At 38.5% G+C, this 121,896-nt stretch overlaps 1 protein-coding gene and 1 pseudogene across 50 annotated transcripts; both read left to right on the top strand.

The window, feature by feature from the left end:
* Nucleotides 1-1,220: 1,220 nt before the first annotated feature.
* Nucleotides 1,221-117,820, top strand: PCM1 (pericentriolar material 1). 50 transcript variants are annotated; one of them, XM_070068439.2, is made up of 41 exons: nucleotides 1,235-1,657; nucleotides 3,199-3,269; nucleotides 17,218-17,331; nucleotides 19,045-19,290; nucleotides 20,609-20,878; nucleotides 22,236-22,406; nucleotides 22,587-22,703; nucleotides 29,894-30,071; nucleotides 33,141-33,250; nucleotides 34,886-35,102; nucleotides 38,914-39,115; nucleotides 41,362-41,535; nucleotides 42,329-42,486; nucleotides 42,605-42,837; nucleotides 54,980-55,131; nucleotides 55,276-55,405; nucleotides 56,222-56,362; nucleotides 56,842-57,032; nucleotides 59,415-59,618; nucleotides 61,265-61,484; nucleotides 61,586-61,731; nucleotides 62,172-62,362; nucleotides 64,170-64,341; nucleotides 65,298-65,656; nucleotides 83,243-83,407; nucleotides 87,273-87,329; nucleotides 89,845-90,017; nucleotides 90,976-91,107; nucleotides 94,275-94,395; nucleotides 96,140-96,298; nucleotides 97,001-97,137; nucleotides 102,757-102,891; nucleotides 105,252-105,449; nucleotides 107,387-107,449; nucleotides 107,699-107,834; nucleotides 108,119-108,279; nucleotides 111,505-111,574; nucleotides 112,073-112,347; nucleotides 114,272-114,364; nucleotides 114,453-114,567; nucleotides 115,919-117,820. In XM_070068439.2, exons 3-41 carry the CDS (start codon nucleotides 17,236-17,238, stop codon nucleotides 115,942-115,944), a joined length of 6,294 nt encoding a protein of 2,097 aa, XP_069924540.2. In that variant the 5' UTR covers nucleotides 1,235-1,657; nucleotides 3,199-3,269; nucleotides 17,218-17,235; the 3' UTR covers nucleotides 115,945-117,820. The 50 variants fall into 50 exon arrangements, with proteins under 50 accessions (XP_069924561.2, XP_089181985.1, XP_089181978.1 ...); XM_070068453.2 differs by having other exon boundaries at nucleotides 42,602-42,837; nucleotides 65,457-65,656; XM_070068437.2 differs by having other exon boundaries at nucleotides 42,602-42,837.
* Nucleotides 80,160-80,836, top strand: LOC138848489 (RING finger protein 11 pseudogene; annotated as a pseudogene).
* Nucleotides 117,821-121,896: the final 4,076 nt, after the last annotated feature.

Below are 121,896 nucleotides of genomic sequence, written 5' to 3'. Positions count from 1 at the left end.
GGGTGCAGGGCCCAAGCACCTGGGCCATCCTCCACTGCACTCCCTGGCCACAGCAGAGGGCTGGCCTGGAAGAGGGGCAACCGGGACAGAATCCGGCGCCCCAACCGGGACTAGAACCCGGTGTGCCGGCGCCGCTAGGCGGAGGATTAGCCTAGTGAGCCGCGGCGACGGCCAGGGCATTCTATATTAAAACAAACATCTAACCAGTTAGTTACTCTGTGCTCTGAGCTGCACGGCACTTTCTCTTACTATACAGAATTTATTGACATCACATTTCATTTTACATCCCTTGCTAAAAACATGAGCTTTTCAAGGTCAGGGTGTTTGTTTTCGTTGCCTCAATAGTCCTTAGCAATATTAGACCCACAGAATGTACAAAAAAGTGCATGACAAACAGTGTCAATGATCATTGCACTGATGACTGAAGCTGGATAATAGCGAACTGCAGTGGGCTGGAAGAGCTTTCTTCTGAACTGTGTACCGAGATGCAATTTCATCTACCGGTTTCGTGAACAACTTGTTGGAACCCAGAAACCCGTTATTCTTCCCTCCCTACCATCCTTTTTCCTATAAAAAAACTTTTTAAGTCTTAAAAGTAGAATGTCTTTGCACCCAACAAGTGTTTTCAGTTTTCAGCCACGCACATTAACGTTACTGCAGTTTTAAACTAGAAGCTGTCAACTCACTAATCTTCATTTAGAACTGTTAACAGAAGCATTTGAAAAAGAGAGAATTCAGAGACACACAGCTTCGTGGAAAATTTCCCGAGATTACATTCTCATTGAAAGCACCTGGCTCTTCCAAGGAAAAAGTAGGGCCTTAATCCAAAGCCGGCATTAGGTATGAACAGTATTTTTGATTCTCTCATTAACAAGACGTCAGGCCACTTATTTCATTCTCGCGGGTTTATCTCCTCATGGAAAAAATGACGCTTGGATTAGTGTTAAAAGCCTTTTTGTAGACTTCCTTTGGCAACTGGAATACCAGTGGGCAGGGAACAGAAAGAGCAACCCAGGTCTTCCTCCCGCACCGTCCGGATCTGACACGCCCACGCAAAACCCAGCGGGCCTCTGCTCCTCTCCCTCCTGCCGATGCGGCTCAATTTTACTTCCGCACAGGCCTCGAGCCTCGTGCGCTGAAAAAGCGCACGGCATTCTGGGATTTGTAGTCCTCCGCCGTGTGATGTGGGAGTTATTTATAAATCTCACTGTCGCATTGGCATTCTGGGATATGTAGTCTCCGTTCGGTCGTTTGCGTAATCTGTTCCCACCTCAAGAGCCAGAAATGATACCACAGACTTCGGCGGGTCACATGACTCCAGTCTAGCGCGTACAGAGATCGCACTGCGGCTCCCGCCTGGGCGAGTTCTCGCGTCCGCGCGGCCGTTGCTGAGGAGACGGCGCATGTCTCCCGGCGCGTGGCCCCCTCTGCAGTCCCCCCGCCCCTCTTCTCCCACCACAATGAGATCCTAAGATGGCGGTGGCTGCGGCGGTTGGTGCCCAGTGGCTAAAGTAGAAAAGGCGGCCATTGGGCCCTAGGCAGCCAGGAAACTTGTGGACCTCCCCGCCGCGATCTGTAAGGGAGAACCGCTGCCAGCGGCGGGTCGTGGGGCTGACCGCCACGCCGCCCCCGGCATGAGAGGCTGCTTCGTTTACAGGTAAACGCCTGCGCGTCCCCAGCCCTAGGCAACCGAGGGCAGCGCGCCCCAGGGGCGGGAGCGCCACGGCTCTGGGACACTTGACCCTGTTAGGCCTGGCCCTGGGCCCACCCCTCCTCAGCAGTCTTTTGGGTTTTCTGGCTTCCTATTTCGCGTCCCTTAGGCAGACGGCCCGCCCCCTTTCCCGGGACCGAGCGACGGGACGGGGTGAGCATCGGGGGAAGCTCTGGCAACTGCAGAATCTCCTTCTTTCCTCCCCGCCCTTCTTGTTCTGGGTTTGGGGAGGTGGCTGCTCTGCGTCTCGGGTGCTCCGGGAATGCCCCTTGCGGGTGGAGGAAGCGGAGCGGGGGCTGTCGTTGGGGTGCTCGGGGCTCGGAGTCCAGTTCCCAGGAGAGAGGCCTTGGTGGCCATAGTTCGTCGCATCACCGCGCTCCCTACCCCTCTGCCTCCCTCCCCTGCCCCCCAGTTCTAGTCTGGGGCTGCCGCCTTCCCGAATTTTGGGTGGGAGTGAGACGACTTGCCGCGTCGGGGTGGGCGCTGTGAACAGTGAAATTGCTGCTGTCTCGGGTATTCTTAGAGCAGAAAGGCCAGGTTGAGGCGTTCCTGACCGGGGCCGGAGGGGTGGTTTATTACTTGCGAAGGGAATCTTGACTCAAGTAGCCCGACCCCACTCCCATCCTGCAGTCCTACTGAGATTGAGTCTAGGATCGAGGAGAACTTAGTCCCAAGTGGGAGTCGGGAAGCGTCGCTTTGCTATTGGAGAAACTGGTGTTTGGGGGTTAGGACTTAGGCCTCGCTGGGAGTCCGGTGAGTGAACTTTTCATCCCGCGGCCCACTCCTCAGGAGCTCGCCTTGTGTGAATGTTTTTCCTGGCAGATGTGAGGTTTTTGTGGTATGAAATGCCGGTAACGGATCGTATTTTTGACGTTGGAAGAAGCGGGCTTTCTGGGCGCCTTTACCACCTCCGCCCCTAAACTGCCTCCCAGACTCCGCCCTCTGGTGTTCTCTGGTTACCGGAGCTTCGGGTGCACCTGCTCCTTTCTTTCCCTATCACCTTCCTGGTGAGGGCCATTGTACACCGTTAGAATATTGAATATTTGTACTGAAGCTAAACCTTGGGTTTATGTATTACCAAGTGTGTTAAGAAATAGCTTTTAGGCAAATTTTTTTCATCGTTGAATATTCAGAGTTCTTGAATAGTTTGAGGTATACGAAGCTAATGGCCTGGTCAGTCAGAAGAGTGTACTTTGACATGCATCTTTAAATGATAATGTTAACCATTTTCATTATATTCCAATGTAGATTTAAGATGTCGATTTGCTGTTTGGTAGGACCTTTGAGAGTGGGGGTGAAAAGAGGTTTAAAGGTTTCTGTATGCATTGTTTTCCAAAGTAGAGTAGCTTGAGTTTAAAATATTGGTAAATTTTTCCTTTTTTGTTGATTTTTAAGCATATTTTTGAGGATAAAATACAGTATTGTATACTTCAGAGTGTAAGCTAAGAATTTACTAAAGTTTTTTTTTTTTTTTTTTTAATAAGAAGAAGACAACAGCTTTGAAGTGTGGAGTGGGAAAGGAACTGTTTCCAAGCTGCAAAAACTAGTTCCTAAACAGGTAATTTGACATCATTATATGTATTGTTCTTTGTATTATTGTTGAAGAGGACTTTATAGAGGGGACAGTTGTCAGAATTCTAGTGCATGATTGAGAGCCCTCTACATAGTAATCATCCAGAGTTTGCTACCCTGTTTGCCTTGCTTTTTTGGTGTGCTGCTTTGGTCTGCCCTCATATTTTTGTTAGAAAAGGGCTGTGCCATTCCTAATTAAATACTAGAATGGTTTATACAATACCCATTTCTCTGTGTTCACAGAATTTCTTCAGCTCATTTGAGTTTGAATCTATGCTAACACAGCTGTTTGGATTGTTTCTCTTTCTAAATATTTCATCTTAAGCTGTTTTCTTACATATTTTACTAATTTCTAATTTATCAATTTAAATTTATAAATTTACTAATTTATCAAGTCTTCTTTTTTTGAGTTTGTTATCCTTAAGGTGGATGAATTCTTTTGATTGTCTGAACTTACTTTTAGCGTTAGTTTTGTGCATGGTGCACTGTCGTAATGTGTTTTATATAGAGATATTCTCTAACCAGCAGAAAGAAGTCAGTGCTGGGGAATGTAGATTCGCTGAAGAAAAGTTAAATAATTGTTTGCTAAGGACACTTGAACAATTAAATGGCTAAAGGTCGATAATTAGAATAAATTTTGTTAAAAATGTTCAGAAACAGTTGGTCTTAAGAAAAACCTCAGAAATAGGGTGAATTTAACTGTTAAATTTCTAAGAAATTCTATTTTTAAAATTTAATAGATTCTTTCTACAAAAGCAGACAGTTTCAGCTCCTTTATAAGGATCTGAAATGAGGCTACTGTCAGTAAATACAAATTGCTAGTTGACTTGCATCTCTTTTTTTATTCAAAATTTTTTAAAGATTTATTTATTTATTTATTTGAAAGAGTTTCACAGACAGAGAAGGCGAGGCAGAGAGAGGTCTTCCGTCCACTGGTTCGCTCCCCAACTGGCTGCAAGGCCAGAGCTGCGCCGATCTGAGACCAGGAGTCAGGAGCTTCTTATGGGTCTCCCACATGGGTACAGGGGCCCAAGGACTTGGGCCATCTTCTGTTGCTTTCCCAGCCATAGCAGAGAGCTGGTTCAGAAGTAGAGCAGCCGGGACTTGAACCAGCGACCATACGGGATGCTGGCACTGCAGGCAGTGGCCTCACCTGCTATGCCACAGCACTGGCCCCGGCTTACATCTTAATTATGAATTATGATTCTGTTTTTTTTTCTGGAAGATTAACAAAGTAGGACAAGAAAAATAGAACTCAGGGGAAAGGTCATATGTGAGTGTGTGTTAGAATTGTTAGCATTACAGTGCTGTATAGTGGACATTTGGTAAAATAAAAAGAATTGTAAAAGCAGTTATAAAATAATTTCCCTTTTAACACATTAGGAAGGATGGATAGAGGAATAAAAATATAGGGTCATTTAGTTAACTTTCATTGGAAGACCTTGGTTTCCTTAATAGGGACTTGGCCATTTCTTTAAAAAAGAGACAAGTGGATTTGAGAGTTGGGAAAAATTAGAAAGGGTTTGGAATAATCATCATACAAGAGGAACAAAAAAACCAATAAGAGATTCATAGCAATACATTCATTTTGTAAATTTGTTTTTAAAGAATTATTTATTTATTTGAGAGGTAGAGTTACAGACAGTGAGAGGGAGAGACAGACAGAAAGGTCTTTCATCTGTTGGTTTACTCCCCAAGTGACTCCACAGTCAGTGCTGGGCCAATCTGAAGCCAGGAGCCAGGAGCTTCTTTCAGGTTTCCCACGCAGGTGCAGGGGCCCAAGCACTTGGGCCATCTTCTACTGCTTTCCCAGGCCATAAGCAGGGAACTGAATCAGAAGAGAAGCAGCCAGGACTAGAACAGGTACCCATATGGGATGCTGGTGCCACAGGCTTAGGATTAACCTAATGCACCACAGTGCCGGTTCCTTCATTTTGTAAATTTAATTGAGTGCCTATTAGGTACGTATGATAAATTTGAAAAGGTATGTGTTGAAATAATACACCTTAATAGTAGAAACAGTCATGTTATGACTATTTCCGCACTGTTGGACAGCTTGAGAATAGAGTCAAAGAGAATAGGTGGTAGAGTTTATCCAGAATTGAGGTGACATTGTGAACAAATAGGTGAGGAAGTTAAGGATGCTAGCATGACATTTTTGAAATAGCTTATTTAGGTTTTGGTTTGGGTTTGAATATAGAAGCAAGGGATTAATGAATTCAAGGACAGAGATATGATTAAGAGGCTAGAAGTATTCGAGAGTTGAGAACACCTTCTGGCAGGAATGAGGAAGTGAGAGAAATAGGATACTTAAGATCAGAAAGAATTTTACAAGTTTAGGGTCTTGAACAAATTACCAGTTCAGAGAGAGGAAAGATGGAATCGAGAAGATAACTCCGCCTGCGGCGCTGGCATACCATATGGGTGCTGGTTCTAGTCCCGGTTGCTCCTCTTCCAGTCCAGCTGTCTGCTGTGGCCCAGGAGGGCAGTGGAAGATGGCTCAAGTGCTTGGGCCCCTGCACCCGCGTGAGAGACCTGAAAGAAGCTCCTGGCTCCTGGCTTCGGATTGGCCCAGCACCAGCTGTGGAGTCACTTGAGGAATGAACCAACAGATGAAAGACCTCTCTGTCTGTCTCTCCCTCTCACTGTCTGTAGCTCTACCTCTCAAATAAATAAATAAAATCTTTAATAAAAAAAAAAAAAGATAAGAAGGACATTGGAATTGAGGCCAGAGTCTTAGAAAATTCAACAGAAATTAAGTAGAGAGTGAAAGCATGAGCTGGTTATTACCAAGAAAAGTGCAAAACTGTCTTGGGTAGAACAGTTGGCACTTGTGCCCAAAATAGGGAAAGTGATATTTTTAATGGCTATTTTATTCAAGAGAGGAAAGGTTAAGCATGAATTAAGTAAGAATGCTCTGAAACTGGTATCCTTTTTCCATGAATTCAGAATAGGAAGAATAGTATCTTCTTTTAGAGGTGATTTCCTTGGAAATGGTGCTGTTAGAGGGATTTGTGATTTTACTGAAAACCAGTAAGTAGGGGAATGTTTCAGAGTAGATAGAGGACGCATAGGGAGTTAGTAATAGTCCAGGGGAAGAGCATGATAGGAGGAGCTGTTACCAGTGAGGATGAGGTAGACTGGCATTAAAGATAAGGATCTGAGGCCAGTTGCAGTAACTGGAACTACTCATTTTTCTTAGAGAATAATATGTAGTTATTACTAAGGAAGATAGATTTTTAGATACAACTTATAGGGATGGAGAGGTTTTAGCAAACAGATTTTTATGTATCAGGAGATTAACCGACCTCAGGGTTCTCAGTTTTTTGTTTTTGTTTTTAAAGAAAGTAAGGATATATTACATTTTGTTGGTGTAAAAAAGGTTGACATAGAATAAGGAACTGTATTGTGAGATAGACATATGTAATCCTTGGTACACCATGAGGTCTTATCAAATGTTTTCTGATTCAAATTGTTATATTTTGTTGTAGTTTATTTACCCACTTTCCCCCAATATCTCAGGGGTTACAGGGTGTTTTTCTTTTAATAAATTTTTTTTGATTAATTATAGGTGTATTATTCTTTTTTAAAATTGAGAGAGCAAGCCCGGGTTCCCCTAAACACTGATTGGCTTCCCAAATGTCTACAGTTGCCAGGGCTAGGCCAAGGCCAAGGCCAAGGCCAAAGCTAGGAAACTGGGAACTCAATCCTTCTCTCTCACCTAAATGATAGGAACCCAATTATTTGAGCCATTACCACAATCCCTAGGATCTGCATTAAGGAGATGTTAGAAGTAGGAGCTAGAGCCATGTATTGAACCCTGGTACCCCAGTATGGGACATAGACATCCTAGTCATCATTTTAACCTCTAGGCCAAATCCCTATTTCATATAGAGGTATCTGTTTTAAAGATATTTTTTTCTTTGTTTATTTGAAAGAGCTACAAAGAGAGAGCTTTCATTTGCTAGTTCATTCCCCAAAAGGCTGCAACAGCCAGGTCTGGACCAGGCCAAATCCAGGAGCCAAGAACTCCATCTTGGTCTCTCATGTGGGTGACAAGAGCCCAAGTACTTGGGCCATCTTTCACTGCCTTCCTAGGTGCATTAGCAAGGGGATGGTTTGGAATTGGAGCAACTGGGACTTGAACCAGTGCTCTGATATGGGATGCTGGTGTAGCAAGCAGCAGATTAACCTACTATGCCACAATGCTGGCTCTTAGAAGAATCATGTTTTAGAAATTTATTGAATTTTTAGTCTAACAGTGAATAGGCTATGGAAAATGCACCCTGTCATTCTTTAAATACATGACCATTTTAAATACAGACAAGAAGTTAAGGAATTTTTCAAAGAAAGCTGGCTAAACAACACAAAATACCAAATACCTAGCCATTTTCTTCTCTGTTTCCATTAAAAGTGCTCAGTTGTATACTGTATTAAGGCCCTCAAAGCAGTGTGCTTTTTATAATTAGTAAAGTAAATACCTCAGGTAGTACAGTAGAAAACTTGTACTGATATACAAACTATCAGCTTTGGTTATTTTATTACTAACATTTAGGGGGAAATATAAGCATTCTATAATATTATTAAAAAATTAGAATTTCTAAATTTTTGATTTATAGCTATCAGTGGAGAAGTAAGGTATTTCAAGAAGGTAGTTGGGGTCAGTGCTGTGGTACTGCAGGTTAAAGCCCTGGCTTGCAGTGCTGGCATCCCATATGGGCACAGGTTTGAGTCCTAGCTGCTCCTCTTCTGATCCAGCTCTCTGCTATGGCCTGGGAAAGCAGTAGAAGATGGCCCAAGGAGGGCCCCTGCAACCATGTGGGAGACTCAGAGGAAGCTCCTGGCTCCTGGCTTCAGATCAGCTCAGCTCTGGCTGTTGCTGTCATTTGGGAAGAGAATCAGTGGATGGAAGACCTCTCTCTCTCTGGCTATACCTCTTTCTGTAACTCTTTCAAATAAATAAAATAAAAATCTTTAAAAGAAAAAAAAAGGTGGTTATAAGTAATTTAATGCTATTTGAGAAATAATTTTAAAAATTATAGGCAAATTTCTTGTTTAGATTTCTTTGAGCTTCTTTAACTTTTACTTTTTGTTTTTTTTTAAAGATTTTATTTATTTATTTATTTGAGAGGTAGAGTTACAGACAGTGAAAGGAAGAAACAGACAGAAAGGTCTTTCTTCTGTTGGTTCACTCCCCAAATGGCCACAATGACCGGAGCTATGCCTATCCAAAGCTAGGAGTCATATGCTTCTTCCTGGTCTCCCATGTGGGTGCAGGGGCCCAAGCACGTGGGCCGTCTTCTACTGCTTTCCCAGGCCATAGCAGAGAGCTGGACTAGAAGAGGAACAGCCGGGACTAAAACCGGCGCCCATATGGTATGCCGGCACCGCAGGCAGAGGATTAACCTACTGTGCCACAGCGCTGGCCCCTACCTTTCACTTTTATTTACTTATTAATTATATATTTATTTATTTGAAAGGCAGAGTTACAGAAAGAGATCAGTCTTCTATCTTCTGGCTCATTCCCCAAATGATCATAATATCAGGAGCCTAGAATTCTGTCTGGGTCTCCCATGTGGGTGGTAGCGTCCCAGGTACTTTGATCATCTCCAGTTGCTTTCCCAGGCACATTAGCAGGGAACTGGATGAGAAGTGGAGCAATCAGGACCTGAATCAGTGCTCATGTAGAATGTCAGGATTTTCTTCAAAGAGGTCATTGATGGAGCAGATGTTTGGTTTAGTGGTTAAGATACCTCTTGAGACATCTATATCCCATATCAGCATACTTGGATTTGAATCAGAGCTCTGTTCCCAGTTCTAGCTTTCTGTTAATGTCCAACTTGGGAAGCAATGGATGGTGACTCGAGTAGTTTGATCACTGTCACTCATGTGAGAAATCTATATTATGTTCCTGGTGTTTGCTTCCTGGTTTAAACTTGACCCAGTTCTGGCCATTGTGGGCATTTGGGGAGTGAACCAGTGCATGAAAACAGCCTCTCTCTGTAATAAATGTAAATAATTAAATAATGTAAATAATTAAAAACAAAATAAAAAGGCCTCTGAAAATAGCTTAAAATTACCATAGTATATTTTCATTTTGTGTCCTTATTTTGAAGCCCAATAAGGCTGCCAGATATACCTAAGTGAATCTCAGAATAGTTTGTTTTGTTCAAGGTGTAGTATAGAAAGAAATGCTTGTTTAGAAAATTTTTTAAAAATCTGTTCAATTTCCCTTACTGTCATCTGTCATCAACACCAATTGTTTCCAGCAGTTGAACTTATTTATTGTCTTTCTGTTAAACCTGCCTGGAAAAATCCCAGCCTTGGATGGACTCTGGAGTGTTTCTACCAAGGCTGTGGAGCACTGCTGGGAAAAAAAATTTGCAATGCATATTAGTGATATCAGTGAATGGCCTCTGCTTTCACTGGAGTTCTTTCATTTTCTGTTCCCTGCCTTCTCAGATCTCACACTGCTCTCTCACTCTCTTGCATTTCTTGTACAGTCCTTCCTACTCCATAGCTCTTAGGAACTCCCTCAACTTTCTACCACCAAATCTGCTAACCAGTCTCCATTCAGTTCCATCCCTTCCTCCTTTTATTTCAAGGAGAGAGATGTTCCTCTGCTTGTCTAGAACTAAACCTTTTTCTTTGGCCTGGGATCCCAATTGGCAAATCTTCTCAAATGTACAAGCCATTTGCGGATCACCTTTGTCTTGCATTTTCAGTATCTGCTTCTGTGCTGTTTCCTGACACATTTTAAAAGTGATCTACATACTTCCATGTTGATTAAACATTCTTTATAACCATCTCTGTTTACTTCCCTTTACAATTTGGTTCCTTAAAAATATTGTCTGACCTCTTTTATATTCCCCCCCCTCCTTTCAAAACTGTGTTCCAGTTAGGGAACTAACTGATCCTTACCACTCTGCTGAAATTGGCCTTACCAGAGTCAACAATAACCTCCTTGTTGGAAAATCCAAGTATCAGTTTTTTTCTTATCATGCACTCCTTCTATTTGGCACACTGTCCTGGTTTCCCTCCTATCTTTTTGTATTTTCTCATTGTTCTCTTCTTATCCCTTTCTCCTAAATACCAGTGTGTGGTCATTCTTCTCTGTCTTTTCCCTGAGCCCTCTGTCTCACTTGAAGTGCTTTTATAAGTGGATGACTTGCAGATCTCTTTCCAGCCCAGATTTCTCTTCTGAGAGATAGACTAGTGGTTGCCCTGTAGCACACAGGGACCTCATACCCAACATTTCTAAAATTGAGCTCTCCTCAACTTCTCTCAGTATCTAAAATTTGTTTCTTTTCTAATGACTTGACTATATTATCATCTGTGTTCCTAGTTGCACAAGCTAGAAACTTTGGGTTCACTCTTTAACTCCTTCCTCACTTCATCATCTTCCATATCATAATAGTCACCAAGTTCAGTTTGTTCTACCATAGAAATCTTGGCTTTATTGGTCTCTACATCCCCCGTCTTTTGATTACTGTAGCTCTAAATGCTACATTATGTCTACAGATAAATTTTGGAAGTCAGAGATCCTATATATTTTTTTAAGATTTATTTGTTTGAAAGGCAGCCTCTTTTTTTTTTTTTTTTTTTTTTTTTGAGATGTACTTACTTGTTTGAAAGGCAGAATTACAGAGAGGCAGAGAGAGAGAGAGAGATCTTCCATCCGCTGGTTCACTCCCCAAATGGCCGTAACGGCCAGATTTGGGACAATCTGAAGCCAGGGGCTTCTTCCAAGTCTCCAATGCAGGTGCAGGGGCCCAAGCACTTGGGCCGTCTTCCACTGCTTTCCCAGGCCATAGCAGATAGCTGGATTGGAAGTGGAGCATCCCAGCCTCAAACCGGTGCCCATATAGGATGCTGGCACTGCAGGCACTGACTTTACCCACTACGCCACAGCACTGGCCCCAAGATCCTATATTTTTAATGAAGACTTTGAGGCAGTTAGATTGGCATGAAAAAGAGGGAAATGAATCTGCTTCTAATAGGAAGATATATATATATATATTTATATATATATATTGAAATCTGGATGTTAATGTGTTGAATTAATCCACATACAATTATTTCTTTAACTTCAAATAATAAATATAATTCGATAACAGAATGCTCTTAACATTTGGTATCATTTTTAAGTTATTACACGTTCAATCTCATGGCAATCATAATAGTAGACAGAATTGTTTACTAACTCAAAAGACAGAACGTATTTAGTAAGTAAACTTTTAAAAAACATTTTTAAAAAATTTGACTTATTTGGACCAGTGTTGTGGCCTAGCAGATTAAGCTTCTGCCTGCTGCTACACCAGCATCCATTATGAGCGTCGATTCAAGTCCTGGCTCCTCCACTTCTGAGCCAGCTCTGCTAATGTGCTACTGTTCCTGGGAGGGCAACAGTGGGTAGCCTAGGTGCTCGGGCCCCTACACCCACATTGGAGACCAGAGCTCCTTGCTTCTGGCTCCTGGCTTCGGCCTAGCCCATCCCTGGCTGTTGTGGCCATTTAGGGAGTGAATCAACAGATGGAAGACCCTCTCTGTCTCTCCCTCTCTATCTCTGTAACTCTGCCTTTCAAATAAATAAATCTTTTTATAAAAATCTGACTTCTGAACTAATTATCATTATCATGCAGTTTTTAAATATTTTAGAAATTTATTTCAATAGTGTTTAAAGGTATTGGCTTATAAATAGCTCCTTAGAATGAACTCTGTATTTTAGGGAGAATATATAGTAATATAAAATAAAGTTATTAGTATAAACAAATAGAATGTAAACATTTTCTGAAAACATATTCTTAAAAAATTTAAAGTTTACTTTATTACTGTAGTTATAAGGTATAACATTCTAAGAAAAAAATCAATGTGTAAGAATTTTTACTGATCTTAATTTTCTCTTCTAATTAATAACTTTTTAAGGATTTGTTTTATTTATGTGAAGGGCAGAGTGATTTGAGAGAGATCTTCCATCCACTGGTTCACTTCCCAGATGGTCACGGCAGCTGGGGCTGGGCCAGGCCAAAACCAGGAAATTCATCTGGGTCTCCCATGTGAGTGGCAGGGGCCCAACCACTTGGGCTTCCTCCGCTGCTTTCCCAAGTGCATTGATGAGGAGCTGGAGTGAAGTGGAGCAGCCAGGACTCTAACTGATGCCCATATGGGATGCTGGTGTCTCAAGGAGAGGTTAACCTTCTATGCCACAGCACTGGCCCCTAAGTGCACTCTAATTTCTTATTTTTTCTTTTAAAATCTTCTTTGAGTTTTTTCTTATCTATTTTTTAATCTACTTATTGTCTTGGTGTTATGGGATAAGATAGCCTTTCTCAGTTGGTGGAGATTTAAGCTGTAATGCCCAAAGGTGTTTTTTGTTAATTCTGTGTGTCTGGGGTGGTACAGGGTATGTCTCGTGAGAAAAACTGAGAAGAATGACTCAAGTCATTTTTCTGTGTTCTGGTAATTGAGATGAAGAATCCCAGTTAAGAGTCTTAACTTGTGGTGCCGGCACTGTGCTATAGCCAGTTAAGCCGCCATTAGCTGTACCAGCATCTCATATGGGTACCGGTTCAGTTGTGGCTGCTCCACTTCCAAACCAGCTCCCTGATGATGGACCTAGGAAAGCAGCAGAAGGTGGCCCAAGGCCTTGGGCCCCTGTACCTACATGGATAGCTAGAGGAAGCTGCTGGCTCCTGGCTTCCAGCTGGCCCAACCCAGCCATTGCAGCCATTTGGGGAGTGAACCAGTAGATGGAAAATTCTCTGTTTCTCCCTTTCTCTCTCTCTCTCTTTCTCTTTGTAATTCTGACTTATAAATAATTTTTTAAAAAAAGATTAAGCTGCTCTATCAGTTGGATACTCCTGTATCAAAGACTTGTGAGTATAAAATGACATGATAGATGTAAAATATTTAGCATGGTACTTGGCATATAGTAAGCAAAGTAAATGTTAGCTGGGATTAATTTTTCTTACTAAATTTTTCTAATTGTATGTTTGAAGATTTTCCTTCTTGGGCTGGTACCAATTTGTTTACATATTCAGAACCATTGGATATCATACATTAGTATTTTACCTTCTTGGCATCTCATGCTACCTTGCTTTTATTTTTCAGATACTAAAAATTTTTATACTTATTTTTTTCAGATGAATTTTAGAATCATTTAGTTAGTTTCCAAGAATTCCAGTAGGATTTTTATTGGAATTACATTAACCCTATGCATTGAGATTTTTTTAAATAATTGTTTTTATTATTTGAGAGGCAGAGAGAAAATGTACTCCCCAATTCACTGGCTCACTCCTCATATGGCTGCAACAGCCAGGCATGAGAGCCAGAATCTGGAAAGTAGTCCACCTCTCCCATGTGAGTGTCAGGACCCCAATTACTTGAGCTATTACCATTTTCTTCCAGGATCTATGTTGGTGGGAGGCCAGAATCAGGATCCAGAGCTGGGATTAGCATCCAGACACTTTGGGGATTCTGATATCCCACTGTAGCCTGTACATTTAGAAAACATAGCATGTTTATAGTATTCAGCTTTCCTGTCAGGAAAGATAGTTTGTTTGCTACTTATTCAAATTTTCTCTTACATTTTATAGAGTTTAATAATACTTCTTCATATGGGGAAAATTATATTTTTGTCTTTATTAAGTGGAATCATTTTTCCCCATTATGTTTTCTAAGTGGTTATTGGTGATATTTTGAAGTTTTTTAGATTTCTTAAAATGTATATTCTTTAAGAATACACCTTTTTTCTTTTCAATCTTAATTTTTCTATTTAATAGAATTTTCAAAAAGAATGCTAAGTAACTGATATGTGGCATGTTTATTTTGGTCTTCATTAATTTTTTTTTAAGATTTATTTATTTGAAGGGCAGGTTACAGAGAGACAGAGATCCTCTATCCACTGGTTCACTCCTCAAAGGGCTGCAGTGGCTGGAGCTGGGCTGATCCAAAGCCTGGATCTAGGAGCTTATTTCCTTCTGGGTTTCCTACATGGGTGCAGAGGCCCCAGGACTTGGGCTATCCTCTGTTGCTTATAACAGAATGTCATTAGTGTCTTATTTTAAATGTAATGTTGACTACTGTTTTAAAATATATTTATCCTTTAAAAATTGATTTATTGGTTGGGGCTGGTGTTGTGGCACAGTAGGTTAATCCTCTGCCTACGGCACCGTCACCCCATATGGGTACTGGTTCGAGTCCTGGCTGCTCCTCTTCCAATCCAGCTCTCTGCTGTGGCCTGGGAAAGCAGTAGAAGATGGCCAAGTGCTTGGGTCCCTGCACCCGCATGGGACACCGGGAAGAAGCACCTGACTCCTGGCTTCATATCAGCATAGCTCCGGCCGGTGAGGCCATTTGGGGCGTGAACCAGCAGAAGGAAAACCTTTCTGTTTCTCCCTCTCACCGTCTGTAACTCTACCTTTCAAGTAAATAAATAAATCTTTTTTAAAAAATTGATTTATGGGGATTGGTACTGTGGTATAGTGGGCTAAGCCTCCTCCTGCAGCACCAGCATCCCATATGGGCACCATTCATATCCCAGCTGCTCCTTTGCAATCCAGCTCTCTGCATGTGGCCTGGGAGAGCAGTGAAAGATAGTCCAAATCTTTATGCTCCTGCACCCACGTGGCTAAGAATTGGAAGAAGCTCCTGGATTGGCCCAGCTCTGGTTGTTAAAGCCATTAGAGTGGTGAACGAACAGATGGAAGACCTTTCTCTCTGTCTTGCTCTCTCTTTTTTTTTTTTTTTTTTTTTTGACAGGCGGAGTGGACAGTAAGAGAAAGAGAAAGGTCTTCCTTTTGCCATTGGTTCACCCTCCAATGGCCACCGTGACCAGCGCGCTGCAGCCGGCGCACTGCACTGATCCAAAGTCAGGAGCCAGGCGCTTCTCCTGGTCTCCCATGCAGGTGCAGGGCCCAAGCACTTGGGCCATCCTCCACTGCACTCCCTGGCCATAGCAGAGAGCTGGCCTGGGAGAGGGGCAACTGGGACAGAATCCGGCGGCCCGACCGGGACTAGAACCCAGTGTGCCAGCGCCGCTAGGTGGAGGATTAGCCTGTTGAGCCGCGGCGCCGGCCCGCGCTCTCTGTCTTAACCCTCTCTGTCTGTGACTCTGCCGCTCAAAATAAATAAAATCTTTAAAAAAAAATTTGTCAAATTTTTAAACCTTATTTAAAAGATAGAAAGTGAGAGACTGAGACAAAGCTCTCATCCAGTGGTTCACTCCCCAAATGCTCACAACAGATGAGGCTGGGCCAGTTCAAAACCAGAAGCCGGGAACTCAATCCAGTTCCCTCAGGTGGGTGACAGGGACCCAACAGCTTTTGCCAACACCTGCTGCCTCCCAGGGTGCATATTTTAAGCAGGAGTTTGAAATTGAGAATGGAGCCAGGACTCAAGCCTAGGCACTCCGATATGAGATGCCAGCATCCTAACCAGTGGCTTAACTGCCATGCCACACACCCCTGCCATTTTCAGCTCTTATTAAAGTAATTTATGCCTCATTAGAAAGAACATAAACAATATACAATATATAACTGTCTGCAAGTGTCAATCTATATTTAAAGATATTTTCAAATTAGTATTTTATTGAATTGTAATACATTACTTAATTTTAAGATGATAAGCATTTTAACCTAATGTTGTGTGTTAATACTCTAGTGTCTATCCTAGCATTGAGACATCTAAAGGGTAAATCCTACTTTGTCATAGTTGATAGTCATTCTGATATATGCTATAGTAAGTTGGATGAATTAGGATCTTTTTAATCCAAGCAGCTTAAATATGTGTTCATTCTGACCATTTTAGTTGAATAGCCCTTTGCAGATTTATCTTAACTCGGCCAGCACCGTGGCTCACTAAGCTAATCCTTTCGCCTGTGACGCCGGCACCCCAGGTTCTAGTCCCGGTTGGGGCACCGGATTCTGTCCCGGTTGCTCCTCTTCCAGGCCAGCTCTCTGTGGCCTGGGAAGGCAGTGGAGGATGGCCCAAGTCCTTGGGCCCTGCACCCGCATGGGAGACCAGGAGAAGCACCTGGCTCCTGGCTTCAAATCAGCTGGCACAGCACACCGGCCATAGTGGCCATTTGGGGGGTGAACCAACGGAAAAAGGAAGACCTTTCTCTGTATCTCTCTCTTTCTCACTGTGTAACTCTTCCTGTCCAAAAAAAAAAAAAAAAAATTATCTTAACTCTTTCTTAAAAGTTAACTTTTGTAGCTTAATAGCTTCCCCTGCCCCTTGAATATTAGATAAAAGTCTCAGCTTCTTCTTGAGCTGTTCTTCCTCTAGCCTGCAGTTTTGTAGCTAGTGGAAATATGAAATCCTCCTTGAGATTATGTGGAAATCTTATTTATCATGATTCTCTGCTTCTGAACCTTTGGCTCTCCCATAGTGCTTCTGTTTCTCCTCTCTTTAACCCAGGTATGATATTCAGTCCTTTGCTTGATTTTTACATACAGATGTAAAACACTGTTTTGTTTTGTTTTTTTTTGTGGGGAGGATTTATGAATTTGGTAGACTCCTGATTTAAGGAAAACTATGAAATAGCAGTAGAATTTAAAATAGGGCAATCACCATTCTCAAAATGCCTTTCCTAAGAAAAGTTGTGGTTCTAGTTGTTAATAACTTTTTTCTTATCTTGTTACTTTACCTTTTAGGACTGTGTTGAACAAATTAGTTTTGAAGCATGCAAGTTGGTACACATAGTAGATAGGCAGTTTTCCTTCTTTATCACTGCAGCTACTTAACTTATGTTAATCATAATATGCTTACAGCCTCTGCATCAGTTTGCCTTGATATAGTTGAGTTGACATACCTCTTTTATTTTATAAAATGAGAATTCTAGAAATTTCTTCGTATGTTAAGCTTATGGGGTGATTTAAAAATTGTGATTTGTTTTTATGTATTAAGAGGCTTGGTTTTTATTGGTTTTGCAGAAAATTGTTTAAGCTAATATGGCCACAGGAGGAGGTCCTTTTGAAGAAGGCATGAATGATCACGATTTACCCAGTTGGAGCAATGAAAGTGTTGACGACCGACTCAACAATATGGTATGATATCTTATTATTGGTAGTATATTGTTCACTATTGATGTTTTTAAAGATTTTATTTATTTAAAAGGCAGAGTGTCAGAGAGAGAGGGAGAGATAAATATCATTCATCTGCTAATTCACTCCCCAAATGGTCAGGCCACAACCAGGAACTGGAAATTTAATTCTGATCTCCTACAAGACTGGGAGGGGCCCAGGCTTCTAGGCTGTCCCCTCCTGACTTCCCAAGTGCATCCCACAGGGAACTGGGATGGAGCAGCTGGGACTTGAATCAGAACTCTGAAATGGGATGCCAGCATCACAAATGGTGGCTAAACCTGCTGGGCCAAACACGGGCCTCAGCTACTGATGTTAAAATGCAACTCTCCCCTTTTCAAATCTGACTGACTGAAACTTTTTGTAAGAACTGCTGGCCAAGATATTAAGGGGCCCTTTGCTCTTTATTAGTTGAAGACACTTGGGTTGCAGCTGACAGAAATGAATTTGAGTTGTATTAAACCAAAAATATTTATTAAAATGATACATAAGTGTTTTATGGAAACCATGTTAAAGGACTACATATGGGATTTAGGAACTGGGAAAAGGAAAGTTGTCCCGAGTTAATTTTTCACTACCCTGGCACTGCTCCTAAGTGCCTCTGCTTAACACAACTTTGTCTTTACAGACTAACTAACTGCCTCTCCTCTGCTTCATGTGGTATACTGTGGCTGACCCACCGTTCTAAAAATTTCAGTTATGGCTGCAATTACATACTGACTAGTAACCCCTTAGGTCTAATTTGAAGGTTTAAAGTATCATTTTCCCAATTTGGATTAATGTGTGTTTATTTTCCAATCATCTGTGGCTATGAAGTGGTAGGGTAAGAAGTATAAAAGGTTTGCAGGCTCCTCCACACATGCACTGGGATGGAGGGACAGTTCATAGAGATAGGAGTTTTGTTATAAATGAGGAAAACATCTACGTGGTTTCACCGTAATAGTCACTTCCCATTTATGAACATTTTTGTTTAATGTTTTAGGTAGATATACCTGCAACTGAGTAGATAGTAATGTTTTCTGGTTAAACCATTAATTGTGTCTCGTCATTCCATATCAGATATTATTATTAAGTATAATTTTGCTTTGAAAACATTGTTTAATATTTATTGTTTAGTAAACATTAGTATTCTTGATGTTTTTATGCTTGATATTTTAACCCTGTTTTCAGGTGATACTGTTTGAGAGATTAGGAAACTGAGACTTTGGGAAGTTAAATAAGTTACATAGGGCCACATGGTAGAGTGTTTGTTCAAAAAACAATATTTGCTTTAGAACCCATGTCAATTCCAAATCTGTCTTTTTAATGTGACTTCTTTGATTATTCAACTTATAAGTAGAAAAGAACAACTTTTAAAAATGCTTTTGAAATATTCATATTGATTTTTAGGTTTAGGACCTGAGAATTATTATTTTGTTCATGATCTATAATAGGAAAGTAATTTAATTTCTGAAGGCTGTGAAATTAGAATAGATGTAATGAGGTGAAAATGTGTTAACAGAAATATTCAATTGTTTCTAGGAATCTATACTAAAGTGAAAAATGTTTTTTTGTCATTTTTAATTTGATTTAATTTTTAATTTTAATTTTAAGATTGACCAACATTTTTTAAGCATACCAAATTATTTTCTTGGTTTGATAGAGGCCAGATTAACTTTTGCTTTTACTTTTTTAAAGGATTGGGGTGGCCAACAGAAGAAGGCAAATAGATCATCAGAAAAGAATAAGAAAAAGTTTGGTGTAGAAAGTGATAAAAGGGTAACTAATGATATTTCTCCGGAGTCATCACCAGGAGTTGGAAGACGAAGAACAAAGACTCCACATACGTTTCCACACAGTAGATACATGACTCAGATGTCTGTCCCAGAGCAGGCAGAATTAGAGAAACTTAAACAGCGGATAAACTTCAGTGATTTAGATCAGGTTTGTGAATTATTTTAAAAAGTCATGACTGTCGGAAATACTTGTAGTGGGTTGTTATTTGTCCTAAAATTAAAAATTTAGCTGTTTACCTTTTATTAGTGTCTTTGTATATGGAAAAAAATTAATAGTGATGGTACTGATCGGAGGAAAACAAAGTCTAATTTCAAAACTTGATAAAGACACGTCTTTATGGACTTTATTGCTATTCTGTATGATTAACTTAAATGATTTAATTGTGAAACTAAATTTTATGCTTTGGTGACTGAATAAAATTGCTACTAAGTAAATGGAAAGATTCAGTTTAGTGTATTTATCATTAGGTAAATGTGAGGTATAGTATATTACCTCGAGTTTAGAATATAACTGGTTTATATTTATAATCACTAGAATACAGTTGAGGTGGTGTAAAAGCAGGTAAAAATGATAATTAACCCTTGATAAATGTTTGATTTTCATGTCTGTACTTAGAAGATGTAAACAGGTTTACAAATATGCAGAAAGGTAGATTTAAATCTGATAGGACAAGTGGTGATGATCTTGTTTCATTTACATCTGATTACTAATTACTGAATACTTACTATATGCCAGGCCTTGAGTTCAACATTTTTTCAGACAAAGCTTCATATAAATACATTTTTATCCTGTTGTTCATGTCAGTTAACATTGGTTCATTGGATTCAAAGGCTGTATTTCTATAAGCAGTAACAAATACCTGTAAGAATTATAAATGTGGTTCATGGTGCTATTACTTATTTAGATTGATCTTATTCCTATTCATCAGTGGAATTTTCTCAATAAAATAGACAAGGAAGTGCTGATCAAATTTTGATAATTTGGTGAAAGAATTTTGTAGATTTTTTTTGTTAAAGATTTATTTATTTTATTTGAAAGACAGAGTTACAGAGAGGCAGAGGCAGAGAGAGAGGTCTTCCATCTGCTGGTTCACTTAGATGGCCGCAATGGCTGGAGCTGAGCCAATCCGAAGCCAGGAGCCAGGAGCTTCTTCCGGGTCTCCCATGCAGGTGCAGGGGCCCAAGGGCTTGGGCCATCCTCTGCTGCTTTCCCAGGCCATAGCAGGGAGCAGGATTGGAAGTGGAGCAGCCGGGACTAGAACCGGCGCCCATATGAGATGCCAGGACTACATGAGGTGACTTTACCCACTGCACCACAACGCCAGCCCAATGTGAAACTCTTTCTACAAAGCTTTTCGTGCATATTTCCTGAATATCTGAGGGTAAAACTTAGAACATGGAGTTTTCAGTAAAAAGTTTGTTGAAAGATTACTGTTTATGTGATTTGGATTTCTTTTTTGTTATAGAGAAGCATTGGAAGTGATTCTCAAGGGAGAGCAACAGCTGCTAACAACAAACGTCAGCTTAGTGAAAACCGGAAGCCCTTCAACTTTTTGCCTATGCAGATTAATACTAACAAGAGCAAAGATGCTGCTACAAGTCCTCAAAAGAGAGAAACGGTTGGATCAACACAATGTAAAGAATTGTTTGCTTCTGCTTTAAGTAATGACCTTTTTCAAAATTGTCAAGTCTCTGAAGAAGATGGACGAGGAGAACCCGCAATGGATAGCAGCCAGGTGGTAGTTTGTTTCTTTTGCTCAATATTTTTCACACTTCCAAGTGAAAACCTTAAGATTACAAAAAATCATATTAGGTTGTACACATAGAATTTTGGTTAGGTGGAATTAAAATACTTCCTGGGGATGGCCATTTGGCCTAGCAGGGAAGATACCTATGTCCCATATCAGAGTATCTGGCTACAATACCTGCCTCTGGCTCCTGGCTCTAGTGTCCAGCCTTGTGTGAATGCAGACCCTGGGAGGCAGTGGTGATGGCTTAATTGGGTTCCTACCACCCATGTGGGAGAAATATATTGAGTTCCTGTCTCCCATAGGTCTTTGCCACTCCAGGTCATTATGGGGGTTTGGAAAGTGAGCTAGTAGATGAGAACTTCCTCTTTCTCTCCCTGTTTCTCTGTATCTTAAATAATGATAATAAAACCCAAAACCATAATAATGAAGTACTACTTTGACCCTACTCATTAATTTATCAGATTTATTTTTTTTAATTTCTTTTTATCCAAAATTATTTTAGAAATGGCATGTTCAGGTTAATTAAGAGCTGTGTTTATTGCTCAAATACTGTATTGTCAAATTTTAAAGATTTATTTTTTGTTTGCTTGAAAGGCGGAGTTAGAGGAGGACAGAGAGAGAGAGAGATCTTATCATCCGCTGGTTCAGTCTCCAAATGGCCACAACAGCCGGGGCTGGGCTAGACAGAAACCAGGAGCTTTGGGGTCTCCCACATGGATTCAGGGGCATAAGCACTTGGGCCATCTTGCAGTGCTTTCCCAGGTGCATTAGCAGGGAGCTGGATTGGAAGTGGGTCCCTAACTGGCACCCATATGGGATGCCAGTGCTGCAGGCAGAGGCTTAACCTACTGTACCATAACATTAGTTCCTGTATTGACAATTTTTAAAAAAGGGAGTTTGGGAACAATGTGATTAATAGATGTTTGTAAGAATTTTTTTTTAAATGATGATACTCTTTTCAAAAGTACTTTTCAGAGTATTTATAATACTTTCAATTTATTTATGAAGAAATGTATAAACATTACAGGGGAAATTTATATAAATAGTAGTTTGGTGTACAGTTTGTTTTATAAATAAAATTCTTTATCATGTATAACAAAGTAATAGCGAAATTTTAAATTGACAGTTTTTAAGGATTGCCAATTCTGCTTTGATTAAAATAAAAAATAGTTTTTAGATTTGATTTCATTTTTTTACATATATAGTTTCATAAAATAGACCTTAGAAGTATCTTTGTCACTGAAGAAAACACTTGTAAAAATATTGCTCTTGAATTAATTTTGCTCAGTTTAACATGTTGTATGCCTTCATGCTACTTTTCTTTCTAATATTTCTTCTGCAGATTGTAAGCAGACTTGTTCAAATTCGTGACTATATTACTAAAGCTAGTTCCATGCGGGAAGATCTTGTGGAGAAAAATGAAAGATCTGCTAATGTTGAACGCCTTACTCACCTAATAGATCACCTTAAAGAACAGGAAAAGTCATATATGAAGTTTCTCCAAAAAATCTTAGTAAGTTTTGGACCTTCTTAATGTATTGAGTTATTTTTGTGGTATTTCAGTTGTACGTATTCTGATGACATTCTGATACCACCCCAGAGGAGTTAATTTTTTTTTTTTAAGTGCCATCCATTCTAACATTTTATTGCCCTTTTTAATAGTTGTGTGATTTATACCACTACAATATTTCAGGCTAGAGAAAATGAGGAGGAGGATGTTCGGACTATAGATTCAGCTGTGGGATCTGGTTCTGTAGCTGAGAGCACATCGCTAAACATAGATGTGCAGTCTGAGGCTTCAGATACCACGGTAAGCGGCTTTTTGGTAATTAAAGTGCTAGAAAATGAAAATTTAAACTTCCTCCCCTTTTTCAAGATATTTTATAGACATTCCTCAATGAAAAGTATATTCCAGGGAAGAAACCTTCAAATTGTTAATGCTGTATATATTTTTCAAGCATTTAAGTTTATAAGTTTTTTTTATTAACCTTAAAGGTAGCTCTACTGATTGGTTTGAAAATACAAAATTTCTGGTCATCAGCTTACAGAAAAATTGTTTTTCTAGTTTGATTTGTTAAGCACAGATTGACTAATTTTAATAATCATTAGGAAAGTATAAATAAATTATGAATATAAAGATTATAAGTACAGAGCACAAGTATCATTAATGGTTACTTGTCTTGTAGTCTGTTGGAAAAGTTCACTTTCTGTTGAGGACTCAATTTAAGGGTATTGGAATTTTTCATTTCTCAGGCTCTAGCTTACTACAGTAGCAAAACCAGATGACTGAAAAATTGAGTTACAGACTAATAAATAGAACAGGATAGCATTTACATTGTGATTTATCCTCAGTGAGAAAAATACTTTTAATTTCTGACTGAAAAATAGAATTTATCAAAATATCATCCTTTGTAAAAATAATTAGAAATTCACAGAAATTTGAGGAAAGATTTGTATAGTAAATTTAGTTCATAGAAGTTAGTGTGTTTGGAAACTAATGTGGCTTTTTTTCCCTCCAAGATTTATTTATTTATTTATTTATTTATTTATTTATTTATTTGAAAAGCAGAGAGAGGAAGAGACAGAGATCTTCAATCTGCTGGTTTACTCTTCAAATGGCTTCAACAGCCAGGTCTGGGCCAATCCAAAGCCAGTTACCAGAAACTCCATCCTAATCTCCCACCTGGGTGTCAGGGGCCCCACTACGTGGGCCATCTTCCTCTCTCTTCCCAGGTTCATTAGCAGGAAGCTGGATAGGAAGTGGAGCAGCTGGCACTGAAAACTGAAACTCTGATATGGAATGCTAGAGTGGCATCACAAGCTTCAGCTTAATCCACTGTGCCACAACACTGTTCCTTAATGTGGCTTTCTTAAAGTATTTTACCAAGTATTAGCTAACTTGAAAAGTTATTTTGGAAGGATAGCTGTATATCTTTTATTTTGGAGGTATGTTCCAAAATACCATTCAGCATTAGGAATTTGAGGGTTTATTTCCTTTCAGCATTGACGTATATAGTTTCTTATTTGTTTCCTTTCCCTTTTTTTACCCTAATTTGAAGAGGAAAATTGAATTTCTCTTTTTCTGTCAGCATTATTTTCACCAGGAGATAGATGCTCAGAGGGCTTGGTCTTGATCCAAACAGTTGTGGAAGAATGGATTCTTGACAGGAGTGGGGGATTGGTTTTCTACTTACAGTGGTGCTGGGAATAATTTCTTCCTCACATTCCAGCAGAAATGGAAGGGTTGGGCAATATAGTAAAGGAATTTTGTTGGGAGAAGATGGGAAGTGATATAGATGTTTATTGTAATTAATATTCTAGCATCTAAAGTGTTCACCATGATAATAAAATCATGACATTATGAAAGTTGATTAATGATCCGTAGTACAATAAATGTTAAAATATGCTTTAGTAATTGCTGCATAGCTTGGAAATTGCCTAGGATGTAATACCTGCTTAATTACAATAAGCAATAGTCTTTTTCTATAGAAATTTAAAAATCTAATTAAGTTTACTGCTACTTGGGGTGGGGATAGATCTTTTTTAAGAGATGACGGACTGGGAAATACTTGTATTTATTTACAAGGCTGGCTTGTATGTTAAACAGGAGTTTGTGTTAAGAAATTAATATGCTACACTATTTAATAAAGGAGGCATCTTTTAGTCTGAGAATTCGGCCGTGCATTGAGGACAAACTAGGGAATTCAGCTTCACAAGAACAGGTTTCAGACATTGACGTTACTACAAGTCCAAAAGGGAAAGGTGACAGACCTCCTCAGAATGACAGGGAGCTGAGGCCTGATAGGAAATATAGCCGAAAACGTGGATTGCCCGCCAAGGTATACTTCATAATATTAACTTGGGAAATCTCTAAATGAGTACCTGTTTTATTTGTATTTCCTCTTCCTTACTTTTCTGTTTTTGCTATTAATCTTAAATATACAGATTATTAACATGATAATTTGCTTTAATAAAATACTGACCCTTTAGTGTTTTTACTTCTTTCTGCTTAATGTACCTCTCTGTGGATTGGATATGGTAGCTGTTTTAATTTACATGAACAAAGAATTTGAAACATAATTTGTTTCCTTGTTTTTGCAGTTGAGGGCTCAAAATATAATATTCATGAACCTTGATCATCATTTAGTTGCTTTTTATTTCTGATGTTTCCATTAGTAAACTAAAATGATACTTCTAATTTTTATGTTATTTTCTATGGTCATTTTTTAAAGAAAAAGAGAATAGACCAAGCTGTTAGCTTTGTGAGAATTATGTTTTTATATATATTTTTTAGTTTATATTTTCCTTACTATTGGAAACCCCTTCCATTCTTTTTTTTTTTTTTTTTTTTTTTTTTTTTTAGGAAAATATCCAGTTGGCTTGCTTTCTAATATTTTTGCTGGTTTTCTTCTAATATTTAAATGTTCTTTCTTTTAGTTTTCCATAATTTGCAGAAAGGCATTCCAGATAGGTTTGAAGAAACCTACCTGTGTAGTTCTACTTAAAGCAGGTTGAGTAAAAATAGTACTCAAAAGTGTGTGTATCTTTTTGGCAAGAGCAAAGTTAGTATTTTGATGACTCCATATACAAAAGACTAATTTCTTGTTTATTATGCCGGATTTTCTTTTCTGTTTTGTGGATATTTTATATTTTCTTTTTGTGGCTGTTTAAAATTGATGAAAGTTAACCCCTAGGTATTTTGTCAGTCTGGTTTTTTGTTTCTGTTTTGTGGATCACAAAAGAATTTGAAATCAGTTATGTGGATCCTATTATATTATATTAAGTGTTAAGCTATGAATCTACTCCAGTTTAACAGAAGTATAAAGTAGCTGATTACTTTAAAAATTGGCTCTTCACCTGCTGGTTCATTCCCCAAATGGCTGCCTCAGTCGGGACTGTGCCAGGCCAAAACTAGGAGCCAGGAGCTTCATCCCGTGTGTGCAGGTGCTCAGGACTTGGGCCATCCTCCAAAGTTTTCCCAGGTGCATTAGCAGGGAACTGGATTGGAAGTGGAACGGCAAGGACTTGAGCAAGTGCCCATGTGGGATGCAGACACTGCAGGCAGCTGCTTAACCTGCTCCACCATAGCACTGGCACCGTTAAAGAATTCTTTTGCTATATAACTTTTATTAAATTTTTTTTCAACATTTCCAGTTATTTTATATGAAGTAGGCTTGTCTCAAATTAACTATGCTTCTTCAGATATTATGTTACATACTTTTTTTTGAAGACTTTTATTTAATGAATACAAATTTTGTATGTACAGCTTTTAGGAATATAGTAGTTCTTCCCCCTATTCCTGCCCTCCTACTCCCAACCCACCTCCTGTTCCCTCTCCTATCCCATTCTTCATTAAGTTTCGTTTTTTTTTTGTTTGTTTGTTTGTTTGTTTGTTTGTTTTGACAGGCAGAGTGGACAGTGTGAGAGAGAGAGACAGAGAGAAAGGTCTTCCTTTTGCCGTTGGTTCACCCTCCAATGGCCGCCGTGGCCAGCGCACCGCGCTGATCCGATGGCAAAAGCCAGGTACTTATCCCAGTCTCCCATGGGGTGCAGGGCCCAAGTACTTGGGCCATCCTCCACTGCACTCACAGCAGAGAGCTGGCCTGGAAGAGGGGCAACCGGGACAGAATCCGGTGCCCCAACTGGGACTAGAACCCAGTGTGCCAGCGCTGCAAGGTGGAGGATTAGCCTAGTGAGCTGTGGCGCCGGCCAAGTTTCGTTTTTAATTAGCTTTATATACAGAAGACCAACTCCATACTAAATAAAAATTTCAACAATTTGCACACACACACATACCAGGTATAAAGTACAGATTGAGAGCAAGTTTTACAGTTATTTCTCATAGTACAACTCATTAAGGACAGAGGTCCTACATGGAGAGCAAGTGCACAGTGACTCCTGTTGCTGATTTAACAATTATATGTTACATAATTCTGTATTCAGAACCAAAGTGGCCGGCACCGCGGCTCAATAGGCTAATCCTCCGCCTGCGGCGCCGGCACACCGGGTTCTAGTCCCAGTCAGGGCGCCAGGTTCTGTCCCGGTTGCCCCTCTTCCAGGCCAGCTCTCTGCTGTGGCCTGGGAGTGCAGTGGAGGATGGCCCAAGTGCTTGGGCCCTGCACCCCATGGGAGACCAGGAGAAGCACCTGGCTCCTGCCTTCAGATCAGCGTGGTGCGCCGGCCACTGCAGCCATTAGAGGTGAACCAACGGCAAAGGAAAACCTTTCTCTCTGTCTCTCTCTCTCTCACTGTCCACTCTGCCTGTCAAAAAAAAAAAAAAAAAAAAAAAGAACCAAAGCACATAATTTGGGGGCAGATGGTATAATGTTAAGAACGCTAAAGTAGAACCTACAAAGCTGACCTGCCCTAACTGTGACATTGGATAAATCATAGCGCTAGCTTTTTGGGCTTACAGTTCTACACTTTTCACCTGGGAAATAAAATAGCGTACGTATTAACTTTTCCCTGGAAAAAAAGAAGAGTACTTGTTCTCTGGAACTGTAAAAGTATGTTTGAATCCATGAATAATTTTTAGGGGAAAATCAGTTTAGTGAAGGAAAAGACTTAAGGTTTCCCAAGATGGCATTTCATGGCTAAGATTTTTTCTTTCTTTTTTTTTAATTGTAAACTAAAAGTGTGGTTGCTGAAAGTGATTCAAAAAGTTTAAATAAAAATATATATTTGAAGGATAGATATAGTTCTAGCTTCCTGTTTGGATTTCTAATCTGTACACCATTTCTTTGGCATGTTCTTAATTGTAAATGTTTTTAATTTTCTTATCTTCCTTGTCTTTATATTTGATTGTGTCCCTACTCCCTCGGCTCAGCTTTTCTAAATATCATTCTGAAATATTATTTATATGGATGCAAAAGTTAGTTGGTAAAATTCCACTAATTAAAAAAAATTGTTGGGAATTCATTTTTGGATTAGTGAATAATCTGAGGATAATTGTGCTTCAACAAATAACTTAGAATTCCTTAATGGAATATCACTGTTTTATAAATAAATGCTAACGAAGATTTAAATTATTCTTTGAAGTTCACTTATTAAAGGGTAAAGCTATATTAAATTGATAAACTTTAAAATTGGATAGTTTTAAAGTAACTGAGGCTAAACTGTTTGAAGGAGTTGAGATTATAAATTAGGGGGAAATATGCATTCATGAAGTTCTTCCCCAGATGACTTTTTTATTTGCATAATGTTTATTCTCCTAATTAATTACCATTTATACTTTACTAGAGGACCATTTGTTAATCGACATCAACCTGAAAGAGTTTTCTCTGAGTCATTTCAAAGAATATTTCTGCCTACTTTGGTCTGGCTTTACATTTTACCAATGATTGAGATAAAATTATTATGAAACTATTTTGGGTCAGTCTGAGAGGTCTAGCTATCATAATTACTCCTTCCACTTTTCTTTTCCTTGATTAGTCTTGAAGTAAGCCAGAACCAACATGATGAATTTTGATAGGAATGAATGTAAATGTTAACAAGGCAGCTCCACTTATATGAGTACATAGTAGTTATTTGGAAAAGGGTTTTTAGTTAGAAATTCAAGACATTAGAAAACCTTCAATAAATGGTAACTTAACCAAGATATCAAGTTATTGGTCTTCCATGTTCACCAAGTTTTGGGGTAGCCCAGGGTAGAGAGGGCATTGACCATGCTCTTCTGATTCTACTGATTTACTGAATCTGTTTTCTGTTTGATCTTAACTTTCTGAGTACTTAACCATGCTGTGCACTTACTTGTTCATTTACTAATCTTACTGTGTTCCAAGTCACGCTGTAAAATGCTCTCATAGTTTCTCATTCTTATACATTATACTGATGAATTCTACTTGGGGAAGTAAAGAGAAGAGGTTTTTGCATAGTATTGATAAGGGATACCACTCAGTTTCTCTGTTCTCCATAATTTCTCCAGGTATCAGATTTGCATGGAAAAAGTAGAACACCAAACACACATTTACTTTCTAAAGAAACCATTAAACTTATTTACGCTCCAGATTAACTTTTGAGGAGAGGAGTTATTCACTTAAAATTTACAGAAATTTGTTAACTGCAAATTTAAAGTTGACTAATTATAGCAAAGGGAAATATTTTATGTAAACGTTTGATAAAATCACTGAACTTTTAAAACAAAAGATTTTTAAGAGTAAATCAGTGATGGAAAATACATTATGGTATACATTTCATGTGTAAGTTGGCTTATAATTTATTGTTTCGGGTTATATTTAAACTTGTCTTCTTGCTTGATTTTTTTTCTCGTTGATTTATATTTTGAATAGTTTTAACATTTAAAATTTGCTCATTTCTTACAAATGGCACCTATATAGTCTGTCCCTTTACTTTTTAGACAAGATGCTTACCTAGCATTTTGGAGGAATTTGAAAGTATTCTATTGTATATCCTCAGATTTAGTGGGTCTGATTTTAGGAGTAAAATGTAATATATCTTTGATAGGAAATACAAGATAATAATGATGCAATTAAATTAAAACCTTTCATATAAGATTATCAAATGAAATAATATATTTCATGTCTTGGTTAGAAATTAATAGGTGTGTTTTCTGGGATTTTTGTTGTTTTTTTAATATCACTTCTAAGAGTAGGGCAGAAAGTTTCTTAGTCTGGTGTTTTAGGTCATTAACCCAGTAAAATCTGTTCCTGTTCTTTTGGCCTGAATTCCTCTTGTGTGTATGTAGTGTATATAGTACCTTCTACCCTTGTAGCCTTCTGTTTTGTAGGCCTTTTTTTTTTTTTCTTTTGTTAATTCTTCTTTATGCTAAGCCATTGATATGGTCTTTTACTGTGAAACTTACCATGGCAGGTTATGTTGATATTTCATTCTGTTCTTCCTCTTTTTTTCTTTAGTCAGCTAAAATGTGACTAGGGTTGTATATTTAATACTGATTCATTATCAATATTTGTTTTTATCATTGGTAGTTGAAACAGGAATATGGATTTAGATGTAAGTACTGTTGTTGATCTTATTTTCCAGGCCAGAGATCCTCAACGGGAGCCTGTAGAAGAGATAGAAAATTTGAAAAAACAACATGATTTATTAAAAAGGATGTTACAACAGCAGGAGCAGCTGAGAGCTCTGCAGGGACGACAGGCTGCTCTTCTAGCTCTGCAGCATAAGGCAGAGCAGGCTATTGCTGTGATGGATGACTCTGGTATGCCGTATGAAATCTGTGCATAATTTTTTATATACACATTTTCATGTACTTTTTGAAGACCTCTTGTATGCATAGGTTTCAGAAATTTTTTATACCAAAATAAACTTGCCTTTAGAAATGTTTTAAATTTCTTTTTTTTTTTTTTTTTAAAGATTTTATTTCAAAGGCAGAGAGGGAGATCTAACCACTGGTTAGAGTATCCCAGATACCCACAACAGCTGGGGTTGGGACAAGCTGAAGCCAGGAGCTGGTAACTCCAGCTAAGTCTTCCTCATGGGTGGCAGGACCCCAAGTAATCGAACTATCATTTGCTCTCTTCCCAGGCTAATAAGTAGTTAGCTGGTTTAGAGGCAGAGGAGCCAGGATTTCTTTTCTTTTCTTTTTTTTTTAAGATTTATTTTATTTATTTGAAACACAGAGAGGTAGAGACAGAGAGAGAGGTTTTCCATCCACTGGTTCACTCCCCAGGTAGCCGCAACGGCTGGAGCTGCGCTGATCCGAAACCAGGAGCTAGGGGCTTCCTTCGGGTCTCCCACGTGGGTGCAGGGGCCCAAGGACTTAGGCCATCTTCCACTGCTTTCCCAGGCCACAGCGGAGAGCTGGGTCGGAAGAGAAGCAGCTGGGTCTTGAACCAGCGTCCATATGGGATGCCAGCACTTTAGGCTGGGGCTTTAGGCTGCTGCATCACAGCGCCAGCCCGGAGGGGCCAGGATTTCAACCTATACTCATCCCATTAGTGGCTTAACCTGTTGGGCCATGACACTTACCCCAATAAATTTATCTTTTAATTTCATTCTCCGTGAACTTTTTGAAGTACTCCTGATTGTTGAATAGTATAGAAACCTACATGTGAGGCTTATCCTGGCCTGTACTTTTATCTGGTTATGCAGGGACCATTTCTGGCCATACTGTACCATGCAGACAGCCAGCTCACCCTTAAGAGGTAAAAAAGGGCTGTAGTTCTGTTTTGTACCTAGGACTGATAGGGCTCTTGCTACTATTATTTCATTTTTCTATATTTTATTCAAGTAGGATTGTCATTCTTTGCTTACCTCCCAAGCAAGGGTTAAATTATAGAGTATCCTTAGTGTTCAAAGTTAGTAGTAGCTCTGTTGTTTCAGTCAGGTATCCAGTTGTATTGATTAGCTGTCTTGGACTTTAATTATATCCTATTTAGTTCCTTGAGACTCAGAAATGTTTGTCATTTCTTTCTTCATCCTTCCTTCATAGCCATGAATCATTTAAGTGAAAATTATATTCAGCCGGCACCGTGGCTCAATAGGCTAATCCTCCACCTAGCGGCGCCGGCATACCGGGTTCTAGTCCTGATCGGGGCACCGGATTCTTTCCCAGTTGCCCCTCTTCCAGGCCAGCTCTCTGCTATGGCCCGGGAGTGCAATGGAGGATGGCCCAAGTGTTTGGGCCCTGCACCCCATCGGAGACCAGGAGAAGCACCTGGCTCCTGCCTTCGGATCAGCGCGGTGCGCCGGCCGCAGCATGCTAGCTGTGGCGGCCATTGGAGGGTGAACCAACGGCAAAAGGAAGACCTTTCTCTCTCTCTCTCTCACTGTCCACTCTGCCTGTCAAAAAAAAAAAAAAAAAGATAAATTGTATTGAATTGTCTAGTACTGAGTCTTGATTTTATAACTTGGCTTCTTACCTAAGTGTTTTAATTTCTCATTATTAAAAACAAGATTGTTACTTATTAAAATTCAGTAAGACTTTTCTTTTTCATTTAAGTTTAATTTTTAATTGACAGATCATTAAATCTATTGGGCACAAAGTGACAAGGGTTTATGACCTACTCTTCTATTGGCTATGCCATTTTTTTGTAGTAGACTGTTTCCACCATCCTAATCCAATAATAATTATTCTTTTGAGTGTTCCTTTTTGCCATTGAGTTGAGTTCCTTGCTAAGGCTGCTTGCTGTTACTTCTTAATTTATCCTGCTGTCCAAATCTATCCTACTTGCTCAGCTGTCTTACTGTTATTCCTAATTTCATTTTATGCTTTCAGAAGGAACTTGTTGGAGCTTAATACTTTAGTAATTTTATAGATTTATATAGTAATAATTGCACATTTTTTATCCTCTTTTCCTCTTGTAAAATCCAACATCAATTATTTTTATAGTTATATTTAAGAAATAGATAATTTAGGGAAAAGCATGTTTTTAAAAAATGATTTTTTATCAAAGAGGCAGAGAGAGAAAGAGCTCCTATCCATTTGTTCACTCCCCAGATGTCTGCGATGGCTGGGGCTAGGTTGGGCTGAAGCCAGGAACCAGAAACTTAAACCAGGTCTTTGATGTGAGTGGCATGGACCCAAGTACTTGAGCCATCACATGATGCCTCCCAAGATCTGTATTAGTTGGAAGCTGGAATCGGGAAGCTGGAGCTGGAAAGCAAACTTCAGCATTCTAATGTGGACATCTTAACTAGTGCTTAAACACTAGGTCAAATGCCTTCTCCAAAGTAAAATGTTTTTTAAAAAAATTATTTACTTATTTGTTTGAGAGAGAGAGAGAACTTCCATCAGCTGGTTTACTCTTCAGATGGCTACAACAGCCAGGGATGGACCACAGTGAACCAGGAACCAGGAACTCCCATCCCATTTTCCCATGTGAATGGTGAGAACTCAAGTACTTGAGCTGTAATCCACTGCTTCCCAGGCACATTAGCTGGGAGCTGAAATAAAAGTAGAGAAGCCTGGACTTGAACTATATATGGGGATTCTGATGTCCTACAATCCAGTAAACTAATAGAACTGCCTCATCTCTAGCCCATTGAATCACTGGTTTTAATTGAGATAAAATAATATCTCTCCTGATATGTTGGGACAGAAAAAAGATCAGCGTCTGTACTGGAATTTTGTGATTTTCCCTTTATTTGTAGGTTAGATGGAAACTTCTAATGAAGTGATTGATTGGCAGATAAATAATAGGGTTAACTAGCTTCAAGATATGGTAGGTGAGACTTTAACATTTTTTATAATTTACTTTTAGCTTTACAGAGATTAGAAAGGTTTTATTTATTTATGTTAATAAGTACGTGTTAAATTTTCTTTCAGTTGTTGCAGAAACTGCAGGTAGCTTATCTGGAGTCAGTATCACATCTGAGTTAAATGAAGAATTGAATGATTTAATTCAACGTTTCCATAATCAGCTTCGTGATTCTCAGGTAATATAATGTTTTAAAAATATAATTGTGTTTAAAATGACATTTATGAGAACAGTGATTCTTAGCATAGATATTACTTAGCGTGATTGTTAAAAATGTAGGCTTATGATCAGTAGAATACACTCAAAATTAAGATTAATAGATTTGGGGTGACCTTCTCCCTGTATGATTCTAGTGCTGGTTGCTAGGAATCTATACTTTGAGAGATGCTAAATTAAAATCTACTTGAATAAAATGGTAAGTGAAATTTCCCCTTTGTGTGCTACTAGATATACTGTTGTTTCCTCTAAATGACTCTTAATGGTCAGTTGATTACAACTTTAAGACTTACATTTAAATCTGTGTCCTTGAAATGTTTTACTAATAATTTTTAGAAAATACTATTTAATTTGAGAGTTAATAAGTATTATAATTTGATGAGCTTTGTAAATAATGATATAAATGCAAAAAAAATTTTGAAAATGTGGACCTTAGGTAAGAGAGAATGAATTACTGTTTTTCTGCTGGAAATCTTTATAATTTAAGATGCAGTGTCTTCTACCTTTTTGCTAACCAAGTAAAAAATAAAAGAATGTGGTCCAGTCACCTTGAAGAGCAATTTAACATTATCTAGTAAATTTTTTGTCAAGAATTTACCATGTCTTACATTAAAGAAACATACATGTCCACAAGGAGATAAAAAGATTCATGGAAATGTTGTGCTAGTAGCAAAAAAGCAGAAACAACCATAGTGCCCATGAACAGGAAAATGAATTTATAAACTGTGATACATGTACACATGGAATGAAATCTGTATAGCAGTTATAGTAAATGAACCAAGAGCTAATAATGATTGAAAAACTAGAAGTTTAGGAAGGATACAACTTAGCCTATATTGAAAAATGTGTTATGAATACATTTACAAAAATGAGTATACACAGAAATGTTACAAAATAAAACATGATGAGAATGATAGATATTTGATTTTAGGTTGGGGTTACCCCTGGACAGAGTAATGGGATTGTAGAAGGGTATGTACGGTGGTTTAGCTGTACTTTTCTGTGTATGTATTCTTTTTTTAAAGAAAGAATTGATGCAAATGTGGGAAAATGTTAAAATTTGCCTAAGCTCAATGGTAGATATTCATTATATGATTTCTTAAACCTTAATGGATTCTTGAAATATTTCAATTTTCTGTTTATTTTTAAATAGAGAACCATAGACACAAATTGCTAGGAAAAATTGGTAGAAAAATGTGAAGTTCACAGTGGTGGTCTAAAATGATAGCAAGAGAGAGAATGAGAGTTTCAAAAGTTTATTCTGTACAACCTGTGGAATTGTTAGTACTTAATTCAGATCCAGGGAATAATGATGTCTGGTGAATCCAAAGACTATAATCTTCAAAAAGATCAGAAGAAACAGATGTTATCTTTTAATTCCATTTGTCCACAAACTTTCTGGTGTTTTCTCATGTGTTTATAGTGGCACATCAGGAAAAAGTACTTAATCAGGGATTTGGAAGGGCATATACTTTCCTAGTAGCACAACCTAGGCAAATAGTCTCTCTTTATACAGAATATTTATATGCATTTTTAAAATGAGAATGTAACCATTAATTGCCTTCAATTTAATTTTTCTTCTTTTTTTGAAAATAAGCCTCCAGCTGTTCCAGACAATAGAAGACAGGCAGAAAGTCTGTCATTAACTAGAGAGGTTTCCCAGAGTAGGAATCCATCCATTTCAGAACATTTACCTGATGAGAAGGTCCAGCTTTTTAGCAAAATGAGAGTACTACAGGAAAAGAAGCAAAAAATGGACAAATTGCTTGGGGAACTTCATACACTTCGAGATCAGCATCTAAATAATTCATCATGTAAGTAAATCTCCTTTAGCAGTACTAGATAGAGGACACATAGTATAGAGTAAGACTGTAGTGTGTACCAAGGATTGGTTCCAGGATTCCTCATGGATGTCAAAGTGCACAGATGTTCAAGTCTGTTATACAAAATGGCAAAATGCAAATACTATTTGCACAAAACCTAAACCAACACACACACACATACACACACATATATATATATATATATATTTTTTTTTTTTGACAGGCAGAGTTAGACAGTGAGAGAGAGAGACAGAGGTGAAAGGTCTTCCTTCCGTTGGTTCACCCCCAAAATGGCCACCATGGCTGGCGTGCTGTGCCGATCTGAAGAGGAGCAACCAGGACAGAACCCGTTGCCCCAACCGGCACTAGAACCTGGGGTGCCGGTGCTGCAGGAGGAGGATTAGCCAAGTGAGCTGCTGTGCCGGCCCCTACACATATTTTTAAAATCATCCCTAGAGGGGCCAGTGCTGTGGTGCAACAGGTTAAAGCCCTGGCCTGCAGTGCTGTTATCCTTTATTGGAACCGGTTCAAGTCCCAGCTCCTCCACTTCTGATCTAGCTCCCTGCTAATGTACCTGGACAGCAGCAGGGGTTGGCCCAAGGCCTTGGGCTTCTGCATTCATATGGCAAACAAGGAAGAAGCTCCTGACTCCTGGCTTGGGATTGGCTTAGCTCTGGCTGTTGCAGCCATTTGGGAAGTGAACCAGCAGATTGGGAGACTTCTCTCTCTCTCTGTCTCTACCTCTCTCTGTAACTTTGTCTTTCAAATAAATAAAATAAATCTTGAAAAAAAGAAAAAAAATCATCTCTAGATTACTTAAAATACTTGTTAAGGTCCTACATAACACTTCATTCATGTGAATGGTAGTTATGTGACAAATTCAAGTTTTTTTTTTTTTTTTTTTTTTTTTTTGACGGAGTTAGAGAGAGAGAAAGGTCTTCATTCCATTGGTTCACCCCACAAATGGCTGCCACGGCCAGCGCGCTGCACTGATCCGAGGCCAGGAGCCAGATGCTTCCTCCTGGTCTCCCCTGTGGGTACAGGGCCCAAGCACTTGGGCCATCCTCCACTGCCTTTCCAGGCCATAGCAGAGAGCTGGACTGGAAGAGGAGCAACTGGGACTGGAACCCGGTGCCCATATGGTATGCCGGCACCACAGGAAGAGGATTAACCAAGTGAGCCACGCCGCCAGCCCCAAGTTTTGCTTCTTTAAATTTGCTGGAATTTTTACTTTTTTAAAGGTTATTTATTTGAAAATCAGCATGATGCTGGGGAGGAGCAGACAGATCATCCTTTTGCTGCTTCACTCCTCAGATGGCTACAACAGCCAGAGCTGGGCCAGGCTGGAACCAGGAACCAGGAGCCAGGAGCTTCCTCTGAATCTCTCATGTGGGTGGCAGGGGCCCAAATACTTGGGCCATCTTCCTCTGCTTTTCCCCTTAGTGGGGAGCTGGATTGGAAGTGGGAGCAGCTAGAATATGAACCAGTGCCTGTATGGGATGCTGGCGTCTCAGGCTGAGGCTTTTTACCCACAATGCCACAGTTCTGACCTCCTAAAAACTATTTTTGATTTGTGGTTGATTGAATCTGGGAATGCGTAACACATGGATACAGAGAACTGGCATACGTATTTATTTAGTATTTATTTAGTTATTTAGTATTTATTTAGTATTTAGTTATTTAGTAAGTGATGAATGAATGAAAATTCTTCAAGAATGTTATAATTTTTGTGGGGAGATGAGATTTGCATGCAGAAATATTTTTAAATTACTACCAGTTTATGATAAAAGCAAAATACCTGAGAAACCTGTTTCATAATTCAGAAAAATATAAAATTTGGGCCTTGAAAAATTGGTAAGATTTTAATAAGGGAAAGGTAAAGAGAACTATTTGTTACTTTAGATACAATAAGTACCACATTTTTTAGCATATTTAAAATTTTCCTTACAAAAGAACTAATCCAATTTTGTATATGAACTTAAAAACCCTGAAACTGGGACCAGTGCTGTGATATAGTAGACTAAGCCTTTTCCTGTGGCACCTGCATCCCATGTGGGTGCTGTTTTAAGTCCCAGCTGCTGCTCTTACAATCCAGCTCTCTGCTAATGTCCTGGGAAAGCAGTGGAAGATGGCCCAAGTTCTTGGGCCTCTGCACTTGCATGGGAGACCTGGAAAAAGCTCCTGGCTTTGGGTCGTCCCAGCTCCAGCTGTTCTGGCCATTTGGGGAGTGAACCAGTGGATAGAAGACCTCTGTCTCTCCCTTTCTGTGTCTGACCTCTGCCTCTTGAATAAATAAATAAATCTTATAAAAAAAAAAAAACACTAAATTCCTGAAACTGTGAAACAGACCTAGAAATTATTAAAAAAAAAAAACCTGTGAGATATGAAAACTAATATAATACATACGGTTTAATTTAATAGCCACTGGACTTTATAATATATTTGAAAAAGATTCTAGAAAGTCATCTCAGGCAGCAGTAACTATAGGAACTAGCTTTCCTGATCTGTAGATGTTTTGCTTGGCTTTAAATTCAGGCCTCAGAGTCTTCAGTTGCCATCGTCATAGCTTCCCCTTATCAAATCAGTAGGAGAGATTCAAGCATTAAAAATGGAAGTCAGTAGGAGCAACCCTAACTGGTTAAATTATTCTTTAATATTCTAGCCATTGTTCTTTTTTAGAGAAAAGGGATTAAAAAACATCTCTGGAGTCCCTATTTGTTCTCCACACATATATTTCCAGCTCTATAAGAATCCACTGTTCCTGCTGTAAACATAGTCTTTTCTTATCTTTGACCTTATCTCATTCTCTGCAGTACAATATCAACCCTTAGCCTTTACAAATATGTGAATACAACTTAGAAAAACTTAGAATTTGAAAAATGTGCTTAAGGTTTTGTGTATAAAATAAGGTACACTACCTGCTGATCATTCTAAAGGTCATTTTTTTTTTTAACTGGAAAACTCTGAGAGCAGCAGTTAAAGGTACAAGGTCAAGGAATTGAGTGAAGAGACTGAAAACTGACTACAGCAATTGTGGCATCAACATGAGCAACAAGTAATGATATCCCTGATAGAAAAAGATAAATAATGTTAGCTTTGAAGTGATAGGAAGTAGAGAAGTACAAGGATTCTTAATCTTCATTAATTGTCCTTGAAAGCATAAGAATATCTTTGGTATGTGTGATCAGAAATGTAATTAAATTTTTATTTCAAGGACTATTGAATACTAGTCATCAATATTATTACAGAGTAATATTTTGTAATATATGCATACCAGTCACATTAACACTTATGCTTTGTCTCTTGGAACAAAAAAGTACAATCTTGGCCTGATGGACTATCTTGGTGGTCTGGTGGGTATGGGTGAAAAACTCCTGAACACATAGTTATCTAAGAATATCCTATAAAAATTTGCACATTGTTTATTGTACATCATCTACACTGACCCTGTTTAACGTATCCCAGAACCAAGTTTATTAGAGTATTTGCATTTCCAATGTACGCTTTCCCAATTTTTGTCAGTGTCCATTGCCTCTTTTCTCTTTTTACCTAATTACTGTAATGATGTAAAAGTGAGAAAATATATAAAAGATGTAAAACATGTTTTCTGTGTATATTCTGATATGTGAACTTATGGGGTGTGTTTATAACAAGTGATTTGGGTTATCCTTGACCTTCTGAAAGCGAAACCTGCAGATTTTAAGATGTTAATAATGGTTTTTACTGAGCATACTATAAATAAGTGTTACTTATTGCCATGGTTATTTATTTATTCTGTTGATTTTCTTTTTCTTTTTGATAGTTGTGCCTTCTTCAGCCTCTCCACAAAGGAATGGGGATCAGAGAAGTACAACTTCAGCTTCCTCAGCTCCTGTAGGCTTAGCACCAGTTGTCAATGGAGAATCCAATAGCCTTACATCATCTGTTCCTTATCCTGCTGCTTCTGTGGTTTCTCAGAATGAGAGTGAAAGTGAAGTCCATCTAAATCCAACTGAAAAACTCCAGTAAAATATTTTTTTCAACTCATATAGATTAGAAGTAAATAATGGGAATAAATTGTGAGGTTTTTGTGTGTTAAAAATTCTGAAAAAACAATGTTAAAATATGATAAACACTTAAGTTGTGAAGGGAGGAGGGAGTATGTTGTATGTGCATTCTTTGAGTTATCCGAGAGAAATGTAACATTATAACACTAGTAATTTCTAAAGACTGAAGTTACTTGCTTGTTTTTCAAAGAAAGGGTCAGGAATAACTAGGACTACAGTTCAAGTATTTCTGTTATTCAAGTGTTTAGAGCCTATGTAGTGGATCAGGGGTGGGAACCTTTATTATGCCAAGGGCCTTTTGGATATTTATAATACCATTTGCAGACCATAAAAAATTACCAACTTAAAAATTAGCCTGCTGTAGATTTATTGAATTTTGAGTCCTGCCTGTGGTTGCTTTGGCAGGGCCAGACCAAATGATTTTGCAGGCTTTATATGGCCTTCAGGCCAGATGTTCCCCACGCCTGCTCCAGAGTCATACAACATTAAGAGCAGTATGACTGGACAAATCACTTACCCTTACTCAGCTTCTCTTTCCTTTTCTGAAAAATATGGATAGTACCAAAACCAGTTCATAAAGGTTTATAAAGATGAAAAACCAATGGCTCAGTTCCTAGCACTTTGTAAAAAACATTTGGTCTGCCAGCGTTGCAGCTCACTTGGCTAATCCTCTGCCTGCGGTGCTGGCACCACGGGTTCTAGTCCCGGTTGGGGCGCCGGATTCTGTCCCAGTTGCTCCTCTTCCAGTCCAGCTCTCTGCTGTGGCCCTGAAAGGCAGTGGAGGATGGCCCAAGTGCTTGGGCTTTGCACCCACAGGGGAGACCAGGAGGAAGCACCTGGCTCCTGGCCTCGGATCAGTGCAGCGCGCTGGCCGTGGCAGCCATTTGTGGGGTGAACCAATGGAAGGAAGACCTTTCTGTCTCTCTCTCATTGTCTAACTCTGCCTGTTAAAAAAAAAAGAAAAATTTTTGGTCTAGCAATTAACACACTGCTTGAACTGTCCACATCCCATATCGGAGTTTCTGGGTTCAAGTCCCAACTCTGTTGGTAATTCTGACTTCCAGCTAATTGGCACCTTGGGAGGCAGCAAGTGATGGCTCAGCTGGTTGGGTCTCTGGCAGCCGTGTTGGAAACTTACCCTGAGTTCCTGATGCCCAGCTCCAGCCATTTCGGGCTTTTGGAGAGTGAAACAACAAATGGGAGCTCTCTGTCTCTCTGTATCTCAGATAAATAAAGATAACCAATTATTTACTCTTCTTGTGAGGAAGACTCAAAGAAGTATCTTTTTTTGGGTATCACAAAGCCAATAAAGGAACTAAAATTTAGTGTCAGCAGCAGAAGCATTATTCAGTGACCAAACAATAGAGAAGTAGGAACTTAGCTCACAGATCAGCTTAATCTATTGGGGTCTGAAGAGTCATAAGTATAGGGCAATAGAAATTAGGGGGAGAAATACTCATAGTTTTTCTGGAAAAGGAATTATAGTGTTTTTGAATTAGGAACGAACATTTTTGTCTGCTTATGGACTCTTTGGGTGTCATGGTAATTGTCACCTGTCATGTCAACTGTCATGGCGCTGGTGGAAGTGTCATTTAACATGGAAATGAAATGAAATGAATTTCATTACAATGGAATTTAAGATTTTGTGGCAGTTGTTCAGGTAGCTCTGTTGGGGTCTAGCTGATTCTGGCCAGTTAGCCTGAGGAAGAACTTATGTGGGAGTAGAAACTTAACTAGGTTGTGCAATGATTGCCCTAGGTAACATACATAAAAAATTAATAAAACAACACACTTAATTGTTATTTTTGGTAAACATACACCTTTTAGATCTTTAAACACAAAGACGAATTGGGAACCTTTTTTAAATGTTCAGTGATGTCTGCATACCTGATTTACCTGAGAGTTAGTATTTAAATTGATTATTACTTCACTTTGAAGAAACCTAGAAATATTTTTGACGTTGAATTTTCTGTTAAAATTTATATGTGCTTAATGTGATTAATTAGCAATGAATTTTTTATGCTTTTATTAACATTAAAAAATAAAGTAATGAGATTTTTAATAAGACATACTTGAAATTAAACTCATTGCTTCACAATTGATGCCCTCAAGATTTGGCTATGTCTAAATTTTGTTTGTGCTGGCTGCTGTTATATGAAAATAGTGTGCTTTATTGTGCTAAAATGAGCATTATTTTTTTTCAGGAAGTTAAATGAAGTTCGAAAGAGATTGAATGAACTAAGAGAATTAGTTCATTACTATGAACAAACGTCAGATATGATGACAGATGCTGTAAATGAAAATACAAAAGATGAAGAAACTGAAGAATCAGAGTATGATTCCGAGCATGAAAATTTGGAACCTGTTACTAACATTCGGTAAGAATATTTTTGTTGTTTGTTGATATCTTTATTCTAATCTAATATTTTTAATGTGGAGAAAAATACCTGGGTAAAGTGGTCATTGTTTGCTTTTTATGTTTTTCAGCTTTTATAAGTCTGCCATTTTGGTCAGTGTCATCACCCTTGCTCTGTAAAGAAAAACAGGGAGGCATTGAGTACACTAGTTAGTAAATTTGCTTTTTGTTAGTGCACATGCAGGAAAATAACAAGTATCTAACTTTACATTTTCTTATTCTTTAAAGATTTATTTTATTTATTTGAAAGAGTTACAGAGAGAGACAGACAGAAGTCTTCCATCTGTGGTTCACTACCCAAATGGCTGGAGCTGAGCTGATCCGAAGCTAGAAGCCAGGAGCTTTTAAGGGGTCTCCAACGTGGGTGCAGGGGCCCAAGGACTTGGGCCATTCTCTGATGCTTTCCCAGGCTCATTAGCAGGGAGCTGAATCCAAAGTGGAGCAGCCATGACTCAAACTGGTGCCCATATGGGATGCTGGTGCCGCAGGCCAGGGCTTTAACCCGCTGTACCACAGCGCCAGCCCTGTAATTTTGACTTTTCAGATGTTTTTCTCATTAAATTTCCAAATACTGTATATGCAAAAGTTACTAGAAATCGGAAGCTGAATATTCAGAATTTGCATTAGATGGAATAGCAGTGAGTGATGTTCTGAGTTTGCAAATATTTTATCATAGCTATAAAACTGATTTATTTATTTATTTTTTAAACTTTATTTAAAGTTATTTAACTTCAGGCTGTTTTTTTTTCTTTCAGAAATCCACAAATAGCTGCCACTTGGAATGAAGTTAACAGCAATAGTAATACACAATGTGTTTCTAATAATAGAGATGGGCGATCAGTTAATTCTAATTGTGAAATTAACAACAGATCTGCTGCCAACATAAGGGCTGTAAACATGCCTCCTCCTCTAGGTATTGTTGATTATATTCACAGATACGTTTGCCATTTTATTCTTGTAAAGTAGATTTTTCTTTAATTAATATTCAAGTTTCTTAAATTATTGATTTCAGTTTTATTTGTTTTCAGCAGACTGTAGGTATAATAGAGGAGAACAGGGAATGCATGTTGCACAAGGTGAAGATGATGAGGAAGAAGAGGAGGAAGCAGAAGAGGAGGGAGCCAGTGGAGCTTCATTATCTAGTCACAGGAGCAGTCTAGTTGATGAGCCTCCAGAAGATGCTGAATTTGAACAGAAGATCAATAGACTTATGGCTGCAAAACATAAACTTAGACAGTTACAAGATCTTGTTGCTATGGTACAGGTAAATATTGCTTTTTTAAAAACTTTCAAATACTTTAGTCTTATAAAGTAAAAGTTGTATTTGTTTTTGATAATTAATACTAGCACCTATTTATTTCTTACATGCCAGGTTTAAAGGCTTAGTACTTTACATGCCATTTACATTATAGATTAGCAGACTTTTTATATGAAGATGAGTTTGTAGGCTTTGTGGGCTGTATAATCTCTGTTACACCTTCTCAGTTCAGTAGCAGACATAGATAATATGTGAACAAATATGCATGACTGTGCTGATGTAGCTTTATTCACAAAAAAAGATTTTTTTTTTTGTCTTTTTGTTTGCTTGTGTCCCCCCCCCCCCCCCCCCGTGATAGTCCTGGCCTTCTATCATGCTTATCTTAACATCTTAAATGAGTTAGAGACTGAACAAAAGAGATGGTAATTATGCATGATTATACAACTCTGAGAGCCAGAATTCTGATACCAGAGCCTGAGATCTTTACAACTTTGTGTAAAAGACAATCTATATGTTATCTTAACAATGCCAAATAAGTAAAGTTGGAACTATTAATCATGTTTTTATATGATTAAATAAATATATATTTAAAGATGTATTTATTTGAAAGAGAGAGAGATATCATCCATCTGCTGCTTCGCTCCCCAGATGGCCGCGATAGCCCAGGCTGTGCCAAACCCAAGTCGGGAGCCAGAAGCTTCCTCTGGGTCTCATATATGGGCCATCTTCTGTTGCTTTTTCCAGGCCATTAGCAGGGAGCTAGATTGGAAGTGGAGCAGCCAGGACAGGAACTGGCACCCACATGGGATGCTGGAAACACAGGTGCTGGTTTTACATGTTACACCACAATGCCAGCCCCAATGATAAGTTTTAAAAGCAATTTAAACATAGGATTATGTGACTTAACACTTCTGTATTTATTAATGTGGTTGTAAGACTTAGCATTTTGCAGTTTAGTAGACTAGTTATAATCTACTAGACAAGTTATAATCTATCTACAAAAATGACTTCACTCTTAAAAAAAAAAAATCAATCCTTTTTATCCTTTTCATCTGTTATGTAGCTGTAGCTTTTCCCCAGTAATGAAATCACTATAGAAATATTTTAGAGAAAGTTTTAAAATATTGACATCTGTATGATTTTTGGAAGCCAAAGAATTTGCTTAGGACACTTAAAACTTATAAAATATCAGCTGGTAAAATAAATGAGTGTTTTTTTTTTTTAATTGAGTTTTGTTTAGCTCATTTTAGATTGAAAATAATGGACTGGGCTGGCGCCACGGCTCACTAGGCTAATCCTCCGCCTTGCAGTACCGGCACACCGGGTTCTAGTCCCGATCGGGGCACCGGATTCTGTCCCGGTTGCCCCTCTTCCAGGCTAGCTCTCTGCTGTGGCCCAGGAGTACAGTGGAGGATGGCCCAAGTGCTTGGGCCCTGCACCCCATGGGAGACCAGGATAAGTACCTGGCTCCTGGCTTCAGATCAGTGCAGTGCTCCGGCCACAGCGCACTGGCCGCGGCAGCCATTGGAGGGTGAACCAACGGCAAAGGAAGACCTTTCTCTCAGTCTCTCTCTCTCACTGTCCACTCTGCCTGTTTAAAAAAAAAAGAAAAGAAAAAAGAAAATAATGGAGTGTAGGGTGAGTGGTGCAGTGGATTAAGGTGTTGCTTGGGATACCTGAATCTGATATCAGAATGTCTGCTATGTGTCCTGGCAACTCCACTTCTAATATAGCTTCCTGCTGATGTGCATCCCCATCTATGTGGGAGTCAGCTTGGCTAAGTCCAGGCTGTTGCAGGCAATTGAGGATTGAACCAGCCAATGGAAGAACTCTTTCCCTTTCCCTACCTACCTTTCATGTAAGCCTTTCAAATAAAATGAAAATCAATTAATAGTTTTTGTAAAAAGAAAAAAATGAAGTATAAAGCATTAAAATTAACCACATAAAGTTAGGGTACAAAAAAGTGTTTTTTTATCTGGAATGAAAAACTTGTTTTGTTCACATCTTATTTTGAAATGCTACCTATTTTGATTTGCGCAAAGGTGAATATGCTTCCATTGTTTAAGAAAACAATTGCTAATAAATTGCCTGTCAATTCCGTTCTGATCTTCATTACATAGATTACAAATTCTATTTTTTTTTTGAATGGTAAATTTTAAGCTATATTTTTTTTTAACTTTTATTTAATGAATATAAATTTCCAAAGTACAGTTTATGGATTACATTGGCTTCCCCCCGCCATGACTTCCCTCCCACCCGCAACCCTCCCCTTTCCTGCTCTCTCTCCCCTTCCATTCATATCACGATTCATTTTCAATTTTCTATATATACAGAAGATCAGTTTAGTATACATTAAATAAAGATTTCAACAGTTTGCACCCCCATAGAAACACAAAGTGAAATATACTGTTTGAGTACTCGTTATAGCATTAAGCCTCAATGTACAGCACATTAAAGACAGAGATCCTACATGAGGAGTAAATGCACAGTGACTCCTGTTGTTGACTTTACAAATTGACACTCTTGTTTATGGCATCAGTAATCACCCTAGGCTCTTGTCATGAGTTGCCAAGGCTATGGAAGCCTTTTGAGTTCGCCAACTCTGATCATATTTAGACAATGTCATAGTCAAAGTGGAAGTTCTCTCCTCCCTTCAGAGAAAGGTACCTCCTTCTTTGACGACCTGTTCTTTCCACTGTAATCTCACTCACAGAGATCTTTCATTTAGGTCATTTTTTTTTGCCAGAGTGTCTTGGTTTTCCATGCCTGAAATACTCTCATGGGCTCTTCAGCCAGATCCGAATGCCTTAAGGGCTGATTCTGAGGCCAGAGTGCTGTTTAGGACATCTGCCATTCTATGAGTCTGCTGTGTATCCTGCTTCCCATGTTGGATCATTCTCTCCATTTTTTTTTTTATTCTATCAGTTAGTATTTTCAGACACTAGTCTTGTTTATGTGATTCCTTTGACTTTGAGCTTCCTGTACTAGGATGTCTCTGTCCTTCTGAAAACCCAGGAAATTTTCTGCTAGTATCTCAGTAAAAAGGCCTTCTAATCCTTTCTCCCTCTCCATGCCTTCAGGAACTCCTAGAACCGAATGTTGGGTTTTTTATAGTATTTTTTAGATTTCTAATTTTCTCTTCTTTTCTTTGGTCTGACTATATACTTTCCTGTTCTGTGTCTTCTAAGTCCAATATTCTCTCTTCTGCTTCACTTATTCTGTTTTTAAGGCTCTCTAATGTGTTTGTCATTTGATCTATTGAATTCTTCATTTCATTATGATTTCTCTTCACTATCACAGTGTCACGTTCTACTAGTTGCTTCATTTCATTTTGATTTCTCCTTAATATTTCCTTTTCACGCGAGAGATTTTCTATCCTGTCCAGTAAGGATTTCTATAGTTCAAGAATTTGTTTTTGAGAACTTCTTAATGTTCTTATCAAATTTTTAAGATCCGTTTCTTGCATTTGTTCTATCTCATCATCTTCATAATCTTGAATTGGGGTGTCTTGTTCATTTGGGGGCATCATAGTGTCTTCCTTGTTCTTGTTTCCTTGATTTCTGCGTTTGTTGTTTGGCATTGTAGAGATATTCTTTGGTTTTTTTTGCTGTAGTGGTTTTTCTCCTTATTCTATGACTCTAGACTAAGTGGACTGTCTTAGTTCTTTCACATTGATCACCTGGACTAGTGAGATGGCATTGGTACATGCCACCTTGATGGGATTGAATTGGAATCCCCTGGTATGTTTCTAACTCTACCATTTAGGGCAAGTCAGCTTGAGCATGTCCCAAATTGTACATCTCTTCCCACTCTTATGTTTAACAGGGATCACATTTCAGTTAAATTTTAACACTTAAGAATAACTGTGAATTAATTACAGAATTAAACCAGTAGTATTAAGTAGAACAGACAAAAAAAAAATACTAAGAGGGATAATGTATTAAGTTGTTCATTAACAATCAGGGCTATGCTGATCAAGTCACCGTTTCTCATAGTGTCCGTTTCACTTCAGGAGGTTTCCTTTTTGGTGTTCAGTCAGTTGTCACCGATCAGGGAGAACATATGATATTTGTCCCTCTGGGACTGGCTTATTTCACTCAGCATGATGTGTTCCAGATTCCTCCATTTTGTTGCAAAGGACTGGATTTCATTGTTTTTTACTGCAGTATAGTATTCTAAAGAGTACATATCCCATAATTTCTTTATCCAGTCTACCATTGATGGGCATTTAGGTTGGTTCCAGGTCTTAGCTATTGTGAATTGAGCTGCAATAAACATTAGGGTGCAGACTGCTTTTTTGTTTGCCAATTTAAATTCCAAGGAGTGGGATGGCTGGGTCGAACGGTAGGGTTATCTTCAGGTTTCTGAGGGATCTCCAGACTGACTTCCATAGTGGCTTGACCAGTTTGCATTCCCACCAACAGTGGGTTAGTGTCCCTTTTTCCCCACCTCCTCTCCAGCATCTATTGTTGGTAGATTTCTGAATGTGAGCCATTCTAACCGGGGTGAGGTGGAACCTCATTGTGGTTTTGATTTGCATTTCCCTGATTGCTAGTGATCTTGAACATTTTTTCATGTGCCTGTTGGCCCTTTGGATTTCCTCCTTTGAAAAATGTCTATTGAGGTCCTTGTCCCATCTCTTAAGTGGGTTGTTTGTTTTGTTTTTGTGGAGTTTCTTGATCTCTTTGTAGATTCTGGTTATTAACCCTTTATCTGTTGCGTAGTTTGCAAATATTTTGTCCCATTCTGTCGGTTGTCTCTTCACTCTCCATCTGGTCCTGGGCTTTTCTTTGTTGGGAGGGCCTTTATTACTGTTTCAATTTCTGTCTCAGTTATGGGTCTATTTAGGTTTTCTATGTCTTCATGGTTCAATTTAGGTAGATTGCATGTGTCCAGGAATCTATCCATTTCTGATAGATTTTCCTGTTTGCTGGCATACAAGTCCTTGTAGTAATTTCTGATGATTCTTTTTATTTCTGTGATGTCTGTTGTTACGTTTCCTTTTTCATCTCTGATTTTATTGATTTGGGTCTTTTCTTTTTTTAGTTAGATGGGCCAATGGAGTGTCAATTTTGTTTATTTTTTCAAAAAACCAGCTCTTCACTTGGCTGATTTTTTGTAATGTTTTTTTGGATTCAATCCTGTTAATTTCTTCTCTGATTTTAATTATTTCTCTTCTCCTACTAGATTTGGTTCTGGTTTGCTGCAGTTTTTCTAGGTCCTTGAGATGCGCTGAATGCTCATTTATTTGGTACCTTTCCAATTTCTTGATGTAGGCACCTATTGATATAAACTTTCCTCTTAACACTGCTTTTGCTGCGTCCCATAAGTTTTGGTATGTTTTGCTGTTATCCTCATTTACTTCCAGAAAGTTTTTGATTTCTCTTTTGATTTCTTGAATGACCCAGTGTTCATTCAGGAGCATGTTGTTCAGTCTCCATGTGTTTGCGTACTTTCTAGGGTTTCCTGAGTTGCTAATTTCCAGCTTCATTCCTTTATGGTCTGAGAAGCTACATGGTATGATTCTAATTCTTTTAAATTTGCTGAGACTTGCTTAATGTCCCAGTATGTGATCAATCCTACAGAAGGTTCCATGCACTGCTGAGAAGAATGTGAAGTCTTTAGATGTAGGATTGAAAGTTCTGTAGATATCTGTTAGATCCATTTGGGCAATAGTGTCGATTAAATCTGCTGTTTCTTTGTTGATCTTCTGTCTGGATGATCTGTCTATTTCTGAGAGTGGAGTATTGAAGTCCCCCAGTACTATTGTATTGGAATCTAAGTCTCCCTTTAAGTCCCTTAACATATCTTTTAAATAGTCCGGTGCCCTGTAATTAGGTGCATATACATTTATAATAGTTACATCTTCCTGTTGAATTGAACCCTTAATCATTTTATAGTGCCCCTCTTTGTCTTTCTTAACAGTTTTTGTATTAAAGTTTATTTTGTCTGATATTAATATGGCTACACCTGCTTTTTTTTGGTTTCTGTTGGCATGGAATATCTTTTTCCAACCTTTCACTTTCAGTCTGCATGCATCTTTGTTAGAGAGATGTGTTTCTTGTAGGCAGCAAATAGTTGGGTTTTGTTCCTTAACCCAATCAGCCAATCGGTGTCTTTTACCTGAAGAGTTAAGTCCATTAACGTTTAATGTGATTATTGATACATAGTGACTTTGCCCTGCCATTTTCCTGGAGATATTTTCTAGTATATGCTTTGAGCTTCCTATGCTCTTTTACTGGTAGGTTTTCTTCCTTTACATTCTTTCATATTGATGGCCGTGTTTCTGTGTTTCTGTGTGTAACACATCTTTAAGTATCTTTTGCAGGGCCGGACGAGTGGCGGCAAAGTCTTTCAATTTCTGTTGTGAAAGGTCTTTATTTCACCTTCATTCACAAATGAGAGCTTAGCAGGATATAATATTCTGGGCTGGCAGTTTTTCTCTCTTAGCACTTGTGCTAAGTCTCGCCATTCCCTCCTAGCCTGTAGTGTTTCTGATGAGAAGTCTGCTGTGAGTCTAATTGGAGATCCTCTGAGAGTAATCTGACGTTTCTCTCTTGCACATTTTAGGATCTTTTCTTTATGTTTCACTGTGGTGAGTTTAATTACAACGTGTTGTGGTGAGGATCTCTTTTGGTCATGTTTACTAGGGGTTCTATGAGCTTCCTGTACTAGGATGTCTCTTTCTTTCTCCAAACCCGGAAAGTTCTCTGCTAGTATCTCACTAAAAAGGCCTTCTAATCCTTTCTTTCTCTCCATGCCTTCAGGAACTCCTAGAACTCGAATGTTGTTTTTTTTTTTAATAGTATCCTTTAGATTCCCAACAATATTTTTTAGATTTCTAATTTCCTCTTCTTTTCTTTGGTTTGACTGTATGTTTTCCTGTTCTCTGCCTTCTAAGTCTGATATTCTCTATTCTGTTTCACTGACTCTGTTTTTTAGACTTTCTAATGTGTTTGTCATTTGATCTATTGAGCTCTTCATTTCATTTTGATTTCTCTTCATTATCACACTTTCCTGTTCTACTAGTTTCTGCGTTTCATTTTGATTATTCCTTAAAATTTCATTTTCACGAGAGAGATTTTCAATCCTGTCCAATAAGGATTTCTGTAGTTCAAGGATTTGCTTTTGAAAACTTCTAAATGTTCTTATCATAAATTTGTTGAAATCCGTATCTTGCATTTCTTCTATCTCATCATCTTCATAATCTTGGCTTGGGGTGTTTTGTGTATTTGGAGGCATCATAGTGTCATTGTTGATCTTGTTCCCTGGATTTTTGTGTTTGTTGCTTGGCATTGTTAATTCTTCTTCCCTTCCCTCACTGTGAGTTTTTTTTTTTTTTTTTTTTTTTTTATACTATGTCTGTGTTAAGTGGACTGTCTGCTGTTGGATGAGCCTTGGAGGCTTGAGATGGGTGTGGCCTGAGAGCTCTGCTTGGTTCTTCCAGGTTACAGGTGTGCAATGGTGACACCCTCAGGTTTTGCGTGGTAAATCTCTCTCTTTTTATTTATTTATTTATTTTATTTTTTTATTCAGGAGGTAAGTAATACCACACGGCTGAGCAGAATTGATGGTATTTAGCTTCCGATCTCTGGCTTCTACCCAAAGAGTCTGTGCAGGCTCAGTTTCTCCTGCAGACTCCCACTGGGTTGCCTAGGCTACTGAATTGTAGCCCCTCAGTTCCTTAGCTCTCCCCTTTTGTTATGTATATCCAGAGTGGGGCCTGCTCTTTGTCTCTTGCTTTCCTTTGCAAGGTTGTGGAGAAACTCTTCTGTACCAGTACCCCCCCAGCCTTTTTTTTTTTTCCTTCTCTCCTATAGTCAGTCTGGTGAACTTTCCCGCCTCAAGCCCGCTCCCCTCTAGATTCTGACCGCCGTTTCCCTGCCAGTGTTTCGGGTTACTGAGCTCACCTCCCCTTCCAGCGCCGATGTTTGGACTCGGAGCCCTGGGCGTCCCTGCTCTCCCCGCTGGTCGTCTGTGTCACATCCACTCCCCTTCCCGCACTGGCACGCAGACCCTGCAGCTCCTGCGGCTCGGCTTCCGCTACAAATTTTATTTTGATAGGTGTGTGGTGTGCTTTTATATCAGGAGGTACCTATTTAAAAGTATATGGTTCTGTTTTGTGTTTATTTGTGTGTGTTTTTTTTTTTTTTTTTTTTTGACAAGCAGAGTGGACAGTGAGAGAGAGAGACAGAGAGAAAGGTCTTCCTTTTTGCCGTTGGATACCCCAAGTATTATTTATAGTGGACCTTAAACTTGTATCCTGGGGGGCTGACACTGTGACATAGTGGGTAAAGCTGCTATCTTCTGCACCAGTATCCCATATGGCTGCTGGTTTGAGTCTTGGCTGCTCCACTTCCAATCCAGCTCCCTGCTAATGTGCCTGGCAAAGCAGCAGAAGATGGCCCAAGTACTTGGACCCCTGTACCCAAATGGGCAACCCAGAGATGGCTCCTGGTTACTGGCTTCAGATTGGTCCTGCTCTGGCTGTTGTGACCATTTGGGGAGTAACAAGTAGCTGGAAGATCGCTCTCTGTGTCTGTCTGTCTGTCTCTCACTCTAACTCTGCCTTTCAAATAAATGAATAAATCTTTAAAAAAAAATCATTTAGAATCCCATTGATGTATACTTTTATCATTTCTGATTTTTCACTGTTTAGAAAGAGTACTATAATGAACATTCTTGCACAAGCCTCTGTGTATTTGTGTTTTTCAAGAATAGATATAGGCTGGAGCCGCGGCTCAATAGGCTAATCCTCCACCTGTGGCACCGGCACACCGGGTTCTAGTCCCAGTTGGGGCGCCGGATTCTGTCCCGGTTGCCCCTCTTCCAGGCCAGCTCTCTGCTGTGGCCCGGGAGCGCAGTGGAGGATGGCCCAAGTGCTTGGGCCATGCACCCGCATGGGAGACCAAGAGAAGCACCTGGCTCCTGGCTTCCGATCAGCGCAATGTGCTGGCCGCACTGCACTGGCTGCACTGGCCATTAGAGGGTGAACCAACGGCAAAGGAAGACCTTTCTCTTTGTCTCTGTCTCTCTCTCTCTCTCTCACTCTCTCACTGTCCACTCTGCCTGTCAAAAAATTTTTAAAAAAAAAGTAGATATAAAGAAGTAGAATTACTATGTAAGAGTTTATATATATTTTAACTTTTTAAATTAATTAATTAGCTTAAGAGACAACTCCCATCCAGTGGTTCATAACCTAAATGCCTGTAACAACTCCAGATGGGCTGGGGCTTAAGCTAGGGGCTGGGAACTCAAACTAGGTCTCCCACATGGGAGGAAGGAACCCAATCACCTGGGCCATCACTGCTACCTCCCCAGGATTAGCAGAAAGCTGAAGCCTGGAGCTAGAGTCAGGTTTTGAACCCAGGTACTCTAATGTTAAATGCAGACATCTTAATTAGCTGGGATACATGCCCACCCCAGTACATTTTCGTTTTAATGGACATTATTTTGTTTATGTCCAAAATGATTGTATTCATCGACACCCTAATCAGTGGCATATAAAATCTTCATATCTTCAATTATATTTTATTTTGTTGATATACTATTGTATATTTAACAATTACTAGGATTGGCTTTGGGCTTTTTCTAAATTTTCACTATTAGAAGAGCTGTTGAGGTAAGGAAGGTATATAAACATATATGTTTATATGTATACAGACAGACATATAGAGATCTAGTTGCTCAGGTGTGTATATTTTTGCTTATATAGTCAAAGCATATCTGGAGGGATACTTAATCAGGTAACATTGACTACCTGATGGAGAACAGGATCAGTTGAAAGAAAATTTTGTTTTCCAGTTTTTTTTTTTTTCTTTTGAACTTTGATCATGACTGGACATTTGAGAAAACTGCAACAACTTTTTTGTCTTTAAGATTTACTTATTTATTTGAGAGGGAGTGTTACAGAGAGAGAACTTCCATCTGGTAGTTCACTCCCCAAGTGTCTGTAATGAATTGGGCAGGGCCAGGCTGAAGCCAAATGCCTGGAACTCCATCTGGATCTCTCACATGGGTGACAGGAACCCAAGTATTTGGACCATCTTCCTCTGCTTTTCCCAGGCACATTAGCAGGGAGCTGGATTGGAAGTGGAGCAGCTGGAACTTGAACTAGCCCTCATGAGATGCCAGCATCATAGGTGGTGGCCCAACTCTCTATGCCACAATGCCAGCCCCTAAAGCAGTTTCTAAAGCAAATAATAGTTCTATTACCTTTCAACATCATGTTACTTGTTAACTAATGTCTTGTGTGTCATTTGAATCTTTTCTTCAGATTTACTGCCCAAAGTGGGAATGATAGATTAGAAATGATAAATAACTTAGTTGTTTATGGATGAATTAGCCTACTTGAAGGCGTATATTGAATGGAGCTCTTTTGCTTTAGGAACTGTTCTAAGACAGGAAATGTGGGAATTGAGGAAAATGCAAACCAGAGGGATTGATGGCTGCCTCCTGAAAGAGTGCTCTTAGAGGAATGATTCAACACTCCAAATTTTTATTTTATTTTTTTAAAAAGATTGATTCATCTATTTGCAAGTCAGAGTTACACAGAGAGAGGAGAGGTAGAGAGAGAGAAAGAGAGAGAACTCTTCCATCCGATGGTTCACTCCCCAGTTGGCTGCAACGGCTGGAGCTACGTCCATCTGAAGCCAGAAGCCAGGAGCTTCTTCCAGGTCTCCCACGAGGGTGCAAGGACTTTGGGTCATTTGCTGCTTTCCCAGGCCATAGCAGAGAGCTGGATCGGAAGTGGAGCAGCCAGGTCTCAAACCAGCGCCTATATGGGATGCCGGCGCTTCAGGCCAGGGCATTAACCCACTGCGCCATAGTGCCGGCCCCCCAAATTTTTATTTTTAAGAGTCATGATTTTTACTTAAGTTGTAGCGTTCTCTTTTTTTGTACCATTATTTTATCTTGGTTTCAACAGACCAAAAGAAGGTCTGAACAGTTATATAGTTTTAAAATAATTATATAAAATGATATTACCTTTCCTGATTAGGTTACCCCGGACAACCAAAATAGGGATGTAGTAAGTCTCACACATTTTCTAAGTCTCCATGCATACACTTCATTTGGTTCCATAGTCTGAGGTGTTGTGTGTGAAATAGAAATACTTTAGTCAATCACTTTTTCAACTTTTTTTTAGTACTAGAGTTTAAATCATTTTGATTGTTCAAGCACGTTCTTATTACCATCTGAAACTCCAGGCACTTTTGTTATTTATTTCTCAAACTTTCTTGTTGTATGAAAATACTTCATAATATGATTTTTTATTTGCTTGAGTTGTAACACAGTTTCCTTCTAATCCTTCTGTCCATTCCAATGATGTATTAAGTTAATGCAAAGACCAAAATGACAGCATTTCTAAAAATTTTAAATTTATTGGACAGTTGTGTAATTAAGAGATACCTCTAACTCTTCATGGTTTTAATTTCAATGATATTTCTGAATGTTAAAGTAACATCTAAGATCTTCAGAGAAGCCATGAATAAATATGTCTATAGAGCTAAATATTTTCAAGAAAATACAGGGTTCTTCCCCAACCCTGCCCCTCCACTTTAATAATTACACTGATTTCAAGAGATGATATGGATCTACTGTAGTAAAATAGGAACTTTGCTTGTTTTTCCTGTAGTCATGACAGATGTTTTGAGATGGTAATAGTCTTAGTATCTTTTGTATTGTAGGTGTTGGTACTTGTTTGACAAAACCAAAGATCAAAGTAAGAAAACAGGAAAATTATATGCAAAGCAAATGAGGATTGGTACTCATTATTAATACAAAAATTATATCATAGGAAATTTATTCAATATTAAGAGTTTTGTGCTCTAGTAGTACATTTAGCTTCCTTATATTTTTCAGGAAGATAGTATTTCAGAGCTCAGCATCTGTTCAAGATTAGAAATGACAACTTAATTTTTGTTGTTATTAATTGACAACTCAGAATTTAAATGTGTTCATTTTAGTTTCAGTACCTTCATTTCTTGCCATGAGTAGAAGTTGAACTTCAGTTTTCTGCAGAAATCATGTACTTTCTTTACTGCTTTAATATTTTTATGTGATTTAAATTCTACATTCTTGTGTTATTTCTTTATTAAGATGTAGATTGGATAATCCAGATGGTTTTAATATAATGATGTTGTTTTAGGAGGATGAAGCAGCCCAAGGAGTTATCTCTGCCAATACTTCAAACTTGGATGATTTCTATCCAGCAGAAGACGACAGCAAGCAAAATTCCAATAACACCAGAGGAAATGCCAGTAAAACACAGAAAGATACTGTAGTAAATGAAAAGGCCAGGTATGTTAAGCTTTTGGCCTTCATTTAATAAAAAAAATTACTGCATGTAATAATGATATTTAGCTAGGTACTATGTTATGTTGTGTTTCATGATGTCATCAAATTTTATTGAAGGCTACAAATACAATGTCAACTTTATTATAGGGAGAAATTTTATGAGGCTAAACTGCAGCAGCAACAGAGAGAACTAAAACAGTTGCAGGAAGAAAGAAAGAAACTGATTGAGATTCAAGAAAAAATTCAAGCATTACAAAAGGCATGTCCTGACCTGCAGGTAAGTATAAGATTTATTTTTCAATTTGTTGGACAAAGATGTTTCAAACTTAATGTCATCTGAAATTACTGTGTCTTTTTCTAGGACTGTGGTGACAAATTTGTATCTACTGTTTTATAGCTGATAAAGCAGATGAGCTAAGGAAATGGTTTTGGGGATATACTTGCACATTTCCACTAGCAAATATTACACATAGGAATTGACTCATTATTTTCAGTCTTTCACTTTTTTCTTTTTTTCTTTTTTTTTTTTTAAGATTTTATTTACTGGGGCTGGCGCTGTCGTGTAGTGGGTAAAGCTTCCACCTGCAGTGCCGGCATCCCATATGGGCGCCGGTTCAAGTCCTGGCTGCTCCACTTCTGATCCAGCTCTCTGCTATGGCCTGGGAAAGCAGTAGAAGATGGCCCAAGTCCTTGGGCTCCTGCACCATCTTCTGCTGCTTTTCCCATGCCATAAGCAGGGAGCTGGATTGGGAATTGAGCAGCCGGGACACAAACAGGCACCCATGTGGGATGCCAGTGTCACAGGTGGTGGCTTAACCTGCTACACTGTAGCGCTGGCCCCCTTTCTTCTTGAATTAGCTGGCCATAGATTGAGAATAGCCATAGATTGAGGATATGAGTATGACTGACTAACACTTTTAAAACCTTATGGCTTGAACTTTGTATTCATAGACCTGCATTTCCATATTTTATTGTCCTAATTACATATTGATGCCTTTAAGCTATCATAAATTATCTAAGGAAGATAATTAGGTATAGTTTGAATATTAAGTGCTTACATACATCATAATAGTTTTTAAACCATTGTTTTTAGGTGTCAGCTGCTAGTGTGGGTAATTGTCCCACAAAAAAATACATGCCAGCTGTTACTTCAACCCCAACTGTTAATGAAAATGAGACCAGTACCAGCAAATCTGTTTTTGAGCCTGAAGATTCTTCAGTAGGAGATAATGAGGTATGCTCTTGTATTGATCTTAAGTTACATTGTAAGAAAGGAAACTGAAAATCTATGAAATGTGTTTTTAAATGATAGTCTGTATTGTATCTTTTAGATGTGGGAGGAACCATTTTTTTTTCTTAAAAATATATTATGTTTTTCTAAATGGTGATAGTATTTATTAGCATATACTTGATAGAATTATATAGAAAGGGCAGCAAATAGTAATCACTTCAGTTAGAAAGACATGGCATTTTATTTAAATCTGATAAAAAATAGAACTGAGTATATTTGCATGCTAGTTATATTCAGTAAGAATTAGTGAATGCTTAATTCTTTCTTATTCACTACAAAATATTATTTCAACATTCATTGACATCTTAGTATAAAAAGGTTAAAATGAGATAAAACTTTGTGGGTACTGAATATTATTAGCCTGTTATTTAAGACTATAGCAAATTCAAGTATTTACTTGACTCTGAGTTTTTCAAAAATAGTTGTGGTCAGAAATGCGAAGACATGAAATGTTAAGGGAAGAGCTGCGACAGAGAAGAAAACAGCTTGAAGCTCTGATGGCTGAACATCAGAGAAGGCAAGGTCTGGCTGAAACTGCATCTCCAGTGGCTGTGTCATTGAGAAGTGATGGATCAGAGAATGTGTGTACTCCTCAGCAAAGCAGAACAGAGAAGTAAGAAAGTTGTTTACATCTTTTTTTATTTTTTTAACATCACCTACCTAAGACATGTGGGCAAGGCTGCTTCTCTTCCCTTTATACAATATTCAGATCTATTTCAGTGAGGCTGGTGTTTTAAATAACACCTTTGTGACCCAATATAACTGAATCCAGCCACTGTCTGTTCTAACTTCTCATAGCAACAGCTTTTTGTATTCTTTTAAATTACTATGGTCCCTGACCAAATGGTGATACAGATTTTCTCGTATTTATAGCCTTACTTTTTTAGTTAAATTGTAATCTTATTAAAAGAATCAGCTTAATATTTTATATTGTTTTTCTGTCAGACCAGAAATAAGCCTTTTTCTAGTTAAAGTATTTCTGTACTGTTTGTATGGTTTCTAAGACTTCTAAAACATTTTATTGTATAAAACAGTTTTTGCTTTGAAATTTTTGTATTTAGATTATTTTTGAAACAGTTGTTCATCTGTCAGATCACTTACTTAGCTATAAAGCAATATTCAGATCTAAAATGCTGAAATCTAAAATAACGCAGCTTTAACTTTTCATATCCTCAGATGGTATTTTTAGAACATTATATCAAGCCTCATTTTCTGCCTCTTAGAAGAACTGTTTCTATTGGAATTTCAGTGTGGATCTTATTGATCAAATTAACATTTTAGTCTGTTCTGAGTACTACACATCTTTTTGAAAGAGGGATGAGTTTCTTTTTTATTTTTTTAAATTTGAAAGGCAGAGTGGCAGAGGGAGAGAAAGAGAAAGAAATCTTCATTTGCTGGCTAACTCCCCAAAGGGCCAAAACAGCCAGGTCTGGACCAGACCAAAGCCCGTAGCCAGAAACTCCATTTAGGTCTCCCACATGGGAAGCAAGAGCCCACATACTGCTTTCCTAAGCACATGAGCAAGAAGCAGGATCTGAATCAGAGTAGCACTCTGATATAGGATACTGGCCTCAAGCACTGGCTTAAGCCACTGTGCCACAATGCAACCCCCTGACACATCTGTTATTTTATAGGGCTCTGGGTTCAGAACTTTGAGTCTGGAGTTGTAGTTTCCATTATGGCAGCCACTCAGTTTAGGTGTCTTTTTAGAATAACATCAAATGAAATAAATGTTTCATTTTCCTAGTCATTATCAGCCATATTGTAAGTGCTCAGTAGCCATGTATGCCTAATGTCTACTGTAACTGTTGTAGATCGTTATCACTATTGCAGGAAATTCTTTTGGATAGCATTGATCTAGAAAAAAACGTTGCTTCACGAAAATGTTGAAAGTCGAAGGGTTTTATTTTAGGAGAAATGTTCTCCGAGATAGATAACTGTATTAATTTGAAGAATTGGTTTGTGGAAGGCAAATTAAACATTCTATAACAACAATAGAGTGATTACCACTCATTTTATAGTTACTGTGAATACATGAAATTTTATATACACATGTACATATTCGAGAATACCTCAAAAAGTTTGTTGAAACTTGAATTAAGGATGAGTTTATTTTGATGCTAATAAGTTGAAATCCATGCATAATTATTTCAAAATGTTCATTTATCATGAGCTTTTTTTTTTAAAGATTTATTTATTTATTTGAAAGTCAGAGTTACACAGAGAGAGGAGAGGCAGAGAGAGGAGGGTCTTCCATTCACTTGTTCACTCCCCAATTGGCCTCAGTGGCTGGAGCTGTGCCAGTCAGAAGCCAGGAGCCACAAGCTTCCTCCGGATCTTCCCACGCGGGTGCAGGGGCCCAAGGACTTGGGCTATCTTCCACTGCTTTCCCAGGCCATAGCAGAAAGCTGGATTGGAAGTGGAGCAGCCGGGGCTTGAACTGGCGTCCATGTGGGATGCCAGCACTGCAGGTGGAGGCTTTACCCGCTATGCCACAGCGCCAGCCCAATCATTTTTCATGAGTTTTTTGGTGTTTTTAAGAATTATTTTATTTGAAAGTTACATAGAGCCAGAGAGAGAGAGGTCTTCCATTCCGCTGGTTCACTTCCCAAATGACCACAATGGCCAGAGCTGAGCTGATCCGAAGCTAGGAGCCATCTTCCACTGCTTTCTCAGGCCACAGCAGAGAGCTGAATCAGAAGAGGAGCATCCGGGACTCGAACCGGTGTCCATATGGGATGCCAGCACTGCAGGCTGGGGCTTTAACCCACTGCGCCACAGCGCCAGCCCCTTTCATGTTTTAAGAGGATCCCTCACATTCATGGATTTCAGAATTTTTTTTTTTTGCATCAGAGTAGACTTATGGTTTTATTCCATTTTCCACAAACTTTTTGAAGTACCCTTTCATGGTTGCTACAATGTCTGGCTTTAGTAAGTGGCAAAGTATTTAGTTCATCTCCAGAATGACATCTGTTTTATGTCTCTTAATCACTAGAACAATGGCAACTTGGGGAGGTTCTACCCAGTGTGCACTAGATGAAGAAGGAGATGAAGATGGGTACCTTTCTGAAGGAATTGTTCGCACGGATGAAGAGGAGGAGGAAGAAGAACAAGATGCCAGTTCCAATGATAACTTTGCTATATATCCTCCTAACAGTGTCAATCGTAACACCTATAATATAAAGGAAACTAAGAATAGGTTAGTTTCAGTGTTAAAATTTTTTGCTTGATTTGTCTTTCTGAACCAAGCAATTCTACAGTTCTCCAATCCAAGTGTCCTACGTTTCAATTCATTTATAACAGTATTCATAGGTAGTTCACACCCCACAAGTAAAGAGACTTAGTCTTTATGGATTGCCTCCACTTAGGATGCCAGTTTCAGGTCCTGGTACCCTTACTTATGTTTGACTTGGCTACAGATTTGGGAGTTCCCATTACTTTTCTTTGGGTTTGATAATTCACTAAAACAAGTCAAGGTAACACCTGATATACTTTTTTATTGTAAAGGACCCAACTGAGGAACAGCAAAATGGAAGATGTGCGTAGGGCAGTGTATGAGGTGGGCCTGTGTTCAAAGCTTCATGCCCTCTTTGGTCACACTACTCTTCCAGCGGAGATGTGTTCATCAGCCTAAAAGCTCTCTGAGCTTTGTTGTTTAGAGGTTTTTAGGGCAGTGTCTTTACAGACATGATTGATAGATCATTAGCCATTGGTGATAGGATTCAGTCTGGGGCCCCTCTCTCTTCTCTGCAGGTCAGGGAGATGGATCTCAAAGTTCTAACCCTCAAATAACCTTACTGGTTTTTCTGGTGATCACCATATTCCATTGTGAAGCCAGCTGGGTTCCTCCAAGAGTCATCTCATTAGCATAGCCTGAAGTGTGGTTGCAAGGGGTCTGTCAGGAATAACAAATGACCCTACCCTATCACTGGCAAGATCCCTAGGGTTTAGGAGCTCTGTGCCATGAGCCAGGGATAAAGACTACATACATTTTTAATTTACCACAAGGGTGTTGCTGCAGATCTCAGCTAGACTGGATCAAGATTAATACTTTTATGTGCTCATCTTTACTCATGTTTTGTGCATTAAGCAAAAGTGAAAAATTGTAGATAGTGAAAAAAGATCTGTGAAAAGTGAAATTTTATCAATGAAATTTGGTTAAGTAAATAGTTCTGCTTAATAATGGAATGGAATGTGGCTAAACCTAAAAAAAAGGAAAAATGGAAAAGTACTTGTGATACAGTAATTTTTCAGAATACAGAATTGTGTGAGCTGTTGAATAAAAATGTAAATGAAAAGCGATAGGGGCCAATGTTGTGGCATAGCAGATAAAGCCACCTGCCTGCAGTGCCAGCATCCTATATGGTCCCTGGTTCAAGTCCCAGCTGCTCCACTTCCAATCCAGCTCTCTGCTGTGGCCTGGAAAAGCAGTAGAAGATGGCCCAAGTCCTTGGGCCCCTTTACCCAAGTGGGAGACACAGAAGAAGCTTGTGGCTCCTGGCTTCGGATTGGTTCAGCTCCAGCCACTGAGGCCAATTGGGTAGTAAACCAGTGGATGGAAGACCCCCCCCTCCCTTTCTATTTCTCTTTCTCTTTCCCTGCATCTCCTCTCTCTGTGTAACTTTTTTCAAATAAATAAATAAATCATTAAAAAAAAAGAAAAGTAATAGTTGTCCAAGGTTAGAAATCTAGAATTTTCCTCCCTCTATTTATCATACTGTTTAAATCCTTTGAACTTAAAAGAGAACTACTGACTCATAGACCAGGGTATATCAGGGTTTATTGTTGTATTTTAAAAACTAATTTATTACATATAGTGACTTAATGCTTTTAATCTTGTGTTAGATGGAAGAACAATCGCCCTTTTTCAACAGATGGAAATTATCGTCCTTTAGCCAAGACAAGGCAACAGAATATCAGTACACAAAGACAAGAAAATCTTCGTTGGGTGTCAGAGCTCTCTTATGTAGAAGAGAAAGAACAATGGCAAGAACAAATTAATCAACTAAAGAAACAACTTGACTTCAGTGTTAATATTTGTCAGACTTTGATGCAAGACCAGCAGGTAAGATTTCTTAGGAAAATAAAATTTTATCTTCATCTTTGAAGCAATACAATTTTTTCTCCAGTCATCAGTAACTGTTACCCAAATTTTTCTTTCAATAGACTCTGTCTTGTCTGCTACAAACTCTTCTGACAGGTCCTTACAGTGTTATGCCCAGCAATGTTGCATCTCCTCAAGTACACCTTATAATGCACCAGTTAAACCAGTGCTATACTCAACTAACGTGGCAACAGAATAATGTTCAAAGGTAATCTCTTTCTTTAAAGTATTGAGACTGTATAGTAAATGCTAATACTCAAATATTCACTATCATCTAAAAATTTTATAAGTAGTGATTTGCCTGATGTTCTCTTGTAATACTATGGATTTGACTTGAAAAAATTTTTATCTAATTATATACTTACTTGCATGAATTGCATGTAAATTACACCACAATAAATTAATCTATAAATAAGCAGATAGTTCCTCATACTGATTATCTGACAGAAATGTTAACAGTTTTTATTTCAAAGGCTAGGTTATTAAATTAAGCCTACAGAGCAAGTGAATATTTATTGTAGTGTATTAAAGTGGTCAGTCTGTTCTGCATGCTATTAAATAATTTCATATTTAAATTTTGTCCGAGTGTACATTTTATAGATGGTAATATAACTGCTATTTAAATTATTGACTGCTTACATTTTGTAGGTTGAAACAAATGCTAAATGAACTTATGCGCCAACAAAATCAGCATCCAGAAAAACGTGGAAGCAAGGATAGGGGCAATAGTGTGCCACACCCTCCTTCTCCTAGTTTATTTTGTCCTTTCAGCTTTCCAGCACAGCCTGTAAATCTGTTTAATCTACCTGGGTTTACTAACTTTTCATCATTTGCACCAGGTAGGTAACTAAAACCCTAAAGGGAAAATAAATAAATGCAAATTGAGAGTATAATTTGTTTATTTTTTTAAGATTTGTTTTATTTATTTGAAAGAGTTACAGAGAAAGGTAGAGGTAGAGAGAGAGAGAGAGAGAGGTAGTACATCTACTGGTTTATTCCCCAAATGTTTGCAATGGCCTGAGCTGAGCCAATCCAGAGCCAGGAGCTTCTGTGGGTCTCATGTGGAAGCCCAAGCGGTTGACTGTCTTCTACTGCTTTCCTAGGCCATAGCAGAGAGCTGGATCTGACATAAGATATTGGCAGTAGGCATAAAGAGAGAAATAATTGAAAAGATGGTAGAAGTAGAGTGAATAAGTTAAGTGACAGTTATATGAAGTGAGTCATGAAGGAGGAGGAGTTGAAGGTATTTATCAGGATATATAGGAAGAGAAAAAAGTTGGGGAGATTTGTAAATATGAGTATCTATACCTGAGTATAATTTATTTATTAAAAAATTATATTGGAAGAGAGAGATAGGAACAGAGAGAGAAATGCCCCAAATGTCCACAACAGCTGGGAAGGCCAGACCTAACCCAGGAGCCAGGAACTCAGTCTGGGTTTCCCACATGGGTAATAGGCACCCAACTGCTTGAACCACTACCTGCTGCCTCCCAGGGTGAGCATTAACAAGAAGCTGGAATCAGATCAGAAGCAGAGCCAGGACTCAAACCAATGCACTCCACTATGGGATGTAGGTGTTTGAAGTGGCATCTTTAACTCCTGCCCCAAATAAATGCTTGCCTCGCACAGTGTGATTTCTTAATAGTGTTTTTTTGTTTGTTTGTTTTTTGTTTTTTTTTTTTTTTGGTTTTGTTTTTAAGATTTACTTGAAGTCAGAATTACAGAGAGAGGGGGAAAGAGAGAGAGAGAGAGAGAGCTCTTTCAGCCCTTGGTTCACTCCCCAAATGGCCTCAATGACCAAAGCTGGCCAGCCTGAAGGCAGGAGCCAGGAGCTTTTGGGTTTCCCACATAGTTGCAAGGGCCCAAGCACTTTCTCTGCTGCTTTCCCAGGGACATTAGCAGGGAGCCGCATCAGAAGAGGAGCAGCTGGGACTCAGTCTGGCACCCATATGGGCGGTTGGTGTCGCAGGCAGCAGCTTTACCTGCTTCACCACAGCACCTGCCCATTAACAGAATTTTTAAGTCACTGGCATTAAAGAATTTAAGAAGTTTTTTAGTTCTTTATATTGGCAGCAAATATTATTTGAGTAGACTTTAAGTAATAAGAAATTGCATATAGTATTCTCTTCCACTGTTACACGCTTTGTATCCATGCCAAACTTATATTGACTGTGCTTCATAAACTGGTTGTTTTGTGAATCCTTCCTGATTTCTTTCTCCCCAAGTTGTTTGTAGTCCATTGCAAATACTTCTTGATAGGTAGCACTATTTGTTAAGTATTTAATTATGTTCTACTTTCCCTAATTGAAATGGAAAGAACATAAGCTTTGGAGTTATGCAGACTTGAGATCAATTTCATAACATTGTTTCAAGTTAACTAACAGTTAAATTGCCTACAGTAGTCTAGCATCCAATATTAATTTGCTGAATGTCATTTCTGACTTTTAATTCTTAATGGGGTAGAGATCATTAGACATCTCTGTATTGTTGGTGCTGAAAATAGAGTGGTAAAGAGTGATTAAATAAATGAATATTGAACAATTTATTTTGGTGGATTTGAAAGGCATATTTAATTAAAACTGTATTTCATTTTAAGTCTAAAGATACTCTTTTATTGTTCTCTTACCCACTGTTTTTATTTATTAGGTATGAATTTCAGCCCTTTATTTCCTTCTAATTTTGGAGATTTCCCTCAGAATATTTCTACACCTACTGAACAGCAGCAACCGTTAGCCCAGAATCCTGCAGGGAAAACAGAATATATGGCTTTTCCAAAACCTTTTGAAAGCAGTTCTTCCATTGGAGCAGAAAAACAAAGGTACTTGATTGTGAACATAATTCATTGTTCTAAGAAATCTTACAGAACTATTTAACTTTGCCTGTTTTCTCCCAGACTAAGATGAATAATGAATACTTAGTAAATATTAAGGGGTGCCAGTATTGAGCAGATAAAATTTGGGATATTGCACTGAACCAATAGAACTAAATTCTACTTAGCAAGTGGAGTATTAAATTACTGTTAGAATGGTCAGAATTTCACAAATTCTGGTTCTGTTTGAATTGCTTTAGGTGATACAGAATATTGCATGTTGCCAATTCCTCTACTACAGCTCTTTTCTAGCTCTTCTTTTAACTTGTGTGTTCCATCCTCCTTTTTTTTTTTTTTTTTTTAAGATTTTATATATTTGAGAGGTAGAACAACAGAGAGAGAGGGAGAGAGAGAGACAGAGACAGAGAGAAAGGTCTTCCATCCGCTGGTTCACTCCCCAAAAGGCCATGATAGACAGAGCTGGGCCAAACTGAAGCCAAGCGCCAGAAGCTTCTTCTGGTCTCCCACATGGGTGCAGAGGCCCAAGCACTTGGGCCATCTTCTGCTGCTTTTCTAGGCTATAAGCAGAGAGCTGGATCGAAAGAGAAGCATCCAGAACACGAACTGGTGCCCATACAGGATGTTAGCACCGCAGGCAGAGGCTTAGTCTACTATGCCACAGCGCCAGCCCCCTCCTTTTTTTTCCCACCCTTTTCATCTTGAGTTTTAGAACTTTGATTTGTAACTTTTGCCAATAAAAAATTGACTTAGAATAATCCAACGTTAAAGTTTAAAGTAATTTGTGGTATTAACCTGTGTACTATTTGCATATTTAATGCATATTTTTGTAAATATATTTTTTGAGGTATTGACAGTTTTATTCCCCTAAATCTACTCAGTAAACTCTATCTGGAGTTTTTAGTAAATTGAGAAATCTATAATTTTAAAAAACTTATTTTAACAAGGAATCAAAAACAGTCTGAAGAGGAGATGGAAAACAGTAGGACACCATGGTTATATGACCAAGAAGGGGAAGTGGAAAAACCGTTTATCAAGACTGGATTTGCAGTATCTGTAGAGAAAACTACGAATAGTAACCGCAAAAATCAATTGGATACAAACAGGAGAAGACGCCAATTTGATGAAGAGTCATTAGAAAGCTTTAGCAGTATGCCTGATCCAGTAGATCCAACAACAGTAACCAAGACATTCAAAACGAGAAAAGCGTCTGCACAGGCCAGCCTGGCATCTAAAGATAAAACTCCCAAGTCAAAGAGTAAGAAGAGGAATTCTACTCAGCTGAAAAGCAGAGTTAAAAATATTGGTAAGTATTAGTATTTAATTTCAGTATGGATAGATGGGTTAGCACTTTTCTAGGCCTATCAAAAGCATTTTTGGTTAATTTTACAATTTTTTTGAATGTAAACATTTTAAAACATGGCATTCCTTTTTTTTTTGCACTTCTTAAAAGTTTCTTGTTTCCGGTATATGTGATTACTATGAGCTCAGATGTTATCTTAATTTTTTAGGTTGCTGAAAAATTGCCAAAATTCCCAAGTCTTAATATTCTTTCTTTTAATATTAGATCAGGTACTACATCTAATTTTTTTATTTGTTTATTTATTTATTTTATTTGAAAGTCAGTTACAGGATGGAGATCGTCCATCGTTGGTTTACTCCTCTGATGGCTGCCACCCAATCCAGTTGCCAGGAGCTTCTTATGGGTCTCCCACTGCTTTTCCAAGGCCATTAGCAGAAAGTTAGGTCATAGTGGAGCAGCTTGGACACAAACAGGTGCCCATATGGCATGCTGGTGGCTCTGGTGGCAGTACCTGCTATACCACAATGCTGCCCTGCATCCATCTCTTTAGTCTTAATTTCTCGTTAGCTTCTTGGATGGTTGATTTAAAAATATATGGACTTCTAAATATGTACAACATTTGAATATCATGTGAAACCCCCTTTTTTTTTTTTTTTTGGTAAAGATTTATTTATTTATTTGAAAGGCAGAGTTACACAGAATAAAAGGCAGAGAGAGAGAGGCCTTCCGTCCACTGGTTCACTGCCCAGTTGGATGCAATGGCTAGAGCTGCACCGATCCAAAGCCAGGAGCCAGGAGCTTCTCCCGGGTCTCCCATGTGGTTGCAGGGACCCAAGGACTTGGGCCATCTTCCACTGCTTTCCCAGGCCGTAGCAGAGAGCTGGATAGGAAGTGGAGCAGTCAGGACTCAAACTGGCACCCATATGGGATGCTGGCACTACAAGCAGCAGCTTTACCCACTACACCACAGCGCCGGCCCCATGAAACCATTTTTAAAACAGGTTTGCTTTTAGTCCTTCAGTAACTAAAGCCACATTTTATTGAATCTTGTCATTGAGTGTCATATTAAAGTTCTCTTTGTAGTGTTAATTGTATACCTTTAAAAAAAAAGATTTATTTATTTGAAAGGCAGAGTTACAGAAGAGAAAGAGAGGGGGATCTTTCATCCACTGGTTCACTTCCCAAATGGCTGCTGCGGCTGGAGCCAGGAGCTTCTTACTGGTCTCCCATGTGGTGACGGGTCCAAGCACTTGAAGCATCTTGTGCTGCTTTCCCAGGCATGGTAGCAGGGAGCTCGATTGGAAATAGAGCGGCTAGAACTCAAACCAGTGCCATATGGGATGCTGGCATCACAGGTGGCAGCCTTACCTGCTACATCACAATGCTAGACCCCATACCTCTCTTTTTAAAAATAGGTTTCCTGACTTATGGTAAACATACTGAAGTCTAGTACTGGTTTAAAATGGTTTTACTAGCTAATTTTGGAACATTACAGCTGATGAATACCTGTTAAGTTAGCAAGAGATAGATTTTTTTGGCTGTGGCCTAAAGAGGTTGCTCTGAGCTGGTACTTTAGTGCCTAATATTAGGGACTGGCCTTGTGGCATAGTGGTTAAAGCCATTGCCTGTCATGCAGGCGTCCCATATGGGAACTGGTTAGCGTCCCTGCTCTTCCACTTCTGATCCATCTTCCTGCTAATGCACCTGGGAAAACATTGGAAGATGACCCAAGCCTGGGCCCGTGCATCCACATAGGAGACCCAGATGAAGCTCCTGGCTCCTGGTCGGTTGGTCCAGCCCTGTCCTTTGCACTCCCTTTGGGGAGTGAACCAGCAGATGGAAGCCCTCTCCCTCTCTCTCTGTAACTTACCTTTCAAATAAATAAAATACATCTTAAAAAAAGAAAAATAGAGTATTTAGGCCTGTGATAAAACTTGATAAAATCTCTGCTACATTCCAATGCCATTACAATACATATGGGTATAGTAGGGCCCTAGTAAATCTTGTATTAAAAATTAAACTTGTAATGGCAGCATTCATCTTAACCATTTTTGGGTAATGAATCCTTGAAAAGGATGCTTGCTAATTTTTTTCATTTCAAGAATTTGTTAAGTCCTTGATTCCTATTCCCTATCCACATGTGAAGAATCTGATAGTTAAATAAGCAAATTTGTACAGGGATGATGACATTTTTTCTCAGCACACATATCATCAAGGATGCTTAAGATAGTTATCCTGTTTTAAAGGTTTGGGAGGAGCTTATTTATTTAGTAAATAAATCAGTGATATGAAACCATTCAGACAACTGCTACACTTTCTCCAGGATTACTCTTGGTGCCAATTCAGAACATTTAAGTGTTTATTAGTCATTTTGAGACAGCCCCTTTGGGTAGCCATAAAACTTTTCATACATTTGTGCTTGCCCCCACAAAAGTGATTTTAAAATTAAAAAAAAGAAAGATTTTTGTTACATAAGTGAAGACAAACTAACATTTTGTCTTAAAGTATTCTCTCATTCAACTAGATAACTTAAGTGTGCTAGGGTAATGCTTCTTAAACTTTAATATTTCATGTACATTTCCTTGAAAATCGTGTTAAAGTACAGATTCTGATTCACATGGCCTAAAAGGGATCTGAGAGCCTACATTTGTGGACTACACTTTGAGTAGCAAGGTTTTAGAAGGCTTTGGTCAACTCTATAATCTCAAAGTTGTGCTTATGAAACATATTTATTAAATAAAAGCTTTCTATAAAAAAAGTGGCTTTGGTCAGTTAGTGGCCATATCTTCCAAAGCCTGGAAATATTGGTATATATTTGCATATTTTTGAAACACCTTTATTCTGGGAAATTACTATTCCTTATATATAATTCAGTTTTTTTACTTCATGGCAAAGACTGACATTTTAATCTTTGTGCTTTCTTCTTATTTAGGTATAAAAATACCTGTTAAAAACATATGTCCACATTTGTTCACCAGATATTCAAGACCCTGTGTTAATAAGGGCCCCACTTTAAGGTGCACACACCAAAATAAAAGACTTGATAGCAAAATAAGACTGTGTCAGGGTACTTCAAAAAGTTATGAAGAACGAAGTTTGAAGTATGAATTTGTTTTACTGCAAATTTTGAAATCCATGCATAATTTTTTCATAATAGACATTTTTCATATATATATATATACACACTATGAAGTCTTTTTGCCCCAAAATTTTTTGCCCCAAAATAAACTCATACTTTCATTTTTCCATAAACTTTTTGAAAGATCCTTATTTATACCAGAGGCAAATTAATGTGTGTTAAAATCAAATTAGTCAGCCGAATCCTTGCTATTCAAAATGTGAGACATGGACACACAGCACTGGCATCATCTGGGAGCTTATTAGAAAGGCAGATTTTAGGTCATACTTTATCTCAGTATGCCATTTTCTTCAATATTCATTTTAACAAAATTCTTAGTGTTTTATATGAAGATATGCACATGAAAGACTGATAAGTACTGAGCTCGACCACTGGTTTTTGTTGTTTTTGTTCTCTTTAGGGAAAGGAATAATGAAGATTTATTAGAACAGGGATTTTTCTCCTCCCTACCAGTTGTGGTAAATGGAGGTGCATGGGGAGAATGTTGAAAAGCATTCCATGTTGCAACAATAATTGAAGTGTAGAATTGAAAAGTAGGGTGAGAGGAATTGGGAAAGGAAAAGGATATGACAAATAGATCAGTGTAGTGTAACTTCAGTTGCTGTCTTAAGATATATATTACAACTAGTTATACTGTCCCAGATTTACTAGACAGAACTATTTATGTGTATGTTTTTTGTACATTTTGACAGTCTTTCAGAGGTGATATGCTAAATCTTCATGTAATTCTAAATTCCCCACAGTGGTAACTGATTTTAATTTTTAGAAATTACTTATTAAAAATATTTATTGCATGTGAAGTAAGAACTTACAAAATTATGTAAAAGACATTGATTTAGCTGCAGTTCAATCTTTACTCTTTGGACACTCATGGTGGGAAAACAGAATTTATCCCTTGATATTTTTAGTTTGGGAAGCATATAAAACTATTAAGTTTTTTTTTCTTCCTCTCATCTTGTTTTTTTAGAGATTTATTTATATATTTTGAAAGTCCGAGTTAGAGAGAGAACTTTCATCCACTGGTTCACTCCTCAGATTGCTGCAGGCTGAAGCAAGAAGCCAGGAGCTTCACCCAAGTCTCCCACATCAGTGGCAGGGGCCCAGACACTTGGGCCCTGCTTTTCCCAGGCCATTAGCTAGAAAGGAAATACAGCATCTGGGACAGAAATCAGTGCCCATAGGGGATGCTGGCCTCTCAGGTGGCAGCTTTCTCTGCTACACCACAACACCAGCCCCTCCTCTCATAGCATCTTTTTTTGTGTGATTTTTTTAAAGATTTATCCATTTATTTGAAATGCAGAATTATAGAGAGGCAGTGGGGGGGGGGTCTTCCATCTACTTTTCACTCCTCAAATGGCTGCACTGGCCAGAGCTGGGCTAATCAAAAGTCAGGAGCCAGAGCATCCAAGTTTCTAATGCAGGTGCAGGGGCCCAAGCACTTAGGCTATCTTCTACTGCTTTCTCAGGCCACAGAAGAGAGCTGGATTGGAAGTGGAGCAGCCAGGACTTGAACCGGCATGCATGTGGGATGCTGGTACTTCAGGCAGCGGCTTTACCAACTACACCACAATGCCAGCCCCCTCTCATAGCATTTTTTTTTTAATTAAAATATGTATATTTTTATTTAAAAGGCAGAGAGAGAGAAAGGTCCTCTATCCATTGGTTCACTCCCCAAATGGCCCCAACAGCTGGAGCTGAGCCAATCCAAAGCCAGGAGCCAGGAACTTCCTCTGATCTCCCACATGGGTCCTGGACCCAAGGACCTGGGCAATCCTCTACTGCCTTCCAGGGCCATAGCAGAGAGCTGGATCGGAAGTGGAGCAGCTGGGATTCGAACCCGTGCCCATACAGTATGCTGGCATTGCAGGTCCTAGCTTTACCCGCTAAGCCACAGTGCTATTCCCTCATAGCATCTTAATTACAGCATGCATCTTTTGCAGTTTCAGCTTTTGTGGAGGATGACTGGGTGTATATCTTATTTTAAGGTATCTGTTGGGTTTTCCCAAAGATTATATGCCACATTATGTATTTTAATTTTGATTAAAATTCACTTAGCACTTTTCATGTGATTCAATAACAGCAGTTAAAAGCTTAATTTTATTTATATATTCTTGTCAGAATGACATACTTTAAATTTTTGTCTTTACAGTATTGTGTGCTATTAATTTAATGAGCAATATAGTGCTACCAGTCACGTGATCTTAAATTTTATATTTGGCAATCATATTGTTTATTGCTGGACTTGTTCTGCATGAAAATCAATAATAATTAAGAGGACTGTTTCTAGTAAGTTTCATGTAGAATGAATGGGATGGCTAGACTTCACCCTGAGAGACCAATGAAGAAAACAATATAAATTTGTTTTGATGAAGTCCTACCCTGAGTGATGGCTTTAGAAACAAAAAGGGAGGGTTTGAATGCAGATAGGATATTACGGAGTAAACAGATCATATCTTGGGAATTTAGTTGTTATTTTTTTCCCAAAGGAACTCTTTATTTAATGAGTACAAATTTTATAAGTACAACTTGAGGAATACGGGGATTTTCCCACCATATCCGTCTTCCCACCCGACCTCCTCCTCCCTCTCCCTTTCCCAGTCCCACTCTCCGTTTAAAAAAAAAAAAAATGTTTTTCCACAGTCAAGACAAGGCTGTTCAAGTCATTGCTTCTCAAAGTGTCAATTTCACTTCTACAGATTTCCTTTTAGGTGTTGTGTTAGTTATCACAGATCAGGAAGAATATATGGTATTTGTCTCTTTGGAACTGGCTTATATCACTATAATGTTTTCCAGATTCATCCATTTTGTTGCAAATGACCAGATTAATTTTTTTTTACTGCTGTGTAGTATTCCATAGGGTACATATCTAAGATTTCTTTATCTAGTCTTCAGTTGGTGGGCATTTAGGGTGATTCCATATTTTATATGCTGTGAATTGAGCTGCAGCAAACATGGGGGTGCAGATAACTCTTTTATTTGCTGATTTCATTTCTCTTAGGTAAATTCCCAGGAGTGGGATGGCTGGGTCATATGGTAGGTCTATATTCACATTTTTGAGGTATCTCCAAAGTGACTTCTGTAATGGTTTACCAGTTTACATTCCCACCAACAGTGGATTAGGGTACCTTTTTCCCCACATCCTCGCCACCATTTGTTGTTTGTTGATTTCTGTACGAAAGCCATTCTTACTAGGGTGAGGTGAAACCTCATTGTGGTTTTGATTTGCATCTCCCGGATAGCTAATGATCCTGAGCATTTTTTATGTGTCTGTAGGCTTTCTGGATTTCCTCTTTTGAGAAATATCTGCTTAAGCTCTTTGCCCACTTCTTGACTGGATTGTTTGCTTTGCTGTTGTTGAGTTTTTGATCACTTTATATATTCTGTTTATGTATCTTTTATCAGTTGCATGATTTGTAAATAATTTCTCCCATTCTGTCAGTTGCCTCTTCACTTTCCTGAGTGTTTCTTTTGCAGTACAGAAGCTTCTCAATTTGTTGTAAACATATTTGTTAATTTTGGCTTTGATTGCCTGTGCCTCTGGGATCTGTTCCAAGAACTCTTTGCTTATGCCAATGTCTTGCAGGATTTCTCCAATGTTTTCTAATAATTTGATGGTAGCAGGTCATAGATTGAGGCCTTTCATCTATTTTGAATGGATTTTTGTGTAAGGTGCAAGGTAGGGGTTCCTGCTTGATACTTTTGTATGTGGAAATCCAGTTTTCCCAATATAATTTCTTGAAGTGACTGTCCTTGCTCCGGGGATTGGTTTTAGCTCCTTGATCAAATATAAGTTGGTTGCAGTTGATTGGATTTATTTCTGGCATTTCTAGTCTGTTCCATTGATCTATCCATCTGTTTTAGTTTCAGTAACAGGCTGTTTTGATTATAACTGACTTGTAGTATGTCTTGAAATCTGGTATTGTGATGCCTCCAGCTTTGTTTTTGTTGTGTAAGATTGTTTTAGCTATTTGAGGTCTCCTGTGTTTCCATGTGAATTTCAGCATCACTTTTACTAGATCTGAGAAGAATTTTTTTGGTATTTTGATTGGTATCGCATTGAATCTGTAAATTGCTTTTGGGAGGATATTTTGATGATGTAGATTCTTCCAATCCATGAATATAAAGGTTCTTTCATTCTTTTGTGTCTTCTGTTTCTTTCTTTAATGTTTTGTAATTCTCATTGTACAGATCTTTGACATTCTTGGTTAAATTTGTTCCAAGGTATTTGATTCTGTTTTGAAGCTATTATGAATGAGATTGATCTCAGAAATTCATTCTCAGCCTTGGCATTGTCTTTGTATACAAAGGCTGTTGATTATTATATATTGATTTTATATCCTGCTACTTTATAGTCATGTCAACTACAAATAGGGAGAGTTTGACTTTCTCTTTCCCAATTTGAATCCCTTTGATTTTATTTCTTGCCTAATGATGCTGGCTAAAACTTCCAGGACTATGCTGAATAGCCATGACAAGAGTGAACATCATTGTCTGGTTCTGGATCTCAGTGGGAATGCTTCCAACTTTCCCTCATTCAATAGAACCCTGGCCATGGGTTTGTCATAAAGGGCTTTGATTGTGTTGAGGAATGTTCCTTCTATACCCAATTTGCTTAGCATTTTCATCATGAAAGGGCATTGGATTTTATCAGATGTTTTCTCTGTATCAAGATAATCATATGGTTTCTGTTCAGCAGTTTGTTAATGTGATGTGTCACACTGATTGATTTGTGGATGTTGAACCATCCCTGCATACAAGGGATAAATCCCACTTGGTTTGGGTGGATGATCTTTCTGATGTGTTGTTGGATTCAATTGGTTAGAATTTTGTTGAGGGTTTTTGTGTCTGTGTTCATCAGGGAAATTGGTCTGCAGTTTTCTTTCTCTGTTGCATCTTTTTCAGGTTTAGGAATTAAGGTGATGCTGGCTTCATAGAAAGAATTTGGGAAAATTCCCTCTCAGTTGTTTTGAATAACTCGAGAAGAAGTGGAGTTAGTTCTTTAAATGTCTGGTAGAATTCAGCAGCGAAACCATCTGGCCCTGGGCCTTTCATTTTTAGGAGGGTCTTTATTACTGATTCAATTTCTGTCTTGGTTATGGGTCTGTTTAGATTTTCTATGTCTTCATGGCTCAATATAGGTAGGTTGTATGTGTCCAGGAATCTATCCATTTTTCTAGGTTTCCCCGTTTGTTGGCATACAGCTCTTTGTAGTAATTTCTCATTCTTTTTATTTTTGTGTTAAAGTCTATTTTGTCTGACATTAGGAAGGCTTCAGCAGCTTTTTTGTTTGTTTGTTTCAGTTAGCATAGAATATCTTTTTCCATTCTTGGACTTTCAGTCCACATGCATCTTTGTTGGTGAGATGTGTTTTTTTGTGAGAAGCAAATAGATGGGTTATGATTTTTAATCCATTCAGCCAGTCTCTGTCTTTTAACTGGAGAGTTGTGGCCATTTACATTCAAGGTGACGATTGATAAGTAACAGCTTTGCCCTGCCATTTTTCCATAAATATTCCTATTTTTTACTTTGGATTTCCTTTGTACTTTTACTGGGAGCTTTCCTTTACCTTCTTTCGTAGTGATGACCGTGTTTCTGTGCAGCACATCCTTAAGCATCTTCTGCAGAGCTAGACAGGTAGTGACAAATTCTTTCAGTTCTGTTTGTCATGGAAGGTCTTTATTTCACCTTCATTCATAAATGAGAGCTTTACAGGGTATAGTATCCTGGTTGACAGTTCCTTTCTCTTAAGACTTTGAATACATCGCACCATTCTCTCTTGCCTATAGTGTTTCTGATGAGAAGTCTGTGAGTCTAATTGGAGATCCTCTGAAAGTAATCTGGCATTTCTCTCATGCAAATTTTATAATCTTTCTGTTTTATTATGGAGAGCTTGATTACAGTGTGCCGTGATGAAGATCTTTTCTGTTCATATCTATTAGGAATTCTATGTGCTTCCTATACTTGGATGTCTCTTTCTTTCTCCAAATTAGGGAAATTTTCTTATTATTTCACTGAAAAGGCCTTCTAATTCTTCTCTCCATGCCTTCAGGAACGACTGGAACCCATATGTTAGGTCGTTTGATAGTATCCTGTAGGTTACCAACAGTGTGTTTTAGTTTTCTAATTTCTTCTTGTGTTTGGTCTGACCGTATATTTTCCTGTGCTTTGTCTTCTAAGTCAGATAGTCTTTCTTCTGCTTCACCAATTCTGTTGTTAAGGGTTTCCACTGTATTTTTTATTTGTCCTTTTGAACTCTTTATTTCCAAGATTTCATTTTGATTTCTCTTTAAGATCTCAATTTCATGGGAGAAATTTTCTTTCAGGTCATGTATGGATTTCCTTAGCTCAAGCATTGCTTCTGGTTATTTCTAAATAATCATCAAATTTTTCAATTCCATTTCTGGCATTTCTTCAGTCTCATCCTCACAATCTAGTATGAGATATTTTCTTTTGGGGGTGTCATATTGTCTTCCTTATTCTTGTTTCTTGGATTGGTGCATTTGTTTAGCATTTGTGGGGATACTCATTTGTTTCTTTGATTTTTTTGCTGTGGTGGCTTTTATCTTTGGACTATGTCTGAGTGGATTAGTAGAGTATCTGCTTTCAGGGAATACCTAGAGGTGTGTAGTGGGTGTGGCTAGGGAGTTCTGTCCAGTGCTCCAGGGTGGAGGCTGTGGCTTGTCTGAGGTGACACACCCAGGTTTCTATCGGTAAATCTCCTTTTTTTTTTTTTTTTAATCAGAGGGGAGGTTTCTTGTCTGCCAGCGTAGATTCAGCTGAGCCCCTCTTGAAGGAGTCCAATGCCTGGGCGGTAGCCCCAGTGATCATATTATTTTGTTCGCTTAGCCACAAAGACCACACAAAGGATCTGTGCAGTCCTCAGTATAAGCTCAGATTCCCCAGCAATGTCACTCACCAGCTAACCAGGAAGCTCTGATTGTGAGGTGCTTCCCACAGTGACTGCCTAATGTCCCAGCCTCACCATGAACCCTCCCACACAGCTTCAGTGTTTTCACAGTCCCAGCACACAAGCTTCCCACAGTCCTGAGTACCCAGCCCGGTCTGTTATTCCCACCAGACTCAGTCGTCTCTGCTTGGCTTGTGGTCATGGACATGAGCTGGCGTAGCTGTTATGTCCAGAATGGCGCCTGCTCCCTGTCAGCTTATTAAAGGATGCCTTTGCAGTTTGATCAGGGAGAGAGAAAAGTGCCCTTGCTTTGTGTTTTCTGTCATTTCTTCAGTCTCATCCTCTACTTTGGCAGGAACACTATCCTCCACCAGGCTCCCAGCCAGATTCCCTCTAGGCTCTTTTTGCATTCTGTCATTCTGTTCACCAGTGGCTTGGGCTGCTACAGTCTCACCTCACTCTCAACACTGGTGTGGAGGCTCTCAACTTCTGGGGGCCAAAGTTGTACATGTCCTCGCCTTCTATGTAGGTCCATGTGTTCCTCCAATTTGTGTAGTTTCCTCTGCTGTTTTCTCCATAACTCTTCCCTGAGACTTGAACTTAGTTTTTTTTGTTGGTTTGGTTTGGTTTGGTTTGGTTTTTTTTTTTTTTTTTGGACAGGCAGAGTGGACAGTGAGAGAGAGACAGAGAGAAAAGTCTTCCTTTGCCGTTGGTTCACCCTCCAATGGCCGCCGCGGCTGGCGCGCTGTGGCCGGCGCACTGCACTGATCCGATGGCAGGAGCCAAGTACTTATCCTGGTCTCCCGTGGGGTGCAGGGCTCAAGCACTTGGGTCATCCTCCACTGCACTCCCTGGCCACAGCAGAGAGCTGGCCTGGAAGAGGGGCAACCGGGACAGAATCCAGCGCCCTGACCAGGACTAGAACCCGGTGTGCCAGCGCCGCAAGGCAGAGGATTAGCCTAGTGAGCCGCGGCGCCGGCCCAAACTTAGTTATTATTAAGCAGAGCAGCTGTTGTGATCTGGAGGCTGTAAGTAGCAGAGCATTAGGTTCTACCGGCTCTTTCAGTGTCTGCACAAACATCAGTGCTCCCTGGTTCAGGAGGAAGCTTTGTTGGAGGAGATCCTTGCAGCCCTTCCTGTTTTTGACTTTCCCCTCAACCTCTAAGAGCAGTCATGTTTTGCCACTTCCAGCTGCTAGTGATAAGAGCTGTTATTATTGAAGAAGTAGGAACTAGTCCTTCCTACTCCAGCCTGGGATAGAATATTTTCCTTTGCAGCTTTACAGACTAGACAAATACTCTCTTGATGGGAAGGACAACTTGCTAGCCAGAATGTTGCTTGACCATAGGGAAGGGATTGTACCACCATTCAGGCTACTCAGTATTTGAGTCCAGCTCTAAGGACATAGGTCAGAGTCCTGATCAGGCCAGTGAATATAACAGTGCATGTAATAAGGAGCTGGAGTCAGAAGGGTAAGAAGCAGACCACTAAAAGAGGCAAAACCTGGTAAAAAATGGATTTATTGAAGGAAATATACACTTGAACAAAATAAAAAGGGTATGTAAGCAGATTCAGTTGTAACATAAATTCTTTAGAATCAGGGCCGGCGCCGCGGCTCACTAGGCTAATCCTCCGCCTAGCGGCGCCGGCACACCGGGTTCTAGTCCCGGTTGGGGCGCCGGATTCTGTCCCGGTTGCCCCTCTTCCAGGCCAGCTGTCTGCTGTGGCCAGGGAGTGCAGTGGAGGATGGCCCAGGTGCTTGGGCCCTGCACCCCATGGGAGACCCGGAAAAGCACCTGGGTTCTGGGTTCTGGCTCCTGGCTCCTGGCTCCTGGCTCCTGCCATCGGATCAGCGCGGTGCGCCGGCCGCAGCGCGCCTGCCGCGGCGGCCATTGGAGGGTGAACCAATGGCAAAGGAAGACCTTTCTCTCTGTCTCTCTCTCTCACTGTCCACTCTGCCTGTCAAAAAAATAAAAATAAAAAAAATTATAAAAAAAATTATAAATTCTTTAGAATCAGAAAAAATGACTTTGACTTCTGATGTTTAGATTATTTGTAGAAGAGGACAGGTCTTATTAAGTCCCAAATAACTGACCTAGAAAACCAAGGAGAAACAGCAAAAAGTACCTAGAGATAAAATCAAGAGGGAAGATGAGAAGCATAAGGGCAAATCTTGGAGATCTGATATACAAGGAGTTCTCAAGAAGAAGCAGGTGGAGAAGCAGTAATTAAATACATAGTAAAGGAGATGAAAGACTTGAGACTTTAGGTCAGAACAGCTGGCTGTTTTGTCCAGGCAGGACTGGAGGACACACATACACCTATGTATACATAGGTGCAGTTTCTGAATTCCAGGGGAAAAGCCAGGGTCTCATAACCTTACACATGAAAAAAGTTACATAAAAAGGAAACGATCAAAACTGACACCAGGTAATCTTAACACACAAGTAGAAGTAAAAGAAAAGTGGAGCAACCTAGACATACACAATGACAAAAGGTTTTCAGCTCAGGAATTTGTACTCATCCAAGAGGCCCTTCACTTGTCAGGGTGGAAAGAAGACATTGGTGTAGCCGGCGCCTCGGCTCAATAGGCTAATCCTCCGCCTTGCGGCGCCAGCACACTGGGTTCTAGTCCTGGTCGGGGCGCTGGATTCTGTCTTGGTTGCCCCTCTTCCAGGCCAGCTCTCTGCTGTGGCCCGGGAAGGCAGTGGAGGATGGCCCAAGTCCTTGGGCCCTGCACCCGCATGGGAGACCAGGAGAAGCACCTGGCTCCTGGCTTCGGATCAGCGCGATGCGCCGGCCACGCGCCTGCTACAGTGGCCATTTGAGGGTGAACCAATGGCAAAAGGAAGACCTTTCTCTCTGTGTCTCTCACTATCCACTCTGCCTGTCAAAAAAAAAAAAAAAAAAAAAAAAGTCATTGGTGAACTAACCAAAGCAACATATGAATCTAGAGTTATCCTTTTTTTTTTTTTTTTTTTGACAGGCAGAGTTAGACAGTGAGAGAGAGAGACAAAGAAAGGCCTTCCTTTGTCCATTGGTTCATCCCCCAAATGGCTGCCATGGCCTGCACGCTGCGCCGATCCGAAGCCAGGAGCCAGGTGCTTCCTCCTGGTCTCCCATGCGGGTGCAGGGCCCAAGAAGCACTTGGGCCATCCTCCACTGCCTTCCTGGGCCACAGCAGAGAGCTGGACTGGAAGAGGAGCAACTGGGACAGAATCTGGCACCCCAACCAGGATTAGAACCTGGGGTGCCGGGGCCGCAGGTGGTAGAGTTATCCTTAAATAGGGGAAGATATAGAGGAGAGGTAGCAGTGCAATAAAGAAAACATCTATCTCACTAATATAAACTGAAAAGTAAATATAAAGTATTAGCAAATTGGATCTGCCAGTGTATCAAAAACATTAGGCTATTATCACTAGAGTTTATTTTAGAAATATAATCATGACTTTTTATCTGAAAATATCAACAATTATATAAAAAAGACAAAAGTCATTTAAGTCTAGCAGTGTATTAAATAAAAAGTCAAAGTCATTCCTAATGAAAATTTTAATATGGACATAAGAAGGCTGTTATTTCAAGATAATAATTAAGGCTGTTAGCCATGGTCAGTCACAGACACCATTGTACATGAAAATACTCCAAAGCTGTTTCTGTCAAAATTAGGAACTGAACAGGGATCCCCTTTCTACTATACTACCATTTAGCATTTTTTTAAAAAGATTTTTTCATTTTATTTGAAAGGCAGAGTTACAGAAAGAGCGAGGGACAGAGAGAGAGAGAGATCTTCCATCCACAAGCTCACTCCCCAAATGGCCGCATTGAATGGAAGTGGGCCGATCTGAAGCCAGGTGTTTCCTTCTAGTCTCCCCTGGGGGTGCAGGGGCCCAAGTACTTGGGCCATCTTCCACTGCTTTCCCAGGCACACCAGATGGGAGCTGGATCAGAAGTGGAGTGGCCGGGACTCAACCCAGCGCCCATATGGGATGCCAACTCTGCAGGCGGCAGCTTTGCCTGCTGTGCCACAACAAGGACCCCATTTAGCATTGTTTAGAAAGCATTATGATAAGAAATTGAGTACTGAAATACTGGGGGGAAAAAAATGCAACATTTTTTTTCTAATATTATTTGTTTACACTAAGAGATCCAAAAACAGATGTTAGAAAATAGCTACTGGAGTTAATGAGGTAACTGTTAGAGTGACTGGTTATAAAGTAAGTGTGCAGATATTTTTCTGTATTATACTAACATTCAAAAGAAATGGGAAGATGTTCTCTTAGCAATACTCAGTGCTATTGAGTGGAAGTAAAACTTTAGAAGTAAATTTAACAAGGAAAGTATTAGATGTTTAAAAAAAAAGATTTTTGAAGAACATTGGTTAAATGTAGAAACATAACTGTATTCTTAGATGGGAATACCTAAAATTATTAGATATAAATTCTCTCCAAAGAGAATAAATAATAAAATTTGATACCAATTTTGAATTCCCATGGGTTGTTTTGAAATTGAACAAAATTCGGAAGACTGTCAGAAGAATTTAAAGACCACACACCCCTGCCCCAGAAGATGGGGAACTGCCTCAAATCCCGCACCTCGTATGACATCTCTCTGCTTCATGAGTCTGTCTGACTGGGCTACTTTTGGTTGGGGGGACAGAGCTTGATTAGATGTCACTGCCACCATATTAGGAACAAGCTCCTATTCCAGTCTGTCTTCCAACACTCAGCTAGCAACTCAGCTGACTGAAGAGAAACAAATTAGGATAGTTTAAAGAATAGGCCTTACACAGCATCTACCTAAATGAGTTTATGACCCTGAAAGAGCTGAATTAGAGAAAAAGATCCAGAGTGTATGATCTATATGATGGACTTTGTTTATGGCTACACAATTCAATTTCTGCCATGTATACACATCTCCCACCTGGACTATATTAATAACTGGTTGATGAGATCCTTCACATGTTCTCTCCTGCATGGAGCCAGTTGATGCAGCACTGCTTTTATCCTGAGACTGACTGAGCCAGGGTCTCACCTCTAACTTCAAGTATATCGTTTTGGTGGTTTGATCTTTTATCACTGAGCCCAAAGATCCTGGATGGCTGCAGATGTTGAGGAAAGTTTGTGGTATTTAAGAAACTACGGGGGAAAGTAGGATGGTATTTTTAACGTAAAGCCTTGACTTCGTGTTTAAAAATATAATTGTATTTAGATCTTGTTATTGCTTCAGTACATAGAAATTGTGTAAAGTGTTAGAGCAGCTGCATATGTTTAAATTGTGTGTGTTGAAGATTAGGAAAAAAGATAGTGGTTACTTTTCCTAAATGAAATAACATTCTCCTCTCCCTACCCCCCAACCCTACTCAGATTGTTCTTTAAAGTTGCTGACATTTGGGTTAAAGTTTTAGTAAAAGCTACATTTTATAACATTGGCACCAAAACAAGTAGTTTTAAGCTTGTTTGTACAGTTCTTTTTTTTCCACTGGAAATGGAATTAATTGCCTTAGGTATTTTCAAATAATATATTAATTATTGTTAGGGCTGGCTCTTGTGCTTGAAAACCAGTTTATTTATAGATGTTACAACTGCTATATTTTGTTTGCAGTTGGGAAATGCAGAATTCAAAGTGGTCTCCTAGCTTGTAAGCAAACTGAGATGCACTGTCACTTTTCTATTTAAAAAGAAAATCTGAGATGTAAGTGTCAAGAAACCAATTTTAGCAAAGTGGTGTTTTATATTACCATCTCCTTTGTGTTTTATGTATCTCTTTTGGTTGTTAATATGGTGGTAATTTAAAGTCAAGGTAAATTTTAAATATTAAGATTTCTGATTTATTGAATTAAGCCACTAGTGCTTATATAAAAATGAATGTGGCACCGTGGTGAAATATAACTGAGAGTAGTTTCTCAGTTGTGACAATTTTGATTTATTATCTTTCCTGTAACCTCCTTCCCTATTGTCTTGAACCATAGCAAAAGGATACTGTATCTCCCATAACTATAATGCTGAGGTTATTGAAGCTATATAAAACACATCTCAGTCTTTGTTTCTTGGGAAGGTATTTATTAAGTCCTGCTTGCCAACTGATGAGTCAAAGCAGAGAGAATCAAGATAAATGTGTTTCATGTTTGCACACAAATGCAGAATTTGTATAACCACCCGAATTCATAGTTGGGATCTCAAAAAAGAAGGAATTTCTCCTTTATCTTTTTCTTGCAGTTAATGTAATATTCTAAGTCTCTGAGCTTCTGAAGTGTTAGTGATAGAGATGGTCTGATAATGATGTGGTAGTAATGTTGTACTTAGTGTGTGTTTGTTTTTCCTTATGTACTCAAAGGTGTCTCATTTGTTAACTCAATGATAATACAGCTAAAATCATTTGTTAGCAAAAGGAGAAACTGTCTCAACAAAGGAATTGCTAGTTTATATTGAGCTGAATATTTGACCATAACAGTTTCCTGTATTCAAAAGACAAATATCTTGAAGGTTCTTTATAATAACATTATAGAGGACTTTAATGTGTTATCAGTATTTTGAAGATTTGACATTCAACTGTAGTATCCATAAGTTAGTTAATTCCTTGTGAGTCCCATGATGGAAAGACTTAAAGATGAATTTGAGAAAGATTGAATGAAATTAGATTATCAGGTTCTGTTAAATTGTTATATGTATCTTGCTTAAATTTCTGTTCATTAATTTCTATCCAGTTGCATAAAGCAGATTTGGAAGAAGAAAAAAATATCAGTGCTTATATGGAAAGACACAGGTCTAATAGTCTAGGAAAGAAGAGAAACTAGGTAGTACTTACCTTACCCGATAATTCTCTGGCTAAAAGAATGAAAATTGCATTAGAATAGATAAGTTGAACAGATAGAATACTCAAAAGTAAAATTAAATATAATGATTTGATATATTGATCAATGTGCAGTTTAATTTAGTAAGAAGGGGGTAGGTATAACCAATTATACATGTAGAACAAAAAAAAAAGGTTCAATTCCTGCCTTGCACCATGCCAAAAAAAATGCAAAAAAAAAAAAAATACCCAATTAGGAGAAAAATTGAGTAGGATATACAAGTATGTATAAACCTACAGGTAGATAAGACCTTTTAAACAAAGGCATGTTACACAAAAGGTATAATAAGAAAGCAGATATATTTGATGTCCATTGCTCTTACAGCTTCTGTGGATATTTATACAGATTAAACTCTTTCTTGTAAATAGTAATATTGAATATTGTTAACTTGATGCTACTAGAGAATTTGGGTTGTATAAAGTCTGCCATATACCATGCTTCAAGTTAGGACATACATGTTAAGACAGTCATCAAAAAACCATGAAGTGTTAGAATTTATTACTTATACCATGCTTCCAAAATTATTGCAAAGATACCTTCAAGGCAATATTATTTGCTGTTTTGTATTCTGTTTATACCAACCTTCATAACATTTTAAATTGAGTTACCTGTACTATCTCACTATGGAAGTCAATTTCCCTTTCAGTCTGAGTTAGTTGCAACTGTTAACAGTTGTCACTTTTTTTACTCAAGGGTATGAAAGTGCCAGTATGTCTAGCACATGTGAACCTTGCAAAAGTAGGAACAGACATTCAGCCCAGACTGAAGAGCCTGTTCAAGCAAAAGTATTCAGCAGAAAGAATCATGAGCAGCTGGAAAAAATAATAAAATATAGTAGGTCTACAGAAATATCTTCAGGTATGTTCTTTTTTGGTTTGCTTTAATTTAAGGAGTTCATCATAGATTTGAAAAGCTATACTAAAGCAAGTTTTAAAACTGGTATATCACACATTTCTATCATAGGCAAAGTTTTACACTAGAGATTATGGTACACATTCCTTGATGCCAACAAATGTAAATTAGAAATAATTTTTGTTGATACTAGTTTTTTACACAATCTAATACTTTTTTATATATAAAGACTTTATTTATTTGAAAGAATTACAAAGAGAGAGAAATCATCCATTTGCTGGTTCACTCCCCAAATGGCTGCAACAGCCAGGGCTGAACCAGCCAAAGCCAGGAACGTCATCCGGGTCTCCCACATGGCTGTAGGGGCCCAAGGGCTTGGGCCATGCTCTGATGCCTGTAGGTGCATTAGCAAGGAGCTGGATTGGAAGTGGAGCCAGTCAGGATGCAAATCAGCGCCCATGTGGGATACCAGCTTTGCAGGCTGTGGCTTAACCTATTATGCCACAACACATGCTCCCTAATACAATTCTTTCTAAACAAGTAGAGTAGTTGGCATTAATATGGAACTCCTAGTTTGAAATTCTGAAAATATTATCTAAAGAATTAGATATAAAATTATTATAAAATTATTATAACACTGTGGTTAAAACCTTGGCTTCACAGTATCTATAAGACAAAATATGAGTACCTTAATGTGTAATACATATGACCTTCAGGGATTTGGTTCCTTCTTTCCTCTCCAAACTCTATCACCTACTGCCTTGAACTTTATCCTGTTTTTTTTTGTTTTGTTTTAAGATTTATTTATTGGGGCCAGCGCTGTGGCACAGCAGGTTAAAGCCCTGGCCTGAAGTGCCAGCATCTCATATGGGCACTAGTTCTGGTCCCGGCTGTTCCTCTTTGATCCCCTCTCTGCTGTAGCCTGGGATAGCAGTGAAAGATGGCCCAGGGCCGGTGCCGTAGCTCACTTGGCTAATCCTCCGCTTGCAGCGCTGACATCCCATATGGGCCAGGTTCTAGTCCCAGCTGCTCCTCTTCCAGTCCAGCTCTCTCTCTGCTGTGGCCCGGGAGGGCAGTGGAGGATGGCCCAAGTGCTTGGGTGCCTGCACTCACATGGGAGACCAGGAGAAGCGCCTGGCTCCTGGCTTTTGGATCAGCGTAGCTCCGGCTGTAGTGGCCATTTAGGGGGTGAACCAACGGAAGGAAGACCTTTGTCTCTCTCTTTCTATAACTCTACCTGTCAAAATAAAAAAAAAAAAAAAAGAAAGAAAGAAAGATGGCCCAAGTCCTTGGGCTCATGTACCCATGTGGGAGACCCAGGAAGCTCCTTGATCCTGGCTTCGGATTGGCACAGCTCCAGCCGTCTGGGGAGTGAACCAGCAGATAGAAGACCTCTCTCTCTCTCTGCCTCTCCTTCTCTCTCTGTGTAGCTCTTTCAAATAAATCTTTTAAAAAAAAAAAGATTTATTTATTTATTTGAAAGAGTTAGAGATCTTCCCCTCGCTGGTTCATTCCCCAAATGGCTGCAATGGCCTGGTGGGCCATGCTGAAACCAGGAGCCAGGAGTTTCATTTGGGCCTCCCATGTGGGTAGAAGGGGTCTAAGCACTTGGACCATCCTCTGCTGCTTTTCCCAGCATCAGCAGGGAGCTGGATTGGAAGTAGAGCATCCGGGACAAAAACCAGTTCCCATATGGGATTGTGGTGTTGCAAGTGATAACTACTCACTGCACAGCAATGCTGGCCCCTTGAACATCATTTTTTTTTTTTTTTTTTTTAAGATTTATCTATTTGAGAGAGAAAGAGAGGTCTTCTATCCACTGGTTCACTCCCCAAATGGCCTCAACAGCTGAAGCTGGGCAGATCAGGAGCCAGAAGTTTCTTCCAGGTCTCCCACATGGGTGCAGGGTCCCAAGCACTCGGGGCATCTTCCACTGCTTTGAGCTGGATCGGAAGATGAGCAGCTGGGACTTGAGCCAGTACCTGTATGTGATGCTGGTGCCGCAGGCAGGAGTTTAACCTCCTGTGCCACAATACCAGCCCCAAACTTCATTCTTTCAGTAACCCTGAACTGAGTTTTCCCCATAGCTGTTTTGTTATTTCTCAACTAAACGGTTATTCTGTCTGCTTCAAGTCTTTTTGTCTCAGGTAAACCCTTTTTACTGGTGAACTCTTAGATAAAATTTTAATTCTGGAACCCTGAAATTTCATGTGTATCCGAGCTAAAGATAGTTTCCCCTTTCTCCTTTTTGTTTCTGTTGTAAGCCTGTGAAAACCTGTTTTGTTGCCTGTATCACATTATGTAGTATTTATCTGTTTAACTGTTGGTATCCCTTGGCAGCAGATAGTTTTCATATTTGTATTTAAATGTTAGAATAACCTCTGATAAATGGTAGGCTGTCAGTAAGTGTTATGAATAATGGAGACATGTTTATTTGTCACCATTTCAGTTTAAATAAGTACTGATACTTTCCTGATCCTAAAGAGTATCTCAGAGAAACATGGAGAAGGAGCCAGTAAATGAAGACTCAGACTCAGGATCTCAGTTATCAATTAAGAGCCTTGGTGAAAATGGTTAACAGCAGGTGTATTAAAGCCACTTTATCATTAAGAAATGTATAAAATTACTTAAGGAATTATTTACACATCTTCTTTGAGCCTTGTTATTCTGAGTTGGTTTTATTTCCGTTTTTCAGATCAGGAATCATAGAGAAGGCACCTCCCTCCACCCCCCCATACTGGATAAAGTGCTAGTAAAACTTATCTGGAAAGCTTCAGAAATCATGCCCTTAATCCAGTAATATCACTCATAGAAATCCATCCTAAGGAAACAAATAGGAAAAAAGTCAGGATTTAGTGTAGTCTAAACAATATGAATCCAACTATGAGTAAAGAAAAATATGAATGAAAAAGACTGGAAGAAAATGCATCAAAATGTTAGTAGAGGTTCCTCACCTTTAAATTAGTCATGTTTTCTAAAATATTTACAACGAGTAGTTATTACTTAATAATCAGAAAAAGAAATTTCATTTGTATTTATTGCTAGGAAATGGCAGAACTAACATTGAATCTTAAGAAGTTATCAGTTACTTGAATAATTAATTGGTAGTCATAGGACTTTAGTTCTGCCTACCATCACTTGGAAAATGATTGAATTTAAAAATGTTTTGAGTAGTATAAATATATATTTCTATATATTTACGTTCTAAAAAGTTTGTTTTAATCAATTTTTATAGTATGTAGTAACACTTCTTGTTACTCTGTGCATAATTATTAGAATGCAGCATATATGATTGCTAGTATTGAATTTCAGAGTCTTCTCACTTATAGGATGTAGGATGTTCATCTTAATGTATATTCTAAAAATGAGTGGTAGAAATGTTTTATGATAGTCATCATCAGTCACATTAATGTAAATTTATAGCAAATCTCTATTTGAGAGGCAAAAAAAGAGCTCCCATTCACTGGCCTCCCAAAATGTCTGCAGCAGCTGTGGCTGTCCCAGGCATGGGCCAGATGGAAGCTAGGAGCCAGGAACTCAATCCAGATCTCCCACGTGGGTGGCAGGGACCCAGCTACTTGAGCCGTCACCTACTGTTTCCCAGAGTGCGCAGTAACAGGAAGTTGGAATTGGGAATGGAGCCAGGACTTGGACCCAGGCATCCTGTTTTAACTGGTAGCCCAAATGCCTACACCATAGCAAACCTTGATGAGATTGTTTTTAAATAGAGCATAGACCATACTGTGATACCATTTTTAGGCAAACAATTTTTTTAATTTGCATATTTTTTTCATTCACTTATTCATAATATAGACCCTGTTACTATTCAAACACATTTTATGTTCATCCTTATGTCTGCCCTTTCCTATAGCACATGCTAGGAGAGTACTACAGCAGTCTAACAGAAATGCATGCAATGAAGCGCCAGGTAACAATCTATTTAGTTTTGATGTCCACTTTTGTTGTTTTTTCCATTGGTCCTAAAATCCTTATTGTTCTGAGTATCTTTTTAGATTTAGCTTAGTGTGTGTATGATATGTATCTGTTATAAAAATGAAAACTCATTCATTCATAAAATTCTGAAGCCTTTCATATATAATCCTGATTGGTAAAATTAGCTGCTTTTCTTGCTTTTATTTTCTCTTAGTATGTGTGTATGCAGCCTAACCTATCATATTCATAAAGGTGATAGAAACCAATTTTATGATTTAGTATTTCATTGGAAGTTATATTTCTTAATTTTTAAAAGCCTTAATATTTTTGGAGATTTGTTATTGCTTATTTTTCATTGCCAATTAATATCTTAAAAAACTAAGAAAAAAATCACTTTTGACATGCAGACTATGATAAGTAAACATGTGAAATTAGAGTCCAGTATGCTGTTTTTTCTGTATGTATTATTAAATATAGTTCTATATGATTTTTTGTTGTAAATGTTCTTTAACTCCTTCTGCAGCTATATATGAGTGAAAAACAAAAGCCTGTTTAAATATTTAAAGGAATCTACAGAAGGAAAAGAAGGACCCTGAACTGTACAGAATATATATAGCAGTGACACTTTCACAGAAAAGAACTCTGAAAATGGGGTAAAGTCAGGATGGGACCGGAGAAACATAATTGAAATTAGGAACTTTTTAAACCAAAGCTAATCAGTTTAGTTCAGGAGGAGAAACTGGCATAAACTGTCTACCCATTGACTGTAGAATAGAGTGATGAAGCTTGTGTTCAGCATAATTTATTATTTGGCAGTAATTTTTTTAAAAGATTTATTTATTTGGGAGGCAGAGAGTCTTCCATCCACTGATTCACTCCCCAAATGGTCACAAAGAGTGGCACTGGGCTGGGCTGAAGCCAGGAGCCAGGAGCTTCTTCCGGGTCTCCCATGCGGGCACAGAGGCCCAAGGACTTCAGCCATCTTCCACTGCTTTCTCAGGCCATAACAGAGGGCTGGATCGAAAGTGGAACAGCGGGGACTCAAACCGGTGTCCATATGGGATGCCTGTATTGCAGGGAGCAGCTTTACTCACTAAGCCACAGCGCCGGCCACCAGTCACCAGTAATTTAATTTTCAATGAAACATAATTTAGAGTAATAATTTTATCACATACAGAGATTTTGAAGATGTTAATAAATGTGTTCTTACAGCTTTGAAATAAATATTTTTGAAGTTAAACAGCTATGGTTGAACTGTAATATAATAAATGGAAAATTCATATCAAGTCACATCTTATCTGGATTTTTTCCTAAAAGTAGAGATTTGTTAGAGATAATTATGGCTCCTGCTTATAATAAGTGTCATATATATACTTTATCATATTTGAACAAATTTAAGAGAACTTTAGTGTATCAACTCATTCATAACTATGTAAAGCAAGATAAGGAAATCATGTATAAGTAGTATTTTTATTTTATGCTTCTTGAAGACGTGAAGATATTAAATTATTGTTAATCAGTGGATAGTTTTTGCATTGAAACACATTCCTTTTGCATTTCTTATCCCTTACAGAATTGTTTATTCTCTTGCAGTTATTTGAAATCAATATGTTAAAACATTCAACATGTGAAATTCTTTACAGTTTACTGACCTTTTGCAGAACTTGAATATATAAGTGACTATTTGTGTTTCTATAATTGCCCTAGAAAGCTACAGAATTTGATAGCTGAAAGAACTATTTGGGGACTTTTTTATTCTTGGTGATTACTCAAAATGGAAATGGTTCTTAATTTCTACTCTTAAAATTAGGGTATGACTGTATATTTAGGAGTGATAGTTCTGTTATAAATAAATTAATATATAGTAGAAATAAAGCTAAATGACATAGTGATTCCTCGATTTGACGAAACTGAAAATTCAAATTGGTCATTGTTTGCTCCCATCTATACTAGGTATGTAAATTAAAACACTGTAGTGGAATTGACCTGTTATGTTCAGTTACAGATTGTATTACTCATCAGTATACAGCTTTTCTGAATTGTAGATGAGATTTTTCGAATTAGCAGACTTAACTGAATAGACCTTAAAATAGACTTTCATTAGTAATATTCAGTTTGTCCTAAACAAAATAAGCAACTTTCCTTTTTCTGTAGTGAAGTTCATATTAACAAAAAAATTAGACTTACTTCATCAACCACTGAAAGATTCTGATTACTCCCATGAAGTATATAAAATTTTCTAGGTTATTTTTACTAAGAAATAAATGTAATCCTGAGTAATGCTAGGTAATATTATTCATGCATTTAAATATTTAATATATTATTTATCTTGATATTTGTAAAAGTATTTAACTTGATAATTTTAAGCATTTTTTCTGTGACAAAAACCCTAACATAGAATTGTGTTCTGGTTTTTTTAATTTTAAGCTTAGAGTGATGATGCAGGCTGATAGAAATTGTCCTGAAGGTATTTCATCAGTATTAAATTCCTGATATTTTATATCTTTCAGAAACTGGGAGTGATTTTTCCATGTTTGAAGCTTTGCGGGATACTATTTATTCTGAAGTAGCTACATTAATTTCTCAAAATGAGTCTCGTCCACATTTTCTTATTGAACTCTTCCATGAGCTTCAACTGCTTAATACAGACTACTTGAGACAGAGGGCCTTATATGCACTACAGGTATCTGGTACCTACCATTCTCTTAATTACCCTTTTGAGATTTTTATCTGGTTACTTATATAGAGTTTAGTGTATCTTTGTTCCATTTGATCTTTTTTCCCTGTGTTTTCACATTTTATTGAAAACTTCTATGTAGCTTAAGTGACTTTTAAGATTTATTTGAAAGGCAAAGTCAGAGTTCTTCCATCTGTTGGTTCACTCCCTAAATGGCCACAATGGCCAGAGCTGTGCTAATCCGAAGCTAGGATCCAGGAGCCTCTTCCAGGTCTCCCACATAGTTGCATGGGCCCAAGGACTTGAGCCATCTTCCACTGCTTTCCCAGGTGCATTAGCAGGGAGCTGGATTGGAAGTGGAGCAGCCAGGACATAAATGCACCCATATGGGATGCCGGCACTGCAGGTGGTGGCTTCACCCCCTACACCACAGCACTGGCCCTAAGATTCATTTTTTTTTTTGAAAGGCAGTTAGAGAAAGGGAGAGATGGAGAGAGAGGGAGAGACACAGAGGTCAGTCAGTCTTCCATCCACTGGTTCATTCCCCCAGATGACTGCAACAGCTGGGACTGAGCCAAGCCAAAGCCAGGAGCTTCTTCCAGGTCTCTGATATAGGTATAGTGGCCCAAGCATTTGGACCATCTTCGCTGCTCTCCCAGGCACATTAGCAGGGAGCTGAATCGTAGGTGGAACAGCCAGGACTTGAACCAGTGACCATATGGGATGCGGGCACTGCAGATGGTGACTTAGTCCACTATGCCACAACTCCGGTCCCTTAAGTAACTTTCAGATAAAGTGATTCTGAACAGTCTTTCTTTATCTTTAATGTTATTTCTCCCTCACTTTCAGCCTGTGAGGTGAAAAGTACTGCATTTGTTCACCTGTCTGCTTTTGCATTTAAATTTGTAGCATAAATTTGGGATTAAGCGTGTTTTATATAAATGACTTTTATTTTCTTATTTAGGACATATTATCCAGACATGTTTCTGGGAGTCATGAAAAAGAAGGGGAAAATGCAAAGTCAGTGAACTCTGGTACTTGGATAGCATCAAACTCAGAACTTACTCCCAGTGAAAGCCTTGCTACTACTGATGATGTAAGCTGATAATGATTAGTGAAATGTAGATGTAACAAGTTTGGAGTGAACAAAAGTATGTTGTAAAACTGTGACACTATCTTAGATACTTGATTTTAAATTTTTTTAAAAGCTAGGTATAATGTATTCTTTTAGTTTTTAAGGGTGAGGTATAAAACACAAAATAGAGCAGAAAATACTAAAAATTACATATGATAGATTATGAAATCAAAAATTGCCATATTTTTATCTCCACTGCTCAACATAGGGTGACTGACATTTAATAAATGTTGACATTTATATCAAGACATTCAATGATCCAGACAGTAGTCAGATTATAAGAACCATTAATTAAATCAGATCTTTGGATTAAAAGCACCTAGGTGAAAGAAAGTCCAGAAAAATGTCTTTTAATGCATTCTAATTGATGGTGAAATTTTTGAATAAATTGAAAAGAACCTAGAAATGGGGACTAATGGTAAGGAGAATGATAAAAATTCTGTAAACTGTGTCCACTGAATAGCACCTGGTGCATAGTTGTCTGAGCGATGCAATTACTGGGATACTGAAGCAATAACATGCTATGTATTTGAAGTCATTTATATGAAAGGTCAGATCTTAATTCTGTTATAAACAATTTGATATGCTCGTGGCATCACAGATACTCATTTTTTAATGATAGCTCTAGCACCTGGAGGACCAGGGGTAAGAATGCCACAATTAATGAGCAGATACGTGCTCGAGATAGTTGGAAGCATATTACTATGTTTCTGCCCAGTGCTGAAATGTTAACACAACTTTTTTCTGAAAATCTGTTTCCTCAAAAAAAAATTTTGTCCCTTCTTTAGATAATTTCCTTCCAAATACTGTTTCTCAGAATTTTTGTTCTTTAACTTAAGTTTCAAACAGCAGTTACCTCATCGTTTCTGCTTAAACTGTTTCTTCACTGGGCTCTAACTACTGTGAACACAAGAACAAAGTGGTGTTAATTGACTTTATGATATAAAATATGAATAAGTGCTACTTGGGATTGGTTATTATAATTAACTGAAAATTGTGTATTTTGTGAGAAATGAAAAGAGGCCCAGCTGTGTATATAAAAAGTAGGAGGTGTTAGGTTGTGTTAAAGTTACCTGGGCATTGAAATTGTAGAGAATGCAAAGTCCTGTTGTTAAACATCATTTTTAGTGATTTTATAGACCTAACTACAGATGTCTTTTACATTACAGTTTCATGTAGGCAGCATTAAATAAATTATAAAAATACTATACTACTTGATATGTAGGAACTTGGCATAAATGACTGTCATTAATATTACTTTGAAATAACTAAATTGATTCTTTTAATATTTCTTAGAAAACTTTAACTCAGGATTAGTTTTGCCATCTTTACTTTGCTAATACCATTTAATTAGCAGCAGCAGTACAACATCTAGTGTTCATATGCACTGATCTAGAACACCACTGGCTACTAGAACTTTTTGCAGTGATGGAAACTTTTGAGAGGTCAGTAACTAGGAGAAAAAACACAATTGTGAATTCTTTTAATGAAAATATAAATGAGGCACACCCCTCTATACACCATGCACAAAATTAATTTGAATTTATTTTTTTAAAGATTTATTTGAAAGAGTTAGAGAGAGAGAGAAGGAGAGGCAGAGAGAAAGGTCTTCCATCTGCTGGTTCACTCCCCAATTGACTGCAACGGCTGGAGCTGCGCCAATCTGAAGCCAGGAGCCAAGATCCTCCTCCAGGTCTCCCATGCGGGTACAGGGACCCAAGGACTTGGGCCATCTTCCACTGCTTTCCCAGGCCATAGGAGAGAGCTGGATTGGAAGTAGAGCAGGTGGGACTCAAACCGGCACCCATATGGGATGCCAGCACTGTAGGCGGCAGCTTTACCGGCTACGCCACAGAGCCAGTCCCAGAACGTTTTAAAAACTGCAAGAAAATTTGAGGAAATCATTATGACCTTGATGTAGACAAAAATATTTGTACCTACATTACATACAGAACTCTTAGAACTTAGAGAACAATTCAGTTAAAAGTGGACAAGAAATTTTAACAGGTGTTTCATGAAAGAAGAGTCATGAGTGGTTATTGTGCAAATCGAAACCTCATGTGATGCCACTGTGTACTCACTAGAATGACTAAAATTTAAAAGACTGACAGTAAGTGTTCATGAGCATTTGGAGCAATCAGAACTTTCTTACTGCTTGTAGGATTGTAAAACTGCACAGCCACTTTGGAGAGCAGTTTGGAAGTTTCTTATAAACAAACTTGGCATGTGACCCAGCAATTTCTCTTCTAGGTGTTCATCCAAGAGAAATGAAAACATATGTCCACAAAAATACTTGTACACTAATGCTCATAACATCTTTAGTAATGATAGCTTCAAACTGGAGCACCAACAAATAAATGGATAAACAAACTGGTCTATCCATACAGTGGAATATTACTCATCCATTAAAAATAATGAACTTCTGAAACACAACAACATGGATTAATTTCAGGAATATTCTGAGCAAAAGAAGCCAGACACTGAAGAGTATATATTATATGGTATATTTATGTGAAGTTCTAGAACCAGCAAATCCAGTCGACAATGATAGAAGTCTTATGAGCATGGTGTGATTGCCCTAGGGGGTGGTGCAAAGGAACTTTCTGAATTGATGGAAATGATCTCTACAGAATGTTACATGAGTGTATACATTTGTCAGAGCTCATCAAACTGTATACTTAATATTGTTGTGAATTATATTTCAATAAAGTATTTTTTTAAAAAAACATGCTGTCATTTTTATTGTATAGTACTGTACTAGACATTGTTCAGGTTTAGAAGTAGGAGAATATCTAACCTCAGGATATAGAAATAATTAAAATTGTAAGTTTGCCAGTTCAGAATTCATAATCAGTAGCTAGTTGGGTATATTCTCATTTACATAATGACAGATGTTCTGCAAGGTTACTTAGTATTTTAATGTTCTCTATGACTATGTTCAATCTTTAATGACTTTAATTTTTTAATAACATCACAATCATGTTTGAATGGAGTACTCAAGTAACTTATGAATATCTTTTAGGTATATAATGTTAGGAAAATAATTAGCTTTTCTGTTAAATAATGTTTGTTATAAAAAATTTAAAGGAAATATTAGTGATTTGAGTCTTTGTTTTACTGTAACTTAGGAAACTTTTGAGAAGAACTTTGAAAGAGAAGCACATAAAATAAGTGAGCAAAACGATGCTGATAATGCTAGTGTCATTTCTGTATCTTCAAATTTTGAGCCTTTTGCAACAGATGATCTAGGTAAGAATTTTTTAATCTTAGCACACAACCTTGAGTTATCTCTTACATTCGTAGAATTGTGTTGACAAGTCTTAAGAAGGTATTTATGGTTTGAAAGAACATGGATTTAAAAGTATCCATCAGTTAAAATTCCAGAATCTTCTGTTAACTTTTTGACCTTCAGCAAGTCTTCAGATCTTTGACTCTCATATACTAAGTAAATAAGGATCTTGTCTACCTTGCTATTTTCTTGTGAAAAAATATATAAAATTTCTGACATTTAATAGGGTTCAAATAATGTTTAATTTCTCTTCCCCTGAGGGAAAGATCATCCTTAAGGTCATCCAGTGAATTAATAGGAAAAATTCAGACCTTATCCAATTATATTTTCAATAAAAAACATTTCATAATTGAGTTATGAATTGATTTCTTGGGACCAGTGTTATGGCACAGCAAGTTAAGCTGCCACCTGCAATGCTGGCATCTCATGTGAGTGCGGTTTGAGTCTTGGCCTCTCCAGTTCTGAGCCAGCTCTCTGCTAATGTGCCTGAGAAGACAGTGGAAGATGGCCTAAGTACTTGGACCCCTGCCACCCACATGGGAGACCCAGATGGAATTCCAGCCTCCTGGTTCACCCTGGCCCAGCCCTAAACTTGCAGCTGTTTGGGGAGTGAACTAGCAGATGGAAGGTCTCTTTCTCTCTCTAAATTTAAAAAAAAAAAAAAAAAAAAAAAAAAGTTCAGATTGCTTAGCATGAATAACCTAAGTGAAAACACTAGGTAACTCTGAGGCATGACACGTTGCATTTTTTCCCCATTAGTAATAAATGAAGCTTTGCAGGTTGTGTAACTTGAAAGAGGAAAAAACTTAAGTCCTAGACTTGGAAAGATTAGGTAAAATAAAAATATGTAGATACCTGATATGTTTTCCATGCTGTGGCCTATCAAAAGATACCTAAGTATTTAATCAGACCTATCAGGCACTTAGTTGATAAAACAGTACAGTGTCTTATTCTAATGTTTGTTTATATGATGAGAAAATTTATTGAATTCCAAAGGCATTTTTCCACTATAAAAAAACAGGACCAAGCCTTGTCCTATTGTTAGGTATCTACCTTTTACCAAAACACTAAGTCTTCTTTTACCTCTCTTGACTCTCAAGGACTCTAAGCTGGAGCTCCTTTCTGAGTAAATAATTACCAGGTGTGTACTTGAGCTCATCTTGTCATAGAGCAGAATTTACTCTATGGCCCACCCTTTCCCTCTTCGTGTTGTCCCTTCCTTTCAGTGTCTTTGAGTCCTATCTATTTCCAGTTATTTTTTTTTTTCTCAAACCGCTTTACCACTAGCTTTGTCTATGTCTAGTGGACATAGGAGAATAGGGAAATCTCATTGATAGGCCTTTTCCATACCTTGTTTGCCTGTCTGAGGTTGGTTGGTTTTCATCAGAATTTGCATAGATTTTGGAATTTCTTTGTATAATTTAAGTAAATTATGTTATAAGATAAATATGGGCTTTACAGACCCAAATTCAAATCCCCGCTCATATATTTAACTGGTTATAAAACCTCGGCAAATTATTTAAGTTCTTTGGAATTAGAGTACTATCATCTACTTTATAGGGCTATTTTAAGTAATAAATAGATAAATGTGATATATTTAAGGTGCCCACCCTTTCTTGTGTTTAGACATTTTTTATTATGCATTGAGGAATACAAGAAAAATTTTGTTTTTACATACTAGAAATATTTCTGTCCCAAACGTAGGTAACACTGTGATTCACTTAGATCAAGCGTTAGCTAGAATGAGAGAATATGAGCGTGTGAAGACCGAAGTTGAAAGTAACTCAGATATGAGATGCCCCTGCAGGATTATTGAGGATGAAGATGGGGCTGTTGCCACTACTACGGTTAATAATTTAGAAGGTATGTCTTCAGATTGATTAGAAGTAATAATCAGAGTTGAATGTGAAAAAAAAAAAAATTAGTGGTGGGGGGAGATGGCATTTAATGCAATAAGACTCTCCTTGAGATGCTGGCATCCCCATTTCAGAGTGCCTGGATTCAAGCTGTGGTTGTGCTTCCAACTACAGCTTCCTGTTAATATGCACCCCCATAGGCAGCAAGTTATGACTGGGTTCCTGCCATGCTTATGAGAGACCCAGAATGAAGTCTTGACTCCTGATTTCAGCCTGTTCCAGCCCCAACTATTGTAGACATTTGGGGAATGAACCAGCAGATCTATGTCTCTGCCTTCCAAATAATAAATAAAAAATTTAAAAAAACTTCGATTTTCTTTTTCAATTTTATTTAGAGAAAGTACCTGAGCCATTACTTGCTGCCTTTCAGACTATACATCAGCAGGAAGCAAATTGGAAGTGGGGCTGGAACTTGACCCAGACACTCACATATGGGATATAGGCATCCCAAGTGGTGCTTTACCCTCTGTGCTAAGTGACTGCCCTTACAGTTTTCTTTTAATTATTTGGGGTGCTAAAACTACATAGGTGTTTCTTTGTATAATTTTAGCATAAAAGCATAACTTTGTATTCATAAATCTTTGCATAAATTCATAGATGTGATGACATAGGCTTTGTTTTGCTAATCCATAATTCTTTCTAAAAACAGAAATTCCCATTATTGAAAATCATAGTTCACAACAACCAGTAAGTGACATTTCAACTGTCCCATGTCCTAGAATTGATACTCAACAACTGGACCGGCAAATTAAAGCAATTATGAAAGAAGTCATTCCTTTTTTGAAGGTAAACAGTATTTTTTTAATTAATAAACTTTCTGTAATTCATACAAAAGGTAAAACTAAAAATCACTTAGAGTTTTGTATTCAGAGATAGCCCTCCCAACATTTTGTGAACTTTTCTGTACTATTTTGTACATGTATTTGCAGATTCTGCTTTTTAAATTTTTCAAGAACATTTTTCTTTTGTATATCCTTTAATGATTATCTAACATTCATTATGCATTCAGAAATATAAAATGCATACTTTATGCCATGTTTTATAGACATAGCAGTGAATAAACCAAGGCTTTTGCTGTCATGGATTTTACATGCAAGGATGAGAAGTTAGACTAAAGTAACTTAAGTAAACACAAAACATATTAAGTAGGTATGTTAGATACATACCATACAGAGCATTAAAATTCATTGATAATAGTGTCTTTGTTAGACTGGAGAGTGAGGCAAAGTGTCTGAAAAGGGAACATTTAAACAGAGATCTGAATGAAGAGGAAGTTTTAAACCAAGGTCATTCCAGATAAAGTGGAAAGACCTTAAGGTAGGTAATAAGTAGCTTGCTATGTTGAAGGAACTGAAGGAAAGCCTGTGTGATGAAATTTGTATGAAATTAAATTGAAGAGAGGCAGGGGTCAGTTATAAAAAATTTTATTGGACCATTTGGACCATGATTAGAAGTTTGGATTTTGCTTGAAAGTTCAAAAGGAAATTCCTAGAAGGTTTTAAACAGTAGAAACAAAGTGTTTTGTTTTTGGACAGTTGCTTATAGTGGGTCAGGAATGCAATGAGATCAGATGAAAAATGATAGTGACTTAAGGATGGTGGTAATGAAGATGGGGAGAAGTAGACTATTGGGATACATTTTAGAAATTAACAGGTCCTACTAATGGTTAGGGTACTGAGAGACAAAACTGGTTGAAGGAAATATGAGTTAGACAAAGAAGGCTTGTGAGAAGGGGGAGGTCAAGAGTTCTCTTTTGGACTTCGAGTATTTGCTTGTTAGAGAACCGTGTAGAGAGGTCAAGTAGTAATTTGACAGTTGAGCTAACAAGGCACAGCTTGAGATAGACATGATAGTTTATAGCATATATAGTTATCTAAAGTCATGTCATTAAATATGAGAAGGCAAATGGGTCTAGAACTCGAGTGCAGGACCAGTTGTTCCAGCATTGAGAAGTTACATGAAGAGTAAGAAGCAGAGGTGACCAAGAACTGTCTGTAGGTAGGCTGTTGATGGTTGAGTGTTCATAGGGTAGGATTTTATTTTACCAGTTCTTAATGATAAACATTTGTTTATTCTTATTTCTTTTTCACTATAATAAAGATTTAACTAAATTAAAAAATATAGGGGCCGGCTCCATGGCTTACTTGGTTAATCCTCCACCAGTGGCACCGGCATCCCATATGGGCGCCGGGTTCTAGTCCCAGCTGCTCCTCTTTCAATCCAACTCTCTGCTGTGGCCCGGGAGGGCAATGGAGGATGGTGCAAGTGCTTGGGTGCCTGCACCTGTGTGGGAGACCGGGAAGAAGCACCTGGCTCCTGGCTTTGGATCGGCGCAGCACTGGCCGTAACAGCCATTTGTGGAGTGAACCAACAGAAGGAAGACCTTTACTCTGTCTCTCTCACTGTCTATAATTCTGTCAAATAAAAAAAAAAAAAATCCACCTGTTTCTTGAGAAATAATTATAGAACATTAGAATTTCTAACTCAAAAGAACATTTTTTTATATATTATTTATGCAAAAGGCAAGGTTTCAGAGAGAGATATCTTCTATCTACTGGTTTACTCCCCAAATGGCCATAGTGGCTAGGACTGGGCCAGACTACAACTCGAAGCCAGAAATTCCATCCTGGTCTCCCACGTGGGTGGCAGGAGCCCACGTACTTCACCGTTTTCCCACACACGTTATAAGCAGGGAGCTGGATTGGAAGTGGAGCATCTGGGACTTGAACCAGTAGTAACAGGGGATTTTGGCACTGCAGGTGGTGGCTTCACCCACTGTGCCACAATGCTGGCCCCAGACATGAACAGTTTTAAGGCTTTGAACAGGGCATAAAAATGTACAAAAAATGGAATATGAAGATAGCGTTCCTAAGATGGCACTCTAATTAAAGAAATTAAAATTAAATTTAAAAATTAGAAAGTTTTTTCATCTGGATATGTGGGAAACTATAAAATACGCTGTTACTGGACCCACTTATTACACCCTACTTGTAATTTCTCTGTAGGATACTAGTTCCAGCAGAGGTCAAAATTGCTTTCTTTGGAATATTTTGAGAGAATAGAGATCTGTGGAAAGTAGTTCCCACAACTGCTGTCAGGGTATCTGACTTTATAAAAGCCAAGAGGACAGACAGGAAGATCTATGTAAAAACAGCATTTTCCTGGGCAGTCACAGCAGCTCCTAAATCACATTACAGTCTGTTTGCTTCCTCTTCTAATGTTCAACTCTCCTGCTCCAGTTATTAGCACTTTACCTTGGCACTTGGTAATATCTCTGGTTGGAACGTTCTTCCCTCAAATACCTGCGTGGCTATTTAATATTTGCTTATCGTTTTGTCTGTCTTCCCCTGCTAAAATATAAGCTCCACGACAGCAGAAATAATCATCTTTTTTGGTCATTGTCAAGAAAATAATACCTTAGCAGGCTTGTGGCACAGTGAGCTATGCACTGTTTGGGATTCTTACATCCCATATCAGAGTGCAGATTTGAGTCCTGGCTACTTCACTTCCTACCCAGCTTTCTGCTAAAGTACCTGCAAGGCAGCAGATGATGGCTCAGGTACATGGGTTCCTGCCACCCAAGCGTGAAACTGGGAGGTTTTGGCTCCTGGTTTTGGCCTGGCCTAGCCCCAGCTGTTGAGAGCACTTGGAGATTGAGCCAGCAGGTCTTTTTCTTTCAAATAAAATGAAAAATACATAAGATGATTTTTAAAAACACTAGTAACTACATATACTAGGCACTCACTCAGTAAATAATCAGTGAATGGGCCCACAGCTCTCAGCTGTGATTTTCAAATTACTCAAGCTCTATAAAAACTATATAATTTGAAAACAGCTGGCCCATAAAGATCAGATTGAGCATCATTCGTAAAACCTTTCACAGACTAGTCCTATAGCATCTTTACTGTTTCCAGCCTGCTTGACATTGTTCCGAAATGCACCTTGTTATTTCCATTGCCTGGAGTGCCCTCCTCGCCTTTCGTCAGTGTTGATCTTCAGGAAAGAACCCAAATGCTACTGCTTGTCTCTATTGGGCAGAAGTGCTCTCCTCCTTTTCACTGTTCTGGGTTACTTGGTCCATGTGTTCATTACAGCATTTACGTCAGTCATCATGCTGTGCTTGTGTTTCCCCACTAGGAAAATACATATCTCTTAGTTCTTATATTTAGGAAGGATTTCAAAGACTGGGAAAAGAAATTGGAGGACATAAGACATAAATTTATCAGTTTTAACTGTTCTGTGAATTTGTCTTATTTGTGAATCTGTATATTTCCCACCTCCCAAAAGAGAATATATGTATTTATATCCTTATAAATCAATTTAAGCTATTTATTGTGTATCTTTTCATTTCAGATCTTGACTTTCTTTGTTGTCAGCATTACACTTTGTTGCTCACATAAGCCAGACTTTACCTCTTTTATCTCTCTATTGTCACTGAGTCAAAAATTCAATTAGAACCTTAAGTCAACCTTACTTTATTCTTTTAAGAACATAACCTTAATTCATACTCTTGTCTTTTACCTAGACTGCCTGTCATATTAGGCACAAAGCAGGATTAAATCCAAACTAACTTTTAGGAACCTTCACACTGGATCTGATGTACTTCGTTTCGATCCCTCTCACCACTCTGTACTCAACTTCCTGTTAGTACTTTCCATACCTTCTTTCATATATCAACCTTTGGCATTAGTTGTCTTCTTTAACAAAAATAAAAAATAATTTCCCTCTTTTCTGCCTGGCTGAAATATTTCTTCACATACTTTTATGTCTAAAATACTGGCTGCTATAGCTCCTTATTATGCTAAGTCTAGCATTACTTTATGATATTTGTTTAGTCAGCAAGTAATATCTCCTTTGAGCTAGCCCCACTGTGTGAAATAAGTTGCTACAATTAAAAATGTACCATCTACTAGACAAGACAGAGCTTGTTGTGATGAATTACTTTCATATCTGACTTGTCTACAAGTAATTGACCCTTAAAGATACAAGGTCTTTTTTATTTTTTTAATTGCTTGCCTTGACACATAAGTGTTTATTTTTGTTTGTTTGTTTGGTTTGGTTTGAAGATTTGATTTGAGAGGTAGAGTTACAGACAGTGAGAAGGAGAAACAGAGAAAGGTCTTCCATCTGTTGGTTCACTCCCCAAATGGCCTCAACGGCCAGAGTTACACCGATCTGAAGCCAGGAGCCAGGAGCTCCTGGTCTCCCAAGTGGGTGCAGGGGCCCAAGGACTTGGGCCATCTTCTATTGCTTTCCCAGGCCACAGCAAAAAGCTGGATTGGAAGAGGCGCAGCCGGGACTAAAACTGGCGCCCACACGCCGGCCCCAACACATAAGTTTTTTTTTAAGATTTACTTATTTATTTCAAAGGCAGAATGTCAGAGAGAGGAGGAAAGAAAGACCTTTTATCCACTGGTTCACTCCCCAAATGCTTACAATGGCTGGGACTAGACCAGGCCAAAGCCAAGAGCTCCATCGAGATCTCCTTTGTGGCTGGCAGGGACCCAAGAACTTAGGCCATTATCCACTGCTTGCCTGGGTTTATTGACAAGGAGCATGGGTTTGGAGCAGAGTAGCCATGACTAGAACAAGTACTCTGATATGGGGTCCAGCATTGCTAGCTGCAGCTTAACACACCACACCAGAATACTGACCAATAATGAAAAGATCTTAGGTATCATGTAGTTTGGCTACCTTGTTTTACAGATCTGTATTATAAGGGGAAAACTGACCTCGGAAAAGGTTATAGAACCTGCTTACATGAATTTAGTAGCAGAAGAGGGGTTAGAACCTTGAAATTACTTGATACAGATGTTTTCTAGACTCATCTCAGGAAGTTAAACTTGCTTTGGATTATTTTGGACCTCATACTTGCTTCTGAAGGAAGATTAAGAAGACTTGCCTGAAGTGGTTTAAGAAAGTTAAGGTGTGATTTTGTTCAGACATTTCATGATGTCTAGAGACATTTTTAGTTGTCAGGATGTGGGGAATAGAGGACAAGGGTATAGGCCAGGGTGCTGCTAAACATTATACAATGTGCAGGATGTCAGTATAGCCAAGATTGAGAAACTAAGGAAGACAAGACATGGAATTGGGTTGAAGGTGAGTATGGTTGTAAAAGTACTTGAACTGAGCTGCAGAGATAGGCAAAATGGAAACTGTGGCTCTGCTTCGTACAGAATAGATATGATGAAAAATGTTGGAAGACCCAGTTTCTTTTACTTGCCATCATCCTGTACAGTGGCTCAAAATTGGCAAGCCTCTCAATGTATGTTGGCTTTTACGAATTTTCCAAATGTGCATTTTAAAACTGAGAAGCACCTATATAAGAAAAACAATTTCATATGTGGATATTTTTTCAGTAATAGTTAAGTTTATATCCTAACCAGATAGAATTTTTCTTAGGAACACATGGATGAAGTATGCTCTTCTCAACTTCTTACTTCAGTAAGACGCATGGTTTTGACTCTTACCCAGCAAAATGATGAAAGCAAAGAATTTGTAAAGTTTTTTCATAAGCAACTTGGAAGTATATTACAGGTAAGAGTTTATAGTTATATGACCTACCAATATGTATTACCTGGTTAGGATTTTAGGCATGGGGGTACTCTCTGGCATTTTTTTTTTTAAGATAGACACGAATTATAGCATTCATTTTGGATGACATTTAAAAGACTTATTCTTTTACATAGTCTAAAAAATTAGAATCTGCATTTTCATTTAACTTGATAATCCTTAAGGCTTATTCCAACTCCAATAAAACTTTGATTTTTCTCCTACTCACTTAGAACATTTCAGGTTTGAAATAGTTAAGAATGTGTTCTGTGACTTTTTTTTTTTAAGGCTTATTTGAGAGGTAGAGTAACAAAGGGAGAGGTCTTCCATCTGCTGGTTCATTCCCCAAATGGCCACAATGGCAGGAGATGGGCCAATTTGAAGCCAGGAGCTTCTTCTGGATCTCCCACGTGGTTGTAGCAGCCCAAACACTTGGGCTGTCCTCCACTGCTTTCCCAGGCCACCGGCAGAGAGCTGGATCAGAAGTGGAGCGGCTGAGACATGAACCAGCACCCATATGAGATGCCAGAGCCACAAGTGGAGGCCTAACTTAATATGCCACAGTGCCAGCCCTGTGCGACTTTTTTTTTTTTTTAATAATTTTTTGAGTAATCTGAGAAATTTTAGATCCCAGAAAGCAGCCTTTCAAGACTTGGGCTGTGAAAGTAACTATTAGCCGGCGCCGTGGCTCAATAGGCTAATCCTCCGCCTTGCGGTGCCGGCACCCCGGGTTCTAGTCCCGGTCGGGGCGCCGGATTCTGTCCCGGTTGCCCCTCTTCCAGGCCAGCTCTCTGCTATGGCCCAGGAGTGCAGTGGAGGATGGCCCAGGTGCTTGGGCCCTGCACCCCATGGGAGACCAGGAGAAGCACCTGGCTCCTGCCTTCGGATCAGTGCGATGCGCCGGCCACAGCACGCCAGCCACAGCGGCCATTGGAGGGTGAACCAATGGCAAAAGGAAGACCTTTCTCTCTGTCTCTCTCTCTCACTGTCCACTCTGCCTGTCAAAAAAAGGAAAAAAAAAAGTATTAAATTAAGACAGTGATTCTGAACAAGAAGATTTTACTTTCCAAGAAATACTTAGCAATGTCTGCAGTTTGTCATGTCAAGAAGGATGAAAGGGGGTAGGAAAGGAAGAAAGGAACAGGTACTGTTAAACATCCTACAATGCATAGGACAGTCTCTCAAAACTAAGAATTACCCAGTCCTAAATGTCAGTGGTGTCAAAGTTGAGAATATACATAACGATACCTTACTATTCCATGTAACCATTACCATTATATATTTACCTGAATATTTTCCCATTGAGGTAGTTAGTACTTGGGCCACCTTCTACTGCTTTTCCAGGCCATTAGCAGGGAGCTGGATTGGAAGTAGAGCAGCTGGGACTTGAATCTGTGCCTGTCTGGCATGCTGGCATCACAGGCTGTGGCTTTACTTACTAGGCCACAATGCCAGCCCACCAGCAGTTATATTAAGTAGAGACTAAACATGGACAACCATATATGCTTTTTCTCCCATATGTCTGTACTCTGAAAGCCAAACTAGCACAATTCCTACTAAGAAATACGGTGATATTCTTTAAAATTATTAACCTGTTTTTCCTTAGTAGTCTTGTTCATTAAGTTTTTCAGTACTTAAAAGTAATAAAATTTTTCTTAGGGCCGGTGATGTGGTCTAGCAGGTAAAGCCACTTCCTGCAGTGCTGGCATCCCATATGGGCACTGCTTCAAGTACTGGCTCCTCCACTTCTGATCCAGCTCCCTGCTAATGGCCTGGGAAAGCAGTGGAGGATGACCCAAGTGCTTGGACTCCTGCACCCATGTGGGAGACGTGGAAGAAGTTCTTGGTTTTGGCCTGGCCCAGCCCCAACTGTTGCTACCACCTGGGGAGTTGAATCAGCTGATGAAAGATGTGTCTTTCCCTGTGACTTTCAAAAAATTAAAAAATTTATTTTTCTCTAGGTAAGTATTATAACTTTTTAAAAGATTTGAGAGAGAGAGAGGAGAGAGAAGTGGAGTTTTTTTTTCCCCATATGCCAACAATATCTGGTACTGGACCAGACCAAAGCCAGAAGCTTGGAGCTTCTTTCAGATCTGTTATGTGATTGCAAGGGCCCAGGTCCTTGGGCTGTCTCCTGCTGCTTTCCCAGGTGGTAAGCTGGGAGCTGGATTTGAAGTGTAACAGCGGGATTTGAACTGACACCCATATGGGATGCCACTGCTTCCGGCAATGGCCTAAACCTGCTACCCCAAAGCTACAGCCTCAATTTAAACTTTAACCATCTGTATTGCTCTACTCACAAATGAAGTTTACTGCAATCTTAAAATATCTGCTTTATTTAATAGGATTCACTGGCAAAATTTGCTGGCAGAAAACTGAAAGACTGTGGAGAAGATCTTCTTGTAGAGATATCTGAAGTGTTGTTTAACGAATTAGCTTTCTTTAAGCTCATGCAAGATTTGGACAATAATAGTATAACTGTTAAGCAGAGATGCAAAAGAAAAATAGAAGCAGCTGGAGTAATACAGTCTTATGCCAAAGAGGTAAATATTGATTTTGATTTTAGGAGTAGTTATTAGCATGTAAGTAGTTTTTATCATTAACTAATGTCATTTGACCCCAGCAAAAGCAGTTATTTGGTACTATTAGTTAACCAGATTATAAATCAGTACATGTGCTAGATGTCTACTAAATCTCAGGAGTAACACAGGGGTGAAAGATCAGGAATGTAGATAGGAATTGATACGAAATGCACATTGTCAGGTATCCAGTTCACTTTATTGCCACTCATTCAAGTCCCTAAAGAGAAAAGGACTAGGATCCAGTCTTTGGTCAGCTACCTGCCATCGATGTTGCCAGTTCTTAAACATTCTGAGAATATATTATCACCCAGAGGTCACACCTAACTGATACACATGCTAGTTTATTAGTTAGGGCTCCGGTTTCACATCCCTGGAGTTTCCTGTAACATGTCACTTTTTTTTGGTGAAGATTCTTTTACTTATAGCTTTATTTATTTGAAAGGCATAGGTAGAGAGTGTCCATCTGCTCATTCATTCCTAAATGGCCACAACAACCAGGACTGGGTCAGGCAGAAGACTGGAACTGCATCCAGTCTCCTACATGTGTGGCCAGGGCCCAAGCATTTGAACCATCTGCTGCTGCTTTCCTGGGCAGGGTAGCAGGAAACTGAATTGGAAATGGAGCAGCTAGAACTCGCCTTGGCATTCACATGGGATGTCAGCATTGCAGGTGGCAGCTTAACCTGCTGCACCACAACACTGGCCCCAAATTGGTCTTGATCATGCGTGAAATTGAATGAATTCGTTACCCCTCATCTTCAGGCTTACCAAGAAGGCCTTTTCCGTCGCTTTATACCCTTTACTTGACCCTCTGATCATGAGAGGAAAACCAGATCAAGAAAAGATGTGTCCTTGATCTTGGTCCTTCTTCCTTAGAATCCGAAGTACAGAGGTCAATATACTTGTTTCACACTTGTGTTATTTATATTCTACATATAAACTTCAGCCATTGCTGACAGCTTAAAGAAAATAAAACAGCATAATACTCTAATACATGACCAGAGTTGGTCTCCTTTCAATAGGTTTTGGATAAGCAATCTCATGAGGCCCTGTGTGGGGTGAAATATAATCTGACAAGAAAGACAAGGATTTCAAAATGGAGATGAAGTTAATTCCATGTGTAGAGAATCAAGTATAAAGACTTCTAAGGCAGGATTGAGCAGTTTGGAGAATAGAAGGTTACTAAGTGGTAAGAGTGTAGGTTAGGTTACGAGCCTTAAAAATCTTGCTAAGGTATTTTATTCTAAACATCATAGAAACTGCCATGGACAGTTTGAAGTTGAGGAATGACATAATCTTATGTACCACATTAAATAGGAATTATAGGAGAGTAGAGATAGAAGCAGGGAGGCAAGTTGTAAGGCTTTCTGAGTCTTCCAGGTAAAAAAGAATAATCAAACATTTTTAGTTTAGTGTGCAGCAACATACATATTTTGATAATTTATCCAGTAAAGAATTCTCATGGTTTAGAAGTAGGTAATGGAAGTAAAGGCTGGTTTCCTAATTGGCATGTGCTTCTTGGTGTATTAAGTGCCATTTACTGACTTTGGTATGACTGAACGAGGATGGGGACTAGATTAAGGGAGTTAATAAGTTTGAGATACGTCTTATATGAGGGTACTTCTAAAAGTTTGGAAGTATGGAATAAATAATTGGTTTATTTTGGTGCAGAAAGTTTTCAAAATCCATAATATGCTTTTCCATGAACTTTTTGAAAATTTTGCATCTTAGGAATAGTCAAGCAGGCACTGTTGCTTTTTTTGTCAATTTAAAACATTTCAATAAAACAATGCACTTATTTTTCTGAGAAACCATTCAGCTTTTCTGATGAAAGCCAAAATTTTTAAACTTTACTACACTCTTAAGTATATTGTTAAATTCTATTTAATTTACTATAGGCCAAAAGGATTCTTGAAGGAGATCATGGCTCACCAGCTGAAGAGATTGATGATGAGGATAAAGTATGTACCAGTTCATTTGTGCCTAGAAATAATGGTTTTTGAAAAAAATTTAACTGCTTTTACCTTAATGTTTGAGAACACAGTATATTATCAGATGTCTTCTGATTAGTTTTAATTTTGTTTTTAGAGACAAAACCAGACTGTCAAAAATGATTCATTGTATTTTTGTTATATAGCAACCATTAATTTTCATGATACTGTTTTAAAAGTACTTTAATTAGTTAATTACTCAAATTTATCTGTGGCTAGGACAAGGATGAGACTGAAACAGTTAAGCAGACCCAAACATCTGAGTTGTATGGTGGAGGAGGTCCCAAAAATCTAAGATCTGATGTTTCTGATCAAGAGGAAGATGAAGAAAGCGAAGGATGTCCAGTGTCTATTAGTAAGTTTAAGGCTCTGCACTGTGTTTACATGTTAATTCTTTATAGGTCAGTGAATCAGTTTGGTAGAGTGCAATGAGCATAGAATTAGGCATCAGACAACTAAATTTGAATTTCACAATGACCTTGACTAATTACTTGGCTTTTCCACACCACAGTTTCTGGTACTTACTGATTAGACAGTTTCAGATACTGTATACAAAGGACCTGTGCCATGCAGGAATGCAGTAAATGGCACCAATTATGATGCTGAAATTTACTAAGAGTTGTGTTTCGATGAATTCAGATTTGTCTAAAGCTGAAACTCAGGCTTTAAATAATTATGGAAGTGGAGAAGATGAGAATGAGGATGAAGAAGTAGAAGAATTTGAAGAGAGCCCTGTAGATGTCCAGACTTCACTCCAGGCTAACATTGAAACTGCAGAAGAGAATGAACGTGACAATCAGGTATTCCAATATAGATCAGTCCACTGTCTACCAATTTTAACTACTGAAAACAAATCATCTCAAAATACGCAGCTTTACCCATTCCCATTTCCATGAATACAGACCTCTTTAAAATTCTTAGTAAAATCTGACTTTTTTATATGTAACAATGTTTAAAACATTCTAATCTTTGAAAAACAAATATTTCAGAAGATCTGGGATATTAATCTTCATACTTTTCTTCCCAGTCATAGCTAGAAACAGTATTTGCTAAAAATAAAATCACTCTGTCCTCTACCTTGGCCTGTCCACAGGCAACACGTTATACTTTTTCTGTCCATATTTTTGAACAATGTGTGTGTGGTGTGTACTTTTCAGTTACATTTTAACCAAATATTTAGATTTTACCAAACTGTAAATATCACTGCTGAATCAAATGTTTCACCTTGTATTTTTCTTGAATTTAATGTTCAATTTTTTATTTTCTTTGAATGTTTTGCTCTGCCTTCCAACTGCTGTATAAACAAACGTCTCAGTAAAATTTTCTACAGGATGTCAATTTGTCATTTTGTTTCCTTCCTGTAACACTTCTTCCTGCTCCATTTTAGGTATATTTGTTATTTGGAACTATTAAACAGCTAACAGCCTAGGAGTCTCCTTTGTCATTCTTTTTTTGTCAGAGACCTGTTTAAGTCCAGTATTTGTCTTGTGATTTATTGTCTCATTTTGGTAAAGCACGCTGAGAAAGCATGCATAAAGGATACATCAGTAAAATCTTCAGATATCAGAAAACAAACACTGTGTGGATATTTTCTTTGATATTTAAAAGATAGTGCTCTTTGCAGTTTCCAGTGTTGCTGTTGAGAAAGCTGGTGTCTTTCTTAGTATCCTTTGTGTGTATTTTTTTCCCTTCTGTTCTCCAGAGGTTTTCCTCCTCTGGAGTTCTGAAATTTTATGATGTAAACACTGTTGGGAAGTGGTTTTTGTTTTTAAATTCACTTTGGTGAATGCTCAGTTGGTCTTTTCAGTCTGTATCATTTGATCAATGTACTTTTGCTGTTTTCTTCCACCATTTTTCTTTCCTTCTGGAGTTAATATTATCATATAATTAAGATCTAGAACTGATCATCTCATTATCTCATTTTCTTCTTTCTTCCTTTTATTGTCTCATTGCCTTATCTTTTTTTTTTTTTTTTTTTTTTTTGACAGGCAGAGTGGACAGTGAGAGAGAGAGAGACAGAGAGAAAGGTCTTCCTTTGCCGTTGGTTCACCCTCCAATGGCCACCAAGGCCGGCGTACTGCGGCCGGCGCACCGCGCTGATCCGATGGCAGGAGCCAGGTGCTTCTCCTGGTCTCCCATGGGGTGCAGGGCCCAAGCACTTGGGCCATCCTCCACTGCACTCCCGGGCCACAGCAGAGGGCTGGCCTGGAAGAGGGGCAACCGGGACAGAATCTGGCACCCGGACCAGGACTAGAACCCTGTGTGCCGGTACTACAAGGTGGAGGATTAGCCTTGAGCCGCGGCGCCGGCCTATCTTTTTGTTTTACTTTCAGGAATAATTCCTCAGCCCTAATACTTGTATGAAATTTTTTGCATTTCAGTTGTGATATTTTTAGCTTATGTTGTGTGTTCATATTAAAGAATGATGGAGCAGAAAGCTAGTTGGAGTTTGAGCTTCACTGAAGGGCATTTGGGTAGACAGCCAGCTATTTGAGACTCCTAAATGTCACTGTCTACTAGTCTGGTCTTTGGGTAGTTTCTCCAAGACAGTGTCCTCCATTCTCTTCAAGTCTGAGGTATAAAAGCTTGGTGGTTGGTAGTGCAGAGTAAGATATGCGAACGGGGCTCAGTGTCCCACCATCAAATTTGCACTATATCCTTGTCCTCAGTATTATATTTACTCACCTTCTTTACCCCTTCCCTAGCCCCGGTGTCCCCAGATGTGAAGCTCACTATTTCAATTTGTCTAAAATAGAACATCCCATTTTCTGTTGTGGTTGCGGAAGTAAACCTAGAAGTACACGTTTTCTTTAACCAGTTATAAAATAACTACCCTCCTTACCACTATAGTTCTTCCTCCTTACAAACTGGTACTTCAAATTGTGAAGGAATTCTCAGTTTTTGTTTCTCACTCTGAAGGTACTTAGTACATCTTCCTCTCCTCCTGGACAGTTTCTTTCATGAACTTTGTCTACATGTACTCTACAGTTTAATTTAAAACAGTCTGAGAAAAATAACTTGAAATACCGAGATTTATTTTTCCAGTTTGTTGTATTATTTTGAGGTTATGGAGAAAAGTAAACTTTTTACTTAGCAATCTGGAAATTGCAACCAGAGCCACTGCCTTTATAATACTTTTAGAAATTTAAATTCCCTCATATGAAGGTCTCAGGTTGAACAAAAAAACCACACACCGATAACCATCGTCTTCAGGCACTGCCATTAAAAGTCATTTTTTTAACTTTTATTTAATAAATATAAATTTACAAAGTACAACTTTTGAATTATAGCAGCTTTTCCCTCCCTAACCTCCCTCCCACCTGCAACCATCCATTCTCCCACTCCCTCTCCCATCCCATTCTTCATCAAGATTCATTTACAATTATCTCTATATACAGAAGATCAACTTAGTATATACTAAGTAAAGATTAACAGACTGCACCCACACAGACAAAGTATAGAGTACTGTTTGAGTAGTTTTACCATTAATTCACATAGTACAACACATTAAGGACAGAGATCCTACATGGGGAGTAGGTGCACAGTGACTCCCATTGTTGATTTAATTGACACTCTTGTTTATGACGTCAGTAGTCACCCGAAGCTCTTGTCTTGAGCTGCCAAGGCTATGGAAGCCTCGAGTTCAGACTCCAATCTTACTTAGACAAGGCCATAGTCAAAGTGGAAGTCCTCTCCTCCTCCCTTCAGAGAAATGTACCTCCTTTGATGGCCTGTTCTTTCCGCTGGGATCTCACTCACAGAGTTCTTTTTTAGGTTTTTTTGGTTTTTTTTTGTTTTTTTGCCACAGTGTCTTGGCTTTCCATGCCTGCGAAACTCTCATGGGCTTTTTAGCCAGATCTGAATGCCTTAAGGGCTGATTCTGAGGCCAGAGTACTATTTAGGGCATTTGCCATTCTATGAGTCTGCTGTGTATCCCACTTCCCATGTAGGATCACTCTCTCCTTTTTAATTCTATCAATTATTATTTACACATACTGGTCTTTAAACTGTCATTTGCTTCCTAGGTTCTACAAAATGACTTTGAGAAAACAGAAAGCACAAATATCCCATTAGAGCAAGAAGCTACTAGTAGAGGTAGGTAAGAAATCTAGAATGTTCAGATTATTTTTTTAAGCACATAAAAGGAACTTTAGATAATCTTAAAACTGAATTGTTAGCTAATGTAAATTAAAGATACTTTGGGCTTAATATCTTCTCCCCTTAAATCCTTTGTAGGAAAAGAGGGGATATATTTTTGCAAACAGCTGTTAAAGAAATGTTAAGTATTATCCACACAGAAAACCTCTTCAAGGAACATCTCCATACAACTGAGGGGAATTTTTAAAAAAATATCTGCATTCCTGGACATTATTCCTGGAAATCCTAATTTATTAGACATAAGTAACTTTTGGGAATTTAAATTTTCAAAGTATCTCTAGATGAATCTGATCAACTAAATTTGGGAACCATTGCTAAAGAAAATTTGTAGTTGCCCTATTTTTTTGTGAATTAAGTGTCATAATTACACTCAATCATGCATTTTGTGTAATAGAAAGTAAAGTTTAGTAACCGTGGCATTACACTGATTTTAAGACTTTCTTTCGATGACAGATGACCAAGATAGCTCTCCTGTGAAACCCTGTTACCTCAATATCTTGGAAAATGAACAACCTTTAAATAATGCTACTCATGATGATTCGCTCAGTACTGTTGAGTCATCTAAACAGCCCAGCCCTTTGCCATTACCTTTAACCGAAATGGAAACCTTAGTGCCTAGAGTCAAAGAAGTTAAATCTGCTCAGGAAACTCCTGAAAGCTCTCTCGCTGGAAGTCCCGATACTGAATCTCCAGTGTTAGTGAATGACTATGTATGTATCCTTTATACTCGTAAGTTTTTATTTTTCATTTCTGTGCATATTCATTTTCAAGTTAACATTTTCAGTATATAAACTGAACCCCACTCTGTTTAGGTTTAGAACTTGTTGGAACATTTTTCTCATTCACACTTGTTCTTTTAAATTTGAGCAGAAATGTGTTAGTGAATTAGAATTACCTTTCAGAACCTGAAGGCTGTTCTACAGTGTTTAGTTTTGAGAAATAAAGATGAGATATAGATGGTAACTTTGAAGAGAGTTCAAGTTCAGATCTGCAGTACAAATGATACATGAATCAGCATTAGTCTCTTAAACTACCCATTTTGAACTGCTCAACTGTTTAAAGCATTTAAGTCTTTAATGAACTAAAAGTTGATATTTGGGATGCAAAATGAAACAATTTGACAGTGGTAGAGTCCTTATCTATAAACAGTGAATAACCAAAAAATGTAAAAATTTGCAACTAAAAGAGAAGGTACAAAAGTGTAGTTTTACTATGGACCTTTGTTTCTATTGAATTTTATACCAAGTTATTTTTGCATCTTGAGTTGAATAGATTTTTATACACTTTTATCAACAGAAAGTAAGAAATCTACAATATAGTTTTTGAACCAAGACAGATAATTTTTGGTCTAAGGAAAATGCTTGTTTTTAAAAAATTAAAATTGACTTTGTCTAAAGATTTATATAGTTGTAGTTTTGTAATTTGTTACAAATCGGGCTTATGTTTTAAAAACAGAATAACTTTTTTTTTGACAGGCAGAGTTAGACAGTGAGAGAGAGACGAAGAAAGGTCTTCCTTTTCCGTAGGTTCACCCCCCAAATGGCTGCTACGGCCAGCGCGCTGTGCCAATCCGAAACCAGGAGCTTCCTCCTGGTCTCCCATGCAGGTGCAGGGCCCAAGCATTTGGGCCATCCTCCACTGCCTTCCCGGGCCACAGCAGAGAGCTGGACTGGAAGAGGAGCAACCAGGACAGAATCCGGCGCCCCAACCGGGACTAGAACCCAGGGTGCCAGCGCCACAAGCAGAAGATTAGCCTAATGAGCCACGGCACCGGCCAAAAACACAATAACTTTTTAAAGGAGTTTTGCTTGCCTTGCTGCCACTAAGATTATGCATCTAAAACTTACAGTTACCAATTAGGTTTATTCTTGTCATTTGATCAGTATATAGTCTTCTGGAAGATACTTAGTTGAGATTAACTTGAAGTTAGATTATACAAGGTCTTGAATCTGAAGGGTGGTCAGGGATTCCTACTGAAGGGTATGTATATGTTTTATAAGAAAGTGAAATGGTCAAAGTCATGGTCTACGAAGATTAATGTGATCGATATATGATATGCTATCAAGGAAGCTACATTAGGAGACACACTATCACATAGGTGCAAAATATGAGCTGAACAAGATGAGCTGGGTAAGAAATAGTGCAAGGTAAGGTTTCTACTTGGGTAGAATGATACATTAAAAAATCAGAAGGGTCAACTAGGAGAAGAATCTGGTTTCAGAAAAATACAATTTGAAGTGATCCCAGAAGTGAATTACTGAATTCATACCTCGTCTAATTGAGCCTCAACAGTTGATAGGTTGAGAAGTTTACTTATGTTCTGTTGCATGTAGCTCTGATGGCATTCTGTAAACATTATGAAAAGTTTCAGATTCATTTAGCTCTCATGTATTACTGTTTATTCCTTCAGACTCTAAACTAGTTTAATAAAATAAGAATGCTCAACAGCTTGTTCATAACTACATGTGAAGCCCTTCTGAACTTCTGATACTCAATTTATTCATAGCTAAATATGGAAGAAAACAAATGATAGAATTATTGATGTATACAGCCATAATACACTATTTGTCATGGATGACTTAGGTCTAAAGATAGAGTGGTTTTCTCTTCACTAAATATTAATTCATCTTACAGGAAGCAGAATCTGGTAACATAAGTCAAAAGTCTGATGAAGAAGACTTTGTGAAAGTTGAAGATTTACCACTTAAACTGACAATATATTCAGAGGTATTTGGTTCTCTTTAATTAAGCTTGTCTTTTTATAAAAAAATTTTAAGATGGAAAATGATTTGTATGTTTAATTTTAATTCCAAAGGCAGATCTAAGGAAAAAAATGGTTGAAGAACAACAGAAAAACCATTTACCTGGTGAAATATGTGAAATGCACACTGAAGAATTAGCTGGAAGTTCTCAAACACTAAAAGAACCTGGTAAGAGTAATCAATTTTAATCTTATAATATTGAAAAATTGAGTGTAGATACCCTGATTTATCTTTTATATGTCCTACTCCAAGTACCTGGGAGATTTAAGACTAATAATTGGAAAGGAGGCATAATTGTGAAAATTTTAGTTTAGCTACTTGACATATAGAGTAGTCTTACCAAGTCATTTTTTGTTTTTAAAAGCCTCAGTTTTTGCAAAGTAATAGATACATGTGCATAATTTAAGAAGGGTGCAAAAGTTAATGATAAAAAGAAAGAATCCTTTCTTTTAACCACTGGTTTTTAGTTCTTTTGGAGGAGGGGTCTGACATAACTGCAGTATTTTATCATTTTTCTTAATGTTTAAAATTCAGATAACCTGTCTCCCCTATGACAAGTGTGTACTTAGATCTAGCTTTCTTCCTCCCAGTTCTTATTTTTGGTTTTTCTGGTTTTCATCTTTGCTATTTTAAATAGATATACTGTCTGGTTCTGTCAGCTTTGGACATTACCTTGTTTGGCTCCTCCTGGCTCTTTCCTCTTACCTTCTTTTTGGCTTTACCCATACTTTTGTCATTAAAAGCGAACACAAATTTTGACTTGATAGCTATAATTAATTCTAATATACTTTTCCTGAAGATGATTCTACTTAAGTATCTTTCATCATAGAGTCAATTAATAGTTAAATAGTTCCTTCTTTGTGTTTCTAGTAGCACAACTTCTGGGCTGCTCAGAGACTTTCTTGCATTAAGGTCAAAGGATTTTGTTATTCTCTATCAGTTAATTGAATTCATATACGATGGGAGGGTTCTAGAAATGGGGTGAGAAGGGTAGACATTTCAAATATCAAACCTTCAGTTAATTTCCCAGTTTTCTGCTCAGTTCTTCCTTTAGTGTGTGACACCCATCTCAGCTGAGCCTCTCATGTTTCTAGACTCTGGCTGCCTTCCTCTATCCTTTTTAGTCAGCCTCCATCTATGTTGAACATTCTGATCATTTGTTGGTACAGCCTGTTCTCGCAACTGCTCTTTTCTTCTTTATGTAGGTTTATACCTTGTTATTATAGTTCCTTTTTTTCCCCCTGGTAGGGTGTTTGAAAAGACAAGTATTATCTGCTTAGGCTGCCATCATGAAACAGGAGCCTTCATGTGTGTATGTGTATGTGTGTATGTATGTGTGTGTGTGTGTTGTTTCTTTTTTTCACCATTTGCTATCAGGGAATTCAAGCCAAATTGGAATTTTCTTTATAATAACCTTATATATTAAAAGTAAAAGATTTAATGGAAGAGAATATGTAAGAAGTAAATTCTAGTAAGTAATATTTTAATTAGGTAACTAATAGCAATTATTGTTTTTCAGAAACAGTGGGAGCCCAAGCTATATGAGATGTCTTCAGAGGCTCATCGAACTTTTGTCTTTACACAGTGCATATCTAAATGACACTAAATAAACATCTGCTTTGATCTGTATAAAAATGTACATTAGTTTGACACTGCATTTTTGATAGATGTGCTAATTTCTGCCCATGGCAGTTTTAAAACATCAGAAACTGAATTCTGGACAGATTTAAACCTTGATACACTGTGGGTTTGTTTTTGTTTTTGTTTTTGTTTTTTGTCTTGATTTTTCCCCCCATTGTGATGTTTGGTAATATTAAGTTTAAAATGTAGTTTAAATAAAGTTTGGCCTTACCTGTAAAGTACCCCTTTTGGAAATTATGTTGAATTCTACACAGTAAGTCATTGTTCTATAGAATTTTAGGCTATTCAGAGAGTAGTGGTTAAGAGAGAAATATTTATTATAAAGCCCAGCCATTAGACCAGTCTTCCAGCTAATGCCAGTGTTGCTTCTCTTGGGTCCAAAGTTCTGTTAGGCACCTGCAGGGCCTATTCCTGTGCAAGAATAGGGCTGGTTATAAAGGTAACCCAGATACCTGAATTATTTAGAAAATATATCAATAATTCATTCAAATTTGATAAGTTCACAACTTACATAGCTATCTATTAGGTGTTTTCTAGAATTTCAGATCCTAAGTTGTCTCAGTCTAAATTTTTAAATTACCTTTATATAATGAGGGAGTATTATTGCACAGATAAGTAATATTGCATTTAACTTTAGATAATCACACTTTCAAGTGGGGTTAAGTAGAACTAAATTGATAGAACAGGGCATTAATCTTCTATATGCCTTGACAGACTTACTTTTGGAAGTGATAGTTTAATACCAAAGCAAAGCATTTGGCCTGTGTGTGAGAGAAGCAGATTTGCAGATAACGTCCTATGCCCTATGTCCTTTTTCACTGTTAAAATCCATGTGACTTTTTCATAAGTCTATCAACTTTTTAAAAGGTGATTTACCCTTTTATCCCAAACTTGCCATAGACACAGTAAGGTTTCTCAGAGCCAGTTAACAGTGAGTCAGTCAACATTACGCAAATGAATGAAATGTGAAGCATTTGTTCCAAGTAGTAATTTAAATTTGCTAACAATTAACTAAAATGCCCTATAAAATAACTTGGTATTCCTTTAAAATTCTTAACACCTGTTAAAATGTGGTATCCATTCAGGGAATACCAAATGAGGATTCCTTATGAGGACTCCTTATGAGGACATTCACTGTATTGCTAAAGACATCATCTCCAATACATCCTATTCAGAAAACCACCCATCCAGAACCAGGAACTCTCATCCTATTAGACTATCTCAGAGAAAGGGGTACAAGAAGTTAAAGTCTATGAACACTTAAGTTCTGTATTTTCTAGATATTGGTCAGAACAGTGGGAAACTTCCATTTTGGTACTCAAACAAAGCCTTATTTGTAGCTCTCTCTCTCTCTGCATGCATATTAAAGATAGGCATGGTAGAAGAATTGAATTTATATCTTAGCTACTACCATGGTACCTGTTTACCAACCTTGCTTATTTGACTTGTTTAATAGCTGCTATCTACTCTTACTTTCCTATTTCAGTCGATAATTTAGTTTTAAAATACCCAGGGCTTGAGAACAGATAACTTGTTCAGTAGATTTTGCCTAATAACTATTGCTGAAGAGGTAGGCATTAAATACTCCTGTTTATCTTAAGGTAAAATTTTGGTTAGAGATAGGAGAAAAGGCCAGAATGAAAGAGAAAGAACCCTACTGAGGTTGAAATAATGCCTAATATAATGAGCTAGCCAGACTATGGAAGTACTTTGTATTTTGTAACTTTACACTTTGGATAAATGCTTTTTCACTGTTAATAAATGTATATTCTACATTGAACCTTTATTTGTATTTTCATTTAAATTGACATTCTTTTGAGTATTCCAAAATTTTGCCTTATTTGACAACTTCAAGCATAAATCATCAAGGCATGAAAAATAATGACAGGGATAAACAGGAAGACTGATTCACTTCGAGACTATTTTCCTTTAAGTGAACATATCCTTTGTTTCTTAGCTGTATGTATTTTACATACTGTTGTCGGAATGTATATGTTGATGTGGTCGGTAAAGTCAGTGCAGTCCCAGGAAGAAATGAGACTGAAGACTTGGAAAGAAGGAGTTTATTGTACTCACAGGTCCCAAAGAAGAGATCATCACATACCATCTAGGGTTGTACAGGAAAGCCAGCCAGAGCCATGGTTGTGGTTCCCTGGGAAAAGGCAGAATAAGCAGTTTGGGATTGGTTCAAATTCAAAATTGGTTCAATTCAAAATTGGCTCAAATAATTCTGCTGGCCTTTGAGTACCAAGTGTGGTTTCTAGTTTCCTGTTACCTTACCCTGGGGTGATTTAGGGCAAGACAAGTAATTGGCTTGGCAGAAATGAGTAAGGAGATGGTTAGGGATGTAGAATTGGTATTGGGTAGTTTGCGTATGAAAGACCTCAGGGCCTAGCCCTCCTGCCTAAGAAGGGTGGGCTCATCTGTCATCAACAGAAAATTGCAAAATAAGTAAAATAGCATGATTAATTTTTTTTAAAATTTTTTTGACAGGCAAAGTGGACAGTGAGAGAGAGAGACAGAGAGAAAGGTCTTCCCTTGCCGTTGGTTCACCCTCCAATGGCCGCCGCGGCCGGCGCGCTGCAGCCAGCGCACCGCGCTGATCCGATGGCAGGAGCCAGGAGCCAGGTGCTTTTCCTGGTCTCCCATGGGGTGCAGGGCCCAAGCACCTGGGCCATCCTCCACTGCACTCCCTGGCCACAGCAGAGAGCTGGCCTGGAAGAGGGGCAACCAGGACAGAATCCGGCGCCCCGACCGGGACTAGAACCCAGTGTGCCGGCGCCGCTAGGCGGAGGATTAGCCTAGCGAGCCGCGGCGCCGGCCATGATTAATTTATTTTTAAAGATTTATTTTGTTTGAAAGACTTTGAGAAGGAGAGGCAGAGAGAAAGAGAAGTTTTCCATCCGCTGGTTCACTCTCCAACTGGCCAGAGCTGCGCTGATCTGAAGTGGAGCCTGGAGCTTCTTCGCATCTTCCCACGTGGGTACAGGGGCCCAAGGACTTGGGCCGTCTTCCACTGCTTTCCCAGGCCATAGCAGAGAGCTGGATTGGAAGTGGAGCAGCCAAGACTTGAACTGGAGCCCATATAGGATGTTAGCACTGCAGGCAGTGGCTTCACCCGCTAATGCCATAGTACCAGCCCCGATTAATTCATTTAGTATTCAGTGGTCATGTTTATTCAAAATAGACTGTCCTATTTCTTTTCCATTTTTAACAAAAACAGCTCCTCTGTCAAGCAGATATTTGCTTCGTACTTCTCACTGTACAAATAGGTTGCCAGTTACCTTTACTGGAGAAGCCAGCATTTCCTGTTCTTACTGTGCAACTCTAATCGTCCCTGTTTTTACTATCTACTTTATTCTCAGGTTCACTTGTGTCACTGACTGGCTCATTTTCCACAAATTAAAAGAAGGAAACCCTATTCCTGCAAATAACTTTAATGCATATGAGCATATAAAGTGTTCCAATTAAAAGATATTCCTTTGTGTGGTTACTTATCTCCTCGACAAGGACACTTCAAAAAGTTAAGGCAAAAATAGAATTAAAAGAGTTTATTTTGGTGCTGAAATATTTTTAAATCCATGCATATTTATAATATACATTTTTGGGGCTGGCACTGTGCCACAGGTTAATCCTTTGCCTGTCGCACTGGCTTCCCATATAAAAGCCAACTTTTAGTCCTTGCTGTTCCTCTTCCATTCCGGCTCTCTGCCATAGCCTAGGAAAGCAGAAGATGGCCCAAGTCCTTGGGCCCTTGCACCACGTGGGAAGACGCGGAAGAAGCTCCTGATAGGCCTAGCTCCTGCAGCCAGTTGGAGAGTGAACCAGCAGATGGAAGATCTCCCTCTCTGTCTCACTATAATCAAGTAAATAAAATTTTTTTAAAAAGTTGTGTTAAATATGCATTTTCCATGAACTTTCTTGAAAAGCCCTCATATAGGTCTAACAGATCACTTAATTATCAATGTTATTTGACTGGAGTCCTTTATAATACCCCTTGGGGCTGGCACTGTGGCATATAGGGTAAAGCTGCCTTCTGCAGTGCCAGCATCCCCTGTGGGCGTAAGTTTGTCTCCTAGCTGCTCCACTTCAGATTCAGCTCCCTGCTGATGATCCTGGAAAAGCAACAGAGGATGGCCCGAGTACTTGGGCTCCTGTACCTACATGGGAGATCTGGATAAAACTCCTGGCTTTGGCCTGACTGTTGTGCATATTTGGAGAGTGAGCCGGTAGAAGATCTGTCTCCATAATTCAGCCTTTCAAATATACATCTTTAGATAAAAACTTGTATCTCAGCTGCCTACTTAAGGCCATTCTGTTGAAGTGAAAATATGAAAAGGCCTTGTAAAACGTGAAGTGCTTTGCCAGTTGACAATAGGAACTTGACATTTATGATAAACCTCACTTTAAACTGCAGACACCTAAGTTCAGAGTTCATCTCCATTGATTTTTAATTTATTTATTTGAAAAGGCAGAGGCAGAGACGTCTTCCATCCACTGGTTCACTCCAGATGGCCACAGCAGCCAGGACTGGGCCGATCAGAAGCCAGGAGCTTCTTGCAGGTCTCCCAGGTGCAGGGGCCCAAGGACTTGGGCCATCTTCTACTGCATTCCTAGGCCATAGCAGAGAGCTATGATGGGAAGTGGAGCAGCCAGGACTCGAACCAGCACCCATGTGGGATGCCAGCACTGCAGGCGGCAGCTCTTTATCTACTACACCACAGCGCCAGTGCCTCCATTGCTGTTCACAAAAATCTCTCACCAACTTCACTATCCCATCTGTTACATTCCAAATTTTCGTCTAGTGATAATAGGCATGAACTACTCTATCAAATAACTCTCATGTAAAAAAGGTTCTGATTGTCAGTGCTATGTAAGTGTAAGGTATGTATCCACCTGGGAGAAAGTCACAGGAATAGAAGAGCTAAAGTTTTCCTCAAACTTCCTGAACTCAGAAATGGGGTTTGCTCATTTTTCAGTGTTCCAACCACATCTTAAAACTGTTTCGAAGGCAAAGTTTTAAGCACTGATTATTTGCCAGAACCCATAATTGCTTCTGTGTGTTCTTTGCTAAAATATACTGGCTATATGTGCCTCTTAGGGATTTTCCTTTCCTTAAGTAAGGAGGGAGAGTCTCAAAGAGCCTTCATTGTCATGGATCTTCGCTGGAGTTTTTCCACTGGTGTCCCTTTCCCCATCACCCCTTCTTTCCAATCCCTTGTTCACACCCCACATCCCAACATGTTTAATACACAAGAGTAACCAATGTTAATTTTTAAAATTAGGGGGCCAACCTTGTGGCATAGCAGGTTAAACACACTGCCCGAGACGCCAGCATCCATATGGGTGATGTTTTGAGACCTGGCTGTTCCAGCTCCTTGGAGATCAGCAAAATCTTTACAGGACCCTGTAGGGATAACTTGGCCACCTCATTTGCCGCCTTATTTGTTCAAGTCCAGAAACACTGACCTCTTTACTGTGCAAATAGCCCAGCCACCTTTCTACTGTAAGGCCTCTGCATTTACTGTTTGTCCCACCTAGAATGTTGTTTCCTCCTCTTTGTATGGCATATATTCAGTGAGATCTCTAACCCAAAAGTGAAACTCCCACAACTCATTTTTATGCTCCTACCTTTGTTATTTTTCTCATGGTTTAACAGTTAAGCCATGAACTTCACCCTGTCGGTCTGCCTTCTTCCCCCCAGTTAGCCAGTAGCACCTTAAAAGAGGTATTTTTCTGTTCTTTGTACTGTCAGTTTGTGGAGCAGTTCCTGGAAGGTAGAAGGTGTTCGCTATCTCTTGAATAAATAAGTTGAGTATTCCAAATGGAGTTTCCGGTCTTCATGGAGTTTTATTA

The sequence above is a fragment of the Oryctolagus cuniculus genome, chromosome 2 (genome assembly GCF_051225735.1).
Source record: "Oryctolagus cuniculus isolate XC-2025 breed Fujian yellow rabbit chromosome 2, ASM5122573v1, whole genome shotgun sequence".
Classification (NCBI taxonomy): domain Eukaryota; kingdom Metazoa; phylum Chordata; class Mammalia; order Lagomorpha; family Leporidae; genus Oryctolagus; species Oryctolagus cuniculus.
This window is presented reverse-complemented; position numbering and strand designations above follow the sequence as displayed.

Excerpts from the sequence above, each read along its gene's own strand:
- PCM1 (XM_070068437.2), top strand. The coding sequence starts at position 17,236 with ATGGCCACAGGAGGAGGTCCTTTTGAAGAAGGCATGAATGATCACGAT. Across the intron at positions 19,291-20,608 it reads ACTTCAGTGATTTAGATCAG|AGAAGCATTGGAAGTGATTC; the intron begins GTTTGTGAATTA and ends TTTTTGTTATAG. Across the intron at positions 112,348-114,271 it reads CAGTGTTAGTGAATGACTAT|GAAGCAGAATCTGGTAACAT; the intron begins GTATGTATCCTT and ends TTCATCTTACAG.